Source organism: Mus musculus, chromosome 10, assembly GCF_000001635.26.
Source record: "Mus musculus strain C57BL/6J chromosome 10, GRCm38.p6 C57BL/6J".
Taxonomy (NCBI): Eukaryota; Metazoa; Chordata; class Mammalia; order Rodentia; family Muridae; genus Mus; species Mus musculus.
The window spans coordinates 61,032,895-61,169,141 of NC_000076.6; the positions used below are offsets into that span (position 1 = coordinate 61,032,895).

General features: G+C 46.4%; 2 protein-coding genes and 1 long non-coding RNA gene across 6 annotated transcripts in view; 2 read left to right on the forward strand and 1 right to left on the reverse strand.

Moving 5' to 3' along the window:
- Positions 1–5,186, forward strand: part of Gm20611 (predicted gene 20611) — a 6,778-nt gene extending 1,592 nt beyond the window's left edge. The window contains exons 2-3 of the long non-coding RNA NR_040638.1: positions 3,509–4,285; positions 4,982–5,186. This is a non-coding gene — a long non-coding RNA (predicted gene 20611). The remainder of the gene's footprint in view (positions 1–3,508; positions 4,286–4,981) is intronic.
- Positions 5,187–56,436: 51,250 nt separating this feature from the next.
- On the forward strand, positions 56,437–61,435 carry Pcbd1 (pterin 4 alpha carbinolamine dehydratase/dimerization cofactor of hepatocyte nuclear factor 1 alpha (TCF1) 1). The gene is made up of 4 exons (NM_025273.4): positions 56,437–56,522; positions 59,170–59,301; positions 59,710–59,790; positions 60,913–61,435. Exons 1-4 carry the CDS (start codon positions 56,520–56,522, stop codon positions 61,009–61,011), a joined length of 315 nt encoding a protein of 104 aa, NP_079549.1. The 5' UTR covers positions 56,437–56,519; the 3' UTR covers positions 61,012–61,435.
- A 4,312-nt stretch (positions 61,436–65,747) lies between these two features.
- Sgpl1 (sphingosine phosphate lyase 1) lies at positions 65,748–114,790 on the reverse strand. 4 transcript variants are annotated; one of them, NM_001316674.1, is made up of 15 exons: positions 114,722–114,790; positions 113,364–113,437; positions 90,415–90,580; positions 84,801–84,868; positions 81,116–81,263; positions 80,544–80,620; positions 79,268–79,396; positions 74,683–74,771; positions 73,371–73,476; positions 72,528–72,626; positions 71,569–71,718; positions 70,227–70,465; positions 69,674–69,820; positions 68,787–68,907; positions 65,748–68,114 (listed from the first exon to the last, which is right to left on the reverse strand). In NM_001316674.1, the coding sequence occupies exons 2-15, from the start codon at positions 113,388–113,390 to the stop codon at positions 67,974–67,976; spliced, it is 1,707 nt and encodes a 568-aa protein (NP_001303603.1). In that variant the 5' UTR covers positions 113,391–113,437; positions 114,722–114,790; the 3' UTR covers positions 65,748–67,973. The 4 variants fall into 4 exon arrangements, with proteins under 4 accessions (NP_001303603.1, NP_001303602.1, NP_033189.2 ...); NM_001316673.1 differs by having other exon boundaries at positions 114,691–114,790; NM_009163.4 differs by having other exon boundaries at positions 114,629–114,790.
- Between the last annotated feature and the right edge of the window lie 21,457 nt (positions 114,791–136,247).

Genomic DNA, 136,247 nt, shown 5'->3' on the forward strand with positions numbered 1-136,247 from the left:
CCTCCCTGCTTTGTACAGCACTAGCAGTCAAACCACGGGTTTTTGGGGCAAGCACTCTGCCAACAAAGCTACATCTCTGGGCTCCATTATTAAAGCTGCTTTCCTTCCTTTCTCTCTCTCTCGCTCTCTCTCTCTCTCTCTTTCTTTCTTTCTTTTTCCTGAGATGGGTCTCATGTAGCCCAGGCTGGCCTCAAGCTTGCCACATAGCCAAGGAGCCAAGGATGGCATTGAACTCCTAGATCCTCCAGCCTCTGCCTCCTGTTAGGATTAGAGGTGAGCTACAATCCCAAGGGCCTTTAGTGTAACAGTCAAAAGCTACTGGGAGTCAGGCAATTGGCTCAGTATAACCCTGATTCTCCTTTTGTGCCCAGGCACGTTGGTCAGGAGTCTGTCTTCAGCCTGTCATGGCAGCAGCTCAGCTTCAGTGACCAATCTATACTCACTCACAGGAGACTCTGAAATCCCAGATTCTGTGCTATAAAGTCCCCGCTCGAGTGAGTCGTGACTGCTCCAAACAGCCTGGGCAGCTGCGAACCCTCATGGCATCTAGGTGACCCTGTTCATCCTACAGCTGTTCTCACTGAGGGGAGGGGAGCTTTTGAGTGAGCCAGTCAAAACTCTGTGCTCGGTGATCCTGTGAGGCTCGGAACGGTGGCACCCGAAGCCATGGGTGCACACACAAACAGGGCTCTAATCGGTGGGATCACAATCCATGAACAAGCATGAGACCTCCCTTCTTCTCACACACACACACACACACACACACACACACACACTCACTCACATACATGAGCTGGTTTCCACAACTGTGGGGTTAGCCTGGAAGGTGTCTGTCCTATATAGTACTCCAGTACCAGTGTTGCAGACTCTAGGCCCAGGAAAAGGTTTTTGATGTTTGCTGGTGTTTTTGATGACCTTCATCGTGGGTAGAGCAGGCTGCGCTGGTTCATAAAGAGAAGACAAGACCTAGAGTGCTGTGACCCTTTAAGGCATCATGGTGTGATGACCCCCAACCATAAAGTTATTTTCGCTGCTGCTTTGTAACTGTAAGTTTGCTACTGTTATGTTAAATCGTTATGTAAATATCTGATATGAGGGATATCTGATGTGACCCTGTGAAAGGTTCATTCCAGCCCTCCTCGTGGGGTCGAGACCCACAGATTGAGAACTGCTGCCCTGGAGTGTTTTTAAATCATCAGTAACAGCAAAATGAACACAGCCAACGGGCAGAAACCCCCCACTGTTTCTTCCTCACTCTGCTGGAAGAAATGGGGGTGGGGTTCTGAGACTGAGGAAGGTGAGTGGCTGTGAAGTGCTAAGACAGGGAGTTCCCGCCCCCAAAGAGCTTCGAAGAGCCAAGCACCAAGGGACCCAATAGCTTAAGAGCTTAGGGGCTGCACGTGCAAGCGCCAAGTTCCAGCAAAAAGCCTCTGGCCTGAGAACGCTAAGTCTCTGGGTCAAAGCCAGAGCTGTCATCCATCCCCAGTGGTGGTGAGTTAGAGTGACATATTTAGGGGTTTATACAAACAGTCCAAAGCCACTGGTGGGCTGGTGCTCCAGCTGCTGAAGGGCTAGTCCCTGAGGACTCTACCTGAATAAAGCGAGAGGCCCTCAGCCTGAGATCCGTGACACTCTCTCGGAACAAATGCTCGTGAACAAGTAAGTACTTTTTAGCAACAATCCGATGAGCAGGACCCTAAAGTTCAAAGTCAGGCCCATCCATCCCTACCTCTTTCAACCTAAGATGGACCCTCTGAGTTGCCTCCCAAGCAACTGCGGGACCTCTGGCTGAGAGCCAAGGGATTTCTTCTTGGGTGGAAGGGAGAGGCAGGAAAAGAGCCCTTCTGCTGCAGGGACCTGGTAGATCAATCTGAACAAAAAGTGTCTACCTCTCCCTCCACCTCCCACATTTTCTTCCTCTCCCTCCCTTCTCCATCCAGTGAAGGATGGAACCACACCAGGACAGGAGTGAATGTCTCAGCACCAGCTATAATACAGGTCAGATACAGGCAAGTAGCTCACACACACGCACATATCCACCCACCATGCACGCCCTCTAACTACAGCAATAGTTCTCAACCTGTGGGTTGTGACCCCCCTTTGGGGTCTAGTGACCATTCCACAGAGGTCACCTACGACCACTGGAAAATATAGATGTTTACATTATGATTCATAACAGTGGCCAAATTACATTTATGAAGTGACAATGAAATTAATTTTATGGTGGGGGAGGTCACAACATGAAGGACTGTATTGAAGGGTCACAGCCTTAGGAAGGTTGAGAACTACTGAGCTTCAGTATTAGACCAGGGCCCGGGTCAGACCAGAAAGGAATACTACAGAACCCGTGTGCCTAGACAGCCCCAAACCAATAGCAAGGACAGCATGAAGGCTACCTGCCCTGAGACAAAGAAGGACACACAGGGCCCCAAGGAACCTAAGGCCTCCGCTCTCCCTAAAGAGACAAGAATGGGTGCAACTAGTTACCCAGGGAGTAGCGCAGGCTGCCCCATCTCTCTGCCGTTCCAACATAAAGTGGCCAGGTGAAAGGACCCTTAAGGTTATCTAGGATACGTCCCATTGTACAGACATCTGGGTTTCTGAGCGCATGCGCCCATGCTAGGAGCCCGGTGAGTCGCAAGACCACTAAATGTTCAGGACAGGAGCAGCAGGGTGAAGTCTGAGCCTGCCAATGAAGACTTCTAGAGAGACGAGGGCCAGAAAGGTAGGAGCCCAAGTAAAGAAACCAGGAAGTACAGAGCTAAAGATGAGAATAAAACAAGCCAGACCCAGGCTGGAGAGATGGCTTGGTGGTTAAGAGCACTGACTGCTCTTCCAAAGGTCCTGAGTTCAATTCCCAGCAACTACATAATGGCTCACAACCATCTGTAATGGGATCTGATGCCCTCTTCTGGTGTGTCTGAGGACAGCTACAGTGTGCTCATAAAAATAAGATAAATCTTAAAAAAAAAAAAAAAAAAGACAAGCCAGCAGTTCTCAACCTGTGGGCTGCAATCCCTTTGGGTTCTCATATCAGATATCTACATAATGATTCATAACAGTAGCAAAATTACAGTTATGAAATATCACCAAAAATAACTTTATGGTTGGGGGGGTCACCACAACATGTGGGACTGTATTAAAGAGTCACAGCATCAGGAAGGTTGGGACCCACTGGGCTAAGCGCAAAGACTGTAGTATGGGAAGCCTACCAGGTGTGGGTAGGAGTTTGCCCTAGTTATTGCCCCCCGCCCCCAGCACTGTGTCTGTCAAGGTCTGTCTGTCCTGCCTGACAAGCTGAGGTCACCCCAAACCCACTGATCTGTGTCTCCCCCTTACTCTACGAGAGGCCGGTTAGAGAGCTGCCTTCCCGGCCTTCATCATTTCCCATGTCCAAATTTCTTTCCCTCGCTTTTTTTCTTGCTAAGAGATAATTTTTAAAAGCGAGTCCCTGAGCTCAGCCCTTTCCAGCCTCGTTAATTCCGTGCCCTACCTCATTTGTTCCGAGGACCTACTTTCTCCTCCCAGCTGCCTCCTCCCAGCTGCCGCCCTCCTCCCACCAGCTATATTCGGGTTTCTGCTCCGTCCTTGGTAACCTTGTGCATCACTTAGAGCACTGCGTGTGCTTTTCTCTGCCAAGGAACTCTGGATACAAAGGAACCGCAGAGGTCAAGCATCTGCCCGCATCCAAACCCTTCCTCACACCTGAAATCAAGACCCCTTTTCCTGTGTGCCAAGCCCAAGGTGATCTGGTCTCAACTACAAGGGCAGGATGCTTGCTGCCCACTCAGCCTGCATGGACACATGGTAGCTTTCCCTAAGCCCAGCTTCTTCCAGAAAGACAGAGGCCGCTGGAGACTCACCGTGCTCCCTTAGCATGGATTCCCTGAGAGTGCTCTGTCTGAGTCTAGTCTGCAAGAAGAGGGCCCCTCACATCTTCCTTGGGCATCTTTTGGACTTGATGTTCTTGGGATGAGCAGGACGGGACCAAGCATCACCCTTGACTTGCATCACAACTGGTACCAAGATACTCATCCCTGCCCCTTCTGCAGCCACTGTGCTGGGGAGCAGTAGGGTCTAGAAACATCTTCCCTATTTGCACTGGATACTGCCATGGCCTCTCCCTGCTCTGGAGACACACGGCCCTCAGGAAGCACTGAAAGAAGTAATGAGACAGAGCGGCAAGACACTTGACAGCAGCCAGCCCTCCCAGCCTGAGGGCATTCCCTGCCCTGTCCAGCATCTGCTTCTGCATCCTGAGCAATGCACACTCCCTCTGCAGAAGGTAGTGTGTCCCCTATCCAAGGTGGGGAGGCTGGAGGGTTGTGGTTTGAGCACTTAGGACAGCTGCCACATGCTAAAGATGCACAAACAGCTTGGAGGCCGGGCTCCAGCTGGGAGTTGCCAGCAGCCCAGTCCCAGAGTGCATTTTTGTATTAAAGTCTTTCGGGCTACTTTTTGACTGGCTCTCAGACACTGACGGTGAGTTTTACGTTGCTGAATGTTGAGTCCAGTGTTTTCATCTGCCCAGGTGTCTCTGCTGTGGAAAGTCTTTAGGAACCTATCGGGTTTCTCTTGGGACTTAGTCTTATGGACTAATGATGCTAAAATTCCTTCTTTGGACAGAGAGATTAAGTGTCTATTCCTCCCTCTAAGGACCCAACAAATCAAGGTGCAATTCCACAGCAGTTCAGAGAGAACCAGAGTATATTTGGCCTATATACAGAGCAACCCGTGAGGGATTACAGGTGGGAGCCCCGGGTGGCCTTAAAGAACCCCTACTGGGCAGTCTTCACCTGTCACAGCTGCCTCCACCCACGGCTGTGTAGATGGAGTTGGCTCCCCTTGTCCTTCCACACATATATACTCTAGCTAGCACTTTCCTCAGGCAACATGCAATCTAGACGGAATCTGATTGGGAGGAACGGCTGGATGCTCAGGTGAAGATCCCTGACCCACCCACCCCTCCTTCTATATAAAGGAATATCAACAGTCAACAAGCCCGGCCATAGTGAGAGTTTTCAAGAGACCCAGCAGACCTGAAGAAGGCGGCGGCTTGGCTCCGAGGATAGCCCTGCACAGCACTCCGATCCTTTTGCCTCCTGCTCCTGTATCCTTTCCACCCCTCCTTTCTGCAGGGGTCCGTGGTCCTTGGAGGGAGTAATAAAGATGTCTGACTGTTCTCCAACTCCAGCAAAGTACAGAAACCTTGAGCCCTCTCGGCATCGCAAGTCTCGGGGTATTCCTTACACATACACACACACACACACAAACCACAAATGAGGAAAGGCGTGAAAAAACAGGAAAATACCCAAACACACTGACAGTGGTGATGATAAACAGCCATTATAATAGCGTTATAATAGCAAACACAATCGCAGAGGGGAGCATCTTAGCCGCCACATCACTTAATACAGCTGTGGCGGTTGTGTCCCTGCTGGGGCCTATGACTTCCCTGGTCACAGGGTTTTGTCTAAGGCCCCAGCACCTGATGTGGCTCTCCCTGAGTCCAATCGAAAAGTTGATTCTATCTATAAATGAGTAACACACACGCACATACGCGCATCACCATTACACAGGCTGGTGCATCTTTCCTGGTACTTCCATCTTGAAGCGTGGCGGATCCAGCAACCTTCATAGCAACTTCTGACAGGCACCATGGGAGCCGGCTTGAAGTGGGGAGACACTTTTAGCCCAGCCTGAGCCTTATTTCTCAGCCTTCTGCAAACCGCGCATGTGGTGCCTTCACCGATAGGGCCTCAGCACCTGGTTCTGGAACAGAAGTGACAACAGCCTGTATTGACCCTCCCCTAACAGTGGAATTCTCTGCAAACTTCTGGGATCACCTATTTCCACGCACACAAGATACCCTTGTTTACTCTTTAGCATTTACGGGCCCAGACTGGTGCAAAATTCTTCCAGTTGGCACCTGTGTTTTACCCAACCATAAAATTCCCACGAACGCTACAGCTACACCTGGCCTTGTACCCTCTGTAAACATATCACACACACATACACTCTCTCTCTCTCACACACACACACACACACACACACACACACACACACACACCGCTCACTCTTTCCCACACACTCCTGTCTTTCAAATGGCCTCTCAGATCTTCCAAACACTCAGAGGTCACATTATGCCATTTATAACAAACTCTCTTTCCAGAGGACGGGCAGGACTGAGCCTGCCATTCCCATAACAAATAGGAATAGTGTGTGTTTGGGGGTGGGGGGTTTACAAAGATAACCTTGGCCTGAGTTCAAATCCCAGCAACCACATGGTGGCTCACAACCATCCGTAATGAGGTCTGACACCCTCTTCTGGTGTGTCTGAAGACAGCTACAGTGTACTTACATATAGTAATAAATAAATCTTTGGGCCAGAGCAAGCGAGGCCCGAGCAAGCAGAGGTCCTGAGTTCAGTTCCCAGCAACCACATGATGGCTCACAACCATCTGTACAGCTATAGTGTACTCACATACATAAAATAAATAAATCTTTTTTTTTTTTTAAATTTAAAAAGAAAACCTTGGGGAAGCACTTTGAAAGCTTGTTGTCATCTGTTTCAAGCACATGCCAGGTGATTATGGAAGTTCAAAACCAAGATGCTCCACTAAGGTCAAAGCTAGGGCTTAACATGGCACCAAAAGATTCATCCGTTTGTATCAATGCCTTCCTCAACAGATCAGTGTTGGGGAGAGCGGCGTGGATGGGAAACTGACCTAGCTTTCCACACTCCCCAGCTCTCTGAGCCTCTTCACTTTAGTGTTCCAGAGCACCGAGGTTTCTCAGCCAGAGGAACCCAGCGAGACTTGCACAGCAGCTCTACCCTACAACGCCCAGGCAAGGATGAGGCTCTGCTGCGCTGCTGGTTACCTGGGTCCCGAGAGGCCCTGGGCTGGACAGCACTATGGCTGTAGATACAGCTGTGGCCTCTCCACCCACCACATCTAGCTGCCCGGGAGGCCCACACCCAGCACAGCCTTTTGCAGGAGGAATACGTAGCCTGGTGTGGAGATGATAATTTCCCACCCTCGGGACAGGCTTAATCGTCTTCGGCTGCATTGTTTTATCATGGCTGCCTTCTGTGAACTGTTCCTCCGGCTTTAAAGTCTCCCCAAAGCTCCTTAAAAACAATTTGGCTTTCTAGTCGTCCCCTCCCCCGCCCCTTAGGAACTTGGGTTCAACACAAGTCTTGTCGTCTGCCTTGGACTAGCCACGGCCGATCTCTGTCTCTGCTTTGCCTCTCTTACCTCTAGGCTGCTCTCCTTGTACAAGGTTCTTTCCACGGTGGATCAAGCCACTTCAAGCCTCCAAAGCCTTCCCTACTGGATAAAAATCTCGTCTCACAAAGCCGCTAACACTCATTGCAAACCTGGCAGTCCTTACTGACCCCTTCCTCAGACTTCTGATGAACGCAGGCCTTTCCCGGGAACTGGAGTTTATACACTGTTTCCCTTATACCGAGTTCCCTCGGCAGCTCCTGTCCCTCTATTTTCTGACAGCCACACCATCTATGGGGACCTCCATGGTCCATCGGCAAGGGTCTCTGCCGAATCCTATGAGCCAGTCCATCATGGACCGATTCCTCTTGTCCTGCCTCAGGCTATACAGCTCCTGTGTCCAGCACAGATGTGTGGTTACGTCACTCAGTATCCCTGCTTCTGACGACTCAGATGGCTCCCAGACCCCACGGCCTCACAAGCCATGCTATGAGAGGCCCTTTATTGCTTGTTTAAAGCTTTTCCTTAATTCCAACAATTTTTGAAATTTTAGACTATTCCCTGATTACTAGAGTGTCTCCCATTGACTGTTGCTAAGATCCCTGTGCAGGGTGTCTTATACTGTTGCTAAGTCCCCTGTGTCTACTGGCCGGGTCATATTTTTCCCTTCTCTGTATCAAACCTTGGACTCCAGGGTTGTCTTCTGACACCTCTATTTTACTTCTTCCTCTTTGTTACCTGACTCAAGGTTTTGGGGTTCTAGGAAGAGCTCACTAATACAGAGATGATTGGGGTTCTTTCTCCTTTGTCCTCCCATCTTTGAGAAGGGCCAGGTCAGTACCTCCATCTCCCTCCCTATTGTATCTAACCATCCCATAGATTAGAAACCAACCCTGAGGGTGTCAGTTACATGTCTCTCTCACTGCATGCCTCGTCCACCCACACATGCCTGTAGTCCTCCAGGCTGCCACCTTGATCTCAGATCCACGGCCAGGCCACCTCTGCAGCTGCTTGCTGGTATTGCCACCACAGCTGCATGACTCTAGCAATGTGTGGTCTAGACCTTCATCTGTTCTCAGAATATGGCTATCTATTCCCCTAGCACAGACATGTCATTCCATACCATCTAGAAGTCAGACATCCAGGGATTTCCTCCAAGACAGTCCCTACTTAGGTGGCCTCACCTTAGTGACTTATCTCACCACCTTCTGCTTTTACCATGCCAGGGCCACTAGTCCCCAAAAGTCACACTTGCCACATGCTGCACAGGGACAAGAAGCCATGACAAATTTTCCTCAGCAGTCACCCTACCCTTAGGCAGCATGACGTCAGCTCTTCCCAAATTCATCTCCGTTTTGTGTATCCTGCCTAACCTACCAGTTATAGCTGAAATTCCTTCTATGGGGGAGATGTGAAAAGTGTCCACCCCTCCTCCAACCCTCCCAATGACAAACTAAGTTTCAATTCTGCCTAAAAGCCCCTCAAAGGTCACCCTGGGAATCAATGAGTTTGCTAGGCTCACACACAGAGCAATGGGAGAGGGATTATGGGAAGGAGTGAGAGTGGCCTTAAAGCAACTACATTGGATGATCCAAACCCAATATGAATGATAGAGACCTCTCCCAGAGTCCTCTTCCAAGCCTAAATCTTCTAGGCCCTTCCTGAGATCATGTGCAGTTAAGAAAGAATTGCATACAGCTGGTTAAGAGGAATGCTAGACATTCAGGTGAAGATCCAGTTGTGATGATCTTTAATGAGCAGGCACAGGCGATCTAATGAAGATGCAGGCAGTTTGGGTCAGAGAACTGTCTTGTATAAGAGCCAGTGACAGTCCCAGGCACGGTCATCAGAGAGAGCTGGATAAAGAAAGGCACGTGCTGCTAAGCCCGAGTTTGATCCCTGAAACTCACTGTGGTGGAAAGAGAGAACCAGCTTCTACACATTGTCCTCTGGTCTCCGGCTGTGGGACTGCACATGCGCATGTGCACACACTACCTAAGTATAATAGAGAATAAAGTAGGGTCTGGAGAGATGGCTTAGTGGTTAAGAGCACTGGCTGCTCTTGCAGAGGTCCTGAGTTCAGTTCCCAGGTGTACATGCAGATAGAGCACTCATAAATAAATCTTTCCCAAAAAGGGGGGGGAGGGGAAGAAGAAAAAGGAGAAGGAGGAAGAGAAGGAGGAGGAGGCAGAGGAGAAGGAGGAAGAGGAGGCGGAGGAGGAGGCAGAGGAGGAGGCAGAGGAAGAAGAGGAGGAGGAAGAGGAAGGAGGAGGAGAAGAAGAAGGAGAAGGAGGAGAAGGAGGAGGAGGCAGAGGAGGAGGCAGAGGAAGAAGAGGAGGAGGAAGAGGAAGGAGGAGGAGAAGAAGAAGGAGAAGGAGGAGAATGAGGAGGAGGGAAGGAAGGAAGGAAGGAAGAAGAGAGTGTTTGTATTAGTCAGGGTTCTCTAGAGTCACAGAACTTATGGATAGTCTCTAAATAGTAAAGGAATTTATTGATGACTTACAGTCAGCAGCCCAATTCCCAACAATTGTTCAGTCGCAGCTGTGAATGGAAGTCCAAGGATCTAGCAGTTACTCAGTCTCACGCAGCAAGCAGGCGAAGGAGCAAGAGCAAGAGCTAGACTCCCTTCTTCCAATGTCCTTATATTGTCTCCAGCAGAAGGTGTAGCCCAGATTAAAGGTGTGTTCCACCACACCTTTAATCCCAGATGAAAGGTGTAGCCCAGATTAAAGGTGTGTTCCTTAAACTCCGAGATTCAATCTTCTGGAATCCATAGCCACTATGGCTCAAGATCTCCATACCAAGATCCAGATAAGGATCTCCAAGCCTCCAGATAAGGGTCACTGGTGAGCCTTCCAATTCTGGATTGTAGTTCATTCCAAATATAGTCAAGTTGACAACCGGGAATAGCCACTACAGTGTTCCTCTGAAATCCTGAAGACAAATCAAAACATCATCCCCACCCTGCACCCTGCACCCTGCACCCTGCACCCTGCACCCTGCACCCAGGGAGGGAGTTTCTCCAGATGCTGCATTACAGAGAAGAAAAAGCCCAAACAGGGACCATGAATCCTAGCACTACAGAGCAGTGAGCCACAGTCTCCAGGCTTGACCCATCCATGACCCCCAGGCAGGCTCCAGAAGCCCAGAGGGAAGAGCTTGGACCATGGGCAACTTGAGAGTGCAGAGAGCCACGGAGGACCAAGGATGGAGGGTCCACTATTCCAGGGCCCAGGAATCTCAGACCCAGAAATGAGCATCAGATGTTGGGCAGAAGTTGACTCATGCTCTGGTGAAGACTCCACACCCAAACCTGAGATGGGTACAGCAGGTGGCCATGGAGACCCAAGAAAGGGCAGGGGCCAGGAGTCCAAGACAAGGACCACTTCTTAGCAGAGTTCACACGAGCTCTGAGGTGGTGGGGAGGCTTCCTCCACACTGACTTAAGACCTATCATACTGCTGTATGCCCCTTTGTGGGTCATACTGCAGAAAGCTGGCAGCCTGACACCACCAGTCAGAAAAGAGCATGTGAGGGTCAGGCAGGACCTTCCCAGAGTCACACCGAGGCTCCATCAGAAGCTGTGGCAGAGAACTCCTTTCTTCGCACCCTAGGACACGGGAGTCCTGGCTAGTCACTGCCCTGTAGAAGTTGAATATAAAGACGAAGATCTCTCAGGAGTGTGTGTTGGCAGACACACAGCTAAGAAGAGTTCTCTGGCCAGCCTCCATCTCTGAGAAGAAAACTGAGGTTTAGGGAGCGTGGCCAAAACTGAGGGCGGTTGGAGATCAGGTGGGGTCAGCACGTACGACTTCTGATGGAAGCTAATGTGTCCTGCAGCCCTCTGGGGAGACTGGTTTCCTTCCTTGGTTTCCAGGTGACCTTGGGCCAGTCATCTTGATCCCTCTGGCACCTTCAAGAGGCCTGCTGCTAGGTCGGGGATGTAGGCTTGTGAGAGGAGAGATTCCTAGAGACAGAGATGACAGGAGGGGAGCAGAGCAGGTGGCTCTGGAGCACTGAGGTCCCCTGGTGCTCGGCTGGACTGGTCAGCAGAAAACCAGAACCTGATGCAGGACTGGAGCCTCCATCTCAGAACTCTTCACTTCAAGGGTAAGGGTACCATCTATCCCCCAAGACCACCCCATCCCTGAGAACCAACTGCCACTGGTCCTGACCAAGCCACTCCAGCAATTTTTCCTGCTGATATATATGATCTTTGCTTGTCATCGATGGTAGTTCTAGGGGTGAAGGTGTGTGTGTGTGTGCACACACACATGTGCATACATATGTGTGGACACCTGTGGGTGCATGCATGCCATCCAAGCCCAAATGAATATGTGTGTGGGTATGACAGTGATCAGGGTTATCCAGAGCTTTGAATGTGGAGATAAAGCAAGGTGGAGGATGTCTGGTAGTAGGCATAGGTATTTAAAGCTATGTGTTTACATGTGTAAATACTTATATGTATGTTTTATGCCTCAACTTCCCCATTGCTGAGAGGAGATAGAGTGGGGAGTCTGGGCAAACAGAGTAGATGGGGAGAGCCACAGTGTCTGGGAGCAGGGGTGTGGAAGGGGTGATAAAGCTGCACACACAGCTGATGTCACTTGATGCTGACCTACCACAGGGGTGAGGAGACTGGACTTGTGTGCCTGCATGATACAGGTGACTCTGCTCCCAGCAAATGGGACTCAGGCAGAGAGAGATGGGACACAATGACCTCCTGAGCCATCTGGCAGTTGGGGGGTGTCCTCTCCCCCCAGAAGTAATTCTCTGTCCATGTTGCCCACCTGAGTCAGAGTGGGACACACAGAGGGACCACATCCTCTGCCCAGAGGGCCAGAGTAAAGATGTTCAAGGCTCCCTGATTTATGAACTCAGATGCTCAGTACTGGTAAGAATTATTGGCCTAGAAATGGGGAAACTGAGTCCCAGATAAAGGAAACAGAACCCTGGTCCATACCGTCAGAGGAACAGTCAGAATGCAGGACTTCAGTTCCTGGCCCTGACCTAGAAATGCCCTCTGAGGCCCTGGAAAGGATGGGACTCTGAAGGAGGGGAGGGACCTAGAGGAAGGGGCGGGGCCCGGGAGGGGCGGGGCCACCTATGCATCTGTGCTGCTTTCTTCTTGCCTGAGTGCCAGACTGAGGCAGCTCTCTCCCTCCCCGTATCCCCAGGCTCCTCCACGCAGTAAACCTGTCTTATAAAAACCCATGAAAGGCCCTGGCTGTCAGCCACAAAAGCCTTCTTGGTCCTGTACTCCGGCCGCATGTGGCTCTTAGAGAAAGCAGGAGTCAGTGAGATGCAGGCACTCAGAGGCTCTGTAAATCTATCCAAGATATTGTTTATCACTTCCCGACATGCCTCTGTAAAAGCCACTCCGCTGAGTTTACAAATTATGGAATTCATTTGATGCTGGGGACCTGGCTTCTAGCCTGGGTGAATCCAGCAGGGTAAGATGTGGGGGCCTGAGCTCAGCTCCTGTCTAGCTGGGCAACCAAGTCACAATAAATATTTCTTCCTCTGCCTCTCCATCTGTAAAATGGGGGTGCAGGCAGCTGGACCAATGAGGCCTTGGATGTGCAGACCCTGCTCGAGGCTTGGCTCCATATAGGAAGGTGGAGGTGACAGGTATTAATTATATCCTGCCTGGCTTGAACTAAGAGTTGAGATGAATAACACATATACAGCTAGAGGCCTGGGGCTCCTGGCTTCCTCTAGCACAGTTCTGTGGCAGACCCTTGTCTGGAGAGGAGAGTCTGAAATTAAAGCCAATCCCGTAAAGATATCACAAAGATCATCTTCCTACCCTTTCCACAGAGCAAGAAGTTAGATAATCTCTCCATGGGGCATGGCTATACTTTGCCTCTTCCAAACTATTTTAATGCTGAGAAAGTCAAACCATCCACAAACCATCCCGTAAGGTTTCCTGGCTTTCGTATGTTCCGAAGGATTCTGAGGCTACTCCTAGATAATTGGTGAGCCTGGCCTTAGAGAGTATGGGGCAGCCTCAAGTCTGGTTCCCACACTCTGCCATCTTTAGGGAAGGACACATGCCCAACTGAGAACTCTGCATTCGCTATGGACCACAGAGGCCAGTGGCAAAGCCACATCAGCTGCCGGAGCCTTCATGGGTTCCTGTTGTTTGTGGGAGGTTCTGAGATCCAGGGGCCATTTTACTGGATCTGGAGACTCACACAGCAAAGAACAAGCCAAGAGCAGCCCCCTGGAGGCCTGGGAAGTGGTTAAAATGCTCCTCAGAGGCTGTGGAGCTTCACCAGACCCACTCATAATGGAAAGTAAGAATACTTAGCTGGGCAGTGGTGGCGCATGCCTTTAACCCCGGCACTCAGGAGGCAGAGGCAGGCAGATCTCTAAGCTCAAGGCCAGCCTGAGCTAAAGAGCAAGTTCCTGGACACTCGTGGCTACACAGAGAAACTCTATCTCGAATCTCCCCCACCCCTTCCAAAAATTCTTGCATGCAGAACATTCTAGCTACCACCTGCAAAGTAAGCAGAGTCCTTGTGAGTGGGGCTGGAGCCCCAGAGCCCTCTAGCTGAGCAGTGCTAGGTATTCCCAGGTCTGCAGCCTCCAGCTGTACAGGCCCTGGGAAAACAAACAGCTTATCAGCCTGCCCCAATCAATAAAGGAAGAAATGAAGAGGGGAGACATCCCTCCCCCAATCCCTGGATAGGCATCCCCCTCCCCCAATCCCTGGGTAACCATCCCCCTCCCCCAATCCCTGGATACCCAAGCCTCTCTTGCAAGGTGGACAGGGCAGAACCCTGCATTGCCCTTTTTTAGTTCGCATCTACAAAGGAGGGTGGCTACTGTCTCTCCCGCATGCCTCCTCCTCATCCCAGGCATCCTCTACTCCATCTGCTGTGTGCCCAAACCAAAAGGGGGAGGGGCTTATGCCCATCATCCCACCAACCCCCACCACACTCTCACAAAGGTGGGAGCCCCTCAGCACAGACTGAGGCTCAGAGCAGTTATGGGTTCAACACCAAGACTGTGTGGAAATTTAAAATCTGCTTTTGCAGCCTCCCACCTCCAGGGCGAGCTCCTTAGCCCCCTGTACCCAATCAAGGGCTCACATGCTATGGCTATATATTGTTGTTGTAATGATGCCCTTCATCACCTTCACTGAAGGGGGAGGGGCAATGGAAGCACCCCTCTCCAAGGAGGCAGAGGGAAGTAGGATGTGACCCAAGTGCCTGGGGCCACTGTCTGATCATCTTGCGCCCCCTGTTCGAGCTATGTCAACCCAATACAAGATGCTGCAGTCTTAAGCTTCAGCATGCTGTATCCAAGGCAGGAGTGGAGGAGACAGGCCTGCCCTAGCAAGGACTTGGGGTTGAGGGCCCAAGGGAAGCAGAGAGAGGGAGAAAGGCTGAGGCTTTTGTTTCTAAGAAGGAGTTTGTGTGGGCTGGAGAGATGGCTCAGTAGTTAAGAGCACTGACTGCTCTTCCGAAAGTCCTGAGTTCAAATCCCAGCAACCACATGGTGCCTCACAACCATCTATGAGATCTGATGCCCTCTTCTGGTGTGTCTGAAGACAGATACAGTGTACTTACATATAATAAATAAATAAATCTTTAAAAAGATAAAAATAAGCCAGGCAGTGGTGGTACGCACCTTTAATCCCAGCACTTAGGAGGCAGAGGCAGGCAGATTTCTGAGTTCGAGGCCAGCCTGGTCTACAAAGTGAGTTCCAGGACAGCCAGGACTACATAGAGAAACCCTGTCTTGAAAACAAAACAAAACAAAACAAAACAAAACAAAACAAAACAAAACAAAATCATAATAATAAAATAATAATAAAATAAAGTAAAAATAAAAATAAAAAAATTCTTGTGTCACTTATAACAACTCTATCAGAGGAAAAAAAAAAAAAAAGGAGACCCCGTGAGGTGCTTGACTAAGGTGCTAAGGCCAGATACTAAAGGCCAGGCCCAAGAGGTCTGCATCTAAGCCCAGGTCCAGGCTGGCCACTCGGAACTCAGGAGCCCATCTCTTGAACAGGTATCTCCCTGAATGTGTTTGTTTTGATTTATTTTAAGATAGGGTCCTGCTGAGTAGCTCAGGCTGGCCTTGATCTCCCAGTCTCCCTGCCTCAGTCTCCTCTAATGTTATGATCACAGGTGCATGCCATCATACACGGTTTCTTTAAGGCTTGGTTGGACAGGGTTTTGAGACAGGGTTTTTCTTTGTACCCCCGGCTGTCCTGGAACTCACTCTGTTGACCAGATTGGCCTCAGACTCAGAGATCTGCCTGCCTCTGCCTCCTGAGTGCTGGGATTAAGGTGTGTACATCACCACTGCTAGGCACTGGGGTTCTTAACCTTGTTAGTCTCTCTTCCGGCAAAGATAAGGGGCTGCATGTAAGCAGCAGACCTGTGGGGAGAGGCAGGCCTGCACCAGGCCAGGAGAGCTTCAGTCAGGCTCCCAGGCTCCCCCCTCCCCCATCACAGGAGATTGACAGAGAAGAGACTGAGGAAGGAGGGACCGGATGAGAGAGTGCTCTGTCGTTTCATCCCCTCCTCTGTGGACTGGGACTGTGGCCACTAGAAGACGAGATTGTCGTGAACAACACAGTCATCACCGAGCATGCTGTGCACAGTGGGCACCGGAGGAGTTATTATTGCATAGGCAAAGGCCTTTGCCTTCGGGGATCATGAGCTAATTGCCTCTCCATGGTCGGCTGTCACTCCAAACTCCTGCAGAAACCACAGATCACCCTACAGCTCCTGAAACTCGACCACTGTCTAATAACGTCCCAGGGTCTTACAAGCGCGTGCCCATGCACAGAGCACACTAATACAGGTATTGAAAATTGGGCTGTCCTGGATTTGAAAGCTTATGCCGATATTTCTGAGTTTCGGCTTACAAAGCAAAGTTATTGATGACCGTCCACCCCCAGGATGCATTGGGGAGATCACAGTCTGCACCCACACAACGGCAGCCACACCCTACCCCAGGAAGATGAGAGCTCTCCCATGTGCTCATGATGTATCCACACATGTCTCCTCGTGGCTAGGTTGACAGATTTGATTCTTTTCCAGCACCCTGACCTGTTAGCACCAGTCCTGGGGGTCATGAACCCGCAGTGGCCAGGCCAAAGCAAGCCAGGGGATGAGTCTTGTGCCTAGGCTGTGAAATGCAGGGTCACCAGGGACTTAAACATCCCTCTTAGGACTTCCATGTCTCCAAAGTTCCCCTAAGATCCCATGCTGCTCCCTCAGCCTAATTCCCTCAGTAAACACTCACTGAAAGTCTGTTCTAGGCTGGGTCGGAAGAGGCTCACCAGCCTACCTCAGAGGAGCCGACCCCAGCCAGTCACCATGAAATGGACTCTGTAGGGAACCTGGGGTGAGAGAGCCCAGATACAAACTTGTGACCAAGGGTCCCAACTCTGCTGAGCCATAGGATATGATGATAGAAACAGGTGACCGTGGAGTCCAGGAAGGCATAGGGACAGAACATAGAGGGACCTGGAGGTCAGAGAGAACAAGGAATAGAAGTATTCGGTACAGGCTAGAGAGATGGCTCAGTGGTTAAGATCACTGACTGCTCTTCCAGAGGTCCTGAGTTCAATTCCCAGCAACCACATGGTGGCTCACAATCATCTGTAATGGGATCTGACGCCCTCTTCTGATGTGTCTGAAGAGAGCAATAGTGCACTCATATATGTAAATAAATAAATCTTTAAAAAATAAAAAACAAAGAAGAAGAAGAGGAGGAGGAGGGGGGTAGGTGAGAGGAGGAGGAGGAGGGAGGAGGAGGAGGAGGGAGGAGGGGGAGGAGGAGGAGGAGGGGAGGAGGAGGAGGAGAAGAAGAAGAAGAGGAGGAGGAGGAGGAGGGGAGGGGGAGGAGGAGAAGAAGAAGAGGAGGAGGAGGAAAAGAAGAAGAAGAGGAGGAGGAGGAGAAGGAGGGGAGGGGGAGGAGGAGAAGAAGAGGAGGAGGAGAAGGAGGAGGAGGGGAGGAGGGGGGAGGAGGAGGAGGAGGAGAAGAAGAAGAAGTATTCGGTACAGAGGGTCAGACATATCTCCTGTGCTCAGAGCAAGGGGTTCACACTGTTCCCCAGTTCCTGGATCCCTTAACCCAGCTCTGTATATCCACACAAGGAGTCCCAAGGCTGTCTGTGACTCCTGTCAAGGTACAAAAGTCCCTGCTCAGACTCACCTGGGACCTTTCTCTGAGATGTCCCTAAACTCCACCCAATACCCAACCTCCACCTACACAGCAGCCACTGTCAAAGGGACATCAGGGTCACTGCAACCACCTGTCACCAGTGAGGACAGACAGGGGACCCCTGCCATGTGGTCAGCACCGTAGGAACTCAGCAGGGATCACAGGCCTCCTTTGGGATGAAAGGATCTGTTAAGGCTAGAGGCCCTCCTCCACGCCCTCACTTCCCCCAGAGAGACAAGGCAGAACTTGAGGTCTGGTACTTAGGATCCACTTTGTTCCCCTTCCTGGAACCAGATGCAAGCTTCCCAAGTCTCCATCATCACCTCTCCAGGAAGCCTGCCCTCTCTCTCCATACCTGTGGTGTCCCTGGTCCCCATTAGAGATCAAACTCAAGGGTTCATTCCTTGCCAAGGGCCCAGGGGGACAAGGAAGGGGTGGATGAGACCTCTAGGCCTCAAAGGTAGCTGCCTTAGGGGAGATCCACAGTTGAAAGTGGGATCAGGGCTGCTACCATCAGAAAAGAACCTTGCTTCTCTAACTTCAGACAAAGAAACAAGAAAGGAAGGAAGATGAAGTCCCCGGTCACCTGTCTCTGCTCCCGAAGACACCTCATTTGTTTTGCTCTGGTCAGCCCAGAAGAGGGAAAGGCCAGACAAAGGTGACACATGAGTGTTAAAGAAAGGAAGACAATTCATAAAGCAGGGCATCTCTCTCTCTCATCCGCTCCTGCCCACGCCAGCCAGCCCAGCACCCTCAGCTCTACCAATCCTCCATGCAGCTGGACGCCCCACCCCGGGATGGCACCAGAGCACGGGCCCTCGGGTGGCTTCATGCTGCCCGTGGGCAGAGAAAACAAAGCGTCCACGAGGACATGTGTGACTTATGGCTTTAATCTCCCTGATAGAAGGCCTTTAAAGATTATTTCAGGGATGAAAAAAAATAATCCTGGGTAATGAATCAGGGCCTAAAGAAACTGATAAGCAGCAGGCACACCAGTGGGGGCCGAGCTCCTGATTTAATTAAAGTCTCTCGGATACTCCCTGAGACAAAATCCACGGAGGCCATCAAGGTGATAAAAAGACTCCGGGTCCCTTTAAACCAACTCACCTGCCTCATGAATCTTCTCTCGAGTAGAGCGGGGTGGACAAGGCTCCGTCGTCAAGGACCCAGGGAGGGAATCACTGCAAATGGCCTGGTTTGGGGCTTGTTAAGAGGACCTCCGGGGGGACAGAAGGTACTACACATTGCTCAGGAGCCAAGGTTGAGTCAGAACCTAAAGGATGCAGGGAAACTGGTCAGATCTGGAGCAGGATGCTGTGTGTCTGCAGACTGTTTACTGTCCCTCTCTGGGACTCAGTCTCCACACCTGGTGTCTGCCAGTGAGAAAAGAGAATGGGCCTTTAGGGAGCACCCCAGAGCTGGCCTTCCGGGTCTGAAATCACATGCTCTTTAGTTGGGAAGGAGACAGACAGTGTCTCTGTGCAGGTGAGTTCCTCTCTTCCAGGGTAGGCTGGGAAGGTAAACTACAGCCAGCTCTGCCACTGGGTTCTGCAAAGGCTTCAGAGAAGCCGGACGGGCTGGACCTGGAAAGATGGAATCAGGAGAGAGCAGTGGTTAGGGGTCTCTGTGTCCTCAGTTCTGGCTCATCCTCATGAAGGATGGACAGACAGACAAGCAGGGCAGGTGACCATGGGATGACCTTGTCAGCCCTCAAGCCTTGGCACGCCACTGGGTACAAGGGAGTGACAGTCACTCATACCACTGCAACAGGATGGCTAGATGAGTTTTAATTTCAGATTTACGAAGAACAATATGGAGTGTGTTTGTGTCCCAAATGCTGCGTTTATTTGCCACCTCTAGCAACGCTGTGCGTACGTCTCCTGTACTCTGCGCCTGGCAGAGAGCTACGTCAGAAAGAAGCCCCGTGTAGCCAGCAGTAGATGTCACCCCTTGGGAACATGGCCCTGGAGCCTCCAAGGAAGTAGTGGAAGGATAAAGAGAAGATTCCCTATCAAAACTGTAGGCTGGGATGGGCCAGTCCTAAACCCAGTCCCTGCTCTCCAAATCCTGTTCGGATCATAGGAGGGCTGGTGCCAGGGCAACCGAGCACTGGCTGCCACCTAGTGGTCATAATGGGAATGACAGGTTATGGCACCTAGACTTCACAGACGTGTTCTATTGGGTGGGTTCTTAATATTTTCACCCCGCTTAACCAAAAAAGAATCTAAAGTCCAAGGCGAACCCCAAAACAGGCCCATATGGAAGCCTAGTTTCCACTTCAGCTCTTCTCATTCATTTAATCACTGGGCCTAAGCGGTCATGTCTGTCAAATTATCCTCACCATCAACAGCTCCCTCCTGCCCACGAGTGAAATGGCCCTTCTCTCTGGTGGTCTGCAGAGCCTTCTCTGAGATAACCCAACCCGTACTCCTGCGACTCTTTATGCCTCCTTAAGACCCCAGCTTCCATCTTCCCTCCTCTCCTTGGTGTTCCAAGGCACCAGCCACTATTTCCTCCCTCATCCGCCCTTCGCCCTTGGCAGAGAAGCCCCTACTGCTCCACGCTGAGCAGGCTCTGTAGGTCTTTTCAAAGCTCATCTAATGCTAAAACTTTTCATTTTCATGCCTACCAACACCTCTAAGTCATAGCCCAAGGGCCCAGGAATACAGACTCAACTGTCCCACTCACCCTTGGAGCTTAACCGTAGCTTAAACCTCCAGCAGGCTCCTATCCCCTGAAACCCTCTCTCTCCAGTTGTTCAAGCCAAAAATCTTATGCTTAGAACCCCTGCCTCCAACACAAGACCCCACTCATCACCGCCACTAGCCCCTGGCCCCAGAGGGCATCATCATATTAATCGCGTGGGCGAGGACAAACAGAGGCTCCTGTGCTCCCCACTCTCATGTCTGGACCTATCTCCAGGTTTCCTGACAGCTCCGCTATTGTCATGGAACGTCCACAGGGCAAATGAAACTCCAGAAGATAGGGTATTTGTGTAAAGTGTGTGTGACAGAGAAACTATGGAAGACAGGGGAGAGCAACTGTATACCTTGTTTTTTTTTGTTTGTTTGTTTGTTTTTGGTTTTTTGAGAAGGGTCTCTCAGTGGCCAGGACCTTGACAAGTAGGCTAAGCTGCCCAGTCACACAGTCCCAGGGATCCACTTGTTTCTGCCTCCCCAGAGCTGGGGTTTACAGACATGCCTGGCTTTGCATCCATGGGTTCTGGGAATTGAAACTCCAAGCTTGTGCAGGTAGCACTTCCCCGGACGAGCTATTTCCCCAACCCCCATGAAGCAGAGAGTAAACAGTAGGTGTCACAGCGATGCTGCCATGTTGAGTTGATAATCTTACCTGGGAAACAGAGAGGGGGATGCAAGAGAAGACATGTCCTTGGAGAACATGGCCACGATCTAGTTCATCCCAAAAGCCACCAGGGCAGGAGAAGGAAGAGGAGAGCCCTGAATCCGGAAGGGAGCAGGAGACACTCTGGCTCCTTCTCCAGGAAGCAGGCTTAGCAATAGAACAAGGAAGACTCACCCAACCCGCAACCATTGTGTCTGCTTCAGGGGAACACTGAGAATGAGGGTGTCCCCAGGGCTCCCAAGTGAGGAAGAAATACCAGTCGGCCCATTCAGTGCGGAGGGTTCTGGGCCATGGCCACAGTGGCAGAGCTGGCAAGCTCAGAAGCAAGGGCTTCGTGAAGAACCTCAGCTGTCCTGCTGGTTCAGATGGGACCACTCTCGCTAGGGGTAAGCCTCAGGAGCTCGCGGGCAGCAGTTTCTAGGGGGGATCACAAAGGGACCCACAGCTCCCGGCAGAGAAACCAGGAAACACCCACCCCACCCCAAAAAAGCAGAGGGAGAGTCAGGTGCGCTCTGTTGGAGGATGGGGCCATGTTTGGTTGGCTTGTGTAGTATCCACCCTCAGGCAGCCTCAAGAGGAAGGTACCGAGGGGCACCAGAATGTGAGGGCCGAAAGATGGAAGATGGTGCCACCAACCAGGAAGATGGCTTCTTAATGATTCCATGATTAATTGTAGCCACAGGACGCACACACGCTTGGAAAGAGTCTTCCCAGGAGGCCCCACAGAACTCAGGAAGCCAGAGAGCAGAGGTCATGGTGGCTGGGGGGGTGGGAGGGAGGTGGCAGGGGATAGAGTAGGACAGAGAGAGGTGACAGCATACAGAACATTCTGGCATCTGAGCTGGGGACACCTGGAATTGGTCTCCACCTTCCCCTCCACTTAATTACCTTAGTTACCTCATCTGCTAACAGGGCACAGGGTCCTCCATCTCTCCAGAAGACAGGTGGTCACCTGCCAGGTCTGCCAGAGGGGATGTGGTGAGGCTGGCAAAGAGCCAGCCCCATAATGAAGCCATCACATCCTTCCAGGGGAGGAAGCAGAAAGGTCAGGCTCTCCTCCTGGAAGGCACCATGCATGATCCACCTGTATTCCACACATTGCTCTCCTTGCTGGCCCAGTGGAAGCTGGAGACATCTCTGTCTTCCTCACGTGCAAGCCCACAGAGGCTGCACCCAACCTCCTACACCCTAACTGCTCATACCCCCAAGGAGTCCCACGATATTCTGTCATCTGCTTGTTCCCATTGATGAGCCGGAAAACTGAGGCTTCTTTCTCACCATTAAAGAACCAGAAGGTGCCATGGGGACACATGACTGTAAATCCCAGCACATCGGAGGTGGAAGCAGAAAGATCAGAAACCCCAGGTTACCCTTAGCCAGATAGAAATTTTGAGGCCAGCCTGGGTTACATGAGATTCTATCTCAAAAAAAAAAAAAAAATACACACACACACACATATATAAAACAGTTATTAGGGTCTGAGCTCTGTCCCCTCATCTTTCTCAGTAATGGGGATGTCTCCTGGGCCCAGCTCATCAGTTCAAGGAAATCTTTGGGAAAGCCCAGACCCATAAACTATCTCACAAGTATGTTACCCACAAGTAGGTTAGCCAAGGTTGGCCGGAACTCACACTGTACTACAAACATATAGCCTATCTCAAAACCAAAAGAGCAACCCAGAATACCCGAGTTAGCTTGATGGACAGTTACAGGTTAATTGATCTACATTGACTTTCTAGATGTGTTTTAAACCCCTCCTGCAAAAACCGTCCTAGCCATAACCCAGGAACAGAACAAAGCAGAGCTGCCTCCGTTTAAGGGGCCTAGGCGAGGTGTTTTGGGAAAATGTCTACACTAAAGCTTTGCACTGTGGCCTCTGTGGTGTCAGTCTGCAAGCCTGGTCTATCTCAGTCTGAACAGCTAGGAAGGGCTGTAACTGTCCCCTGCCCCCACCTGCCAGGGCAAGCTGTGCCCTCAGTGCTCTCAGACCCAGTGGTCAGCCAGTGTCATGGTCAGCCCCAGGGTTGCCTTCTCTGCCACTGTCCCAGACTTAGCCTTCTAGGGGACAGAACTCCAGGTGCTCTCCCTTACTGTCCCTAACTCAGCTGCTGCACCCCTGTCCTCAGCCAGCTATTATCCATGGGTGTCCGAAGGGATCATTCACCCGACACTGAGTGTCCTCCAGCCAGAGGACCCTGTCCTCAGCTGATGATGCTGGTGACAGTGTCTGGTCCCTGGCACAGCTCTCTCCCTTTAAGGCCAGGGTGAGCAACGGGAAGTGAGTCTTAAGTTCTGGGAGCTCTGGGAGAGCCTCTCAGTTTATCTAACTCAACCTGAGATACGGAACAAAGAGTAAAAATGTTCCCTCAGGCAGATGAGACCTGGAAGCAGAGCGTATAACAGTGACTATGGCTCCTGACTCGGACCACAGAGTGGACTTGGAAATGGCTAAGAATCTGTCTTAGATGTTCCCAGCACAGAAAGAAATGATGCCAGGGAGCCAGCTGGGGCTGTACAGGGAAAGGAGGGTTCAGAGTTCAAGACCAGTCTGGACTATACAGCAAGATTCTGCCAAGGAAGGAAGGAGGGAGGGAGGAGGAGGGAGGGAGGAAAGGGAGAGAGAGAAGAAGTGAAGGAGAGAGAAGGAGAGAAGGAGGGTGGGAAAATGAGGGGGAGAGAAAGGAGAGAGGAGAGGAAGGGATGGTAAGGAGGGTGGAAGAGAGGGAGGGAGTGAAGGAGAGAGAGAAGGAACCTCTGGAGAGGAGTTTCAAGCAACACTGGAGGGAAGGAAGCTGGCAGGTATGAGGGAGGAAGTTCTTAGTGTCTCAAGTGGGACGCTCACAGGTAGATGTAATTGACTCTGAGACTCCAGTCTAAATAGTGGGGAAGGGACTCCTGGCTGGGCATGAGGAAATTTGCTAGGCTATTGTGGTTGAGCCACCACCTTGATCTAGCCAGAATCCCCACTGGTTCTATACCTGTGAAAACCAGTCAAGGTCTCTACAACAGATTTGAGGACTTTATAACAAGAAAAGGCACCAGTAGAGCAGGTTCCTAAAGCATCTCTTCAGGAGCTAGGGAGACGACTCAGCAGTTAAACACGCTGCGGCTGTGGCAGTGAAACCACTTGGATTTGCTTGCCCTCAAGGCAGTTCACACCCGTCTGTAATTCCTGTTCATTCTATGGGATCTTCTGCCCTCTTATGGCCTCTGCAGGTACTTCACACACATGGTGCACATACATGTTGGAGACCATACCGTGAGAAAGCAAGCCTTTCACAGTCTCCCACCCTAACAAGCCAAATGGCCTTGTGCTAAGGAGCCGGTCATCACCCGCTCCTCCCTATTCCCTTCCTGGCACCTGAGGCTGTAAAAGCTGAATTATAGTCCCCTCTTCCTTATCTCTTCCTGACTCCCAAGACTTCCAAGGACATGAGTTACATGCTGAGCCCAACCTGACACCCAAGGCTGTTAAGGAGGATTTTACATTCCGGAGATAAGACGCAGAATGCCTCCTGCTGCCTGGAGCCTGAATTCGGCCTTCATGTCCCCAGATGCCCACTTCTTTGTTCTTTGTTAATTCCCCCTCAACTCCTCCCTATTTTCCCCTCGCTGTATGCTTAAAACCCAGCGTTTCAGCCTAATAAACTGAGACCTTGATAGGAACCTCTTCTTGGTCTCTGCTTCTCCTTTCCCTCCCTCCCATTTTCTCCCAGGTTTGTGGTCCCCCTCGCACCCACGAATAACTGAGTCCTGCTGGACGGGACACATTCATGCAGGCAGACACAAAAAATAATTATTTTTTTAATCCCTTTGGGCACAGACAGAAACTAGAATAGGCAAAGCCAGAAACACCAACCATTCAGTTGTTCTGCAGAAGGTGGGGATGTGTGGTGGGTAGGGAGGCTTCCCACAATGTAGAAAGGACTCAGCTAAAGCAGGTAGGATCCTATGTCATTGTGACCTGTCAAGGAATCATCTAGAATAGATTTTCATCCCATCCCAAATATGAGTGGCTTATTTAACAAGACCAATAGGCCCCATTGTCCTGTGGGTTCTGCATTGAGTGCTTACACAGAGGCCTTGTTCTCCCATTTTACAGAGGAGCACACTGAGGCCAGACCCAATCTGCGACTGGCTGTATGAATATTCCCAGCATACCGGGGGTGGGGGGGTGGGAAACCACATAGAAAAGAGATTATATCAGACAGAACAAGGGGACCACTGGACGGGAACAAACCCGGATCCTGGCAGTCATAAGAAGCCCTCAGTCACCTTCGCCACCAAGTACTGCTCCTGTTCCCATGGCAAGGACTATCAGAGAGGCCACCCAGAGAGACTGAGTTCAGCTCAGTCATCCAGCAGATTCCCCTGCCCTGTGGGTCCTGGGAACTGGAAGGGGATCACTGACAAGTGGATGAACCTAGGTGACCAGGTCTGAAACCAAGAGAAGGACAGAGACACGAGAGAGGAAAAAGCAGGGACCCAACAGGCTGAGTGAGGACAGTCGGAAGATGAAGGACGAAGGACCAGGCCATTGCCTCAGGAAGAGATAGGCCTACAGGAGCCACCAGAAGTACATTCAGATGCTGAGCTGAGGCTGGGAATTAAGGACAACGTAGCTTCCTGGGGCCCCTCCCTGATGCAGGGCTGGCTCCTCCCTGCCCCAACAGAGGCTAGCCAGCTGATTGTGCTCGTCTTGGTGGCAGCATGGGAGAGTCAGCAGGGCTCAGGTGGGAGTCCCCCAGGGAGACCCATATGCCAACCACATCACTTTGCTCTCACCTGGCCAATGGACTTCTAGATCTTGTCAGCAACACTAAGGCTCTGAGTTACCCAGGCATGCATGTCTTCTGCCCACCAGAGGCCCCTCTGCAGCCTGCCTCCCATGCCCAGCCTTCCTCCTCCCTGTGGAAAAGCAGTCGATTCCAACAGCTTAACATCTTCCTCTCCAAAAGATCCAGCCAAGTCCCGCCCTCTGCACCTCCATCCCCGGGGCCCTCCTGTCCCCCTGGCAACCTCTCTTTTGAGTTCTAGAAAGAGAGGCAGATGCAGAGGTAGGCAGATCTATCATGAGCACCTGTCCTGAGACTGGCTGGGCTCAAACCAAGCTATGCCTAGCGTGGTGACCAGAAGTCCATCATGGAACTGCTGTCCATCTCTAAGTGAATGTGGGAGGTGACACTCCATGCTTTGCAGAACCCTACGGACTGGATGTCCCATGGTGTGAGAAGGTTGCCCAGCCCACTAGTGGCCTTGGAGTCTCTCTATGGAAAGTCAGACAACCTGGAGCCAGAAGAGAAGGCATCCTGAACTCACATCCAGTCCCCTGAACTCACATCCAACAAGATGCCCTGTCTTAATCAGTGTTCTGCCACTGTGAACAGACACCATGACCATGGCAACTCTTATAAAGGGAAACATTATAAGGGCTGGCTTACAGGTTCAGAGGTTTAGTCCATTACTGTCATGGAAGGAAGCAAGGTAGCATCCAGGCAGACCTGGTGCTGGAGAAACAGCTGAGAGTTCTACATCCAGAGCCTACTCCCAGTGGCACACCTCCTCCAACAAGGGTTCCTAATACTTCCAAACTATGCCACTCCCTAAGCATTCAAATACATGAGCCTCTGGGAGGGGACATTCTTATTCAAACTACCACATACCCCATGGAGTCGGGGGGGGGGGGGGGGGGGGGGGGGGGCCTGAGGCCTGGCCTGGCCAGCAGCCAACCTGTATCTCACAGGCCAGCACTCCTAGGTCAGAGGTGGGGTAGGAGTTCAGAGGTCACCTAAAGTCACTCCTGCCTCCTCCAGGGTACCTAAGCTCCCAAAGTTAGGCACAAGCAGATGGCACAAGCCTCCAGCAGATTTCCACTGAGGGGAGGTAGAGAAATGGCCCCGGCAGAGCTAGAGGGGGCATCTGTGGGAGGAAGGCAGCTAACCTAGGCTGGGGCAGGAAGGTGGCAGCCTCTGTCTATGTCACCAAGGCCCTCTTTTCCTGCCAGAGGTGCTAAGCTGTAATTGAGCCATCACTGTCAACTGGGACAGAATCCAAGAGGGAGGGAGATGAAGGTCACTAGGGTCAAAGGTCCTTAAGCAGGTTGCCCTGGATCCAGCAAGAACCTCCCAGGGTCTTTAATGCCAAGCAGCTGCCCTGTGGATACTCAGCCCAGCCCCTCACACAGGTGGGGGCCCTGCTTACAGCTCGGCTTAATGAAATCAATAAAACTCCATGCAAATCTGGCTTAGGGCCAGCGTTTTTTTACAGCACACCATGCTGGGCTGAAGACCAAATTAAGAGCTGCCACTGGAGAACAGGAAGGACAAGAAGGAGTAGCTGAGGAGGTGGAGGAGATTCGTGAGGGACCATGGGGGAGGGGTGGTATCCAGAACCCCTCCCCCCTACTTTCCTTTCCCCTCGTTTCGGTCTTCCCAAGCCCACATGTGGCTTCAAGAATGGATCTACTATCACTCATTTACACTGTAGTGAAACTTGAAACTAGACTTCAGGGACCTGGATCCCTGTCCGTTTGGAGATGAAGAAGCTGAGGTTCTAAGGGGCAATGGTCACAAGTTAGTGACTAACTAACTTAATCAGTACTAAGGAAGCTGCAAAGGGCCTTGCCACAGGCCTGGGTCACGGCCTCCCTGGCTTTGATGCCTGCTTCCAGTACATCTCACAGGATGGGTGAGACACCAGAGTGTCCCGTCTGCTAGAAAAGAAAGTGTCGTCTTCCTCCGAGGTTGGCCAAGCAACTAAGAGAGGGGAGGTTGGCCAAGCAACTAAGAGAGGATCCTGCTGGGTCTCTCTTCAGTGCTCATGGGCCTAGGCAAGGTGGGGGCCCCAAAAAGAGGCTGAGCAGGCAGACATGGAGAAAAATATTCACAGCTCTCCCTCTATGCTAAAGGTCCGGGGGGGGGGGGGGGGGAGGGGCAACTATCAAGAAACCTGACAACTGGGGGAGGCTCTGGGTCACATCCAGAACCATATGTGGCTTCCTAGCTTAGTCACTCTTGGGAACCAGAAGGGGAACCTCCTGGGGTGGGGGGTGGGGGGGCACCAGCAACTTGCAGGATATGCCTCATGGACCAGTCACAACCGAGAGCTGATTCCTGCCTGGAAATTGGACTAGCAACAGTGAATGTCCTTCCCAGCTGTGAACTCGGAGCATGAAGGATGCTCTCAAAGATGAGACCCCTGGAGGCCACTTGCCACGGAGGCTGCAAGACACCTGGAATCAGGGAAGCCACAAGCCACCTGCAGAGCCTTCCCAGCATGGCCTCCCGTAGGACGTGAGAAAAGACTCTTTCTGAAACTCTGTCACCTAGTTCCCCGGACTCAGTGAAGAGACATTTTCCCCTCTACCCCTCACCTGGTCCTGGGTAGACTGAGTCTGAGCACCTATATGGGAGAGACTAACTCTGGGGTGGCAGCTGTCCAGTGTCTCTCTTCCTGTACTAACAAGATGGTGAAGAGCAGAGCTGAAGGGCTGGGATGGTTGCCACAGTTGGCAAAGTATCGGCTTTGCAAGCAGGGGGACCTGAGTTGAGTCCCCAGAACACACATGAAAACGTGTTAGGCACAGTGCTGCATGTTTGGAATCCCAGTACTAGGAGGTAGAGACAGGAGGATCCCCAGCCTCACTGGTCAGCCAGTCTAGCCTACTCGGCAAGCTCAAAGCCAGTCAGACAGAGACCCTGTTCACAAACAAAACAAAACAAAACAACCCCTGAAGTTGTCCTGTAGCCTCCACAAGCACCTGCACACCCTAATACATGTGCACACCAAAACCAAAAGAGAGCAAACCCAGAGTCCACCTTCTACGCTGACCCCGGCAGACATCACTAGTTGATCACAGAACTCCCCAGCTGAGCTTGGTGCTGCCTTGCCAGATCTTCGGTACCCAGGCTGCTCCATGCAACCTATCCTGTTAACCACTGCAGGGAGCTCTCAGAATAAGTTCCTCCTTCACTGGAGGAAGAAACCTTCAATTAGGCCTAGGTGCGTTAGGGTCCGAAGATCGCTGAAGGAAGTCCCCAGACTCAAATAGTATGTATGCAAAGACAAAGGACGTATATTCTGCAGAAATTACCAGCATGCTGGGGTCAACCATTCATCAAAAAGGTGATGTTTCATGGAGCTTGCAGGCCCCTTTTTACACAGTGCTAGGGGGGTTCTCCAGAAGTGTTGGGTAACCTCTAACTTGATCGGTAGGGGCAAAGCAGTGACATTAGTACCATTTTGATTGGTTGCCTTATTAGTTCCTGATTGGCTGCTATGTTAGTTCCATTATATTTGGTGACACCTTGAAGTTTCAGAAACCTGCTCTTTTCTGGCCTTGTTATCTCCTCCAGCTAGGTGTCCCAGGAGCTAACTCAGTTACAGACTTGTCCTCCCTAAGTCGGGGCTGTCACGGACTAATGGCCCATGGTCAGTGGCTCCTTCTGAGAAGCCCCGTCTGCTTCCCAAGGAATTGAAGTTTTTATTCCCAATGTTTTCAGACCTCTCAAGTGGAGCAGAATCTGGGAAGGGGGAAGAGAAGGGGTGCCCAAGACAGAGTAAATGCAGAATAGATAGGGAGGGACAAAACTATATTCTCAAGGACTGAGCTGCGTTGTCACAGGGGGGTGCCCCAGGGAGCTGAGAAAAGCCACGTTGTGACCAAAACTCCAAGTTGGCTATCCCCAGCTTAGTGGGTTGAGCCTGGGCTCCTGTGGCTTCCTGTACTGGCCCTGACCATCTAGCTCCCAGGTGGCCAGAAAATATGCAGCCTTTGTTAAAATCTAGCAGGGAGCCATGGGATCTCTGAGCCTTGGAGCAGGTGCCCAGGAAGCAGCAACCGTTTCTGACAGCTCACCCCCCCGCACCCCCCCCCCCCGAGAATCATTGCTATCTCGGATCATTGCTACCTCAGAGCTTCAGCAGAGGAGTGGCTTCCGGGAAGATGTGTTCCCATCACTGTTCAGGAGGGACCAAGTTCAAAATGACCAAGTCAGATTTCAGCCTTTCTCGGGGGCTACCCCAGGCAGGGGGAGTCAGATAGTTCATCTCTCCCTCTCTACAAATTCCCGGTGCAGGACGCTGGGCCCCCTCCCTGCGAGCCTTATCGAGGAAGTCACCGCAAGCCCCTTGTCACAAGCCCCTGGTCTCTTTGTACCTATGCCTCCCTCCCTCCAGAGCCTGTCTGTATTAGTTACTGTCTTAGTTGGGTTTTTACTGCTGTGAGCAGACACCATGACCAAGGCAAGTCTTATAAAAAACAACATTTAATTGGGGCTGGCTTACAGGTTCAGAGGTTCAGTCCATTATCATCAAGGTGAGAGCATGGCAGTATCCAGGCAGGCATGGCGCAGGAGGAGCTGAGAGTTCTATGTCTTCATTCAAAGGCTGCTAATGGAAGACTGACTTCCAGGCAACTAGGGTGAGGATCTTATACCCACACCCACAGTGACACACCCATTCCAACCAGGTCACACCTATTCCAACAAGGCCACACCTTCAGATGGTGCCACTCCCTGGTCCAAGGATATACAAACCATCACAGTTACATTTCCCAGGACTAAGGCAGAACATCGGACCAAAAAATTAATTAATTAATTAATTAATTAATTAAAAAATAAAATAAAATTCACTTTAAAGGAGGAAAAGGTTTTTGTGAACTTTCTTAAGGTCTGAAGGTCCCGACCTATCAGGGAGGCAGCAAGAGCTGGATGCAGCTGGACACAATGTGACTGAAGTCCGGAAGAAGAGAGACAAATGCTGGGGGCGGGGCGGGGTGGGGGTGGGGGGGAGGGCAGGGTTCAGCTTTCTTCTTTTTATGAGTAGCCCATAGGATGATGGCTTGTAGGACTGTGAAAGGCAGCCTGGTTTCTGGTGGAACACAGGCTGGAAACCCCGGTGACCCTGAGGAACAGCAGGCGTTTTACCTGGTTCCTGAACACTAGGCTCCTGGCATGAGGCCTCAGCTTTCCATAGATTTGTGTCCTTCAGTCATATAAGGGCCATGCCCCAAGCCCCGCCACAGGACGTAGCCTCAAGACAGATCTTCATTTTAATGAGGTACCTAAAGGCCTGAAGCCAATTAAGCTTTCCTTCCCAGACGCTCCTCTCTGCAAAAGGTATTTAACCTCAGGCCCGCCCCTGAGAAATGGGGTACAGTTTTACTCATCCACTTTCTGCCATGACAATAAACCATGAACTGTCTCTTTTCACTGGGATCCGCCGTGGAGAGCCATAGAGAAGCCCTTCAACTATAGATCCGAGTCTAATCTCTGGTACAAGGCCTCTCTATGCTCTCAGCCGCGACCACCAAGCCAAGCCAGCCACCCACCAACAAACCAAGGGCTCTATCCCCACAGGATCCAGCTGGAGTATCCCCCTTCCCGCTTCGGCCCCAGGCTAGATCCAGCCTGCAGGCTCCCACTCAGTTCTCAGCTCTTCCTTGGCATCCAGCAGCGCCTGGGTGCCCAAGAGCCTGAGAACCAGATGCCCCAGCCTGCTTGCAGTCCTAAGGACCCCTGAGCCAGCTCCAGCTGTCCCCGGGACCTCAGACTGTGCTCCCCCACCCCTGGAGCGGTGTCCCATGGCTTCCCATAGCCCGGCACTGGCGTGGTAAGTGCAGTACAAGTTCCCATGTTCCACCTCCCTTAGGGACCGGAGCTTGTGGCCGGCCGAGAGGATGCAGGACCCCTTAACCCTACAACTGCTCACATTTGGAGTGGGCCTTAGTCCCTCAATTAACCTAATCAAGATAACCCTTCACAGATATTGTCTCCCTCGTGGTTCTAGATCTTAGCTCTGGCCTCAGAAAGCCTGCTGGGATTTATCACCAGGACCCAATGGCTGCCTTAGGGTATAAAGAGGTCTGTGACTCTGCGATAATGTTAGCCTGCTATGGGCCTAGGGAAGCGATTCCTGTATCTGAACCTCAGCTTAAATGAGTGCCTGAGACCTCTAGTTCCACAGGAGGCCCTGTGCACTGAAAAGAGGGTCAGCTGCCTCTGGGGGACAAGGGGGTAAGCGAGCAGAGGGCCCAGCCTGGAGAGGCTTCACAATAATTGGGAGAAGACCTGGCGCTTTGGGCTGGATAACTGGATGCCTGGCCCTGGGAGCTCTGACCTATGAGGGGACGTGAACCCAGGAGAGGCCACGCCCCTGTATAGACCACGCCCCTGGCCAGCCTTCCTCAAAGCTACTATGCGGCTGCAGGAAAGATGGCTAACTCAACTTCTCTGTGATTCTCTATGAATATAGGGAAGTGGAGCCAGAATATCTCCACACGTTCTGTGCCCTGACACTCTTCAAAGCCCACAGAGGTCATGGGGGCTGTAGGAAGGAGCTCAGGGCCGCAGGGCCGCCAGATGGAGGACCAGTCCAGCTCAGCAAAGCCAAAGGCTAAATAAAACAGGATCTTATGCCCTCCGACCCCTGTGCCCAGAATCCCACAAAGGATAGACTTTGTGGGGCTGCGCAGGCTGTTTTTTTTCCAGGCTATGTATTCCTGCCGGGACGGTGGGTACTGCAAGAGCCCCTTGTGTCATACAAGACAGAGTCCCTGGGGATATTCCCACAAAGGGTGCAGGGGAGAAGGGGAGCCGTAGGAGGTAGGAACCCGCAGACTATGGTGCTCTGACACCACAATAGCATGAACTGGGACAAGCTTCATCAAGCCTAGCCATGAGGACATCTCAAGACGCACTAGGAGCACCAAATATGGCCTGGCCATAGGATTCCCCAGCTCTGTCACTGACTAGACAGAACGAAGAGAGGCGGGGTGCCCTTCCCTGTGAGGGGGAGGGGCTACCATTTGCAGGGCAGGCTGCCAGCCAGTCCTAGGGAGTGTCTCTTGAAGAGAAGTCTGCAGGCCAACCCCCCACCCCCCACTTGACTGTGGCTACTGGTCCACCCAATGAGCTGCACCGAAACAAACTCAGATATTTTTATTAACTCAGTCCCTACCTGATGCACCCCAGCACCTCCGCTTCTGCCAGGTTCAAAGGCAGTGCAGTTAATCAGAACTTATTCAGCGGGACACAGATCTGTCTCAGCATATCCTAGGTCCAGCTGGAAAGAACCCCCAGCTGGGACCTGTTTTCGCCTTCTGCTTTGCTGAACTGGACTGGTCCTCCATCTGGCGTCCCTTCGGCCCTGAGCTCCTTCCTACAGACTCCCTGGCCACTGCAAAGCTGGAAGGAGCCCCGGGGCCAGTAGATATTCAGCCCAGAAGACTGCAGGGTGGGCCGTGGGCATAGCTGTCCCTGTTGACCTAGCCTCTGTTTCCTGCGATGACTCTACAAATGGTCCCCTGTGGGGAGACAGCCACCAGGAAGACACATCATGGTCCTCATTTCCCCAGCTCTGGAACTCTCCACCACAGCCATCAAAGAGGAGTATCAGAGGTACCAGAAAAAGGGCTCTGGGTTATTTGACTGTGTCTGACTGGCCACACCCAAACTGGCAACATGAACAGCTGCAGCCAGCAGGGGAAGGACCCCACTTAGTGAGTGAACGGCCATGTCTAGAGGCTCTCAGGGTACCTGAGATCACTCCTGATGTGTTCAGAGCTTTGAGACATTCCAAGATGGCCCACGAGCCTCTCTTCTCAACAGTTATCAGGCACTTGGTAATGACATAGCCTCAGCCGTACCCTGTAGACCTGTTCTCAATCAGGCCCAGCAGGTCAGGGCTTGACGGTGCCTGTTTAGGAGTGTGCATCACAGAAACTAGAGGCCACTGCTGCAAGCTCAGAAAGGTGTCCTGGATGAGGTCAGAGAAACAGGTCAGATTCTGAACAACTATGGCAGCCAAGCCAGCCGGATGTCATGACAGGTGGATCAGGAAGAGCAAGCCAGGTTGACTCCCAGGCCTGTGGCTTGAGCAGTATGCATCTGACTCTATGTGTGCCAGCTCAAGTTACTTAAGCCTGGGCCTGGCTCCTAGTCTCTGCGTGGATTTGTTTGAGTGTGAGTTAATATGTGGAGATTAATTAGAACATTAATTAGAGCCAAGTAGGTGCTCAATAAACACAGGCTTTTATTAACATCATCATTGTTATGAGGAAGCCTGGATGGATGGATGGATGGATGGATGGATGGATGGATGGATGGAGGGCAGGTGGATTGATAAATAGGCAGATAGATGGACAGAGAGATGGAAAGATGGATGGATACATGCAATGAGGAGCACAATATCCCTACATCAGATAGTTGGGGGAGACAAAGGATAGAAGGATGTGGTGTGGGCATGTGTGTGTGTGTGTGTGTGTGTGTGTGTGTGTGTGTGTGTGGTGGGTATCTGTGGTGTGTGTATATGGTATGTGTGTATGTGTGTGTGTGGTGTGCATTTGTGTATGGTGTGTGATGTGGTATGTTTGTGGTGTGTTTGTGGTGTATATGTATAGAATGTGTGTATGATATGTGTGTGTGGTGTGTGTATATATGATGTGTGGCTATATATATGATTTGTATATATAGTGTGTATTTGTGGTGTGTGTGTATGGTGTGTGTTTGTGGTATATGTGTATGGTATGTGTGTATGATATGTATGTGTGGTATGTGTGTGTGTACGGTGTGTATGTGTTTGTAGTATGTGTATATGATGTGTGTGTGCGTGTATGTGTGTGTTTCTGGTGTGTATATATGACATGTGTGGTGGTGGGGTAAGCCAGTGCTAAGTGTCTTCTTCAGTTGCTCTACCCCATTGGTTTTTGAGGCAAGCTTTTGACTAAACTTGGAGCCTGCCAATTCACCTAAGCTGGTCAGACAGCAAAGTCCACCCTAGCTCTGGGATTGCAGGTGCATGCCAGAGACTCCAGACCTTTTTTTAAAATGTGGGTTCTAGGCATCGAACTCAGGTCCTCACAGTTGTGCCTTTGCTGACTGAGCCATCTCGCCAGCACCTCACACTGTGTACTGAGAGCCACCACAGGCATTCCACCACAGAATCTGGGGTCGCTGGTACCACAGGCCTGAAATCCTGAGCTCAGGCTATGCTGGAGACGTGGGGCTCTAGGCCTCAGGATGGGAGAAAACACAGCGGAGGGTGGGTGGATAGAAGCCAGACTGAGCCCAAGGTACCTGTCAGAAAGCAGGCAGTTGAAGGTGACAAAAAAGTGAGGGGCTGGAGAGATGGCTCAGTGGTTAAGAGCACTGGCTACTCTTGCAGAGGTCCTGGGTTTGATTCCCAGCAACCACATGGCAGCTCACAATTTCCCATAATTCCAATTCCAAGGCATCAAATACCTTCTTCTGGCTTCTACAGGTACCAAGCGTGCACATGGTGCACGTGTATACATGGAGACAATCATTCATACACATAAAATAAAAATAAGTCCTTTTTGAAGTGACAATTGAAAACTTCAGATGACTTCAGAGGGAAGCATCAGGTTGAGGACTGCTGGGGACAGGGTCTTTGGAACTGAGTTCTCATCACTGGCTCAGTATTCTTCCTTGCTGACCTGGTCCTCAACCTGGTGCTCTGTGCCATGGCCAAAATACCAGGCAAAGGGAGCAGCGCTCGGTGCCATCCAGTGAGGGCAGACACATCACTGTGCAACAGAAACCAAGACTGGGCTCAGCCCAAGTAGGCCTAGATATACACACACACTCACACACACACACACACACACACACACCACTCTGACACCACTGTTGGTCAGACCCACGGAGAAACAGGGCTGGTGACTTGTGGAGCAAGTCTCAGTGGTAGCAAACAGACGCCGCTGCTTCCAAGCCACCAGCTGACGCCAACAGTTAACAGAAAGGATAGAAGGGGCCTGAAGAAGTCAGAGGCATGGACACCACGAAAGGGTCAGGCTCCAGAAAGAGGGAGTGGCTGCCAGTGGCTGCTACAGTCACTAAAATAGTCACTAGTGGTCGAGGGGTGGGGAGGAGGGGCAGTCTCGCGGTAGGAATGGGGCACCATGAACAACTGCTGCCACCTAGAGGATGAAAAGAACATTGCACAGAGATATCCCTGGAGGGCACCTTTGAAGATCAAGCAGCCTGGTAGGATGAGCCTGGGAGACAGGAGAGCCAGGTTGGAGGAAAGGATGAATGAAGGGGAGGAGCCTGGGGAGGGTGGGACATTGGAGGAGGGTAAGGACACTAGTGGGACTGAAGAGGGAAGAGGTCAGACAGGGAGAGAGGGAATGCTCCCAACCCCCCCCCCCATCACCCTCCCATTGCCCTCCCTCCCCACCCCCAAAGCTGAAAGTTAAAAATAGGGCTTGTGGTAAAGGGAAGACAGAATGAGAACAGTTGTCTACAGAGGAGGCAATGGAGTGGGGGTGGGGGAGAGTAGCCGGTACGGGGAGAGTCCCCACAGGCCTCAGCAAGGGTGGAAAGTGACAGCCACTGGCTCCATCCACAGGACAGGGCAGCCATCCCTAGGCTTCTCCAGCTTGCCTGTGCAGCTGAGGGAAGTCTTAGAGCCCAACAGGGCCTGCGGGAAGACAGAGGGGACAATATCACAACCGCATGCTGTGTCTAAGCTGCTCCCTGCAGCTGGGGTCAGCCCCGGGTCAGCTGCCACACCATGGCACAAGTGAGAAACAGACTCTGAATTACATGCGAGTCCGTGACAGTCGCTGGCCCCACAAGACCTGGCCATAGACAAGACACACGGACCCAAAGGAACAAGCAGTGCCCTTCCTGTGACAGAGGGCGAGGCAGCAATCTGAGTCACACTACGCACTATGCCGCGATACATTCTGTCAGGGGAAACTGATGACCAGAAAGGGAAACCCAGCTGACCCAGTGAGAACAGAGGTGGACATGGACCCTGGGAACTAGGGGAGTGTTCTACTCCCAGCCCCGCCCACCCCTTCCGCCCACCTCCTGGGCGTACTATGGAGGAGCTAATTAGAGGCCGGCTATGCCTGTAAAGGGCACAGGAGCTTGGAGGAAGCCCTGCCCAAGGGAATCAGCTTCTCCCACCCAACTTCAAGGCAGCGTCACAGTGGTTAGTGGGTGCAGTTAATAACGCTTTCGTTATAGCCTTTCTTTGAGCAGCGTAAAGAGAGAGCATCTGCATTTAGTTTCCCCTTGTTGCTGGGGGCGGGGCGGGGGGGATGACAACGAAGCACAGAGCATCATTTATCTCCATGGTTTTATGAGGCCCAGAGACATTAGGCTACCCAGCAAATCAGCAATGGAGCAGGAGTTAATATTTATAGTGGAGCGGGGGAAACAGCTTAGAGAGGAAGATGGCTTGCTCTGCAAATGTAAGGGCCCAGCGTTCAGATCCCCAGACCCAGGTAAAAATCTGGGCACGGGTGTATGTGACTATGACTCAAGGGAACAAAGTAGAGAGTGATAAAGAAGGGTACCTGTTGCCCTCCTCTGACCTCTGAGAGTGTGCATGGATTGGTATACACACACATATACTCACATGCACATACACACTCATACACATACACACACATGAACAAAAACATACATATATACATGCACATGCATACAAATATACACACATACTCATACACATGTGCATATACATATATGCAAATATGCACATACACAAAATATACACACTCTCACACACATATGCACACACTCACACACATATACACACATGCATAAACACACGCATATATACATGTACATACATACACACATACATATACATATGCATATATACACATGCACAAACACACACATTTATACATACATACACACTAACACATACAGGCACATGCGCACGCTCACGCACGCGCACACACACACACACACACACACACACACAAAGCTTTCAGCCTTCTGGAGCCCTGCTTCCTGAATAATTGGTGCTACCTAGAGAGCCTCCTACCTTACACGTGCACGGGGTTTCCTTTCAGATCAAGGCCGAGTTAGTCTAAACTCAGACAAATAAAGGGACATGCTAAAGCTCACACATTCCTAAATATACAAATACAGCCTGCTCAGCTCGCATCTCATGTTTGCATATGTTGTCAGAGATGAGCATTTGGTACTGGATAACCAACTGCTGTGCTCTTCCCTGGGGAAGACAATTTCCCCTGCTCTCAGCATCCCTTGGTTGCTGTGGTCCTTCTTACGGGGTTGAGGCCCTGTGAGTTTTCCCCTTCTGTTTTAGTGTGTCTACTGATGTCAGTCTTGTTCAGGTCATGTTTAGGCAGCCAAGTTACAGAGACCTCATGTCTGTAACGTCTCTGACATTTCTGGCAGACACAATCTCACATCAAACTTCCTGTTTCTCTGCAATATTCCACACCCCTCATCCTGAATGATCCCCCAGTCTTACATTCAAGAACTGTGTTGTACCCAGGCAGTGGTGGTGCACACCTTTTATCCCAGTACACAGGAGGCAGAGGCAGGCGGATCTCTTGAATTAAAGGCTAGCCTGGTCTACAGATCAAGTTCTAGGACAGCCAGGGCTACACAGAGAAACCCTGTCTCAAAATGCACACATGTACACGTGTATACACACACACTAGAGTTGTGTTGCAAATGTACCACTGGGCCTGGGCACACAGACTCAGTCTACCTCCTCAGGCTGCTTTGCTGTGCCCCTCCCCTATGAGTGGCAATCTAGCGACCTTTATGGACAGCTCAAGAAACATGTCACATGTGCAGCTGACTTGTTAGTGTCTGGAAAACACTTTTTGCTTGAATTCTTCCTGGCCCTGGCTCTTAGAATGTTTTTGCCCAATCTTCCACTGTAATCCCTGAGTCTTGAGAGGAGGGGATATGGTATAGATGCCCCATGTATGGCTAGGCACTCCAGAATCCCTTAGTCCCTCGCACTGACCAGCTGTGCATCTCTGTGTTAACTGCCATTTACTGCAAAAAAAAAAGCTTCCTAGATGAGAGTTGAAGGATGCCCCAATCCATGGTATGATGTCGTAAGCAGTCGGTTAATACTATGTCATTTAACACAACGGTTTTCAACCTGTGGATTGGGACCCCTTTAGGGGTCAAATAAGCCTTTCATAGGAGTCACCTAAGACCATCAGAAATCACAGATATTGATATTATGATTCGAAACAGGAGCAAAATTGCAGTTATGAAGCAGCAACAAAAGTAATTCTATGGTTGGGGGTCAGCACAACGTGAGAAGTTCCTATTCACGGAACTAGGAGGGCCACAGCATTAGAAAGGTTGAAAACCATTGGTTTCACAGAATAACAGTGATAGTTCCTCCTCTGGGGCCTGTGACCTCTCTAGCCACAGATCCTTGGCCTTAATAATGGAGCCAGGTGTGGGTTCTGTCTTGTGGAGTGGGCTTTTTTAGAACTCAGAGAGGCTGTGACTACTTGCACAGGACCTGAGAGGCTGCCCATGCTCCGGTACACAATCCTACCACCAGGCATCTGCTAGCAGCACCGAACGGACTCGATGAGTTAAACACACACACACACACAGTTGGGAAGGAATAATGGATAGGTATGGGAGGGAATGGGGGTGGACTTGATCAAAACACATTAGATGCATGACAAGATTCTCAAACAAGGAAAAGAAAAGAAAGCCACACACACCAAATGGGAGTGGGAAAGAAATTGATGGTTAACAGTGTTAAATTTATAGAATCGCATTCCATTCTTACTAATAAAAGTATGTTTTTACCACTTGAGCAAAAGAAAGACACTCCCCTCCACACATCACCCCTGCTTGGAAACACTTCTTGGGGCTTCCTGCAGCTAGAGTCTTTGCCGATGTGGAGACCCCCACGTGCCTGGGGACATATCCTTCGAAGGATGGAAGCTCTTTGCGTAGCTCACCTAGATCTCAGCATAGGGCCTGAAGCTTAGAAAATGACCACTGAGCATTAAAAGCTCTCACCCAGCGCTCCACCTTGATTGCAGAGTTGAAGAGAACCCGGATCATTTCCTGAGGGCGCCCTGCCCCCTGTTGGTAGAAGGCAGCATTGCAGGGGCGCCTGGTGGCACAGCAGGGCTCATCATCCTCCTGATCCCTCCCACCCGCGCCCCAGCGCGGGGGTGGGAGGGGGGCGCTTAATATCAGTGATTCTGAAGCTTCCTAACGCTGAGACCCTTTAATACGGTTTCTCGTGTTGTGGTGACTCCCAACCATGAAAGTATGTCATAGTTCATCTTAACGACGATTTTGCTACTTATATGGATCATAATGTAAATATCTGATATGCCCCCAAGGCGCTCTCTCGTTCTTCTTTTCTTTCTTGTGTTTTGTTCCATGTGGTGAGTGTTGTTCTTGCTTGGATTTTGACCCAGGAACTCACTATGTAGCCTTGGCTGACCTGGGACTTGCTGCGCAGGCCAGGCTGGTCTGGAACTTGCATGAATACTCCTGCCTCTGCCTACAGGTCTGTTTCTCACAACGAGACCTGCGTTGTCCCATCTGGTAGCTGCGGCCACTTGTGCCCCTTCTCCTCTGGGCACCCCGGGGAGAGAGGCAGACCGCAGTAAGATGGGAGCCAGCAGTAAGGAGGAGGAAGCTGGAGGATGAAAACTTCAGAGTCATCCCCTGCTATCCAGTGAATCGGAGGCCAATCAGTACTGCAGGAGATCCGTCTCAAAGGAAAAAAAGGTAAAAGTAATTTCATGTTTCCTTTGCTCTTTTTGTTTGTTTTGGGGTTTTGTTTGTTTTTGTTTTTTTGTTTTTGGACACAAGGTTTCTCTGTATATTCCTGGCTGTCCTGGAACTCACTCTGTAGATCAGGCTGCCCTCGAACTCCGAAATCCCCCTGCCTCTGCCTCCCAAGTGCTGGGATTAAAGGCCTGCGCCACCACTGCCCGGCTTCCCTTTGCTCTTTTTAAATGAAACTACTGGAGAACTGGAATTCCTGTAGCGCTCACACTCTAGGCTCCTATCATACTCATACTGGGTGGCACTGTGGGAGGCAGAGTTTACCAGCCTCTGTCTGGAAGTACCCTGTTACCAGATGATGCTTAGCAGCATCTTTAGTTGGTACCCACTGAAAACTGTACCACCTCCATCCCTAGGATAGGACTATTGAAAATGTCTGCCAACACCAGCAGCAGTCCCCTTGAGGAAGCAAGAGCTGCCACCACCCCAAATGAAAACCACTGCCCTGGTTGCTCTGCTGATCACATCCCTGTGACAGACATTGGTGCTGGGAGAGGAGGGAAAGAGTACCAGGCTTGTGGCCTAGGAAAGGGACCAGAGGTGGCCAGTTCAGGGCTGACAGGCAGGCCCCAGGCCTGTAGTCCTCACCGCACTAGCTCCACGGAGATGTACAGAGTGTCTCCCAGGGAGCAGTCTCCATTGCTGGGGTCAGCTTTGGAGCGGCTTTGTGGGCAAGCTCATTATGGGCTTGCTTTAGGTGCCCTCTTTCAGGGCAAGCTGTTCACAGAACTGCCATTTCTGTGCAGGAGTGTCTGAAAAGGCACCAGAGGGGACAACAGAGGGCTGGGGGGGGGGGGGGGCGACAGCGACATCATATACAGTGAGAGCAAAGACAGCAGACAGAAGCTGGCTCCTGGGGAGCAGCAGCCCCTCCTTAGGTACTGTGGAAAGACCTGGGTTCTGATAGGTTATTTCTTCGCTGGTGAAATGAGCCCATTCAGGCCAGATTAGACTATGTTAAAGGCAGGTTTATTGAGAAAGCTGTTCTTGAGTTCACTGGCCCCAAGGGCTGAGGCCAGGAAAGTCACCAAGGGAGAGGGGGGAGAAAGCAAGAGGAGGGGAAGGAGAGAGAGAGAGAGACAGAGAAAGGGGAGAGACCAAATGAAGTCTGGATTATATAGGGAAGAACCTCTGGAGGAAGGGCAGCCCAGCCCCTAGCTGAAAAGTTCAGGGTTGGGGCAGGGTATGCCAGGTAGGGACTGAGGGATGCTGGGAGAACCTAGAGGCCAGGTCTGCTTTGATAGGTGAAATATGCACCTCAGTCCTTTGTCCCAGTCCTAAATCAAACAGGTTCCATCTTGAGAAGGAGGCAGTGCAGAGATGAGGAAGCCCTGGATACAGGTGACACTCCCAGATGCTTGGTGAATGCTGTGACACTCCAGTATCCCCCAGGGAGGAAAGCATTTGTGCCCAGAGTATCTAGGCAATCACCTTCCCAGCACTTAACACCGAGGAGACTGTGGAAGCCAGAGAAAGGGCTGACAGAGAGGGAGCACAGCTGGAGAGGCAGCTCAAGGAGCAGACACAAGGCCCAGAATCCTGGCATGGAAGTTCAAAGGCTCAGCTCCATTCAGCAGCCCTTGCAAGCAGCCAGGAAGGAACAGGGCTCTGTGACCTTCAAAGAGGTCACACTCTTTCTCACCCACACCAAACAAAACAGTGAATAAAAGTTGGTCAACAGGACTAGAGGTGACTTAACAGTTCTTATGCACCCTGAAGGCCAATTAGAATTGTAATGGAAAAACATCCCATGTGCCTTGGCCAATCCAGATTCTAAAGAGAGAGAGAGAAAAAAAAAGCAAATAAGCAAGAAATGTCCACATCTTCATATGGGGACACAGTTAACACTCACTGAAGGACATTAAGGCCTGAGTAAGTGGAGGGATATATCATACTTGGGGACAGGGAGACACAATAATAGGAAGATGTCAATTCTTCCCAAATTAAATCTATAAATTCAGTGCCTATCCAATCAGATTCCTAAGGGGATTTTTATAGAACTTGACAAGCTGACTTGAGAGCTCATCTGAACGAATAAACAAGCCAGATCAAGCAAGAACATTTGGAAGAAGAAAAAAAAAAATGGGATGGGACTCGACCAGATATCAAAACGAACTATAAAGCTACAGAAATTCAAACATGTCAAAGTTGGCAGATCAAAGGAATGTGGCAGAAAATGCAGAGCCCGATGCCAGGAAGATGGGGGAAGCGGCTTACAAAGGTGACTGTATCCTTGTCACTACTTTCCTCATTGCTGTGACAAAAATGCCGAGGTCACCTAAGGGAGGGAAGCGCTTATCTTGACTCAGGGTTTGAGGGGATACAGCCTCACAGTGGTGGAAGGGCGTGATGGCGGAGCATGAGGCAGCTGGCCACATGGTGTCTACAGTCAGGAGTGAGAGAGATGGATGCTGGTGCTCAACTCACTCTCTCAATTTCCCCCTTTTTGTTCAGTCAGTAACACCCACACTCTGGAATGAGCCTTCCCTCCTATGATGGTTTGTATATGCTCAGCTCAGGGAGTGGCACTCTTTGGAAGTGTGGTCTTGGTGGAGTGGGCGTGCCCTTGTTGGAGTGAGCATGGCCTTGTTGGAGTAGGTGTGTCACTGTGGGTGTGGACTATTAAGACCCTCATCCTAGCCACCTGGAAGCCAGTCTTCTCCCAGCAACCTTCAGATGAAGATGTAGAACTCTCAGCTCCTTCTGCAGCATGCCTGCCTGGATCATGCTCCCACCTTGATGATAATGGACTGAGCCTCTGAACCTGTAAGCCAGCCCCAATTAATATTGTCCTTATAAGAGTTGCCTTGATCATGGTATCTGTTCATTGTAGTAAAACCCTAAGGTAGACATCTCCCTAGGTTAAAGTCCTCTGGAAAGACCTTCATTGAACAGCTCAGAAATGTGCCTCCTGGGTGACTCCAAATCTAGTCAATGACAATGGAAATTAACTACCACAGCAGGGTTCAGGTTGTGGGGAAAGATGGAGATAATTGCTTATCTGCTCCGGTAAGTGAGTGATAAGCACGTGTGGATATTGTTTTTTTTTTTTAATCTTACATGATACTCCCAAGTAAATGCCAGAGAGAGAGAGAGAGAGACAGAGAGACGAGAAACAGAGAGAAGAGAGGGAGAGACCAAAATGTCTGTATTATATAGGGAGGAGCCTCTGGGGTAAAGGCAGTCCAGCCCCTGGGCTGGAAATTTCAAAAAGTTGGGAGCAGTGTATGCCAGGTAGGGATTAAGGGATGCTAGGAGAACCTGGAAGCTAGGTCTGCTTTGGTATGTAAAATGTGCTCCTCAGTCCTTTGGGAGAGGGGTGTCCAAAATCAAATACCCAGGGGGACATATAAAACACATGCCTTTCCTCCTAAGATCTCAACAGCACACCAGGTACAATCCCACCAAAGTTCACTCCGGAGAACCAATACTTTATTGGGCTTCCTTACAGAACCTAGGTGAGGGCTTAATTACTGGAGTTTGAGAGTGCCTCCCTCCAAAGGGCAAATGGGAACTTCTCCACTGGGCAGTGAGGAAGCTGTCTTAATCAGGGTTTCTATTCCTGCACAAACATCATGACCAAGAAGCAAGTTGGGGAGGAAAGGGTTTATTTGGCTTACACTTCCACATTGCTGTTCATCACCAAAGGAAGTCAGGACTGGAACTCAAGCAGGTCAGGAAGCAGGAGCTGATGCAGAGGCCATGGAGGGATGTTCTTTACTGGCTTGCTTCCCCTGGCTTGCTCAGCCTGCTCTCTTATAGAACCCAAGACTACCAGCCCAGAGATGGTCCCACCCACAAGGGGCCATTCCCCCTTGATCACTAATTGAGAAAATGCCTTACAGTTGGATCTCATGGAGGCATTTCCTCAACTGAAGCTCCTTTCTCTGTGATAACTCCAGCTGTGTCAAGTTGACACAAAACTAACCAGTACAGAAGGCCTACCTCCTTGGCGGAGCCCTTCCCCTGGTCTTCCCAGCCTATACACTCTAGCCCCTCCCAGAAAGTTTAGGACAGAATTGCATACAACTAGTCAGGAAGTGTGACTGGGGACCCAAATGAGTGTCCAGTGACCCTCCAGACCTCCTCCTTCCAAGAGTGAATATCAACAGTCAGGAAGCCCAGCAGTGATGATCTTTTGTGTGTAGATCCAGCCGGGGAACTCCCCAAGATGGCAGTTGTTTGGCTCTAAGTATAATCCCGTATGACAACCAGAGCTTTTACCAGATGCTTAAAAACCAAACCAAACCAAAACAAAAAAAAAAAAAAAAAAAAAAAACAACTGTTAATATAAAAGATATTAGGAGATGCAGACAAATCCTCTTTAATCCTGGAGTGAGAAAGTCTCCCTCAGCAAGCCACAGATCCAGAGACATGAAGAGCAAGCCAGGCAGACTGGGCTAGGGGAGGATGTAGTCTTTAGGATGTCTGTCTGGGTTGCCAAGCTGAGAGACAAATGAGACTGAAGAAATTCTTCAGTGCTGAGCATCAACAAACACTCTCTCCCTGCAAGTCTGTGAAGGAAGGAGATGCTGCAGCAGGGGACACACCGGGGTGATCCAGGGGGTTCCAGTGGCTGACAGCTCTGCTAGACTCCTTCCAGGGACCTAGGAAGAGTTATGTTATCACCTGTGGCCACTATTACCTGCCCCGCAGCCAGCCTGGAGTGCTCACTTCCCCAGTCCCTCCCTCCCCCTCCCCCTCTTTCTTCCCCTCCTCCTCTTCCTGCCCCTCCTCCTCTTTCTCCTCCTCCTCTTCCTTCTCTTCTTCCTCCTTCTCCTTCTTCTCCTCCTCCTCATCTTCTTCCCCCCTCTCTCCCTCCCTCCCTCCCTCCTTCCCTCCTCCCTCCCCTCCTTTCCTTTCCCCTCCCCTCCTCTTTCCTCTCCTCTCTCTCTGTGCCCATGCATTCCCGACCAGCCTCTCTCTGTCCTCTGACCTCTGCTTCTCTGCCTCTATCGTTTCTCCAAGTCCTCACTCCCCTTCCCCCACAATAAACTTTCCTTATATTAAGTCTGTCTCATGGCGTGATTTCTCAGGGAGACACCTTGTAAGGGTCTATGATCGCCGAAGAATGATACCCCGGACTCAAATAGTATGTAAACACAAAGAGTGATTTATTCTGCACAAGTCTGGCATGCTGGGGTCTCCCACTACCAAGAGAGAGACACCCGAGTGAGCTTGCAGGCTGGATTTAAAGCACATTAGGGAATTCTGGGGCAGGTAACATTTATAGGACATGGGGGGCTGGAATCTGTTATTGAGGTATTCCAGGTAGGTGGCCTTATCTTGCTGTATCTCTAAGGACATTCCATTACAGAGGTGTGGGGGCTGGCTGGAAACTGGTGACCCATTGTCCTTGCTTCAGGCCAGGTGGTGGAGCAGTTTCTGACTCGCTGCTACCTGAAGCCTGGGTTTTTAGGCCTAATCTCCTGAACTGCCCATTTGAAGCCTGTCATGGAGTCAGCCTGTCTCATCAGAAGGAAGAAGCTTACAGCAGGGGAGACAGTGGGGTGATGGAGGGGGCTCCAGTTCTTGGTTTATAGACAATTCTAGTAGACTCCTCCTAGCGACTTAGCAACCTGTTATGTCATCAGTCATCACCTGCGGCCACTATTACCTCCCCCCCCCCTGGTGCGGGTGGCCTGGTAGCTTGGAAGAGGAGTGATCAATACCCTGTCCACCCCTCCTCCCAGGCTCTCTCTCTCTCCCTCCTTCCCCTCCCCTCCCCTCCCCTCTCCTCTCTCTAGCCCCTTGTGTTCCTGGCCAGCCTTTCTCTCTCTCTGCCCTTTTCTGACTCCCCATTCTCTGCCTTACCATTTCTCCGAGTCCTCACTCCCTTGCCCCACAGTAAACTTCTCTTAAACTAGGTCTGTCTCATGGTGTGATTTCTCAGGGGGACACCTTGGCATGGGCCCACCAGGTACCCCTTTACCGCAACACCACCTCATTATATTTAATAACCCCAGTGCCCCTAAGCAGGTGTCACGGGCTCCTGCCGGGGACCTGAGGACTGTGTACTGTGTACCAAACTCTTCCTCACCGACTGTCTACCCAGGGATGGGAAGTTCATGCTTGTGGTCAAACCTGTCCACTTTTGTCTGAGAGGGAAGTTTAACCCCCTGTACCTTGAAGTCTATAGGGGTCAAGTAAGGAGACTGTCCCCAGACAGAAGCAGACAGTCATGGCTGGGAAGGTGACCTTCAGGTTGGGGCAGTGAGGACACAGGTGGCACCGGTACTTCCCATGGAATGTTTATTTACTCACTATAACAACCCTACAAAGCTGTTGCTATTGTCCCCTCCTCTCAGGTGCCCCATGACTAAACCCAGAGAGGAATGATCCTCAGGGCTATGCTGTCTTTAAAGATGTGGACATGTCTGTGTGGGAGCATGGCAGGCTCGGAGCGGGTATAGGCAAGCGGCATTCTCCTTATGCCTAAATCTATTCTCCCCAGCCCTTTTTAGGTGGAGTATTGCCATAGAGCCCCGCTGGCCTTAAACTCAAGATCCTCCTGTCTCAGCTCTTGAGTGCTGGGACCACAGACCCGCGCCGGTCTCTGTTTTGTGGCTGTGGCTTGTTTTATTTGGTTTTGGTTATTTTCTTCCCCCATTTCTCTTTTATTTTTTCCCTACAATCTTGAACACATGTTCTTTCTATAATTAAAAAAAAAAAGTTTTTGAAACTCCTCTGGCTCAAAAGAAAAAAAAAAAGAAAGAAAAAGAGAAAGAAAAGAAAGTAGTGGCATATAAATGGCAGACTGTCGACTAAGCTATACACACACACACACACACACACACACACAAGAATTTGGGAAGATTCGTTAAAAGGTTTTAAGTACAGGGCAGCATGCCAGACACCATGGGAAAATGAGAGCTCTGGCACCCATGACCCTTCAGGGGCAAGGAAGCAAAGTGGAGCTGAGAAACTGATGCTAAACAAAGCGTGAGTGAACATAGTGTGATAGTGTGGTTTTGCAATGAAGGCCTCGGAGATGGGAGAGGGGAGAGTGGGTCGGGGGAGGAGAAGAGAGAGAACAGGGCAGGGACCCAGAAAAGAGAAATGGGAGGAGGGGAAAGGTTAGCTCTCAAACGCAAGACAACTGGCTGATTGATGTGCCTATTACCCTATCAAAGCAGACACTGGCTGCCAGGCTCTCTGCTCATCAGCCAATACGGGCCACAGAGTCCCGGCTCCTCCCAGCATCTCTCACCACGCCTCCCACCTTCAGCCTCTCCAGCCTTTGTGCTTTCCTTCCCTTGCCCCAGGGGCTCTTCCCTGTTTAATGCAGCCATTGTGGCTTTACAGGGACTCTTCCCCTCCTGGTGTCCTGGGTCTCCTGGCCGACTCCTGGTTCCTCCCTCTTCCTCTCTCACCTAGCCCCCTCTTCCGGCCTGGTTCAGTCTGGACCCTTCCATGTGCCTCTGGCTGTAATCTCCCTCAGATCTGTAATACACCTTCTCTTCCTCCATATTAGAAGTATGAGTCATATCCTGATTGATCGATTTGATCGATCGATGATTGATTCTAGAAGAGCTGCAGAAGGAAGGTGGAGGACGAGAGACTATCAGAAGAGCCCTTCCTCAAGCGGCACATCCAAGGACCAGTTTGTTTGGTTTTTTGTTTGTTTGTTCCTGCAATCCTCGTGGCTCCTTCCACTTCCCCTTTCTCCATCATGGCATTTGGTGTAGATGTTGGGAACACTTATCTGGGTTCCAAAGGGCACATTTATGTGACACTAAATTCCCGTCGTATCTGTGTGAGTCACTGCCAGATGTCCTGGTTGTGGGACTGCCTCTGGACGGGGAGGAACAGCTCAAGGGGAACGTAGCCAGCGCCCCTGGGAAGACTGCCGCACGACGGGTGTGCTATGCGTGGGAGTATATGCTTTCCGTTAGTTTGTATGTTTTTGAGACGAGGTCTCACTGTGTGGCCCAGGCTGACCTTGAACTCAACAATCCTGCCTCAATCTCTAGAGGGCTGGAATGACTTATGTGTGCCAGGATTACAGATGTGTATAACCATGGCTGGCTCGTTTTCTCTGTTATTTATATTTGTATGGTTTTTAAATTTTTTATTTATATTTGCAGGTCTGGGGAAAGAACCAAATGCCACCTTACACATGGCAGATGGAAGCTGAATTACGAGTCGCATGAATCTGTGTGTGCGCCCACGTGTGTGTGCTCGTGTGTATGTGTGCACAAGCTTTGTGTTTATGGGTATCTGTATGGGCACCTGCCTATGAAGGTCGACGCTGGGCACCTTCCATATTACTCTTCGCCTTATTCTTTTCAAACAGGGCGTCTCATTGAACCTGGAACTCAACAATTCGGCTAGGCTGGCTGGCTGGGCAAACCCCTGCCCTGCCCCGCCCCCCATCCCCTAGCATGCGCTTGGCTTCTCCACCTTCCCAGCACGGGTTACTGGCTCGTGCTGCCACACCGGTCTTCTTTACACAGGTACTGGGGATTTGAACTGAGGCCCTCCTGTTGTACAGCAAGCATTTTACCCACTAAGCTATCCCACCCCACCTCACCCCACCCCCACTCGCAGCTTCAGAATTAAGGTTTCCGGCTAGCCTTTGGTTTACAATGCTGCCGAAGCAAGGAGCAATCTCCCTGGTACAGGTGAAGCCCTGGATGTCTGTTCCCAGGATTTTTGAGGAAAAAAGGATGTGTAAAGTTGTTTTTTGTTGCCGGGAGGTGGTGGCGCACACCTTTAATCCCAGCATTTGGGAGGCAGAGGCAGGCGGATTTCTGAGTTCGAGGCCAGCCTGGTCTACAGTGTGAGTTCCAGGACAGCCAGGGCTATACAGAGAAACCCTGTCTCCAAAACAAAACAAACAACAAACAAACAAAAAAGGGTTTTTTGTTGGTGGTGGTTGGTTTTTGTTTTTTTTTCTTTCTCATTTGGGACTATTAGTTTACAACAATTTGGAAATGAATACCTTTAAGGAAAATTAAAACATATAATTTTCCTCATAATGGACTGTTAATTCTTTCAAGTCTTTTTTTTAAGATTTATTTATTATTTATTATATGTAAGTACACTGTAGCTGTCTTCAGACACTCCAGAAGAGGGAGTCAGATCTCATTACAGATGGTTGTGAGCCACCATGTGGTTGCTGGGATTTGAACTCCGGACCTTCCGAAGAGCAGTCGGGTGCTCTTACCTGCTAAGCCATCTCACCAGCCCAATTCTTTCAAGTCTTAAAACTATTATCGAAAATTGTTTATTTTATGGTAGTGCATTTATTTCCTTAGATTCAGTGAGACTGTTTTTCTGTGGTGTAGTGCTCTCTCTTGCCTGGCATGAGAGTCTAGGCTGAATCTCCAAACATTCAAATAAAAATAGCCTATCAGCTGGAGAGTCTAGGCTGAATCTCCAAACATTCAAATAAAAATAGCCTATCAGCTGGGCGTGGTGGCGCACGCCTTTAATCCCAGCACTCAGAAGGCAGAAGCAGGCAGATTTCTGAGTTCAAGGCCAGCCTGGTCTACAAAGTGAGTTCCAGGTCAGGACTATACAGAGAAACCATGTCTTGAAAACAAACAAACAAACAAAACAAACAAACAAACAAAAAAACAGCCTATCAGGAGGAGAAACACAGCTCTGGCCTCAGAAGCAGTCAGGGTTTATCCTGAGCCAAATACGAGCAACCATGGCTTCAGTTACCAGAATGATACGTCTCCCACAACAAACACACACACACACACACACACACACACACAGAACCTAGCAGAATTTCACCTTTTGCCACGTGCAAGCACACTTAGGTGGGAAGTCACTCACAGTTGCATTCAAAATGGCAATAATGAAAGACCAAGTAGCATACACCTGTCATCTCAGCACTCGAGAAGCAAAAGGCGGAGAATCCAAGGTTCAAGGTCAGCCTCAGCTACACAGTGAGTTTGAATCAAACCAGAACTCCATGGTGCCTTGTCTCAGGACCAAATAATAATAATAATAATAATAATAATAATAATAATAATAATAATAATAAAGTCCAAACCTGAAAAAACAAAACAGTCATCACAACAATGTCCCTCTGTTGACCTGGAAGGAGACGGCCTTGTCTTGCTAGCTCCTCCACAGAAAACGCTAATGCAGGGCTCATACCTGTAATCCCTCTACTTGGGAAGGAAACACAAGAAGCTCACGAGCTGGGCTACAACACTGCCTCCTAAGACAAAACTGAAAATGCTTAAAAAACAAACAAACAAACAAACAAAAAACCCACAAAAAAAAAAGCCTCATGATGATGACCACTGTCACATGTACATGAAAGTGAGCCACTACGGAAGGAAGAACACTGGAAGATGAGCCACCCTCACAGGAAGATGAACAGATAAACAACCATAGGAAGATGAACCATCCCAGGGAGATAAACCACCATCACAGGAAGATGACCCACCACCACAGAAAGATAAACCACCACCACAGAAAGATGACCCACCACCACAGGAAGATGACCCACCATCACAGAAGATGACCCACCATCACAGGAAGATGACCCACCACCACAGAAAGACGACCCACCATCACAGAAAGACGACCCACCACCACAGGAAGATGACCCATCACCACAGGAAGATGACCCACCATCACAGAAAGACGACCCACCATCACAGAAAGATGACCCACCATCACAGAAAGATGACCCACCATCACAGGAAGACGACCCACCATCACAGAAAGACGATCCACCATCACAGGAAGATGACCCACCATCACAGAAAGATGACCCACCACCACAGAAAGATGACCCACCATCACAGAAAGATGACCCACCATCACAGAAAGATGACCCACCACCACAGGAAGACGACCCACCACCACAGGAAGATGACCCACCACCACAGAAAGATGACCCACCACCACAGGAAGATGACCCACCATCACAGAAAGATGACCCACCATCACAGGAAGATGACCCACCACCACAGAAAGACGACCCACCACCACAGGAAGATGACCCACCATCACAGAAAGATGACCCACCACCACAGGAAGATGACCCACCACCACAGAAAGATGACCCACCATCACAGAAAGATGACCCACCATTACAGAAAGATGACCCACCATCACAGGAAGACGACCCACCACCACAGGAAGATGACCCACCATCACAGAAAGATGACCCACCACCACAGGAACATGACCCACCAACACAGGAAGACGACCCACCTATGGGCTGGCAAGATGACTATAGGTGTTTGCCTCCAAACCTGATGACCCAAATTCAATCCTTGGGTCCACAGGATCAAAGGAAGAAAATCAACTCCAGGAAGTTGTCCTCTAGCTGAACATCCTTTCCTTCCTTCCTCCCTCTTGCAGACAACACATGTAACCTAAGAGAAATCGTGGATAGGCCAGGCAGTGGTAGCACACGCCTCTAATCCCAGCACTTGGGAGGCAGAGGCAGGCAGATTTCTGAGTTGGAGGTCAGCCTGGTCTACAGAGTGAGTTCCAGGACAGCCAGGGCTACACAGAGAAACCCTGTCTCAAAAAACCAAAACAGAAAAAAAGAAAGAAAGAAAGAAAGAAAGAAAGAAAGAAAGAAAGAAAGAAAGAAAGAAAGAAAGAAAGGAAGGAAGGAAGGAAGGAAGGAAGGAAGGAAGGAAGGAAGGAAGGAAGGAAGGAGAGAGAGAGAGAGAAAGAGAAAGAGAAAGAGAATGAAATCATGGTTAAAGTTAGTGTATGCATGGCCAAGTGGCAGAAACTGTTTCCACGATATGAAGCTGATAAGCCGTGGTGTCTACACAGAGACTCCCCAAGAGTCAACCTGAGAAGAAGTACTCAGTGACCTCAGTAACCATCATAAATCACAAAAAAAACCTCTCAGCTCAGTCTATACCTGTCAGCTTAACAACAACAACAAAACTACCACACACACACACATACACACACACACACGAGAGAGTCACACAGAGTCAGACTCTGTGGAGGATGAAATGTGTGAGGAAGTAGGAACCCTCGAAAGGCGCAGGTGAGAACAGCTGCTGCTGTCGCTGTTCTGGAAACATCTGGATGGTGTTGGAATGCAAGCTTGTATGGGGCAGTGCTGGAAACATCTGGATGGCGCTGGAATACAGGCCTGTGCGGGCAGTGCTGGCTTTGCACTTTGTGTTTATAGGGGTCTTCCCAGGGGCCTGGGAGCTGCTGAATATGCAAGTGCAGCCTTGGCCAGGTCTTTTTTTTTTTTGCAGGGCTGGTGGGGTGGTTGGTGGGAAGACATCAGATCATGTGCTTGAGGGTTAATTGTGCTGTGGTAAGGAATTGGCCATCGCTGGTAGGATGAGAATCCAGGGTGGACTTTCATCAGAGAACACAGAGCAGCAGTTAGAACCTTTGCCACTGCAGACTAAGTGTGCTTGATGCATCATGGATATGACAAACCAATTGACTTAAGTGTTATGTTTTATACAAGACAATGTGCAATATAGTATTCCTGCATACATTAAAGTATATGTAAATGAAGCAACACAAATTTTTCAAGAATAAATATGGACAGAATTTACATCAGCACATTACCACAGTGCTACAGAGGGAAGAGAGGTGTAGGAAGAAAGGCTAATGGAAAATAAGGCTTTACGTTTTAGGAGACTTAGGTATCAGACTTATTAAAAAGCTGTGGTGGTCAAAACAGCGGTGTCAGTGTCTCTATGGACAGCAGATCAGGAGCACCCAGAATCCACCCTCACACACTGGTTTTCTTTTTTTTTGTTTTCTAAGACAGGGTTTTTCTGTGTAGCCCTGGCTGTCCTGGAACTCAATCTGTAGACCAGGCTGGCCTCAAACTCAGAAATCCGCCTGCCTCTGCCTCCCAAGTGCTGGGATTAAAGGCAGACACCACCATGGTCCAAAGAATGCAGCAAAGAGAGAGGAGGAATTAGGCCTTATGAGATGGCTCGGCAGGTAAAGGCACTTGCGGCTAACACTTGATGACCTGAGTTCAATCCCTGGGACCCACACGGTGGAAAGAGAGGACTGATTCCTGCATACTGTTTTCTGACTTCCATACACAGGTGTCCACATGAGTTCGTGTGTGTGTGTGTGTGTGTGTGTGTGTGTACACATGCAAAAGACAGATTTTTTTTTTTAAGTTTCCTATTCCAGATATAGGCTTCTTGCTGAGTCACTGCTGAGGTACCGATCCCCCCCCCCCAAAAATGGTGCTGTAGATTATCTACAATTCACTGAGGCCTCTGTTTCCCAGTATTTTCCAGGCTCTGCATGCTGTCTAGAATATCCCATCAGGACTGCAGCAAAGCTTCCAGCAGCAGGTCTGGCTTCAACTGCAGCCCTGCTTGCTTGCATTGGTCTTTGCAATGGGAGTGGAGTTCTCTCATGGTGACCAGGAAGAAGTCAAAGCAGCTGGTCTGCCATGCTGACAGTCGAGCCAATTGGCAAGGAAAGCGCTGACTGATTGACAGTCATCCTCCACCCAGCTCAAGGCAGCCAGGCACAAAGGAAGGGCCTGCAGCTGTCAATCAAGAGGAGTGGCTAGTTCCTAGCAGCGCAGTTGGTTTAAAGAACAAAAATCATGGAGGCAAACTCTGCTGAAGGATGCCCACAAGAAGACCTATCAAGGAATTAACATTCTCAACAGCACTTAACAGTCCTTAACCACTAGCCTCATATTCTTAGGAAGAACTGGGCCTTAAGGGACTAGAGAAATGGCTCAGCAGTTAAGAGCACTTGGTAGAGAAGCAGGGCTTAATTCCCAGAACTCACACTGGCTTGCTCATAACTGCCTGTAACTCCAGCTCTGTGGGAACCGGCCCCTGGGGGTATCTGCACTCACGTGCACACTAGCACACACACAGACACAAATAATTAAGAATAAGAGATAACGATTTGTTTATTTGTTTTATGCTTATGAGTGCTCTCTTTTCATGCACACCAGAAGAGGCCAATAGATCAATTTATAGATGATCATGAACCATCATGTGGATGCTGGGAATTGAACTCAGGACCTCTGCAAGAGCAGCCAGCGCTCTTAATCGCTGAGCCATCTCTCCAGTGGGGTGTTTTTAAATCAAGACATTTTTTTCAAACATGTTGGTAGAAACATCAGGCAGATGAGTTCCAGAACAGTCGGCCATCTCAGCTGGAGGCCTCACCTGCCACCTGGCGGCCCTTTATAACCATCCGGTTGGTGGAGGCTAGTGGCCTGTCTATACACTAGGAAGCATTTACCCTCCAGTCACCAACATGCTAAGTCACAACAGAGGAGAGAAATAGGTGGCTTTAAGGGAGCTGCAGATGACCCAAGATGTGTAGACTCTGGACCTGCACCATGCCAAACCTCCACAACCAACGAGGCTCCCGGCGGTTCTCAATCTGGGGATCATGGCCCCTTTGGGGGAATCACATCAGATATCCTGCATATCAGATATTTAAATTATAATTTATAACAGTATCAAGATTACAGTTATGAAATAATGGATCTTTAGGGAGCTGGAGAGACGGCTCAGTGATTAAGAACACTGACTGCTCTTCCAAAGGTCCTGAGTTCATTTCCCAGCACCCACATGGTGGCTCACAATCATCTATAATGGGATCTGATGCCCTCTTCTGGCATGCAGGTGTACATGCAGATAGAGCACTCATTATACATAAATAAATCTTTAAAAAAAAAAAAGAAAGAAAAGAATCAACTAATGGTACATAGAACATGAATGGACTTCAAAGGTAAGTATAAACTAAATGGTTTCAATGCATGGGGCCATGGGGATGTCTAGAAAATGCAACCTGCTTGCCAGCAATTGAAGAGCATTGGCTTAGGGGGAGCCCTGGAAGAGAGAGGCTATCTGGTGGCACAGGGAGAGGTGTTCCTAATCCTGCTGATGGATTCCTAAGAGAAGCACATGTCCCTCCATGTCACTGAAGTTATTAGGGTCAGAGCCTGGACCCTGGCAGTCCTAACAAGCAGGGCTCACCCACTACTCTCTATATGCCAACGAAAGAGACAAGTCACAGCAGAGGTGCTGTGGAGAGGGCTCAGAGCGCTTACTGCTCTCGCAGAGAATCTGAATTTGGCTCCAGTACCCATATGAGGCAGCTCACAACAACACCTAAGTGCAATTCCAGGGGATGCAATGTTCCCTTTTGGCCTCCATGGCATCTACATGCATACAGCACACAGTACACATAAATCCATGCACCCACACAAATGCGCACGCGCACACACACACACACACACACACACACACACACACACAAATAAATCTTAAAAATTAAAACAGTGATTAAAACAGCAAGCAAGGTGATTTACTCAATACAGCTTTACTGGGAAGAGAAATGAAGGGGTCCATGAGCCTCCAAGTCTGTCCACTGGGACCTAATCTACGGCTCAAGGTTAAACAGCGGGCAAGAGGAATACCTTACTAAACAAGGTGGCCTGGCAAATTGCCAGAATGGTGTGAAATCTTTCCAGTAGACAAGTTTCTTCTCTGGCTGGCACCAGACCTTAGTTTTTCCTTTTCATACCATGCCTTTCCTGGAAGAAATTCTGATTTCTTGGGTTCCATTGTTTCAATAGCCTGATAGCCCAAAGGAGGGATACGTTGAGTCCCTTTAGAATATCTTCTATTGGGCTGGAGAGATGGCTCAGTGGTTAAGAGCACTGGCTGCTCTTCCAGTGGTCTTGAGTTCAATTCCCAGTAACTACATGGTGGTTCACAACCATCTGTAATAGGATCTGATGCCCTCTTTTGGTGTGTCTGAAGACAGCTACAGTGTACTTATATATAATAAATAAATCTTTTTTAAAAAAGTCTTCTGTTCTGTTAAGATGGTTAAAACTGTGCACTTTATATATGTGCAGTCCAGTGTATGTGACATTTATCTGGGTGGCTTTTGTTGTCGTTGTTACTGTAACAATAGGTCAGGCAGTCTGGTGCCCAGAGTCCTCTGGCAGAGAGGGAGCAGAGGTACTGAGATGTCAAAGCTTTTGCCCTGGAGCCCATCACGCAGCCATGCTCACAGAGCACAGGGCATGGAAAGCATTGCAAGGGCGTGGAGCAAGGAGGACCCATGTTAATTATTACCCGCGGCCACCGGATCTCTGCCCCGCCCCCGCGGTGGCCTGCTGCTTGCCCGCTGCTCTCTCCCTCGCTGCCGCCACCTGCTTCCCGCACTGGACATGGTAAGCGCAGGAAGTCTGGTGGACCCTGAGAGGAGACCAGGAAGTGGGGGGCGGGGGGTGGTGTGGAGAGACGACTAGGGCTCCGATGCTGGGGGCGCGGGCCACGCTGAGCCTCCTGCAGCGCCATCCAGCCGGGCTAGAGTCGCCTGGCCTCCCTTGGGGGCGGTGGCGGTGGGCCTGGAAACCTAGCCTGTCCCAACTCCCAGGCCTAGTCTGCTGGCGGGGTGTGGCAGCAAGGCAAGTCTCCGTGGCGCTGCCTGGCCCTACAGGCTTGCCAGATTGGGGTGGGGGTGGGGGTGGTGTTCAGTTCTCTCTGCACCCAGTGCTGTCCCTGGCCTTAAGCCCCGCCCTAACACCTAGATAGGGTGCTGTGTCCCACCTTGGCGTGGTGGTGGGTCAGGATCTTAGGTAGGTCCCTAGGAAAGGAGCCCCTAGACCTCCCTGCAACCCTTACCAAATAGCGTGGTTCGGGTTCTCTGTACTCGATCAGGGATAGGAGGGTGTTTTGGCAGCTGAGGCCTGGGAAGAGTCATTGGGCCCAAAGACACCACAGGCTTGGATAATCAGTAATCGCTCAGCCCACACTAACAAGCTGACAGAGCTTCCCTAAGCAAATAAGGCCCTTACCCCTCTGACCTGAGTTCAGAGCATTGTCAGCCTGAAAGTTGGTTCTGGAAAATTCTAAAGAGTGGAGCCCTGTTGATACCTGGCTGCCTGGTTACAAGTGTCCCGCTTATCACCCACTGAAGGGTCAATGCTGGAAGTCCCCCACCCCCTTCATTAACCACAGAGCAGATCTCTGCACTGAGCTGGAGCCCCTTGTTTCTGAGAGCACACACACACTGGTGTTGGTTCTGTAGGCCCCACTGCTGGCCTGAGAACTGTCACAGATGTTCTTGTTCTAGGAAGTGTTGGTTTTTTGTTTTTTTTTTTTTTTTTAATGAAGCTGACTTTCACTTGATAACCTTGCTACTGAAGTATTTCCACTGGCATCTCTTGGTCTAAGGAGTGGGTCTCATCCCTTCACTCATGAAGCCAAAGGGCCATTTCGATACCCACCCCAGGGTATGGAAACGATGGGTGGCTTGCAGGACACAGTTCACCTTCCTCCTGCTCCCCAAGCCAAATTTGAGTCCTTGTCAGTTGAACACTGTATCCCTGGGTGATTCTCTTTCACAATCCTAGCTTGTTAGACTCAGGGCCCCACGTTCCTCTAGAGGACAGAACAGACACTAACTTCTGTTTTCCAGGGGTCCACTCAGGACCTGACCTGGTATGTGCTGGGGGATCACACCGTGGGCACTTTGTATAACAGGGTAATGAGCATGCCAGGTGCCCTTGACAGACTACTTCCATTTTGAGTCTGGGCCCTGTGGTCCTAGGTTCCTAAGACAGCCACCCTGAGAGCCTCACCCTGACAGCTGTGGACTATACAGGGGCGAGGAGGAGGTGGCAGAGACTCATCTGGGAATGGGTTTGAATGGGTTTCTGCATCCCACCCCAGGGCTATAGCTCTAAGAGACCACACCTTGAGTCAGTTCATTCCTGACTGAGGATGACTGGCCGGAAGAGCAGAGCACTCACATCCCCTTTGTCTAGGCCTGTTTCTCCTCTAGAACACCTGAACATTGCAGAATGGGTGTGGGGATGGAGCATAGAGAGGGAATGCAGAAAAATGGGGATGCCAGGAAGAACATGTAATGTGTTCGAATTGGGCTGAATTTTGCTCTAACCACCTTGGGGACTCCATGGTGTGCTGTCTTGGAAAGATGAAGGCAGGCAAGCATCTGTGAGGCTCTGGGAGCAAGAGATGGGGGAACACTTCACCACAACACATTCTCTTTGGCATTCTCTATGAAAGCAGGTAAAAACCCCAAGATCTGGGCTGCAGATTCGGCCTAGTTTGTGAAGTGCTTTCAATGGGAGTTCTCCTTCCCAGAAACCACATTTAAAACACTGGCGTGATAGTGTGTGCTTGTAATGCTAGCACTGGGGAGGCATAGACAGATGGATCTCTGAGGCTCTGTGGCCAGCCAGCATAACCTACTTGGTGAGAGACCATGTCCAAAAAAAATCAAATGGGGTTGGAAATTTGTTCAGAGGTTGAGAACACTGGCTCCTATTCTAAAGGACCTGGACCTGACTCTCAACACTATCGTGGCAGTTCATGACTGCCTGTGGCTCCAGTTCTAAGGTATCCAACACTCTCTTCTGGCCTCTGCAGGGACCAGAGACATGGGTGGTGCACAGACTTCTGTGACGACGGCAAAACACTCATATACATAAAATTAAAAAATTAAATTAAAATAATGATAAATGATATCCAAACAATAACATCTGAGGTTGTCCTTTGGCTTCCACATGCACACATGCCCATACTTGAACCTACCCACACAAACACATATACCAAAACGAACAAAACACAAAAACACAAAACTAAAAAAATACAGGACCCAGAGTCTATCAGTAAACGGCCCAGACCCCACCTCCTGGCAGGGCTCTTCTCTGGAAACATAAAGGCCTGCTGCTTGCTATAAGGGGCACCTGAATCCACAGCAGCCAGCACTGAAGTCCTCCCAAAGGTCTGAGGCACACTCTTGACCTATAAATGGAATGCCCTGGGGCCTCTCTATCCTCCCTCTCCTAGGCCGGCAAGGCACACAGGCTGAGCGCCGAGGAGCGAGACCAGCTGCTGCCAAACCTGAGGGCTGTGGGGTGGAATGAAGTAGAAGGCCGAGATGCTATCTTCAAGCAGTTCCATTTTAAAGACTTCAACAGGGTATGTGGAGCAGGCCTGAGTGGGCTACACTCTGTGTGTTCATGTCATGTCCTGTTAGCCAAGGGGAAAGACATACTCAAGTGACCTGCAGAGAGGAGAAGGGACTTGAACCCTCCCTTCTGGAACTCAGAGTCATTGGAGGAGACAGTCTTGGTAGCAAGTATCTGCCCTTTTGAAGGCACTTTAATAAGCGGCAAAGAATTGGCAAATACTGACAGCCTGTGCTGTGTGGACCACACTAGGGATGCTAGACACTGGCACAGGCATCAGGACCAGGGACAGGATGTTATGGGGGTGGGGACTAGGGTGTGTTAGAGCTCTGGCATTCCCTGGAAAAAGCTAGGCTATCCCTACTGCTTCGAGGCCTTATTGGCCATGACCCATTGGCTCTTTCTTCTTTCTTATCAGGCTTTTGGCTTCATGACAAGAGTAGCCCTGCAGGCTGAAAAGCTGGACCACCATCCCGAGTGGTTTAACGTGTACAACAAGGTGAGTGGCGTTGTCCCCGGGTTGTGCCCTGCTCTGTACATCTCTTAGAACCCCAAGTCTCCCCAAAGGTTCACCCTTGGACTGTAGGTCCTTCCTCACCAATAAGTCGATGTTCACCTCTTCTGTCTCCAACCTAGAACCAACAGAGACTCTTCACAAAAACAGCCAGTCTCACTGGAGATAATAAATGCAAATTAAAACACTTTAAAATGCTGTTGTCAGCTATTAAGAAGGCAAGACTCAGGAAGGGAAGGATATGCCCTCTGTTAACAGCACTACTGGCTTTATTCTAGACGGAAGAACGAGAAAACAATAAAACTAAACTCAGATACCCATGCATGGTGGGCAGATCAGACTGTGATGAGCATGCTAACTGCTTGACTGTTTAGGAAAAAGTGAAGGATGTGTTTAGGAGCCCACCTTAAGTTCTGACTTTAACTTGGCTTAAAATTTTTTTTAAAGAATTATTTATTTTATGTATATGAGTATACGGAAACTGTCTTCAGACACTCTAGAAGAGGGCATCAGATCCCATTACAGATGGTTGTGAGCCACCATGTGGTTGCTGGGAAATGAACTCAGGACCTCTGGAAGAGCAGTCAGTGTTCTTAACCACTGAGCCATCTCTCCAGCCCCCTAAAAAAATTTTTTTTACATTTATTTAAATGTAAATATGGGCACATATAGGCTGTGCATGAGGGAGTCTGTTCTCTCCTTCTATCCTGGAGGTTGAATTCAGGTTGTCAAGTCTGTTGGTAAATGTCTTTTCTCACTGAACCAACTTGCTGGCCCCTGGCTTAAAGTTTTTGTTGTTGTTTTTTGTTTTGTTTTCTCTTGCTATCTGGATTTGAATTTTTTATCCTACTACTGAGATCATCACGATTTTTGGAAACTATGAACATGATGTGTAAGCAGCTTTGCACCTATCTCAGTGCAATTAGGAAAGCAATGACCAGCTACTGTCTTGGGCAATTCTAGTGTCCAGTTCCTTGTCACCAGAAGGAATTATAGTGACTGGCTAACTATCATGCAGTCCCTGGTAGAGCTGAGCCCATAGCTGGTGGCTCTCCAGCTCTTCCTGGGAGGGTACTACCCCTGAATTTCCAGTTTTCTCTTATTCAGGTCCATATCACCTTGAGCACCCATGAATGTGCCGGTCTTTCGGAACGGGATATAAACCTGGCCAGCTTCATCGAACAAGTCGCCGTGTCTATGACATAGATCTACCCTGACTCTTATTTGCTTGGGGGAAGGAGTGACTGGAGGAGGAACCTAGGAAGGGAACCAAGGAGGCTGGCCCTTGCTCCCTGACTCTTTCAGTGACCACCACCTCCCTATGCAGAAGGGATGTCAATGTCAACAGCAGGGACTGAGACCTTTCTCTGTGCCACTCTCCTCACTGGGGCTCTGCCATGTTACACTAATTTGAATAAGCTCTCCCTTTTTCTGTAGAGTTCCCAGCCTCAGTAATGTTCCAGGCTGCTTCTTGTTCCTTTTCTACCCTTTCTAGTTCATTTTCCAAGGTAGCTGTGATAAAGCATGACATAAAAGCCCAATTCAGATCCTACTAATAAAACAAGCTCCAATGTATTATGGAAACATGTGCTTTTACGCCTCCAATAAAACTATGTTATCGATGGGCTCAGCTTCTAGAACCTTCTTTTCCGCTGAACCAGAATCTATCCCGTTTGATTTTTAGGGGTCGGTTCTGTTTTTGTGGCTCTGGGGATCAGAACCACGGCTTTCTTTGCACACACTCGGCCAACTAAGGCACTGAGCCTGTCCTCAGTCAAATGCAACTGAATGGAAGCACTTATCCTGGGTAGGAAGCCAGGTAGGTCCACGGTACTGAGGGAATGGGAGAGGGCAAAGCACTCTACCTTCAGGTTCATTGTCGTGTAGGGCATTTAGACGGTTACTAGACAGGATGAGTCGCGAGCTAAGGGGATACAAAGAAGTGACTAGGGTAACAAGGAAGGATGCCAGTTAGGCCTCAGAGACCAGAACTGCTGCTGGGGCATCAGCCGGAGGGGAACGTATACACAGCATGTGAACCCACATCTAAAAAGGCAGATTGCCACCATTATTTTCCTCCTCCTCTCAAGGCTGATTCTGTAGGAATGAGCCTAGGTGAGCTCCATTCAATCAGTTGAAGGCGTATTATATAGAGCAAAAAGCCTGCCATTTCTCCTTCAGATGGAAGTCTGGACTCCTGTTTGAGTTGGGATATCAGTTCTTTCCTGACTTCATGGGTCTTGAGCTCTAGGCTGGAACTCCTCCTCCAGCTAGCCAACGTGACTTCCATTATCATTGGAACCAGTTCCTCACCCGAAGTCCCCTTCTGTGCATTCTGATCTTCCAATACACTCTCTAGTACACTGGGACCAAAACCATCTTAAGACCTCTGGTTCTGACAGCTACAATTCTCAGTCTTAGGAAAAGGACTTAGTAGGGCTTGCCTGCTGCTACTCTACAGGAAAACACAAGGTAGTGTAGGGACTGATGGACTATGCTACTAAAGCAGTTAAGGGCCAGTTTATATAGGTCAGATCCCTGGCTAGGAATTCTCAAAGGTAGAAAATTCCCAAGAAATGACAAAATGAGAAGATTGGAAACCAAGTTCAATATCATCTTCACCTGTGTGCCACCAGACACCCAGAACAGGAGACAGAGCACCCTTCCCCACTGTAGTCCTCATTGATGACCTCTGGTCTGGAGCCCAGGCAGCTTGGGTAAGTTGATCCTTCTAGGCCAAAAGAGGCAGAGGCTGGCTCTGCATTGGCAATCTGTCCACAGAGCTTAACAGCAATGCCACCCATACCTAAGGCAGTGGCATCACCTGTTCCACTTATTCCCAGGTATGCTCGGATTTAACACCTGAGCGTGTGGGACAAAGACAGAAAACATGGTGGATCTGGCTCTGCTGTTTGTTAATGGCCTTCCTGTTTTAATGATGGATTTGGATTTGAAAATGCCAACCCAGGTGACTCCACATCTGTATGAGGCACATCTATCTACAAATGACAGGCAAAAGCTTTTAGAAATCAGGTTTTTTTCCTTTTGTTGTTTTCCTTTCAGATCAACCCAGGTAACTGAAGTTCTAAACAGAGACAAGTTGAAATGACAATCACACGGAATCACAAGTGGAAGGAAGGCCTGAATAACCATAGCAAGAAAAGGCTGTCAAGCTGGGCCTGATGACACAGGCCTGGAAGCCACCCACTTGGGAGGCCAACTTAGGAAAATTACAAGTTCAATTCCAGTCTGGGCAACTGAGCAAGAATCTAACTCAAAATAAAATAGGAGAGGGAACATAGCTCAGTGGTAGGACATTTACCCACGATGCTTGAGGCTCTGGGTTCGATACCCAGCATCACACGGGGAAAAAACAAGGTTGTCTACCCAAGCTATAATTGGTGGCTGTCAGGGTAGGCCTGACATCGCTTTTTGTCACCACTGGGTTTGGCTGAGGCAACTCAGTACTATCAAGAACTACACAGAAGACAAAAGTTATGAAACCATCAGCATCTCAGGTCTGCCCAGGGTGTACTGGTGATTGATCACATTAGGTTATATATGTATTGATCATCTTCAAGTATACTGGTGAAGATTTTAGGGATTTTGGTGACCAGGGATCTAGGTCATTCATCAAGAACCTTAGAAAAAGTAAACATTCTTTGCCCTCATTCTGGCAAAGCTGGAATGCCCCAAAAGCTCCCTGGTGTTAAAGCTGAGCTACCTGAGCCATTGGAAGCCTTTTTCTTTCTTTTTCTTTTTTCTCTTTTTTATTTTATTTTATTTTTTTTAGATTTATTTATTTATTATATGTAAGTACACTGTAGCTGTCTTCAGACACTTCAGAAGACGGAGTCAGATCTTGTTACAGATGGTTGTGAGCCACCATGTGGTTGCTGGGATTTGAACTCCAGACCTTCGGAAGAGTAGTCGGGTGCTCTTACCCACTAAGCCATCTCACCAGCCCCTTTTTCTCTTTTTTAATATTTTTTATTAGGTATTTTCCTCATTTACATTTCCAATGCTATCCCAAAAGTCCCCCATACCCTTCCCCCTACTCTCCTACCCACCCACTCCCACTTTTTGGCCCTGGCATTCCCCTGTACTGGGGCATATAAAGTTTGCATGTCCAATGGGCCTTTCTTTCCAGTGATGGCCGACTAGGCCATCTTTTGATACATATGCAGCTAGAGTCAAGAGCTCCGGGGTACTGGTTAGTTCATAATGTTGTTCCACCTATAGGGTTGCAGATCCCTTTAGCTCCTTGGGTACTTTCTCTAGCTCCTCCATTGGGGGCCCTGTGATCCATCCAATAGCTGACTGTGAGCATCCACTTCTGTGTTTGCTAGGCCCCGGCATAGTCTCACAAGAGACAGCTACATCTGGATCCTTTCGATAAAATCTTGCTAGTGTATGCAATGGTGTCAGCGTTTGGATGATGATTATGGGGTGGATCCCCGGATATGGCAGTCTCTAGATGGTCCATCCTTTCGTCATAGCTCCAAACTTTGTCTCTGTAACTCCTTCCATGGGTGTTTTGTTCCCAATTCTAAGAAGGGGCAAAGTGTCCACACTTTGGTCTTCGTTCTTCTTGAGTTTCATGCGGGAAGCCTTTTTCTTATGTGACAGAATGTGACACTCAGCACTGGGAGTGGTATAGGCTCCCAATCCAAATGACAGGCTTTTGACTGGTCAGACAGAGCCACATGGTGCAGTTGGTAGGTGACCACACAAGGCAGCTAATCCATCAGTGTGGGGAAACTCTGCTAATTAAGGTCAAAATCCACCATGACCAGATAGCCTCTGAGCTTGGAGAAAAACGGGAGGCTTCCTAGTAGCAGGTTTTCTCTTCTCTGACCTTGTGCGGGGAATCCCCTGCACACACCTCTATCTGAGGAAAGCAGGGGGTCCTAAGTCCCCACATTCATCTCTACCCAAGGAAAGTCATAAAAACCTGAAGTTCTCTATGCTGATGGGGTACCTAGATAGGCCCTGAGTGTTCAGCCAATAAGCTTCCCTTCCCATTTGTGTACCAAATAAAGGGTATTTAACCTTGGTTCACCCTGAGTAAGGTGCACACATTCACATTCACCATCAAATAAAGCAGTTTGGACAAGCCAGGACCATTTCTTTATCAAGGACTGCCAAGTGGGGGAGGCCTTATCTATTCCAAAGAAGGCCTTCTTTAGTCTAGCCCCTCCATACTCACTCTTGACAGCACTCGATTGGAACCAAACCAGGATCCGTCCAGTCCTGGGTGTGTGGAAGCCCTGAGGAGAAGCGTGGACCGGAACACCTGCCACCCCCATTCCCAATTCCCATCTGTATGCCAGCAGCACCTGGGTACACAGGAGACTGGGAACCATAGCAATCGTCCCAGATTTCACTGTTTCCCACTGGGAAAACATGCACTGAGGACCCCCATTATGAACTGTGTTCTGCCTCCCCTGAGTGCCATGCCTGCAGCACTCTGAGTACCCCAGTGGTAAGGCAGACAGTGGTAAGGCCTGGCACATAAGTATGTTCTGGTAGATTGGATAGAGAGGAGTTCAGAGCCAAGACCCCAGGGAACTAAGGGCCAAGATTATAGACCTCTCCAGAAAGACATAACCACAGCTCCTGGAGACAATGAAGCTCCCAGCTGAAGTGCCTCATGATGGCCACTGTTGCAGGTATGTCACAATTTAGATGCCTCCAGGGGGAAAGGGAAATGGGGGAATGCTCACCAGTTTCCCATTCAGCAACTGCTGTATTTGTGATCTATCTATCTATCTATCTATCTATCTATCTATCTATCTATCTATCCATCCATCCACCCACCCACCCACCCACCCACCCACCCACCCACCCACCCACCCACCCACCCACCCACCCATCCATCCATCTATCTATCTATCTATCTATCTATCTATCTATCTATCTAAAAATCAACCATCCAATGATTACAGTTTGGGACATTTATTATTCAATTGCTTTTGAAGGGTTATTGCTGCAGTTAGGAAAGAACATAGAGATGGTAGGGACATTAGAGACAAAATAGATTTCAAAGAGGCAAGTACCATTTTCCAAGTATAAAACTGGTAATATTAAAAGTGACATGGCAGTATATTCACATGATTACCGACATCTAATACAGAAACAAGACAGTACAGTGTTTGCAGAAGCTACTGTGGCATCTACTAAGCCACGTGATACCATGATACTAGACACCCTACCCACCCCTGTCACTGACTAGGCATGTCATGCACACATAAACACACAATGAAACTCTTAAGTCACACTAAGGTTCCTAATCATGAATTAAAATGGCTGCAGCGGGTCCCTCTGAAAAACACCAGCACCCCATGCTAGTGCTACCACAAAGGAAGGGAGCGGCTTGGTCCCTGGCTCTGCTGAGACTATAAAGGATGCTTCTCCATTTTAGCCACTTGTAAGCCAGAGAGGAGGCCCAGAGGAGTCCAACAGTCTAACCACTGTTAATGTGTACACTCAGGAATTCAGCCTCTCTCTGACACACCAACCATCCCTGAGCCTCATAATGCACTGTAGAGCATACAGGAGGGAAGTGGACATATACACATGCCCTGTGATGAACCAGCTGGTAACACCTGGGGTCAGAACAGTGCTGAAGACCACTTCCTAAGGAGGGTGAGGAAGAGCCTGGTGGTCTGGCTCTCCCAGCGAGCAATGCCCAGGCTGAATACTCAGGAATCCCTGAGAAGGGGAAGGAACAGAGCATGGCTTCTGGTGATCTGTCCCAAGTTCTCTCCTATAAGCAGACACACCTCAAAGAGTGGTCTACTTCTGCCAGGGCCTGGGTGAGGACGAGGGTTGTCACTCACTGAATGGGTAGAAAGGCACATGGTACGGTCATCAGAGCTGAACGGGGCTCTGCCTACTTCAGAGCCCCCAATCCCTAAAAGGGAGAAGCAAATGGGAAATTGGCCAGGGATTGGTCCTGTCCCTGTATAGCCCTGGGCAATCAGTCTTAAGAAGGAACCCCAGGCCCCAAGTGTAATGGCTGTAGCCATCCCTTTCTACTCCAAAATGTCTGCTTCCTTTTAGCGGGGCCTGAGGAACGTCCAGTACCTGAAGCTAAAATGCTGTCGTACCTTTGGAAGCTGAATAAGGGGGGAAGGGGCAGGAAGAACACACACTGATGGAGCAAGTGTCCTCTGCACATCTTCACACCCAATGAGGAAGTCAAGGACACTTGTGGAGTGTTTTCTTCAATAAAAGCAGATTCTCATTACATGAAGGCTTAAGGCAATGTCCAAGGGGAAGACTACTGCCCACATGTGCAGGATGTAGGCGCTTACCTATGTGGCTATTCACGAAAATGTGGGAAAGGGTCTGGTTGTGGCTCCTCTGGCCCAGGAGAGGGCTCAGGAGTGATCTACCCCTACTCCATCCAGAGAGGCAGTGCCAACAGCCAGAAAGCCCTAGATTCTCTGAAAAACATGTTCATTTCTTACCCTACAGTAATAAGAACAAACAAGTATATGACTGCCAACAGGCATCTCCAAAGATGGCAGCAGCCATGGTCATGCACAAGACAAAGGAGCACTTCAAACCCTGCCAAGGGAATATACTCCAGTTATTTAAAAATAAAACAAAAAAAGAGGCCAGTAGTCTGGCCGACGTGTGCTTGGAAAAGTAAAGCAAGCTGTAATGACAGTGATCCTGAGGACAAGAGGCATCTCCTGAAGCAGAGGCTGAACCTCCCCCTGCGTGGGACAGACAGACACCCACCTGAGGGAACACGGTACATAACTGCTTCCTGCCTGATGGCCAGAACACCCCACTGAGGCAGCAGAGACACCCTCTTGCTATCTCACACTTTCCCTAAATAATCAGGACAGGTCGGAGCCACCACACAATGATTAAGTAAAGACGATGCTAAAGACGTTAGAGAAAAATAAGGTTAAAGCAATTTCTAGGGTAACATTAATAACCAGGACAGACTCACTATGCAGTGGGATCCTTCAGGGTCTTCAAACTAAAAGCCCCACAAGGAAACAAAGGAGTCCTGAGGCTGAAGCTATCTTATGGTTTATCCTATTGTGCTCTACGGAGCCAGTCCAGATGTCAAATTGTGTGCAGTCTGTTCCAAACGCCAAGAACCTTCTGAAGGCCTGAAGCTCCAAGGAACTCACAAGGGTCAAAGTTCAGCGGGGCTTTGGAGAACCGTTCATCTGGTTGCCCTGAGTCACGGGGTCCGTAGTATAAAGGCAGTCCAAGAAGACGGAGGATATTTCTGCAACCAGCTTCCTGTCAATGGTTGCCTGGGCCATGCCATAGATGGCACCCTGCAAATCCAACCAAGGATCTATATTAGTGATGTGAGTACAGCTGCCATCCTTATGCACCCAGCCCCAATTCCGAGCCCAGGCATCCTTCCATCAGACAAGTAGTAGCTCCATGGGTTATTTGTCACCAATACTTTCTAGCCTGCCATTCCAAGTGAGGAACTACTCTGGGACTTACTGTCTTCTTAAAAACAACAACAACAACAATAACAACAACAAAAACCAGAGTGCTTATCGCCCTTTCTGTGTCAAAAGTTTCTTTTCAAACACAGGATGAGAGCAACCCTGCTTCTGCTCAGCAGCTTCTGCTTTCTATCTCGCCTGAGATACCTAGTGAGTAGGGAGCAGGGACCGAGCTGAGGTAGAAACAGACTCCAAACAGCATTGCAGGCTCCCACACTACTCCTCATGTTTCAAAGAGGGGATGCCCTGGTATTCTTTTTTTAAGAAGATAGATAGATAGATAGATAGATAGATAGATAGATAGATAGATAGATAGATAGACAGATTTTATATATGCGAATATACTGTAGCTGTCTTCAGAACAGGGAATGGGATCCCATTACAGATGGTTCACCATGTGGCTGCTGGAAATTGAACTCGGGACCTCTGGAAGAGCAATCAGTGCTCTTAACCACTGAGCCATCCCTCCAGCCCCCCTGGTATTCTTACCATTCCTGTGGTCTTAGCTTTAGGATTCTTCATGATTTGTGTGACTGATTCCCGGATATCCTTTAGGAACTGGATCGCCACTCGCTTCCGAGTATGTACTAACGTAATGCAGAAATGAATGCTATGGGAGAAAGGAGAGAGGGGGGGACAGATCTTGTAAAAGAAAGCAAGCCTAAGATAAAGCCACTCCAGTAGCTCTCCATACTGCAGGTTTTTACTCCAGGAGATGAGGATTTTGGTTTTTGGCACGAACAAGAACCACCTCAACAAAATGAACACGGCTGGCTGTTCTGTCCTGTTTCCACCGCACAGACTGTCAATGGTGGCTCCTTCCATCGTGTATGAGCAATGAAGGGTGGGGTTTTCACCTTAGAGGGTAAGCCCTGGTGAGGAGAAAACCATAGAGCTGGAGTCCCAAGGAACCTCCTAATTCGCTCTGGGAAAGGATGGACCTGGCAAGGGCTGTAACGTACAGAAGGCAGGCTGTACGTGAGTACATACCCATCTAGCTGGAGAGAAATACTAAGTCAGAAAAGCATATCGAAGGGTACATCAGGCCTGCGTGATCAGAAACCTTCTCAAGGGCTTTAAGGGAACATTACACACATAATGTATCTTAGAGAAGCAAGCTGATCGCTATAGGCAAGATAGATCACAGAACACAGAGGCCACAGGAAGAACAGAGGAAAGCCTTGCAAGTGACCTCCTGCCTCGGGATGCTGGCTGCCAGTTCTACCTGAGCTTAAAGCAAACCACCTTGCTGGTTATACGTATGAACTCTAGTTGCCACCAAAGTGCTGGGCTCTAGGAGCTAAGTATCAGATTACCCGGCTACCTCAGCTCTTCAGGTCATGAAATGAAGGGAGAGGTAGAGGCTTTCAGCATACCTTCTTGGGAACTGCAGGTAGTTAAAATTCCACCCCTTAGCAGACATCATATTAGATAGTCGGTAAATGTCAAAATCGTTGGATCCCAGAGCAATAACTGACAATTGAGGATCACCGAAAATGAAGATGTTTTTGATGTTTTCCAGTCTAAAAAAAAAAAAAGCAGAAATTGAGCATATCCGTTCCGTCGGTCCTTATCTCAGTTGATGATCAGAGCCTACTCTCCTGGGACTTGACTTGTCTCTTACACTACAGAGGCTAGGCTGGGACAGGTGGGTTTTATGGAGATCAGACTCCCAGACAGAACACCAGAAACTTTCTAAGTCCTAAACTCCATCCAGAACCACTGGCTTTTCCCAGTCTACCCGACTCCTAAGTCTCAGCACAGCATGCAAGGGTTCCTTCTTCTCCCAGCACCATCTGGTAAATCGGTCTAAACCCCAGTTTATCAGGAGACAGTAGGGCTCAAAGGGTGTGCCACCAGGCAGAGATGCCGTGGGCCAACTAAGACAGAGAGCAAGAGACAAAGCAGAACCCCGTTTTCCACACATACTCTGACTTCAGGAAGCGAGCAGTTTTGATGATCTGTTTGGTAGCTTCAACATAGCCGTTCTCACCGAAGTGCATCAAGGCGGCCCAACAGGCTGCAATGATGCCACCAGGCCGTGAGCCAGCTATGCTTGGAGATGCGTAGACACCACCTTGCCAGTCTGCACCAACAAAGAACTGGTACGTCCTGTACTTCTCGTTAGAGTACATCACCACTGATGAACCTTTAGGAGCATAGCCATACTGAGGGGAGAAGCAAAGAGGTCAGAGTGTGGCTGTATCTGGCAGCTCTGCCCACAGAACCATCAAGGTAATGCGGCTTTCTCACAGGCGCTCTGCGACACTTCCTATTCAGGTTAAGGTTCATACTTCACAGTGCTAACAGACAGGAGGAACCCGAAGGCATGGATTCCACATTCTCAATGTAAGGGGTGACCCAGAGAAAAATTAAGAACCGGTTTCCTCCCTCTCTCCCTCAGTCTTTGGCTTTCCTTACTTAAAATCTTTCAGAAGCTGAGTGCAGTGGCATGCACCTATAGTCCTAGTACGTGGGAGGTGGAGGAAGGAGGATCAGGAATTCTAGGCAGGCACAGGCACATCAAACACAACAAGCCAGTTGCTCCTGAACACACAGGTTTCCTTTCCTAAAAGGACTCTGCCATCAGCATGAGCATTATAGTCACGTAGGCTCAGGAACTCCAGGATCAACCCTTAGCAACTGCCAATAACCTCAAGACTTTGGAGGCTTTTGGCACAAGATCCATAGCTAGACAGATGGTTGACAGGAAATCCTCTCAGCCCTGTATAAGGGAAGGCAGGAGCTGCTTTTCTCCATGACTTGTCACCTCCACATGCTGACAGGCAAGGGTCAGACTGTACTTTATATGGTGGTATGTGGTGTGGTGGTTTAAATGAAAATGGTCCCCAGGGGCCCACAGGGAGTGGCAGTATTGGGAGGTATATCCTTGTTGGAGCAGGTGCTGTGTTGTTGGAGGAAGTAATTTACTGAGGGCGGGCTTAGAGGTCTCAGATGCTCAAGCCAGGTCTAGTGTGACATTCTCTTCTAGCTGCCTGCGGATCCAGATGTAGAACTCTTAGCTACTTCTCCAGTACCATGTCTGCCTGTCATGCTTCCTGCCACAACAATAATAGACTAAACTTCTGAACTGTAAGCCAGCCCCAATTAAATGTTTTCTTCTATCAGAGTTACCATGGTTATAGTATCTCTTCACAGCAATAGAAACCCTAAGACAATGTGTGGGGGGAAACTAAGGCTTTAGTCAATTTGTTGAGTGGAGAATAGTGAAATCACCAACTGTTATCTCTTGGTTACCCACTTAGCTCACCTTATGAGTATCTGCTGAAATGCTGGTCACACCTTTCACCCGGAAATCAAATGGTTTCTCCAGTGGGTACCCTGCTTTCTCCATGAAGACAATGAGGAAGCCCCCCAGACAAGCATCCACATGGAGTGGGATTTTATATCTGACAGCCAACTAGTTAAAAAGAACATATGAAGACATAAATAAACCCTAAGCAGAATAGGAGTGGAAAGATGGGCTACTCTGTACTACCTCACAGGTATTAAAAGGGGGCTATATTTATTTGAACACAGGGTCTCATTTATCCCAGCCTGGCCTTGAACTTGCAATGTAGCCCATGGAAGACCTTGAATTTTCCTGATCCTCCTAATCAGATGACCAGTATATACAACAATGTCCAATTTTATGGGGTGCTGGGGATCAAATGCAGGATTTCATACGTGTCTGGAATGTACTCTACCAACTGACCCACCGTCCAAAATCGTTATTTTTGACATTTTAAAATGAAGTTTATTTTTCATGTATATTTAATCTTCAAAAGTGTCCACCTAAAATATATTTCATGTAATTTGTATTTAAATATGTCTGACCTAAGGCTCCCCCAACCACCACAGGAGAAACAGTGGAAATCTGATTTAACAGCCTCTAGAGGGAACAGTCCTACTGTAGTCATTATACGGTAGACATGTTCCTAATGGCACATTACTTCCTGGTAGAAATCTAAGAGTCTGTACTATTTAAAAATACCTCGTTCAAAGGCAGCCTGAGTCCTGTACTACCCTTCTCCCAATGAAAATGCTAGTGACCTTCAGAGGCTCCAAAAAGAGGTGCAGGGACTTGCCTTGGGGTTGATAAGCACCATCAATATCTGCTATGTTCAAGCCTAAAATCAAAACCTTTCTCCTCACAAAGCCCTGCATCATCATGTCTATTTTAAAGTACTAATGTGCATGCTGCAAACCTGCATAGCCAAAACCTCTCACCTTGGCCACTTCGGGGACAGGATCCATCACACCATGAGGAAACTGTGGGGTAGAACAGACCAGCATAGCTGTGTTCCTGGAGATGGCTCTCTTCATTGCCTAGGGATTTTAAAGTTTAAGAGAAGTAAGACTCTTAGTCCTAGCTGCTTATGCCTTTTGCTGTGAGGACAATGTAATCACTGGTTTAGGGTCTCTACACCCTGGGAAAAGACTGCCTTCTGCTACGAAGGGTACACACAAGTCCACATGGAAAGTGTACCTGAGAGCAACACTATGCAAACACTATTGAAATAGAAACCATACTGAGCTAGCAGCCCACAAATCTACCAGAGATGATTTAACAAAAACTTGACTTAACCTTACAAGCCTCAATAAAACAAAAAATTTCTCTACACTTATGTGAGACATAAAAACACATTCAGGCCAGGCAATGGTGGCGCACGCCTTTAATCCCAGCACTTGGGAGGCAGAGACAGGAGGATTTCTGAGTTCGAGACCAGGGTGGTCTACAAAGTGAGTTCCAGGACAGCCAGGGCTACACAAAGAAACCCTGTCTCAAAAAAACAATCCTCCTAACCCCCCCAAAAAAACCACATTCAGGTGTGTGAAGGGAGTGAGTGGTGGGATGAGTTCATCCATATTCATTTTACAAATAAAGGAAAGAAAGTAAAGGAGTTGAAAGTAAAATCCAGCTCGACACCATCAGGGACCAGATCAACCGCCTCTCAATACTCAGAAACACGGCTGCCTGTCACACTGTTAGTCCAAGCAGGGGAGCCCATCTGTGTGCAGAAGGAGAGGTGGTCAACTTGACTTCCTGCTCCTCGAACCTTCAGGACTCACCTGCACATCCACCTCCATGTTCTTTTTCAGTGCAACTCGGACAATCTTCATCCCAAAATAATGAGCTGCTTTGTCGAATGCAGCATGGGCACTCTCGGGAGCCACACTAGGTGATGGAGGAGAAGGGGGCTAATGAAACATAGAGCACAATAGGACCCTGGAGAACTCAGCAGCACTTTAAGTCACTAGTTACAACATCTGAGGGTGTATGAGGCAGAACTTCCTCAAGAGGGCTGATCATCAAGAAGACCTCTGTGAGAAGCAAAATGCTGTTCTAGCACACAGTAAGTCTGCCTGGCATAGAGACAGAAGCAGCAGTCAGTTAGCCTCAGACCAAAGTGGCCTGTCAGCCGTAACAATCAGTCACCAACCTATCTGTCTCTCCTACATGGTTGCAAACAGTTTTCAAATAATGTTCAAAGAGGAAACAGAGTCACAGATATCCCCATTACTCCTCTCTCACCACTACTGTGTCCTTTAAGGGAGAAAAATCTCTACAATCACTAAGTATCAGGCATCAAAGGTTTACACGTGAAGAAAGTAACAGCAGCTAGGTTTATTCTCCTATGCAAAGTGGTCACAGTTTGATGATACAAAAAACAAAAACTACTTAGTTATCTATACTTGAAGAAAAAAAATATTAGCCCAAGAGATACAACAATAATAAATCAAACAGAAGGTGGTCTAGAGAACCAAGATTACAATCATATGAAAAGCAATGTAATTAAATCACAAAAACAAAACAAAAGCCTTGTTTTTAAATTCTCCCTTCTAGAATTAACTCTCAGATGCAAATTTTCCTGGGGAGCACTGAAGGTAGTCTAAGATACTTCAGACATGTTCACTCAACTATATTACACAGTCTACACAGTCTTTCTTAAGCTCCAGATAAATTAACAACACAGGATTCAGAGATGTAGTTCTATTAGTTTCCTCTGAAAAAGGATACTACTCTTGCTAAAAACATGCACCATGTTTAAGCTCAAATAACCAGCTACTGGATGTGACGGGACAAGGTAGAGGTACTGGGCCAGAGACAAGAAGACTGGAATTGAGCCGGGCAGTGGCGGCACATGCCTTTAATCCCAGCACTTCGGAGGCAGAGATAGGTGGATTTCTGAGTTCAAGGACAGCCTGGTCTACAGAGTGAGTTCCAGGACAGGCAGAACTGCACAGAGAAACCCTGCCTTTAAAAAAAAAGACTAGAATTGTAGGAGGAAGAGGAGCAGCAGAGAAGCAGTTTGGGCTCAGTTTACACTGTGCTGCCACAAATAGACAATATCAGAAGGGAAACAAACACACACATCCATACATTTCTGGAGTTTTGATCCCCTTCTCTAACGCCAAGTCCCGGTAAGCTTTGCAGGCCATCAGGATGCTTTCCGTTCCCCCAGAAGTCACCTATGTGAAGAAAAGAAACCAGAGTAAGTTAAGGATGGGTATCAGGAGGTACAGCCTGCTCTGATCTTAAAAATGTTTGATATAGAAACAGACATGGGCAGAGAAGATACTGCTATATCTTTAAGACAGACAGTGTGGTTCAGGGATTACAGGGTGTGCTACAGGGTCAGCAATTAACACTTCTGAAGCCCAACTTGACATTCGGTAAACACATCCTATCACCTCACTATCTTTTAGTAGTAACTAGGCTTGAATATTTTCTCAAAAAGCCAAAAGCTACAGCACTGAGCCAGTAGGAAATTATCTCAGATTTAGCATCTGTGAAGGTTCATACAATCTTGGGTTTTCCTTTCCAAAAAGAAAACTAAAGTCCCTAAGCAATCATTCAGTGTTACCAATTACATCTGTTGATAAGTAAAACGTTCTGAATTTTAGATTACGTACCAACTTGAGATAGAATGAAAACTGTTTACTAAACTTTCCTAACATCTACATATAGAATAAAAATACCATTGGGTACAGAATCCCAGTGGTCAAGAAGTGGTCATGAAGATTAACTCAGAAAATTGAGTAATTTATTGACTCAGGAAGCCTTTCATGAAACATGTGGCAGACCACCCTCCTCAAAATAGCTTGCAGAATATAGACAGATGACCCTTGTTTGTAGATCTCTATGCTGGAGAAGACAGCTTATAGTTGAGATTAAGTCTACAAATCAGCAACAACACCCTGTGGTCTAGCCTCAGAGCTGTCACATGAGGTTCCAAGAAAGCTGTGTAGAAAGTTGGGGAATTTGGGGAATTACCAGGCCTTACCAAAGCCTGACAATGACCTAAACAAAAAAATCTCCAAATTCCTAGTCATCTATACCATGTGTCCTATCTTCAGGACAGAAATTTAGTTGTGGAATAAGAAACAGAGGCTTCGAGTCACTAATATCTATCAATTCCTTTCAACATATATAAAACCTCTCACTCATGTTTCAGAACACGAAACATTTCGTTTCAGGTATGACTGAACCTGGTTGCATTTATGCAAGCCAGCCAACATTCTACCATGATCTGATCTTTTCAGTACATGAATTTGCCCCTTTAATCCTCTGTGAATGAGACAAGTGAAGTTAATATAGGGAAAGATATTTTGTTTTTGTTTTTGTATTTTGAGACAGGGTTTTTCTGTATAGCTCTAGCTGTCCTGGAACTCACTTTGTAGACCAGGCTAGCCTTGAACTCAGAAATCCGCCTGCCTCTGCCTCCCGAGTGCTGGGATTAAAGGTGTGAGCCACCACACCCGGCAGATATTTTGAAGCAGAAAAAAAAAAAAAAAAAAAAAAAGAAACCTGAGAAGTATTTAAGACCCTGTTAGTTCCAGTCTAAAGATTTCTCTTTAACTTGGCCTAGTCTTCTTGCTTCTCAACAGTGAACCCCCTCTTTTACACCAAAAACAGCTCATTAAGAGAGGTACATAGAAAGCAGCAATAGACAGAATAAAGACTAAGGAGAGAAAGAGAAACAAAGAGAGCTCTCTATAGAAGCTGGAGTGGTTAGTATAGGTTTGGCCCAGGAAGTGGCACTATTAGGAGATGTGGACTTGCTAGAGTAGGTGTGGCTTTGTTGGAAGAAGTTTGTCATTGGGGGCAGGCACTCAGATACTCAAGCCAGGCCCAGTGTCACTCTCTCTTCCTGCTGCCTTCAGATCTGGACGTAGAACTCTAAGCTCCTTCTCCTACATCATGTCTGCCTGTACTCCACCATGCATCCTGCCAGAATGGACTGCACCTCTGAGCTGTGAGCCAGCTCCAGTGAAATGTTCTCCTTTATAAGAGTTGCCATGGTCGTGCTGTCTCTTCACAGCAATAGAAACCCTAGCTAAGACAAACAGTAACACATAACCGATGCAGAGGTACAACCAAAGACAGTGCCTAGTCAACTCTGCAAATCAGGGTAGTCAGGAAAGTCTTAAGAAATATCGTGATCACATCTTTCCACTACAGAGAAACAGAGATGTCCTTATCCTCTGCCTTTCTCTATGTAGTGGGCATGACCAATGGGTAGAAAAGAGTAACACAGAAAAACAGAACAGCAAATCTGACCCCTTTTAAGAATAAAGATCATTGGCTGGCAAGATGGTTCAGCAGGTAATTTCACTGACTGCTCTTCTGAAGGTTCTGAGTTCAAATCCCAGCAACCACATGGTGGCTCACAACCACCCATTATGAGATCTGATTCTCTCTTCTGGTACGTCTGAAGTTATAGTGTACCTATGTATAATAATAAATAAATCTTTAAAAAAAAAAGTAAAGATCACAGGGATTTGGGTTAGATTAAAGCTCAAAGTGTATTACCCTCCTACAACTGTGCAGTGAGAACTTATAATACAATCTCTGAAGAACAGACCCTGACATTCTAATAGAGCAGGAGCAGAGCTTCTCAGCCAGCCCTGCAGACAGTCGCCTACCTTGAGTCAGCCCAAACCGAGCATCAGGAGAGACCATTTGAGAACCACGATGAGCAAAGGGTGACTACTGCAAACATCAGGCTGGAGCTTAAAAACATGTATTTCTGACAGTCTTAGGAACCCCCAACCCTGTATTTATTTTTGTTGGTACTTCATAACTGCAAGTTTTGCTATTTAGTGATGTCTCAGTTCCTAAGACCATCGGAAATATGTGTTTTCTGATGGTCAAGATCCACAGGTTGAGAACCAATGCTCCAGCACATGGTCACAAAGCAATGCAACAGGAGATCATCAAAGCCAGAAAAGAAACAACAAAATGAGACAACAGATTAACAGAGTGGGAACAAGATGTCAAGAACATTAAAAAAGACGAAGACAGAAAGATCAAAGCCACAATACTTAAGAGAGCTGTGTGGTCTAGTCAATTCCTGGACAGTTGGAAATCCAAGGAATCATGCAAATCCCTGAATAAACAAAAAAAGATGTGAGGGCAAGAAGATTCAGAGGAAAAAGAGCTTTCAGTTGATATCAGACTACCATGTAAGGGAAAAAAAAAAGACAGAGCGTCTGTTTCCAAGAACATACAGTAATACCCTAAGCAATGTCTCTAATGAAAATAACTAAAATAACTAATATATATTAATAACTAAAGCATTAATATATATACATACATACGTGTATGTGTATGTATGTGTGTGTGTGTATATATATATATATATATATATATATATATATATATATATATCCAACCATATCCATTACTGAACTAACATTAAGAACTATCTAAGGCAGGCGGTGGAGGTGCATGCCTTTAATCCCAGCAGGGAGGTAGAAGCAGGCAGATTTCTGAGTTCGAGGCCAGCCTGGTCTACAAAGTGAGTTCCAGGACAGCCAGGGCTATACAGAGAAACCCTGTCTCGAAAAAAAACAAAAACAAACAAACAAACAAAAAAACCAACAGAAAGAAAGAAAGAAAAAAAGAAAGAAAGAAAGAAAGAAAGAAAGAAAGAAAGAAAGAAAGAAAGAAAGAAAAGAAAAGAAAAGAAAAGAAAAGAAAAGAAAAGAAAAGAAGGACGGACTAAGTTCTAAAACAAAACATAACCAAATTTTCTGCAAGACAGTCTACCAAAGCCAGCTCTTCCCCTCGAACAATGTATAGTCCTGGGGTTTACCCAGGATCACAGAGCAACAGAATACGGGGGGGGGGGGGGGGGGCGCACACACAAAAAAAACAAAAAAAACTCTTCACTGTACAAGAAATAATCTCACTAATGTGAAAGAAGGTAGCTTTTTAAAACTTGACACTGGGGTCAAGAAAAACCACTTTAAAAGAAGAAAATGCAGAAAGAGCCAGGGCTGTGGTACCACACACATGTGGTACAATCACAGCAATAGGGAGAGGGAGGTAGGAGAATCAGGAGTTCAAGGTTAGCCTCAGCTACAAAGCAGGTTTAAGGCCAACCTGAGCTATGAAACTCTAGCTCAAAAATACCAAAAAGAAACAGGGAGAGGAGGGGAGCAGAGTAGATAAATGGAGATCAATAGTTATATAAATGAGAAGGTGAGAAAAATGGAGAGAATAAGCCAAGTAGAAAGATGTGGCAGGGGCTGGTGAGATGGCTCAGTGGTTAAGAGCGCCGACTGCTCTTCTGAAGGTCCTGAGTTCAAATCCCAGCAACCACATGGTGGCTCACAACCATCCATAACGAAATCTGATGCCCTCTTCTGGAGTGTCTGAAGACAGCTACAGTGTACTTACATATAATAAATAAATAAATCTTTAAAAAAAAAAGATGTGGCAGAATATCTAGTAAACACAGTGTTCCTTAAACTCTCCTACCAACTTTATATAGGCTGAAAGATTTTTGAAAATATGAAGCTGAAGAGAAAAATTCCTAAAATATATACCAAAATGTGACACTCGGTATTTTAAAAGTATATGTAACATTTTAAAACAGTACTTCATCTAGACCATTCTACAATAACAGAACAATAATTGTATTACAGACTATCTTAAAACTTCTATTCAAACCACTTACACATCCACAGGAATCTGGTCCCCCATTGAAGAGGGAACAAGTCATCCTAACGATTTCTGCCTCTAACTTCCGCAATCCAGGGAAGATATCTGGATGCAGTGGATTGCTCCACGTGAATTCTCCATAAGCCTGCAAAGAAATACAAGGGAGTGTAAGACAGGCTGCTATCCTAACCAAGACAAAATCGTGTACTGAGTAAGGTTTTCAGGTATTGGGTCCAACAGTAAGAACTGGAAAAGGGGTATGGTAGATTCCCCAACTTAAACACCAAAATATAATGTAAGAGACATGTAAATAAATGATTTTACAGCATGATGAGAGAAGAAATACAAACACAGAAGCATTAAAATTGTAACATCAACAGATAGCCATCACTTTGAAGTTGCACCTTTGCCTGTCACTGTTAGCTGTACAGGCCAAATACGCCCTGTGAGGCTCATTTTCCTCATATGCAAGGGGGACTACCAGTATCTACCTTACAGGGTCCTAGCAATAATTAAACATGAAAATGATAGTTTGCCTGCCACAAAGCAGCCACTGCGGTGAGTTCATCTGTCTGAGTTCACCTACACTTAATAAAAAGTTTAAACATAGAGTTATGACCATTATGCCAAGAAATAACCAAGTAGAACCTCTAACACCAAGGTGTGTGGGGATTCACAGTCATAATAAACGGACCAAGAGATCATAACTTTAACTATAATTTCATATGAGAAATGGGCTTCAAAACAAAGGTTGATTAGAAACAGAAGCAGCTACATCCCACTCTAAAGCCAGGCTCATCTGTGGAGTGTGCTTTGAGTCAGCCTTGCCCCAACTCCCATATCAAACAACATTGGCTATAGCATGGAAAATCTCAAAATGAAGTCCTGCACAGCAGAATAGACCTTCAGCCCCAGCACCTGGGAGATAGAGGCAGGAAGATCTCTGAGTTTGAAACAGCTGGTCTACATAAGCAGTTCAAGGACAGCCAGGACCAATGTAAAGACCCTGTCTCAAAAAACAAGCAGTATCCTCAAATGAAAGGCTAGAAATACAGAGGACACAGCAAAGTCCAGAGGTATAAGTGGCATTTCACATTTTCTGAAATTTGAAGATGCATTTGACATTATTATTCACATTTACCAATTTAAGTGAAAAGAAACTTTTTAATCTCTATGGTTTTATTTCAACAGTAAATTTCCCTTACGTGATTATTATTACAAGAAAGAGATTAAATAGTTACACGAACTAGGAAATGAATGGCACCCATGCACATAAGCACCCAGGGTTTCACCTGCACCAGCAGCTCCGTGAGCTTCGGTTCCCCATTGTACACAGCTCCTGAGGCTTTCCCTTCTTGCCAGGAACCATCTGCAGAAACAGTAAAGGTCACTCTGTCAGCGAGCAGGCATCACTGGAAACACAGGGATTAATATAGACAGGACAGACAAAAACCTAAAATTCAGGAACCAGACATATGGCTCAGCAGTTAAGAACATGTATTCTTGCAGAGGATTAGAATTCAGTTCCCAGTGCCCATAGCAGGCAGCTTACATCTTCCTGTATTTCCAGCTTTAAAAATAAGCTGTGGTAAGTCATTACTGAAATTCCTTTGTTCTTAATAGAAGAACAGGATTGAGTTTCTACTCAACTCTTTTACTCTTTTTAAAAATACTTATTTTTAATTGTATGTGTGGTGTGTGTCTATGTGGGACTATGTATACTTGAGTGCAAATGCCCTCAGAAGCCATAAAAGAGCATAGAGTCCCCTAAAGCTACAGTATGTGTAGTGAGTGCCAAGTGATCTTGACCTATGCCAACATTAGCCAGTAAGCATGGAGGCAGCACCCCTGGACCAATGCTTACCCATGGAGCTGTACTCCTTGAGTCTCTCCAGAACCTCAGCTGTGCCCATACCCTGAGCAGGCAGAGTTTTCACATAATCCTTGTCCACCTTTAGGAATGGCATGTTCTTGACAAGATCCTTCTTGGCTTTGCTCACCTGTTGTTCGATCTCCAAGGATAAAGGAAAAAAAAGTTAACTAGAAGGTACAAGAGTGAAATACAGAAGTAGAAAGGCCATCTCTGAGACCGAGTCAATGGCTCAACACCAGACACAAATATGTACTACTAAGTTAGAAGGGTTTGTCTTAAAAAGAAAAAAAAAAGGGAAATGAACATTTTATCTGTTTAGCCAGGCAGCTTGTGCCAGATTTCCTTCTGAAAGTCAAAGATGCATTAAATTTCCCCTTTTCTGGGCTGTGCTGATGTCACCAGCACTGTGTTGCCCTTGATTTGAACTGGAAGTCAAATAGCCTGAGTACTACATTAGGTCCCTGTTGCTGTGTTGGCAACAGCAATAGTGTGATTGATAAAGACAGTTATGAAACAGGCCAAGCTACAGAAAAAGGGGAGCCTGGCTGTTGCACAATTGATGAGTAACTTCAACAGGTATTTTAAAAGAACCACAAGTATGGAGGCCCACCGAGTTCCCAGGGTACCCATTCAGGCTTCAGAATTGCCGGGATGACTATGCTGCATCTCCTTAATGGGCTATGGGTAGCCTGATCCATCTGACCCACAGATGCTAGGAGAAACTATGGTCTTTTCTGCCATGTAATTTATCAACTATGATCCACCACCACCCCCCCCCCCCCCGTTTTTTCTGAGACAGGGTTTCTCTGTGTAGCCCTGGCTGTCCTGGAACTCACTCTGTAGACCAGGCTGGCCTCAAACTCAGAAATCCATCTGCCTCTGCCTCCCAAGTGCTGGGATTAAAGGCATGCACCACCATGCCTGGCTCAACTATGATTCTTTTCCATCGTCATAGCTACACTTTCTGAGCCATTTCTTTTATTCATTTACTTAGTCGTTTGCTCAGCAACCACTATTACAGGCTAGGAATACAGCCGTTAAGAAACAAAAAAACCAAACCAAACAAAAGAAAAAGCCTTGTGGTACACAGTTTTGGTTTGTTTTTTTGTTATTGTTTCATTTTTTTGAAAAAAGGCCCTCATCTCACAAAGCTTATTTTTAGCAAGACAGAAAAGTCTACTAATGGTGCTTAGGAGAGAAACAACAGAGTAAATTGTGGACACAAAATGGTAGAAGCTGCTACACTTCTGAGACTTTTGGGTGACAAGTGTAGAGAGAAAGGCTATATGTTACAGTGCTGTGGCTTCCACAGTATAGTCAGTAAAGCCCAAGATCTCACACCCACCATTCACATTTTTCTCAATCCTGGCCACGGAATAATCAGAATACAAGAGATTCTTCTTATATGTAGCTCACAGTGCAACCCCAAAAACCTGGCTCCTTTAGAGCATGTCAGCACTGTACATAGGTAGCAATGTCCACAGTACTGGACAATGTTGAGGCATGCTATAGACCAGAGGCATTTTTAAAGTCATAGACAGAAAATCATGCTACATGCACAGTGTCCACGCAACAGGAACAAACTATGAAAGACGAGTGCTCATGCGTAGATAATGTTGTTTTAAGAAGGAAAAAAAAAGACACAAAAAATTCCACTAGGAAGTATATTATAATTCATAGCAAGTACTAGTACTTCCCACTCACAGTTCTTGCCTCCATTTACATTTATTTCAAAATGCAAATGTTGTATGTTTGTTTGCTTTCTGTCTTTTCTACTAAAACGCAAGTTCTATAAGAGAAAGGTCTTGGTGCTGTTCAGCACTGTATCCCTAACAAAACAGTAAAAAGAACTAAGATTGAGAAAGTGCTCAGTGACAGTGTTGAGTAAATAGCAAGGCACAAACACACATGTGCATGCACACAGGAACTTCCTGTCTCGAAGCCTCAGAATCTGCTTCTGAAAAATAAAGGTTTGATTGGATCACATGGCCTCTAAGCATCTTCAACTCTACAATTTCAAAATTTTAAGAATGGGTTGTGGAATCCTAGCATTTATTTTTCTTAAAACTTTGAAGGGGCTGGGAATGCAGCTCAGCAGTGGAGTGCCTGCCTAGTGCATCTGAGGTTCCATGTTTGATGGTTATCACCACCACTGCCATCACCACTGCCACCGCCACTTCCACCACCATGACATCAATGCCACTACCACCATCACCACCAAACCTCAACAAAAGGAACATTTTACAGCCACTAGCAGTCAAGTGCCTGCCTAGCTTTGGTAGGTTCCAGATTCCATCCCCAGTACCACCATTACCACCACTACCACCAACAAAGAAGAAACCTTGCTTTGGGAATGGGGCTCAGTGGTAGAAAGGTACCTGATTTGATTCCCTGTAAAAAAATTAACCAACCAATCAGTCAAAGCAAATCTTAAGACTAAAGGAGAAAGGTGGAGATATTAAAATCCCAGGGAATAGTAAGGAAGTGTCTGCTCTCCTTTGTGGCACAGCCTATTGTTTTCAGTAGTCTTCCTCCCTCCCCTCCCCATTCACACTCCACCCCCAAGCCCCCACCCCCACCCCTTATTCCAGAGAACTCAAAAGTATAGGAAACCCTCAAAGTAAGTAAAGCTGGTAAAAGCCAGAGCGAAGGTGAGAGACAGGTCAGAAATGTTCAGAAAAGCACTGTGGCTTTGAAGACACTCGGGATTCTACAGGCCTTTCTTATACCTAGCAAGGAGCCCATCCTGCTTATCTCCCCCTTGATAAAGAACCCAGCCCTGAGAAATATCTTATCCCAGTATGATAGCAAAGAGGACTCAGTGAAGAGAGTAACTCTGCTGTAAAGAGGAGCAAAGAGCAAGAAAACAGCTGTTATCTCTTTAAGTTTCCAACCTAGCAATCAGGAAACTATTCCCAGAGGCCTACATGCTTTTGTGAATATAGTTTCCCTGGAACTGGCAGGTTCATTCCTTACCTATGCTCCTCTTCCATGGGCCCAGAGTAGACAAAAATGTTTCCTATTTGGCTCTTTACAGAAAGTCTGCCAACCCATGATTTAATCCCCAGATGGGTATCTAAATTCAGTTCTGCCATATTTTGGCTGAAGCACAGTAAGACTTCAGTTGGATTTTCTAATTCCAAGTTATTCCTTAGCAGATTTCTCACCTCTCCTTTGGCCAAATATGTTGGAGAAAGTGCTAACTAAGCCTTAGCCTTTCCAACCCTTTAAGCCGTATCTACTGTAGGGCAGTCCATACTATGCACCAGAAGTGTTTTACAGCAGTCCAGACTCTGCCCATAGACTCCAGGAGCCTGCTTTCAGAGTTGTCACAACCTAATCAGTTTCCAAACACTGCCAAATCCCCATGTTTGGCAAACAAGAATCATTCCTCTCCCTTGAGTGTGTGTGTGTATAAACATATATGATTTATTTATTGTTATATCTAAGTACACTGTAGCTGTCTTCAGATGCACCAGAAGAGGGCGTCAGATCTCATTACAGATGGTTGTGAGCTACCATGTGGTTGCTGGGACTTGAACTCAGGACCTTTGGAAGGGCAGTCGGTGCTCTTAACCACTGAGCCATCTTTCCAACCCTCCCTTGAGAATATTGATCTAGAAACAATTAGGAAAGATATATATATACAGCAAACAGGGAGACAGATTACTCCTACCTTACGTCCAATAAATGGCATCTTCCTGATAAGCTTAAATAATTTTTTTTTAAACCGAGACCATAAACCTACAAGAAACAAATAGTTGTTATTAGTCACATGAAACTCCATGGATATAACTTACCAGTTAACAGACAGCAATCATTCAGCTGTCTCTTACAACTTTACTTCCTCCAGAGGGAGAGTTTCTTTCAATTTTTTTATAAAAACCTTTAAATTTTTGAGTAATATATTTATGTGGCCCAACTTTTCAGTTACATAGACACACACGGTAATGTTTCTTCTCCCTCATTTCCTTCCACCCAGATCTCATCCTGCCCTTCCATAAGTTTTTTTTTAACATGTTTTTCCAGCTTGATGTATTTATCAGTAACAAAAATAAACTCTCATTTATTTCTCGCTTTTACTGAAGAGGTAGTATAGCCTAGTACTGTACTAGACCTTGTTTTTTCCACTCACTAACATTAAAAATTAGTATTTCCTCATTCATTCCTGTCTGTGTATATAAGGTAAGAGTAGATGTGTGCCTGTGTTCACGTATATGGCAGTGTGCATGCACATATGTGCATTCCTTTTAATAAAAGTTTCATAATCTACTTAACCCTCTCCCCACTGCAGGACACATAGGTTCATCTTAATTTTTGCTATTAAAGCATGCTAAAAATAATGTTTTAATACACACTATAAAAGTATATCCATGGAATGAATTCCCAGAAGCAGAACTGCCAGTCAAATGACACATATATTCCAGTTCTTGACCTTCCCAAGGTTTCCAAATGTCCAAATGTCTTTCTATCCCCAAAACATGTGTCTGTAAAACAACACTGACCCAAACAACAATTTCTAGACCTAAAAGGAGTCTGGAAATCATGCACATAAGAGTCCACTTTCAGGCAGTTACAAAGGACAAAGAATTCTGATCCTGTCAACTGGAGTAATTATAAATCACCAAGCTGGAAGGACACTTGTGCATTACTACTGCATACACCTCTACGGACCCCAGCAGCAGCATTTTAAGGCGGGGCTAAAAGGCTTTACAGGGTATCTATGGCAGGCATGAAAGGCAACCAAGGATTGGAGAATTAGAACTTGTTCAAGGCACAGTTCATAGCAGTGAGAGAGTAGTCCAGGACTCCTGCTACTCTACACTGCCTCAAATGCACTGTGGAGATTGTTTTATCATCAAGGTCTATCAGCCTAGGAGACCCCAGACCAACTTTTCTCTGAAGCATGAACTCAGTAAGATCCTTTGCTGCATTCCTAAGGGATCTGGTAGGGCAACTCCTAGTGTGGTGCCACACAGATATGTCAACTCCCTCAGCTGGTACTCATCAAGGCCTACCTGCATCCTTGCTTTACTGTGCTTGCTTAGGTAGTACTGGCCTTCTACTACTGAGTCCTATCAACACTGCAAGACCTGCTGTAGTGATTTGAATAGGAATGGCCCCACAGACTCATGTGTTTGAATGCTTGGCCCACAGAAAATGGCATTATTAAGAGGCGTGGCCTTGTTGGAGCAAGTGTTTCACTGAGGGGGGTGGGCTTTGAGGTAAGTCTCTTATGCTTAAGCTATGCCCAGCATGGCACAGTCCTCTTCTTGCTGCCTGTGAATCAAGATATATAACTCTCAGCTTCTTCTCCAGCACCATGTCTGCCTGCACACTGCCATGCTTCCTGCCATGGCAATAATAGACTAAACCTCTGAAACTGTAAGCCAGCCCCAACTAATGTTTTTCTTTATTAAGAGCTGTCGTGCCGAGCGGTGGTGACGCAAGCTTTTGATCCCAGCACTTGGGAGGCAAGAGACAGGCGGATTTCTGAGTTCAAGGCCAGCCTGGTCTACAAAGTGAGTTCCAGGACAGCCAGGGTTATACAGAGAAACCCTGTCTCAAAAAACAACAACAACAACAAAAAAAAAGAGCTGTCGTGTAATGTCTCTTCACAGCAATGGAAACCCTAGCTAAGACAGCTAGTGACAGAACCATTGAGACCCAGACTATGATGAAGCAACAAGAAAAGACACTAAAGTCGCTCATTTTTGGGCACTATTTTGTTTCCAGAATATTTTCTTCTAGACATTGTAATATAGAACTAACATTCTTTTTACATGAATTAACAATATCCTTTTTTTCTGTAGTAAAAATTCTTCTGGGCCAGCAAGATAGTCAGACCTGCTGTCTCACTACCTGAGTTCAATTTCAGGAAGGCAGATAAAGGTAGAAAGTCGGAATTGACACCCAAGTTGTCCTCTGACTACATGAGTGCTGTGGCAACATACACACATCATATATATGTATCCATACATCCACACCTCCCTAATAAATAAAATAGAAGTTTTTAAATTTCCTACTGAATGTGGTGGCACATGCTTTTTTACTCCTAGTGCTTGGGAAGAAGCACAGGCAGGCAAACTCTGTGAGTGCAAAGCTAATCTGCTCTACAGAGTGAGTCCCAGGCCAGCCAGGGATACACGAGACCCTTGAGAGAAAGAAAAAAAATTCTTTTAACGTATTTTGGGGAGGGGTGCACTTGTCACTTGTGGAAGTTATAGGACTAGCCTTCCGCAGGATTAAGTTCCAGAGACGAACCTCTCCAGTGTGGGTCACACCCTCAGCGTCTAGTGAAAGACAGACCTGCTCCTTTTGCCAATCCTTCTCAGCCACTGGAACCTAGAGTCTTTGGCCTCCACAGTGGACTAAGGCCAGTGCTCTCCTGAATCCTCTAGGCAGGCTGTGAGCACAAGACTGGGATTGCTGAAAGACCCAGCTTCAGACTGAACTACTAGAGTCTCAGCTTTCCAATGTAAACACAGTCATTACTACTCACTCCCTATCACATAAGCTGATCTAATGAATCTTTCATATGTCCTCATTGGTCCTGTTCCTCTAGGAACCCTGACTAATATAATTGGTATACTCAAGTAGCAAGATTTTAATTGGTCTCAATGGCTTGTTCATATTGTATAAAAGTTTTCTATGGTGAGCACAGGCTCCTTTTTAATAAAAATATATATTAAAAGCTAAAATGGCTTGGAGTTCAACTGACAAAGACTTAAATAGAATACCTTACTAATATAATGGTTTTTGGTAGTTTTCAGATGGACTGCTCAGGGTCAGCAAGTAAGCAGGCACCAGCACCCAAGAAGACGGCTTTATTTCCGCTACAAGTTCAGCAAAGTGCATAACATAGCCAGCTAATAACTGATCTATCTAACCATGAAAACGCAAAGGTAATAAATGTTAACTAACTCAGCTTGACCATTATGCAATACATATACACTTCAAAACATGTTCTAAATAATATTTACAGTTAAATAAAAATTTTAATTTAAAGAAGTAAATACCTAAAGTTAATACTAATTATAACAAACAAGTACGAATGTCAACAACTTACTAACTTTAGTCTAGTTTTATAAATATACAACCTTAAAATGGAAAGTACCCAGAATGGTGATTTTAGGGCTTAGGAAAAATAAGAAATGGAGACTTTGATGTCTTCTGGGTCTATATAGTCCAGGCTGGCCTCAAACTTACAATCCTCCTGCCTTAGTTTTCCAAGGATTAGGGGTTCAAAGTTGCACCACCATACTTGGCTCAGGAACTATTTATCTGCTGAAAGTTCAATTTGAACTAAAGAGAAAATTTTGAGATAGAGACTATATAACAATGTGAATATTAGTTAAATGTGAATGCCACTAAACTGAAGACTTTAAAGTGAGTAAAATGAGAGGCTGAAGAGTGATAGAGTACTTCCCTGGTATGTACAAGGCCTGATATTTGATTCCAGCATGTCCCCTCCCAAGCTTAAAAGGGTAACATAAGGCATGAATGTGATGCACTGACATATGTATGGTAAAACACCTTTACACATAAAATATAAAATAAATTTTAAAAGGCAACATATGTGTATATATATGTACTGTCATAGTAAAAAAGAAAAGACGCCAGACATGGTGACACACACCTGCACATCTTAGCACTCTCGAGGCACAGACAGGAGCACCACTGCAAGCTCTAAGCAAGCCTGGTCTACATAGTGAGACTCTATCCCAAGTTAAGACAAAACAAGACAAGGCCAATGAGCTGGGGGAGGGGAGGTTGGGAGAGGAGTGAAAGACACTTCCTGGATAAGGAGTACACCTGCACAAGCAACTAAAGCTGTAGCCACATATAAACCAGGAGCTGAAATAAAAGGCCAGTCTCAGTCTTGTCAACAGTGTAGGAGAAAACCAGGAGAGGATGAGGAACAGAAACTGAAGACCATGTTTGGTTTGGTTTGGTTTGGTTTGGTTTTGGTTTTGGTTTTGGTTTTTTCGAGACAGGGTTTCTCTGTGTAGTCCTGGCTATCCTGGAACTCACTTTGTAGACGAGGCTGGCCTCAAACTCAGAAATCTGCCTGCCTCTGCCTCCCGAGTGCTGGATTAAAGGCGTGCACCACCACGTCCAGCTTTGAAGACCATGTTTTAAAGCTACGGTGAACTATAATTTGAGACAGGACAGTCACATCTTATTTCCACTTTAATTAAACAGCTCTAATGCCGTAGAACTTGCCTCTAGGCTGTCATGTTTTGCAACATGTACGTTGCTGTAGCTTTAATGCTATTAAAATAGCTCAATGGCTGCATGATAAAAAGATAAAAACTACCTGGTGGTGGTAGCACACACCTTTAATCCCGGCACTTGGCAGGCAGAGGCAGGTGGTTCTCAGAGTCCAAGGCCAGCCTGGTCTACAGAGCTGGCAAGTGCCCCCAACAGATGATGCCACCAAGGAAGTGAAGCAATGGAGAAATATCAAACAAGTAAAAATGCTTAGATTTTTCTTCAGTTATTTACTTCTCCCAAGGAAGTTACTCAAGATATCAGCAGTGTGGGGAAAGCCAAGGATCATCACAAAATAGCCACTGCTCACATCTACTATTTAGATATGAGTATAATCAAACAGCTTACCAAGCACTGCCTGTAGGGAGAAAATAATTCACAGCGTTATGGTCATAGTCACCTAAAGGTGTAGGTGGGAAAGAGAAGGGTGTGCAGGAGCTGTTTACACCTTAGGAAGAGTGTAAGCCGGCCGGTATCTCCTCCTCAGCAGCCCCTAAGAAACAGTGTTGTTCTTCCCAAGTCCATCTGACAAGTCAGTACTACTGTCCCTTAGCAGAAGTTAACTCCAAAGGAAGAAGGGCCATGTGTTACTTATGCAGACATCCCAGAGGCTACTTGGCAGTCAAGTGGTGACTCTTTAATGAAAAGGAAGGCCACAAATGGAAGCAATACATTTCTACTCTGGAAATCTCAAACAACACAATTATGTTCTTAGAAGAAACTAGAACCGAAAAATATGTACCCTACATTCTGAGACATCTGTGAATCTTTATAGTAACGAATACCTAAGGAGTTTCTACCCAAACTATAAATGAAAGGAAAAGAAAAAAATCCACAAAACCATAAATAGTAAGTTTCCCAAAAGTCCTAAAAGAATTTCACAGCTAATAAATCAGGGTCTATTTCCCATCTCAATAGATTTTTAAAAGCCACAACCAAACCAAAAGAAATGCTTCCAACCCACCAGCCATGAATGAGATTCCAGTCTACCTTTACAGAAGGGGTAGTATACTTACTCTCTGGCTGGAAGATAAGCTCATACACCCAGACTATCAGCAGAGTACACAGGACACTCCACGCAATGAGCTGCCAGGGCTCATATTTGGTGCAATATCCATTCACATAATTCTTGGCTTTTGTGGAATATGATTCCAAAATCTCCAAATAAGGCTCGAAGTCCTTCTAGAAATATAAGAAGAAAAACAGAAACATTACATTCAGAGAAAGGAAGTCTGCTCTTGGTTTGTTCAATTCTCATTTTTCAAGGGCAAAGCTGTTACTCAAGATGAGGGCTCCACCTCAGCAATAATCTTATCATCTTCTACAGCCCTCAAAGTTTATACACCAGTTGCTCCCTTACAACAGTGTGGACTTTGATACAAAGTTGATCTGCTTATTTTGTAAAATAAGAGGACTAATCTAGATGAATTCCCAGTGAGCCATCACCTTTATCTCACTGCTGGTATTCCCAGCAGTTCCTCTCTGTAACCAGTCCTCAAAATGAGTGCCATTTTTTTCTCTACTCTCTTTGAATTTCCCCCTTCTCTATTCTCTAAACACAGTAGTTCGGTATGGACCCAGACTTTGACTATTTTAGGTGCTATGAACTAATTCTGTTACAGCTACTCACCTCTGGTGCTGTGGCAGTGTACTGTGTGCTAAGGTTCCGACACAGCTTAACTATATGAATGCTGAAATCTTTCATATAATGCTGTATCACAAAATATTCTTTCTAGCCAACTCTCTGAAAATGTAAAGATCAAGTTCATGCAAACAATCCCAGCACTTAAGAGTCCAGAACAGTACCACAGTTCAGGGGCGAGCCTAGACAACATAATGAGACTTGGTCTCATTTAAAAAAAAAAAATCATTCTTGGTTCACAGAGTCAGATTCAACTATAAGGTTACTATTGGCTAATCCTGCTCTAAAAACTCACTCACCTACTGGGAGTCTGTCATGGTATTTTACTATTACTGTATCCCACACAGTATCTGAGATAAACAACAACAACAACAACAACAAAAATCTCATCTGTAAACTTACCAGAATCAGTCAAAAGCTCTCTGAGATTGACCCTAGGACCTCCTTTATGAATGCCAGATCCAGGTAAATATTCTACCACTGAGCTATATCCCAAGCCCTTCTTTACTTTAATTTTGAGATAGTATGACTAAGTTGCCAGGCTAGTCTTCAACTTTATAGGCAAAGCAGCTCTCAAACTTAATCCTCTTGCCTGAACTTACTAAGTAGTGAGATTACAGAATGGAGCTACCGGGTCTGGCCAGGAGATCTCACTTTTGAAAATTCATCTCTCCCTTTAAGTTTCTGTCAAGAATTAATTTGTGATAGGCTTATCGCAACCTGACTTGCAGTCTACTCATCTATTTATCTCCCTGACTACAAAGTTGGGTAGGACTGTTCTTTTTTGTTTTGGTTTTTTTAAAGCTCTGCCTTTATCCCTACTTACTAAGCCAGAGTGTTTTTAAAAGCTAGTTCATTTGGATAGTTTGTTATTAACTCAACATTTTTATGGCAACAAGGTGGCATAAATTTGGGTAAATGCACAGTTCATTATTCCCAGTGAACTTATAATCTAAAGGGAAATGTATCTACATTTTAAATTACTTTCTGTGCTTTATCTGCACATGTATCGGTATATCTCATACATGCCTAGTGCCAGAGGAAGTCAGAAAAGAACATGGAATGCCCTGTAATTGGAGTTAGAGATGGTTATAAATTACTATGTAAGCACTGGAAACTGAATCATAGTCCCCTGCAAGAACAAAAGGTGCTCTTAATTAAGCCATCTCTCCAGTCCCTATACTTTTGTATATACATTTTATGCATATATATGTATGTATGTATGTGTGTGTGTGTGTGTATATACACACACACACACACACACACACACACACACACACACACACGACAAAAATCTTCAGAGGAAAATGTATAGAAAGGGGCTTATGTGTGCATTGGGCTAGCTAAACTTGAGTCTGTGAGAAAGCCAGCAAGCAGTACTCCTCCATGGCTTCTGTTTCAAGTCCAGGCCCTAACTTCCATTAACAATAGACTGTGACCTGGAAGTGTAAGCCAAATAAGTCCTTTCCTTTCCTAAGATGCTTGTGGTCAGTATTTTATCATAGTAACAGAAAGGAAACAAGAACAGTAACTTTCAGCTATGAGAATTTGTGGAATGAGAATAATTCAAGTGATTCCAAACTTTCAAGTTTGAGAGATCAGCTAAGTGGTATACCAGTAACTGTGGTAAGACTAGAAGTAAAAGAAAACTAAAGTAGTAAGAGGATGTTTTGGGGAAAAAAAACAAACAAAAAGACAGTACTGATTTGAGATCTGTTCTTCTTGGGTATCTATTATTAAGAACTCAAAATCTCACAAATAGAGCAGGTAATTAACAAGTCTTTCTTGAAACTGCTATGGGTTAAATGCTTACATTCCCCCACAAAATTTCTGCTGGTTTTAAACCCTGGAACCAGTTTTATCAGGAGGTAAGAACCCTCAGAGGTTATAAAGTCATAGAGGAGCCTCCATCATGAGTACAATTGATCCCCTTACAAAAAAAAGACAGACCTCAGAGAATGAGCCTGCTCCTTCTTCGTTCGTCTTCCTCTCCTCCCCCCCCCCCCCCCCCCCCCCCCCGAGAGACAGGGTTTCTCTGTGCAGCCCTGGCTGTCCTGGAACTCACTCTGTAAACCAGGCTGGCCTCAAACTCAGAAATCCGCCTGCCTCTGCCTCCCGAGTGCAGGGATTAAAGGCATGCACCACCACTGCCTGGCAAGCCTGCTTCTTCTCAGTCACAGCAAAAAGACACTGTTTAGGTACACCTTGTATGAACTCTCTTTTGAGTGCCACCTTCTAGAAATGGGCTCTCAATTTATGTTGCCTTGATCCTCAGACTTTTGAGCCTCCATAACTGTCAGAGAAATAGGTTTGTTGTTTATAAGCCACTCTGTTTAAGGCATTATCCTACAGCATCCCAAATAGACTAAAATAATACCTTTAGTAATTGGATTAATAATAGGCAATTAACATTAGGCAAGTTTTAGGTTCCCTGAGGGCTACCCATGGAAACTGCTTATCTACAACAGGTGGCCATTCCCCAGAGTCCACTGTTGCTATCAACAACTTCAATCCGACAAAGTAATGGCAATTCCAGCAAAAAATTGGGGAAGGCCAGGAGTCTATCACCATCAAAGGGATGCCCTGATTTCCAACAGAGAAGACTCAGGTCAAAGCTGTGATCAAAGCACATAGTTAAACAATGTGCTATAAGTGGTGGTGCTAATTCCTAATTCACATAGAAATTACATTTTTAGTGATTCAAAGATGACATCAAAGGTCAATTCTTCATGGCAATGAATGAAAAATAACAGAACATTAAAGACAAAGCAAAGGACCAGGAAATGAAAAGCTAATGTTCAAAAGCCTCAAATATAGTATGAAGACAGTACTCATTAACTCCATTACAAAATTAAATTCAGCAAGAACATATTTTCTTGGTGACTGTGCCAATTCTTCCTCTTAAAATTATTTTTAATTTTCATGTGCATACATGTTAGTCGTAAGTGCCTGAAAAGGCCAGAGACATCACATCCCTCCAAGTTACAAGTGGTTGTAAACCACCCAGTGTGGGTGCTGGGAATGGAACAAGGGTCCTTAGTGCTCTTAGCCCTTGGTTATCTCTCTAAGCCCAACTGTGTTGGTTCTTAGGAAGACAATGGGAATCCCGGAGTTCTGTAAATTCTCTATTTCCAAAGACAGAATAATAACAAAGTAAAACAGGTCATGACAAGTTTTTGGGGTAGGCAACCAAGTGATCATGGAAATTACTTTTGGCTTAATCTTAATAGGTTTCTACAAACAACAGGCTCATTCCCCTATGAAGAAGCACCTCACAAGGACAGCCCATTGAACAGTTTTGTGGAATAGCCTAGTATTATCTCCTTGGGAAAAAAGGCAGCTCCTTTGGGTCTTAAAAACAGAACAAGCCCCAAGTTGGGTCCTGATGCAACACTCCAACATAGAATCTAGGCACTAAAGGGAGCCTTAGTGATCAAGTACAACATAAACATTCTGACTTTATAAGCAGAGGCCCCATGGGTTTAAAATGATGTGCTTATATTCCTACAGAAAGGCTTGAAACAGAATAAAAGGCCAGAAGCCTAGGTTTTCTAACTCAATATTCAAAGCCCTTCCCTCTCTCTGTTGTTATTAGAGTTCTGGGGACTGAATCAAGATCTTCTTGCATACCAGGCGTAGACTTTACCATTGAGCTACAATCCTAACCTTTCTAGTCTTCTTTCAATGTTCAGTGTCCCTGGGCTAACTGCATAACACACTGCATTCAATAGTACCTCAAGAGCTTTCTGTTTATAATTTATGTTCAGGGCAGACTCTATTTTAGCTATACGGTACCATTCACATCTAATTAAAGTTGTAAATAGTTGTATTATGACCTAACCACCTACCAGTATCCACTGGCACAAGAATCTAATAAGGGTTAATAACCTAAAACCAGAGTTGAGAAACTCTGGACAGGAAAGTTGATAATCTTCAAGATGTTAGGATCCATGGACTCATTATAAGAAATCAACATACCAATTTCCACTGGTATTTATAACCTTGAAACTGCAGGTGATCAGCTCTGCATGTGGAATCTTCCACCCCCAAAATTCCCTTTTCTGTCCTAAAAAGTTCCAAGCCCCAGTACCTAGGCACAGTCTCCATTCCACTGTTGTCCTTTATTGTTATGATTTAAGAACAATCAGCTTCCGCAGTGATCTATTCTTTTATTTTCATATTGCGTCAATCAATCCCAATCTAACACTTAACCCTTACTACTGTCTCCCACAACTGGCTATTTGTTTTTAAATAATGGAACATAAACTAAGATTGCATGGTCAAAATTAAAGTACACATAAGCTAGCTACCTCTCAAATTGCCTGTTTGTCTGAAAGCACACATCTGGCCATAGCTGAGACATCAGGCAGAGAGTAAATTAATCACTAACCCAGGAAGACATTCAAATGGTAATGATTTTCCTGAGCTTTATAGATTACTACTATAAAATTAGAGTTTTGGGAAAGCTACTTTCCAACAGAAAGTTGATCCTTACACCACAGTACAATGTCTTCTTTGAACTTCTAATATGCTAAATATCTAGCATGCCTTGATTCAGTCATTTCTTATGATTCAGTCACTACCAAACTGCATTAGCCTAGGGGCACTGTGATTTAGTCTGACCTAAAGCAAAGCACTAAACCCAGCGAGAGAGAACAGTTCAAGTATTTTAATCCATGGTCTTCCAGTGCTAGTAAGAATACAAATAAGTTGGATATTAACCTCCTATCTGCTAGAGTGTCTGAAAGAACAACTTTACCATGTTAGGAATTCAACACTTAGTCAACTATAGTGAAATAATTATAATACTTATATCCTTTAAAACATGTGTTCCACAAGATCCTAGAATTTTTACATCTTTACCACAGAAGCTGTGCAGGGCACAATGGCTTCAGACTGAATATGGAAATGAAAGGCCAGTCATTTGAACTCTGTATACTCAACTGATAAGTCACAAGTCACCATATCTCAGGTCATCAGAGCAGATCATGTCCTTCATAAGCAAAGATACTGAGATCCAAGGATCATGTTGCAAAATAGGCTTGGGGGGGGGATACAAGCCTGTTTCATTTTATTTCCTATCACCTGTTCTTCAGAATCAAACCATCAGTGGTGCAAACCAGAAGATCCATTGGTTCAACACCTGCAGTTCTCATAGTTTCTCCCATCTCACTTATCCTAATGGCCAAAGCTAGGACCCACAGCTTCACTACCCCTGCCCCCAACCAAGATAGATAACACTGCCAAATGGCCAGAATGATATCTACACAAGCCAAGTACTCTGCACATGGCTTTCTCAAACTGCAAACTTACACACCTGCTACTGATTCTAAAAGAAACGGAAATTAATTCATAAAGTACTCTGGGGACTAGAGAAAGCTCAGCAGTTAGGAAAGCTTGCTGCTTGCAGAGGAACCAGGTTCAGTTCCCAGCAACCACACACGGGTGCTACTCACAGCCGAAAGTATGTAACTCTAGTTTCAGGAGAGAAGGCACTCTCTTCTGGCCTCCACAGGTACACATGTGGTGCACAAATATCCATACAGGCAAACATCAGCCAGATAAAAATTTTTATTTTTTTTTAATTATTTACTTCAAAGTCATAAAAAGTTACCATTTAAAATAATCTCAAAGCCCATCTATTCTAATCTTCATTTTAATAATGAAGAAGCTAAGGCTCACAAACTAATCTTTAAATGTGTTTCCCCTCAGCTCAAGCCCACATAAGAATAACTTCTTGTTCACTACTCTCTACTAAACCAATGGAGTACATCAATATTACCTAAGAATACCCCACTAGAAGTTAACTTAGTGCAGAAGGCCCAGAAACACTGATTTTCCAACAGGAACACAAGTTCAAGACCAGCCTGGGCAATTTAGTGAACTCCGTCTCAAAATAAATTAATAAAAACAGAAAGGTGAGAGAGCTGAGACTGTAGTTAAGTCAAGTAGAACACTTGACTAGCCCTAGGTTCAATTCCTAGTACAAAGGAGGGGTAAGGAGAACTGGAGGACCCTTTCCCCATCTCTTTCTTTTTAGGGAAATAGCCAACAACCCACTTATATTACTGAGACCCAATTATCCAGCTCTTGAGAAGGAAGGAAAGTAAATTCACCAAGCTTCCTCAAGAAGTGCTAAATCTGCCATATTAATCCACCAGGTCATATCCATCAGGTCAACTAGATCAAATGTTCCTAATATTTACTCCTTGGACAGATACTAGAGAAAATTTGAATCTTCTACTTTGAAATCCTGCAAAGAAAGGGATAGAAGTGACAGAGCCCTTGCCTTAGCATACATAAAGCCCTAAGTATAAACACTAACATAAGAAAAACTACTATTCCCTTGGCAAGAAATAAATCATTACCACCCATTTTTAGTACATAGTATACTTAGTGCTCATCTTATGAAAAAGGCACAGATAGCCAAGGTGTTAGGCCCCTCTCTCCCCTTTGGCAGCTTCCTCAGAACTTAAGATTTCTTTACTGACTGTCCAGCCAGAGAAGATAGTGCTTAGAAAATTAGATGAGGCTTTGCATCCTAAAGGATGGGAAATTTAGAGAGCAGCCTATACTAGAAGAATGTGAAGGCTGTTAACTCTTCGAAATACCAGCCTATAGGAAAAAGAAGGCAAAAAAATTTCTCACAATGGGGGACTTTAAAAACCACTGCTGGGTGGTTTTAATCCTAGTGCTTTAATCCTAGTACTCAGAGGCAGACGCATGTGGATCTCTTGAGTTCAAGGCCAGAGGAAGAGAGTAGAGGAGGAAGAAGAGAAGGAAGAAGAAAAAAGAGGAGGACAAGGAGGAGGAGGAGAACAACAACAACAAAGCAAAACAAAGGCCCTTTTGGAAGGGTAAGATGTAGCTGTTAGAGTTTCCTGGTATATGGTAGATCCACGAGGATTCTTGCCTGGAGTAATCATATTTTATTATAAGATCTACAAGATTAGGTTTTAGTTGCTGCGCCTAGAGATTGAGTTACCATTGTTTCTGAACTAAGTTTGTGTTGTGTTTTCCTTCACATGGTGGCTCATCTGGGTTCAAGAGAGAAAGGTAAAGGTGTCAAAGCCTGAGTTTGCCTGATGTGCACCACAAAGGCCATGGAGGATTTGAAGCACAGGGCTGGTGTGGTAGTGACTCAACAGTGGGAACCTAGCGAGCTGGGTGGAGAGATTGTAGAGTTATGAGTCAAGAGTCTCCACGAAATAAAAACAGGTCAGCCATTGCCCACCAGTGCATGGGCAGCCTGCCCATCGGGGCAGAGGCACAAGTGCTTCTTAATATTTCCCCCAACAGATGGTGAACCAGCTTATTGGGCAAGTATCCACTAGAAATTTAAGATTGTTAGCCTGAGAGTTAAGAGTGGTTTTGTTGTTTGTTTGTTTGTTTGTTTGTTTTTAAAGAGAGTAACTGGGTAATGCTAAAACCAGTCACCTGGACTTAATCAACTTTGAAACAAAGAAACTGCTAGCAGCCCTGAGATCCCCTGCTGTGGGGAATTACAGAGGGGGTGGGGGAGAGAAAGAAATGAAGTTGCCACCTGGAGAGATGGCTCAGGCTAGAGAGATGACTAGTGGTTAAGAGCACTGACTGCCCTTCCGAAGGTCCTGAGTTCAAATCCCAACAACCATCCGCAATGAGATCTGACGCCCTCTTCTGGTGTGACTGAGGACAGCTACAGTGTGGACAGCTACAGTGTACTTATAATAAATAAATCTTTGGGCTGGAGCGAGAGGGCTTGAAGCAAGCAGTGGTCCTGAGTTCAATTCCCTACAACCACATGATGACTCACAACCATCTGTACAGCCACAGTGTACTCATATACATAAAATAAATAAATAAGTCTTAAAAAAAATGAAGTTGCCTACTTTTTAGGGCAGAGGGATTGAACTGTGAATTTAAATTTGAGATTATTTGCTTTTAGGGTAGATTTATATACAGATTCTGTCTCAATCAACATGGAGAATTTCACCTGTGGTTCAGAACTAAGATAGGAAAATTAGTCACTGACTCCAGAGTAGAGAGTGCAGTGCTAATCATTGTCTGCTTGGATCAGGTGTTAATTATTCATGTCTGTGACTCCAGGTAGAGAGATCAACAGATACATGGTATAACAAGATGGCTGCTCTAGGCAGAGAGCCAAACAGTAAAAGGGTATAAAGATATATTGCTCTACTACGTCTTACAGGATACTCAAATTGTCTAATGTGGACTCCACAGGAATTTTGGGTTATTATCCTGCATGACAAAATAGAAAAGGCCTAAGAATAGGCACATACAGTATTTTAGTTTACTTCAATTTGTTTTGGATTGTTTTAACTTTTAAAATGGGTATGATGTTGAGTTTTGTGGTTCTATTATTCCTCTGGGAGAGGTCAAAATAAAGGTTTTTCTGGTTACTGGCTCAAAGATATGCTGAATTAGGAGAAAGGTTTTGTCTTTGCGTTTTTAGAAAAGGTGATTAGTGTATCTATACACCTTTCACAGTAATATGGATCAGATTTGATAGAGGGAGACTCCTTGAAGAACTAGATTACAGAGAATCGAACAAAAAAGTTATCTTGATGACACTAAAATGTTTTGAGATTTGTATATTACAGAATATACAGCCTTGGTGAGTCTCCTCAGACATGCTGAGCTAACCTGCCTGAACTCCTGATGTCTTGGACTTTCAGCTGGATCCAGTCAGGACATAGACATCAGAGACTAATAGAATTGTTGGTGTGGCCTTCTTAAGGCCAACCAACTATCCTATTTTCCCTACCCTTTCTCCTACCCCTTCAAAATATCTCATCGCCCATATTCAGCTTGAAGAAGTTATGAAGAGTCATCGGCCCAGTTCCCTAGGCTTTGGGGCTGGAGGTGGTTATTATAGGTTGTCTTTCTGGGGAATGTAGAAATGGTCATAATTGGAACAGAAAGGGAGAGATAGAATTGATTGCATCACCATAATCTCATGTGGTAGAAATCTTTTAATTGTTACTAAGTTGAAGTCATAGTTTCTTATCTTGGTAAAGAATTTATTTTGATGCAAAAATCAAGGTTTCATTGGTATAAATTTCTTCTATTGATACTAAAAATTTAAAAGTATAGGGCTTAGATCCAGTCCTTCTATTACTGTTATTATAAACTGATCTGAGATGATTAAGCCTGTGAGTTAAGGGCCAAACAGAAAATTCATGGCTCTGAGTTTTTTGTTAGGTTGTTTTTAGAGATTTTTAACTAGAAATAGCTGAGAGTAGTTAATGGAGAACAGTCCAGATTACTTTACATAGATAGTTGGTTTTCAAAACTGTCAGAAATCTGGGCTAGAGAGATGGCTCAGCGGTTAAGAGCATTGACTACTCTTCTAGAGGTCCTGAGTTCAAATCCCAGCAACCACATGGTGGCTCACAACCATCCATGAGATTAGATGCCCTCTTCTGGTATGTCTGAAGACAGCTACAGTGTATGCATTAAATAAATAAATAACTCTTTTTTTTTTTTTAAAAGAATGTCAGAAATCCACAGATTGTGACACTTAATGTTATTTATTCACTTGTTGAGACATGTCTGCTCCTGACAGCATTCCCTTTCTTGGATCCAAAGAAGAAATTGAGCATCAGTGGTGTTGTTCCAGTTGTGGTGAGACAGCCACTAGGCAAGAACTGCCTCATTTCATCTACAGACAAAATACTGTCCAGAAAAAGGACACATTCTACTGATAATCTCAGCCTTTCAAAATTCTGCATTACAAAGGTCTGTCAGATGATCCTGGGCCAGAAGGCTGAAGACTGAAGCTCCAATGTTTTGAAGTATAGGGACTGTCCAGGTGATCAGCACTCTCTATAACTGGCTAACTTTTGGAAGTTATATTTTGCGCTTCTAATACCAGTAATATTACTTGTTCTTGGATTTCTGTCAGGGTTGAAGACTAGTCATAGCCAACCTAAGCTGTTTAGCATTAAGAAAGATGATATAGATTCGAGAGGATGGTTTTCAGATTGCTTACAATCTAAAGCCAGAACATGAGTTAGGTGTAGCCTTAAATGATAAGTCTTTTAATTTAGGATAGATGACAATATTCTTAGTGACAAAATCGATGGACTGAGTGCTAGGTTTATCTATACTTTATAAATTACAAAATGGTAATAGTTGTGCTCTACATTAAGAGAAAGGTTTAGTTTTTTTATTAGAACAGAAATGGGGAAATGTTGTGGATGGCTCTGTGCTGCCTGTATTTTTATGTTAATTCTGCTCTCCCGGGAGAGATAGTCTGGAATGAGGTATGAGTCATGTACTCAAGTGGCTTTTTGTGAACCAATCCCATAATGAATAAAGAAGCCAGTAACAGGGTGAGTAGGAGGGACTTCCAGGTTAGACGGAGGAAAAGAGGAAGCAGAAAGAGTCAGGCCCTTTTGGAATGGGTATAGAGTAAGGGTAAGATGTAGCTGCTAGAGTTTCCCAAGTATCTTGGTGGATCCGCGAGGATTAGAGATCAGAGTAATCAGATTTTTAATAAGGTTTATAAGATTAGGTTTTAGTTGTTGCACCCAGAGATTGAGTTACCATTGTTTCTGAAAAGAAAAAGAAAAAAAAGAAAAAAGAAAAACAAGCCCAAACCTTGAACCAAATCACCATTCTAGTCATTTTCATCTTTCTCTATGCTGGCATCCTTTTCTACAGAATTGTGTATTTAAAAAGTATTTCTCACTAGGTGGTGATGATGGTGCACACCTTTAACCCCAGCACTCAGAAGGCAGAGGCAGGTGAATCTCTGTGAGTTTGAGGCCAGCCTGGTCTACAAAGAGCTTCAGGATGACTAGGGCTACACAGAGAAACCCTGTCTAGAAAATAAACAAAATCTAACCAGCCAAACAAACAAAAAACAAAACAAAAACAAATAAAACCAAAAACTGTTTCACTCTGAGTGAAACCATGTCTCAAAAACCAAACAAGCAAACAAACAAACAAAATAACAAAAAAAACTACTGTTTTCATCAGTATGGTGAATTTGTTATTACAAAGTGAAGGTCCTGTTTCTCACACATTCCAATGGGGGGTGGGGGGAGGCGAGGGAAAGTTGGCTAACTTTTGGTAGGAAAAGTATTCATTTCCTCTTCCCATTCAGCTCCATTTGTTTTGCACCTCTCCCCCACCACCAAACAACAACAAACCCAAAACAAATCTGAGCTTTAGAGCAGAAATTAACTTCCAAGAAAATGAAAAACCTGTTTTACCCAGATCACCTACTGAGAGAGTTCTATAATTAAGACCCAGAATCTGATTCTCTTACATATCACTTTCTATAAAACTTCAAAGCACAAAGTAAACATGTAAAAGAAAAAAAATATCTCTAGGAGCCTCAAAAGGCAGCAGAGTTAATCAGCAAAAGCAGATCACAAGCCCAAAGGAAAAACTCTCTGGGGTCATTAAAGAAGAAGTGAGAATTGAGCAACAAACCAAACAGCCATTGCAACCAAACTAGCTGTGATACAGAAGAGACAGGCTCCATCAAGAGCAAACTGTACACTTCCCCTAAACTTCCACGGCAGAGTCAAGATGATTAGTACCTGAGAGTTATCTCAGAAAGCTTACAGGTCCACAGGTGCTCCGTGGCCACCCATTATACGTTAAACTGTATGCCCAGCATTACTTCAGTTTAATTATTCTACTTGCAGCCCTGAGGTATTATGCAAAGCACATCCTCAGCCACTGAGATAACAAACAACCCTGGCCACAGGAAGGAGGAGAAATGCAATATTCACAAGCCTCTGGGCATACACTCATGGAACAGTAGTAAAGCCTTTTAAGAATCTCACAAAGTAGACAAGCCAAAGTACTATAAGGTACTTTTGGTATGGTACTTTTACTGTGCATGTGTGTGCAATCAAGACAAAGTGTCAAATAAAGACAAGATGCTTAATTAAAGTAACAATTCTGAGTGTCTCTCTTAGGAAATACATCAAAAAGGTACTACAGGGGCTGGCAAGAGACTGGCAGTTAAGAACTGCTCTTGCAGAGGGCCCAAGTTTGACTCCCAGCCTGTAACTCCAGCTTTAAGGGGATCCCACGCCTCTGGTTTCCACACGCACTGGACTCATTCATTTGTTCATACCCATACTTACACATATAATTTTAAAAATAAAAATAAATCTTTAAAAGTACTATAGGGTACATTTCTAAATAGATTAGAAGGAAAAAAGCATGCAACTAAATGCAATTAGCAAAATAAATGCTTAGAAATGTTGTATTGGGGCTTACAGTTCAGAGGGTGAGTCTATGATCACCATGGTGGGTAACATGGCAGTAAGAGGAACATGGAAGTAGGCAAGCAGGCATGGCATTGAAGGAGTAGCTAAGAGCTTATATCTGATCCACAAGTGAGAGGCACAGAGGCAGAAGAATATTAAGGAGCCAGGTATAGAGGCACACTCAGGTTGAGGCAGCCTAGGCTATACAGTCAGACCCTATTTCAAAAAAGGTCCCCAAATATATAAATATATATATCACATTCCTATTTATACATTTCTCACACACACACATATATATGCATGTATGTGTATATATATATATATATATATATATATATATATATGCATATATATATATATATACACACACACACACACATACACATACACATACACATACACACACACACACAGGAAATACTCTTAGCCTATGCAAGCTTCCACCAATGTGTTATTAAATGTGTTCTGAACTATTTTATCATAATTAAATGACTTGCTGTTCAGACCCAGCCAGGCTGCCTTTCAAAATATAAAGGAAGTATATTAGCCTTTTGTGAGAGTTTGAATGAGAATTAGCCCCACAGGCTCATATTTGAGTTCTTTGTCCCCAGTTTGAGAAGATTAGGAGGTATGGCCTTGTTGGAGGAAGTATGTAACTAGGTTTGAAGTTTCAAAAGCCCACACCATTTCTACTTAGCTGCCTCTCACTTTGTGGATCAAATATAAACTCTCAGCTACTGCTTCAATGCCATGCCTGCCGGCTTACTGCTCTGATGGTCAGACTTATCCTCTGAACTGTAAGCCCCCAGTAAACTCTTCTGAAAGTTATATTGTCTTATCACTGTAGTAGGGAAGTAAGACATCTTTAAAAACTAGAAATATTAACTTACTGAATAAGTAAGATCCATTAAAATGTTATATTCTTCATAAAAGTTTTGATTTCTTTGAGTATATTATGACTGAAGATCATAAATTAGATAAATATAATTACCAAACTAGATTTACCATTGAATTAAGAAGCCCAGAACAAAGACTTATTTTTATTTTTAATTATGTGAACATGTGTATGTCTGTGTGGGATTATTCACATGAACACAAGTGCCTGCAGAGGCTAGAAGCATCAGATCTAACTAGAGCTAGATACAGGTAGTTGTGAGCCACCTGATGTGTGTGCTGGAAACCCAACTTGGGTCCCCTAAAAAAAAAGGGCATATGCTCTTAACTGCTGAGCCATTTCTCCAGCCCTGACATTCTAAAATTTTAACTATTTGTGGAAGTCTTTCCCTTACAATAAGAATGCTAGTATTAGAGCAGAATTTTAATATACACAACCTAACAGAGTCACTAAGTCACTGAGGACTTTTGTCGATCCTGTTCACAAGAACAAAACAGGGACTGAATCTTGCTCTGTACAAACATCCTTTGGAAAGTCTACCATCCAATCTTAAAATGGAAATAAGCAGTGAGAGAAGTCAGTCTAAAAGTAACATCTCACAGGATTTCGAGTATTTTAATAATCTGTGAAAAGCAAACAGGGAAATGTTTGCTTCCAATGGAAAGCCAGTATTATCTAGGTCACCTTCTGGGTTACAGCTTCTGACCTTATGGTAACATTACAGCTCTCTAACCTGTAGATAATTGATAGACAGGCAAACAAATTTTCATACACAAACAACAAAGTTCATCAAGGTTCAATAAAAGTTCTAACTTTTATCCCCACTTGCAGAAACTAGTCTCACCTCCACTTGCACATTTTCTTTTCTTAGTTTTTTTGTTTTCCTTTGTTTTGAGACAGACTTACGATTATGTGTTTCTTGACTGACCTGTTACTTAATATGAAGTCCAGGCTGGGCTCAAACTCACAGAAATCCTGTTCCATCAACCTCCCAATTGCTGGGATTACAGGTGCGTGCTACTACACTGGGCTGGCTCATTTTCAATATCTCTGCTATAGAAATGTATATAATTTTTGGATTTCTCTTTTAAATTAATTATAAGTGACAAGTTTCCCTATTATGGCCAAACGTTTTTAGTATGTTCATTTTAGTATTTGGATGTGAATCATGCTTTCACCTTTTTTTACTAAAGCACACAGCTAAGAAAAAAAATACATTAAAATAAAATACAAACTGGAAAATCTCCTCCCCTACTCCCATTCTGGATAAATAGACTCAAAGAACAGGTAAATTTCTGGCAAGGGTACTTTTCTGATTTAAAAATCCATTTAGTGAGCCGGGTGTGACAGCACACACTTTTAATCCAGCACTCAGGAGGCAGAAGCAGGTAGATCTCTGTGAGTTTTGAGGCCAGCCTGGTCTACATAGCAAGTTACAGGCCAGCTGGAGTTATATACCAAAATCATCCCCCTTTAAATAAAAACAAAATAAATTATTATTTGTGTGTTTGTTTATTTATCAGGTGAGTCACCATAAAAATTTTTTAAAAGAAAAATAAAAGGCCAGGCATGCAGAGGCAGGCAGATTTCTGAGTTCCAGGACAGCCTGGTCTACAGAGTGAGTTCCAGGACAGCCAGGGTTATACAGAGAAACCCTGTAACCAAGAAACCAAGAAACCAAAAAAAAAAAAAAAAAAAAGCTACTGCCTTTGCACAGGGTTTCTGTGAACATTAAATACTATTAAAAGGAAAAAGATAAAATTAAAGGCCAGCAAGATGGCTCAGCAGGTAGAGAAAGGCATTTATTTGCCAAGACAACTTGGTGATCTGGGTTCAATCCCTAGAATCCACATAAAGCTATAAGGAGAAACCAGACTCCACAACATTGTTTTCACACACATACACACACACACTTTAGTCACTGTAGAAGCTGGGCATGGTGCTTTACACCTATAATACCAGCTCTTGGGAAGCTAAAACAGGAATGTTTTTGAGTTCCAGACCAGTTGGGGCTGCAGAGGGAGTTCCAGCCACAACTACTGAGTTAAGATCCTGTGTCAAAAACAAAAATAAAATAAAATAAATTCATAATGAATCACTACTGATAATCAACACTTACTTAATGTTTGACAAATGAATTATCTGCTGTTAATTTTTTCTTCTTCAAAAACAGCAACATAAAACAGCCTTTGCAGAGATCATGAAAAAGGTTAGGAGCTGGGAAAGACCTTAAGTAGCTTAATTTCTATGCTTAACATTATATTTTTCTTACAGAGGGTGAAAATAGAATATACTTTAATAAACATATGTCCTGGTTTGGTAAGAAATACATTGCAACAATTTTTAACCTTCAGTATCAAATAAATCAATCAGAAAGCTGCAAGTGCCCTTTGACCTACCAGCAAATAGAACTAAATCAGCTAGCTACTGTGCTTGCAGATCATAAACCTGTATGTTTCTGACAGCCAAACAGATTCTGGGAAAGTGTGTAAAAACACTTTTAAAAAGGACTGAGCAAAATAATCACAGGTTTTCTTCTACTCTTAACAAAAAAACAACAACAAAATACTAAATAAAGACCAGCTCTTCCATGGCATCTTTGCCCTAGATTCCTCCATTAGAATTTGAAAACAATTTTTTGCTTCTAATGCTTTTAAACCTAGGAGCCATTAAGACTGAAACTCAATGATCAATTGATCTGTTCTACTTTTAGACCTACCTGTCAAATAAAACAATGACTTTACATGCTTTAAAAAAGAATGTCCAGTGAATAGTCACTCTGGTTGCAAATACAAGGAATTCAAAGAAACCTTAGATTCACAGCGATACTCTACCTCAGAAGTAAAGAGAAAGAAATTAAAGGTTGAGGATGTAGCTCAGCTGATAGAATGGCTACCTATTCCTGAGGCTTTGGGTTCAATTCTCAGCACCACATAAATTGGGTGTGGTTGAGGCATGCCTGTAATCTCAGTCCTCTGGAGGTGGGAACAGGAAGAATGGAAGTTAAGGTCATCCTCAGCTACAAACAGAGGTGACAAAACCTCAGAAAACAAAAATGAATTAAGCAGCAGGCAGTGATATCCATGTGCAACCCCAGCACTCAGGGTGTGAGTTTAAGGTCATCTAGTGCTGCAGTGTAAGGAAGGCTCTGTCTCAAAACTACAAAAAAAGTTAGGGGAGAGTGATACATGCCTGTAACTCCAGCACTTGTGAAAAAGAAAGAAAAGAAAGGACAATATGGAGTTCAAAGCCAGTCCTAAGTATGAATGAAGCTTGAGGCTAGCCTTAACTACATGAAAAAGAAAAAGAAGCATAGACATTAAAAACAAAAGAGAAACAAAGGAAACACTATGTAAGTGTAAATTTGTTTAAATTTAATATACAAATTTGGTACTATATATTTTGACAAAGTTTGATGCTTACAAAGAGACAAGTTCAAGATTGTAACAATGCATGCCTTTAATCCCAGCACTTGGGAGACAGAGGCAGGCAGATTGAGGCCAGCCTGGTCTACAAAGTGAGTTCCAGGACAGCCAGGGCTATACAGAGAGACCCTGTCTCAAAAACAAACAAACAAACAAAAAAAAGTAACAATGTCATTCATTCCACCCAAACACAAGAGACATAAATGTTTATCAACTATAAACTGAATAAACTGCATTAGTTATACACTGTAATAATATACAGTAACAAGAAAACATTAAGATACAAAACACTGAACAAATAGGCTACTCACAAAATAATATATGTTTCCACTTAAAATTCTGAAAATCAACAATAGTAAATCTAAAGTGAGAGGAATAACTACCTTTAATGAACCTGGACTAGGAGTGGAGGGACATGAGACCTGCTGGAGTACTAGGAATTCTTTTTGTTTTGATCTAGGAGGTAAGGATTGTTACATATGTATTTATACATATAGAATTTACTGTACAATTGCTAAGAGCAATTTGTACAGCCTTTGGGACTGGGAGGATAGCTGAACTATCCTGAATTTGGGATGATAGGTGGGATGCCTACTCTTGGTTGTCAACCTGACTGCATCTGGAATTAACTAAAAATCCAAGCACCTGGGCATACCTGTACGGCATTTTTCTTGACCAAATCATTTGAAGTTGGAAGACCCACCTTTAAATCTGGGCCACACCTTCTCATGGTGTGGCTTATATAAGCTTTATATAGGCTTATATAAAGGACAAGCTTATATAAAGAAAGAAGCTTTTGCCTTTCACCTGCTTGCCCTCATTCTCCCTGGCAAGTTCATATATCCTGCTGCTGAGTCATTGCTTCACTGGTTTTAGAACCTAGGTCTTTGGGACTCCAGTGCATACTGAAGACCAGCTGAGACATCTAGCCTCATGAACTGAGCAACTACTGGATTCTTAGACTTTGTCAGGAGACAGCCACTGTTGAAATAGCTGAACCACAATCTGTAAGGAACTCATATAGATCCCCTCTTTATATAGATATGTAGGTAGGTAAGTAGGTACATATGTATGTATACATACATACATACACAGATTCATTGATTCTATCTCTTCTGTTCCTCTAGAGAACCCTGTACCATCAACCTGACTAGTATGTACCACCGCTCATGGCTCCCCATTGGTTTTAATCCTGCCCTGCCTTGGTGAACAGTCCCTGAAACACTCAAAACATACATCTTGAATGTGCAGATGACTGATAAAGCTGTATTATTGGCCTTCACTATGCCATTTACAACATGGGCTTTTCTCTCAGTAATTAGACTCTGTGTATTTATACATGAAGACTGATTCACTACAAATCAACTCCCCATGGAAAATTCTTAACCCCAGGCTGGTTCTAAATTCTGCCACCTATGTGTACAAACTATATGTAATAGTAATGTCTATTAATTAAGAAGGCAAATGTTACTAAAAATTACTGGCACATAGAATGCAAACTAAGCCAAATTTGGGGTTTGTAGCTTATCTATTTATAATCTCCCTTTTCTTTAGACTAAAGGCTTTATAAATTATTAAGAATAAGACTGGAACAATATAAAAAAACCAACCGTACCTACTCTACAATTTTCTCCAGGGTGCCCACACAATTTTAAGTGCTGTATCAAATGAAATTTCCCTTTCTTCCAATTAACCCTACAATCAAGAAACCTGGCTCAAATAATAAAAATAACTTTTTGTGTCAATCTCAATTTATTCTTAAACTCCATTTGAGATTCAGAAAGAAAGTATCCCAGAGAGAGAGACAGACAGACAGACAAACACAAAGGACAGGGCTGAAGAGAGGGCTCAGTGGTTAAGAGCAATGGTTGCTTGTCTAGAAGACCTGGGTTAATTACCAGCACTCACATGGTAGCTCAGATGGTTATCTGTAACTCCAGTTACAAAGAATTTGAAGCTTTCTGGCCTCTGTTTTACTGCACGAAGCAAAACATCCAAACACATAAAATAAAGATGCAAAATAATAAAAATAATTTTTTAAAAGTCAAAGGTCATGAATCAAGTTCAAAGACCTGGAAAGATTTGATTTTTTTTTTGTTAATATGATGAGTATTTTGCCTGCATATATGTCTGTGCACCAGTTACATGCCTAGTGCAGAAGAGGTCAGAATACATTGAATCTGCTAGAACTGAAAGTATAGTTGTTAGCCCCCACGTGGAAATCAAACCTGGGTCTTCTGGAGTAGCAGCTAGAACTTATCACTAAGTAACCTCTCCAGCCCCAAGATTTTATTTTATTATTATTCTTTGTTTTTAAAACTGATGGCAGCTTGACTTCAAAAAGTGTCCCAGAAATGTTGAGCAGGAAAGCATTAATTTCTTCAGGAATCTGTTCTCCTGCAGATGATTGTGTACTATAGATTCACCCAGATACATCCCAAGATAACAAGGCTTGAGTCATGGCCAAAATAACCTAAGCAACATTGCAAGAAGCTTGCTCACTCCCCTACTCATAGGGAAATAAAGCCTGCAGATGAGCAGTCAGCCGTATTAGAGACCTGCAACTGGGGTTTTCAACCTCCGGACTGCAGATATTCTATGACACACCCTTAGTTGGGAAGGTCCTGGTCATTACTGGATACTTGATTTTATTCCTGGCTTTAATCTAGTAGATGTTAGCAGCCAAGGTCATCAAAAGTTCCTCAGAAGCAAAACTGCCTTGGTTAAGAACTTACCTAAATAAACAATTACCATCAAAATAAGGTAAGCTTGTCTTACCTAGAATACCTACAAACTTATTCCTCAAAAGATACCTATGAAATATACTGGCTTTATGAAGTAAATTTTCCTTTTGACAACTCCCAAGGTGATTATCATTAGGTGAAACTGAGAACATGGATGAAAATGTTGCCAGAGTTAAGAAAGCCTGCTACAAAATTGCTTAACTTGCATTCTCTCTTGAGATAGCCTCTGTAGAGGAACATGCTCATTTATTCTCCCTGAGACATAGATGGAAAGTGTTACAGTCCCATGACATGTCACGTGACTAAATGGAAAAAGACAAGTAAACCACCCTAAGCAGACAGACAAAACTGAGACAGGAACACACAAAGCTCAAGCTCCTTGATTACATGCAGACTCTAGGTGAGCTTCACACCTTCTCTCCAACTTCTGTTCACACAGTGGTTTTCAGCCCTATCACTCACTAATCCCTTTACATGTAAGGCTGTTCAACATTTTGACATTATACGTATAAGGTACAAAGTTCCAAACTGCAATGCTTTAACTGCAATATAAAGGAACATAAGATTGGGTAATACATCAGGGACTTTAAGGCATGATGATACAAGGAGACAAGAATCTTTCCCCATATGCATTTCCAAAGTGCACTCCCCAAATGATTATAATTTCTGTTCTTCCTAAACCTTCCACTGTCAGTCACAATGATCAATAACCTCTACCTATCAGAGATTTGTTCCAAAGGCAGTATTACAAAGGTGAAAGAAGGAGATCTTCGGGCTGGAGAGATGGCTCAGCGGTTAAGAGCGCCAACTGCCCTTCCAAAGGTCCTGAGTTCAAATCCGAGCAACCTGAGTTCAAATCTGATGCCCTCTTCTGGAGTGTCTGAAGACAGCTACAGTGTACTTACATATAATAAGTAAATAAATATTAAAAAAAAAAGAAGGAGATCTTCTCAATATTCCACTTAAGATAAAACTACTTTGTTAGTTAACTGCTGTGGGACTCAACAAGAGTCTAGTTTTTCATTTATTATTGGAGAATGTCAGCATATTTATCAAAGCTTTTGGTAAAAATTTAGTAAGTATGTAGACTATCTCTTTCTGCATCTAATACATTCTTGATGTGACTTATAAGAACTATACTATTATTCTAGCATTCACCTCATACTGATTTCCTACCTACTGTTTACCTTATTCTGCTAACATAAAGGATAAATAACTAGACTCATGTACAATATTAAATTCTCTGTATGACTTTTAAGAAACAATTAGGGCCTGGTGAGCAGGACAATTCTAAGTTCAAAGCCTACCTAAGACAGTAAGATCCTGTCTCAAAATACAATATTAAAAGAAGTGAAGAGGATTTAAGTATAGCACTTGCCTAGCATGTAAGACACTGAACGAACACCCACACACATATTTTTCTTTTTAAATTATAAAATATTTTTCCTGTACTGTGGCTGTTTTTTTTTTTTTTTTCACTTTCTTAGGTCCTTTTTTACCCAATTGGCACAACAGTTTTATATATCATAAAAAGCAGAAAGAGTAATCCCAGCACTTGGGAGGCAGAGGCAGGCGGATTTCTGAGTTCAAGGCCAGCCTGGTCTACAAAGTGAGTTCCAGAACAGCCAGGGTTACACAGAAAAACCCTGTCTTGAAAAACCAAAAAAAAAAAAAAAAAAAAGCAGAAAGAGAACCTTGAACTCAGATCATAATAAAAATGTACTATGAAAACCTAGGTTTGGTCTTTTTTAAGGAATCAATTCCTTATTGCAATAAGTTGAACAAAATCTCCATTCTACAGTACCAGGAAGTCATCAATGGATATGATGAGAGCAAGAGAAATAACTCAGAACAAAAAGCATTCCAAATATACTAAATGAATGCAAGTCCTAATCAGACTTAAAAGTTTATTAACCCTACTCCAAATAAATACAAAGTCCTTAAAGGAAGAAATACTCTACTTCTGTATGGGAACTCAGCATTTACATTCACGTCCAGATATATTAGAGGAAAGCCAACAACTTCTCATTGTAAGAACTGTTCTAACTGTTCTCCATTAACCACCCAATATGCCAACAGCAATTGTCTCTTGGTAATCTATTGTTGCAAGGAGGAGGTGAAGGGGGATGAAGAGATTAGATTCTTTTTATTTAGTTTCTAACAGTTTTAAACGTAATTCTCTTGTAATAAAAATTTGAAGTTAATAAGGCTATTACCTACTGAGAATTCATAAAATTTGGGACAAGAATCTATTTTCAGTAGACTTTTCATTAGGCTGTGAAGACTAAGCAAGTATTCCTGTCTTTCATCTGCACTATACAGACTTCAAGGTCAGCTCCAGCTTCCTAAGGTGTTCTCAGACATCCTGTAGTGATATGCTGTCTCCAAGAGCCCAGCATGATGGTGCACTGAGAAGGTTGAAGGATTGCTAGTTCAAGGCCATCCTAGGCTACACTAAGAGCTTCTGCCTCAAAAAGAAAACAAGCTCATTAATCCCAGCACTCAGGAGGCAGAGGCAAGCAACCCTCTTAGAATTCTAGGCCAGCCTGATCTACATAGCAAGTTACAGGCTAGCCTGGACTACATAATGAGCCCTCCATCTCCAAGAACCAACCAAAAGAACCCAAACAAACAAACAAAAAAATCCCAGCACTAGGAGGTAGAGGGAAATGACTAAAAGTTCAAGGCCAAGTGTACCTGCTAAGTTCCAGGCCACCCTGAGTTCCAGAGGCAGCCATTGTTTCAGAAACAAAACAAAAGCAATTGCTCTAGTGGTAGGAGAAGAAAGAGAGAAAAGCCGTGAGCAAGGGCTGTAGAAAGATCCTCAGGGAATTTCTAAGTTCTGCATCCACCGTATTCATCCATTTATTCACCCCGAGCATTCACGCCAGTTTCCAAAGCAAACAAAACAAAAAGAAAAAAGTGGCAGCGAATGCTGAGCTTTGAGCAAAAGCAAGGCATCGGAGGGGAAGCGGTCCCATGACTCAGAGCCTTCTGAGCGAGAGAGAAAGGATCCGACTCACCAGCTTGAGGAGGTCGGTTCCGGGCATCTTCCTCTGCAGCCGGCTCCCTCCCCGGGGCTGCCCTGCCTCTGCGTCTGCAAAGGGGAAACGCAGCTGTTTACTCGGCAGCCCGGCCGGCGCTGCCCCTCCGCGGGATCCCCCTGCCGGCTTTGGCAGCGCTCCAGCCGACCCCGGCACCCCGGAGCAGTGGAGCCCGCGGCGTGCACGCGGGGACACGCCCCTTCCCCGGGCCCACGGCAGCGCCGCCGCCTCTCGGCACAGCGGGACCCGGGACTCCTCCAGCCCGGCCTGCCTTTCCCCCGCGCCCCTGTAGCCTGGCGCCACTACTCAGCCCCGGCCACAGACTCGAGCCTGGGTCTCTCCGACGCCCCACAGCAGTCGGGAACCCACACCCCGCAGCTCGGCTCCCCATCAGCCCGGACCCAGCCCCCTCAGACCAGGCCCGGCTCCCCTCAGCCCGCCCCCTCTTAGCCTGACTCCCTTAAGCCCAGGACCCTCTCAGCCTGGGCCCTGCTCCCCTCAGCCTGGGCCCCGCTCCCCTCAGCCCCGACCCCGCAGCCCCGACCCTGCTCCCCTCAGTCTGGGGCCCGCACCCCTCAGTTTGCTCCTTCTCAGCCCGGCTCCCCCTCAGCCCAGGCGCTGCTCCCCTCAGTCTGGGCCCCGCTTCCCTCATCCCACCTCTCCCTGTGCCACGGACCTGCACCCCTCAGCTCAGCTTCCTCTCAGCCCACTCCCTTTCAGCCTGAGCCCTGCTTCCCTCAGCCCGGGCACCGCTTCCCTCAGCCCGGCTCTCCCTCAGCCCGGCTCCCTCTCAGCTCGGGCCCCGCTCCCCTCAGCCCAGGACCCTCTCAGCCTGAACCCTTGCTCCCCTCAGCCCGGTCCCTGCTCCCCCTCAGCCCGGGCCCCGCTCCCCTCAGCCCAGCTCTCCCTCAGCCCGGCTCCCTCTCAGCTCGGGCCCCGCTTTCCTCAGCCGCGCTCCCCTCAGCCCAGCTCTCCCTCAGCCCGGCTCCCTCTCAGCTCGGGCCCTGCTTTCCTCAGCCGCGCTCCCCTCAGCCCAGCTCTCCATGAACCACAGACCTGCCTCCCTCAGCGCAGCTCCCCACAGCCCGGTTCCCTCCGCGCAGCTCCCCACAACCCAATTCCCTCTCGGCTCCCCAACCACAGCTCGGCCTCCCTCCTCTCCCCTCAGCCCGGGCCCGGATCCCTCCAGCTCCTCTCGGCTCCCCACTGCTCCCGCCGGGTCCAGCCCGCCGCGGCAGCTCCACCTCCTCAGGCTGTGGACCCGGCTCCTTCTTTCCCCGCAGAGGCTCCGCTGGCCGCCGCCCACCTCACGCGCCTCGGTTCTGCGAGCGACTCACTCGCTGGCCACGGGACCCGGGTTCCCCCTTCCGCCGCCGCCGCAGAGATTGGAGGTGCGCCGCCCCCGGCCCCGCCCCTCCCGGAAATGGCCTTGGGGTACCCGCCCGCCTCCAGGAGCCCGGGCCGTGCGCGCCCTTGCCGCTGTCGGGCGCGCGCACGTCCGACGCCGCGCTGGGCTCGGCTCGCCCCGCAGCCCTCCGCCCGCCTACTGCTGGGTCCGGGCTGTGGTGTCGGGGGAACTCAGGCGAGAGTTTGTGGCCAGGGCTAAGTAATGGCGCCAGGGTTGAGAGGCTCGGCGCCAAGGTTCGGGGCGCCCAGAGCCGTGTGGGCGTGCGCGCCGCCTGCTGGCCGGGTAGGGACTGTGTCTAAGCCAGATAGGGTGTCTAGGGGTCTCACCTTTCGCCAGCAGCTGGCCCTGTGAGTTTACAACTTCTTCAGGCTACTCTTTGTGTTTGTCTTTTGTTGCTATTGTTGTTTGTTGTTGTTTTGTGATGCAGGCTTTTTATACTAAGTTGCCGAGACTGGCTTTGAGGTCTTTCTGTAGGGCAGTCAAAGGCTTTGATCTAGGTTTTCTCCCGCCTCATCACAGCCTTCCAAAAATCTAAGGTGACATCTCTCTTAACAATTCTTTGTTTTGATCCAAGTTCTGACTTAGGTCATGCTGGCCCCAAACTGGTCCTGTATCTTAGGATAACTTTGAACTCACAATCTTCCTGCCAGCCACTACACTCAACAGTTTAGGGGCTGGTTAGTGTTTGAGACAGGGTCTCACTCTGTCGTGTAAGCTATAAACTGGCCTTGAACTTGAATCAATCTTCCTGCTTTAGGCTCCCAAGTACTGAAATTATACCCATAAAAAGCTGGTTATGTGAAGTGATTGGGGAGGGAGGGCTCAGTGAGGCTGGGTCCCAGCACCCACTTAAGATGGCTCCCAAACACCACTCCCGGTCCATGGACTCTGACATTGTCTTCTGGCCTCTGAGGCCATAAACACACACACACACACACACACGCTTACACATAAATAAAAATAAATGCTTGAAATAATTAACTTGAACCTGGTGTGGTGGTTTGTTCCTGTAATTCCTGAGGCAATTTTGAAGCCAACCGGGGCTTCAAAATAAGACCCTATTCCCCACCCCAACCCTTGCATTCTGGACACAATTGGTCACTTCCAGCCAGTGTCTGCAGACAAGACTAATCTGAGCAACCACCTAACCTGGGTCTTTAAAGGAAGAGCTTTGAGATTTTACTGTTTTAGGGTTTCTATTGCTGTGATGAAACACCATGACCAAAGAAATATGGGGAAGAAAGGGTTTATTTGGCTTACACGTCCAGAGCACTGTTCATCAACAAAAGAAGTCAGGACAGGAGCTCAAACAGGGCAAAACCTGAAGGCAGGAGCTGATGCAGAGGCCATGAAGGAGTGCTGCTTACTGCCCTGCTCCTCATGGCTGGCTTGCTTATAGAACCCAGGACCACCAACCCAGGGATAGCACCACCCACAGTGGGCTGCGACCTCCCCCATCAATCCCTAATTAAGAAAATGCCCTACAGGTTTGCCTATAGCCTGAATCTCATAGAGGCATTTTCTTAATCAATATTCCCTCCTCTGAGATGACTTTAACTTGTGTTATGTTCACTGAGTGAGCAAGGGGTTGGCCCTTGGTCTCTTTTCTGTGTTGGAAACTTGATTTTCCCATCAAGGTTAAAGATGTCTGAATGAAAAAAGCATGTCAACTTGGTTAATGGAAATAATACCACCCCAGCCTTCACTTCCCCAAAAGAAATAAACAGAGGGCAAATGGTATAAATACTGGGCAGAAATGTTTTTTTCAGAAGCAAAGCTGGCAAGCACTACAATTCAAGTGGAAGGACCCCCAAGGTCACAAAGGTCACCCTTCACACTAGGTTGGGGGAAAAAAAAACCCCGAATTGACCTTTCAAATAGGAATGACTACACTGAAGTGCTGGAGCAGGTGACAGCACAGTGACAGCAGTGACAGCCAACTTTGCCCCCTTGTGAATGCTGATACTCAAATGAGGGTGTGGTTAGCAATGGCATTCTTATCTCCACCTAGTGTGTCCGAGATGGGACATTTTACCTCCTCTGCATCCCGTGACAGCACCCAGTCTCCCTCTCACAGCAGTTAAGACCCTAAAGAGATCTGGCAGGTTGTTGGGCCTTCATCACCCTTATACAACCAAAAGCCCCAGGTACCTCTCTCCTCCATCCAGATCCCCTGAAATAACCCCTGGTTGACACACGCCCTTCCAATGCCTGCTCTTAAGAGTTACATAAGTTCCCTCTTTTAGGACTTCTTCAGATCAGAGGTACTGTCTCCAGCCCTCTCCTTAGCTGCCAGATGCATGTAGAATTATTTAATACTTAAGAATACCCCCGGGGGCTGGTGAGATGGCTCAGTGGGTAAGAGCACCCGACTGCTCTTCCGAAGGTCCAGAGTTCAAATCCCAGCAACCACATGGTGGCTCACAACCATCTGTAACGAGATCTGACTCCTTCTGGAGTGTCTGAAGACAGCTACAGTGTACTTACATATAATAAAAAAAAAAAAAAAAAAGAATATCCCACCCCACCCCCGTGCGTGTACATATGTGTGGCCGGGCAAACCATGCACGAGTCAGAAGCTTACAGATGATGTGTGGATAATCAGGACCCAGTGATCACCTGTTTGAGCCCCCTACCCAACGCCAACACTGGTGAGCATGGCTATATGGGGCTTTTTGCATGGTGCTGGGGATTCGAACTGAAGTCCTCTTACATGCACATGCTAAGCAATCTCCCTAGCTCCTCATCCTTGAATCTAGAATTCACACACCCAGGTGACTCGGGAACAATATCTGACCCCCTATATGCATCTGATCCTTCCCAGAAATATGAACTAGGTCAACTGTTTTGGCTGATCTTTTCTTTGGCAAAAACTATACTATGGTAAGCGTCCCTATTGTACATGCTCATTTTGTGTCCTGGCTTGTCCATGTCCCTTGACTCTCAATCCCTCCTTTGCAACTGACAAATAAGGGCACAGAGACCAGAGAAGATGACATCTTCCAAACACACAGAAGTGGAGCTTAGCCTGGAAAGCCAAGGCTTCCGACTTCAAAGGAACGTTGGGGGGGCGGGGGCGACTTGTTTATTAGTGACAGAGTGGGAGCCTTCAGCTATTTGTCTGATAGATTCTAGAGAGCACAGAACAAAGGCTGGAGAGAGCTACACTTGGCACGTCTCAGCAGAGTGGAGACTATAAAACAGGTCTAAGCCTGCAGGCTTGATCGAGGAATTCCTGACTGGTGCTTTTGCATTCTCTCTCTCTCTCTCTCTCTCTCTCTCTCTCTCTCTCTCTCTGTGTGTGTGTGTGTGTGTGTGTGTGTGAGAGAGAGAGAGAGAGAGAGAGAGAGAGAGAGAGAGAGAGAGAGAGAGAATCAGAAAGGGTGGGGTGAGGGTAGGGGCAAAGAGTAACAGAAACCTAAAGCTTTGGGGCCCTCCTCCCAAGCTCAGCTGGCTGGTGAGAGAGATATAGGCTGCCTAAAACCACCTTGAGAGACTTGTCATTTCCCAAGAACAGCATTGGCATCACCTGGGAACTTGTTAAATAAAAGTCAGGGAGTTTGAGCCCCAATCTAGGCCTGAATCGGTACCTACACTGTGCTTGTTACAGTGTAGGTACAAGATCTGAGAACACACACACATTGTTACAGTGTGGACACAAGATCTGAAAACACACACACATGGTTTGCAGAGAATGCTTGTGTTCTTATTATGGTACATTTGTTTACAATATATATGTATATATGATTTACTTTATTTATATGAATACACTGTAGCTGTCTTCAGACACACCAGAAGGTGGCATCAGATCCCATTACAGATGGTTGTGAGCCACCACGTGGTTGCTGGGAAGTGAATTCAGGACCTCTGGAAGAGCAATCAGTGCTCTTAACTGCTGAGCTATCTCTCCAGGCCCCGTTTGTAATTTTTTAGGAAGTTTAATGAAAAACTGCATGGGTCATGTGTGCTGAAGGGAGAACTTATGTCCCCAAGCTGTCCCTTTGATACCCTTGGTGCCTCCTAAGATAACAAGAGACTGAGAGGGACCAAATGTGGGTGGGAACTAGGGAGGAGCTGGACATCTCTCTGATGCAGAGTTTGAGGGAAGGAAAGAAGCCACTCTGGGACACACACACAACGCCATGTAGTGTGTTCAGTTTACGCAGGGAATATTTCACTGCAGTGCCTGTGCCTACCAACTGAGGAAAATATTCACACCAGTGCATCTGGTTCTGCTTAAAATGATAGCCACCACGACCTAGTAAGTGATATCTCCTCCTCCATGTGCAGGCACATTTCCCCCATTCCCACCTCTTTTTTTTTTTTTTTTTTTTTTTTTTTTTTTTGATAGGGTGCTGCGAGAATTTTGGTTTCTTAAAAACTCAGTTATGTTATGTGAATGTGTTTTTGTTCTAATCCCAGGTGTGAGATAAGAGGCTGCTTCACAGCAGGTGATTGTGATTTGCCTTGTGCTCTAGGAGGGACTTGACCTTTGTCAACAGCAGATAGCTTAATTCTGGGGACACTGGAGAGGGTATAATAAATGGGAGAGCCCCAAGAAGGCCTTGGTGGCTGCTGCTGCTGCTCTCTGCCCTTGCAGTTGTCAAATGGTCATGAGCCAAAAAAGAGAGAAGAAGAAATTGGATATCCTGACTGCAAAGATATAACTTGCCCCAAGGAACCCAACACCCCTAATCAGTAGGAAGTAGTCAAAGATGTCTACATCCCCTTTTTCCTCTCACCTTCTTTCTCTCCTACCTAATGTTGGGGTGGGAGTGGGGGATTGGAGAGAAATCAGAGTGGAATAAAGGTTGGAAGGGTGATGGACATAAGAAGCCAGAACAGTAGTGCTAAAAAAAAAAACCACCCCAACAGGTCTTGCTATGTAGTCCTGGCTGGTCTGGAACCTGCTATGTAGTAACCAAGCTGGCCTTGAATTCACCTCCTAAGTGCTAGGATTAAAGGCAAACATCACCTTCTACTCCTTGCTCAGATTGGGCTCTCTCTCTCTCTCTCTCTCTCTCTCTCTCTCTCTCTCTCTTTCTGTGTGTGTGTGTGTGTGTGTGTGTGTGTGTGTGTGTGTGTGTGTGTGTGTGTGTGTGCAAGGTTGTGGGGAGATCTGAGATTTGTGGCTTCTGAGACCCTGCTAGAAAGGAATGTGGAAAAGTAAAGATAAGCTGATGGTAGGCAGATGAACAGGAGAGAAACCACACGGTTATAATATGGGATTCCAAAAAGGAGCCCCACAGATATGAGCCTTGAAGAAATCAGGAAAGTAACCTGCAGAATCCAACAAATAATTCATAAGCAGCTATCACATACCTTTAATACCAGCCCTGGGGAGGCAGAGGCAAAAAGAGCTCTGAGTTCAAGGCCAGCCTAGTCTACAGAATGAGTTCCAGGACAGCCAGAAATACATAGAGAAATTATCACATACACACCCACAAAGAAGGCCATAAGGCCAGTGGACCCAGATAGGGCCCAGAAATGAACATGGAGTTCTAGGAGCAGGCTGGGTTCAACCTTACTGGCCACCTACTAAGAGATTATCCAAAGGCTTGGCAGATGGGCACAGTGGAGAGGCGGGTAAAAGGGAGGTGGCCACAGAACAAAGCAAGTGCCTGCTCATTGCTATGTGACAAGAAGCGAAGAGGAACAGTGAGTGGCTGCATGCCCTTGGCTTGCGTGGCCCCTTGTTCTGCCCAGTATTCATCCCCAAAGACAACAGTGACCAAACCTTCACAAAACTGAGATTTAACTTTTCAAGGAAGCCCCACTCTTCCCAAAGACGCCTACTGTAAACAACAGTAACAAGAAACCATCAAAAAACATTAACTTGATTAAAAAGCTAAACAAATAGAAACTTCCTTTGGCAGAAGGAAACCAGTGAGGAGCTACAAGAAAAAAACTTTGAAGAGAGACAGAGAGAGAGCCAAAACATGTGCATGCACGTGTGTGTGTATGTGTGTTGTATATGTGTGTGTACGTGTATGTCTTTGTCTTTGTTTTGCTTCATGTTGCAAAATGATAGCGTGTTGTCCAGGCTGGCCTTAAATTCTATATATAGCTGAGGATGGCTTTAAACTCCTTATCCTCCTGCCTCCCCCTCCAGAGTGTCGGGGTCATATCCATGTGCCGTCTTGTCTGACTCCGTTGCTTCTTTGGAAAACATTGAGTTTTTCCTCTTGTTTCTGCCTTATCAGAGTTCTCTCAGCCATATGGGGTTTGTCAGATATATCTGATGGAGTAAGGTGCAGGCAAGTGGTTCTAACTCCCTAAGCTGGGCTTCCAGGATTCTCAAATCAAAGTTTGTAATGTCGCAGCACTCTGGCTTATTGCAACAGCTGTCTGTGCCCAGCACCCACACTGAGCCGGGTCTCTCCAGGCGACATTTACAAACATTATTCCACCATAGCCAGGTCCCTGTCAGAGTTCTGAGATGAGCTAAGCACAGTTAAGGACCTTAGCTTAGCAAGTTGCTTGGTCCCCTTCCCTCTCAACAACCTCTCTCTAAGCCTTTGTAAAGCTCCCGTGGGCTGCCGGGCTACTGGGAGCCTATAGGTAAGCCAGGCTACTGGGAGCCTATAGGTAAGCCAGGCTACTGGGAGCCTATAGGTAAGCCAGGCTACTGGGAGCCTATAGGTATTGCTATTTGGAGATCAGTAAGTCCCCAGTCCTATCAAATCCAATACTCATATAATTATAACTTCTTTTCCCATCCCAAAATCAAAAAAAAAATTTTTTTTTTTTGGTTTTTTGAGGCAGGGTTTCTCTGTATAGTCCTGGCTGTCCTGGAACTCACTTTGTAGACCAGGCTGGCCTTGAACTTAGAAATCCGCCTGCCTCTGCCTCCGGAGTGCTAGGACTAAAGGTGTGCGCCACCACGCCTGGCTTTCAAATTATTTTTTTTTTTTAAAGACTTATTTATTTATTATATGTAAGTACACTGTAGCTGTCCTCAGATACTCCAGAGCAGGACATCAGATTTTGTTATGGATGGTTTGTGAGCCACCATGTGATTGCTGGGATTTGAACTTGGGACCTTCAGGAGAGCAGTCGGCGCTCTTAACCACTGAGCCATCTCGCCAGCCCTCAAATTATTTTTTAAAAACATGTTTTATGCTTATAGATATAATTTTGCCAGGGAAGCTGCACGTTATGGTGTACTCGTGCATATGGAGTGTGTATGTGTATGTGTGTGTGTGTGTGTGTGTGTGTGTGTGTGTGTGTGTGTAGATGCAGACAACAGCTAACAGGAAGACATTCTCCCCTTCCACCTATGTGAGTCCCAGGTATCTAACTCTGGCAGCAGACACCCTTAATTGCTGAGTCATCTCACCAGCCCCTCAAAATCAAATTCCTACAAACTTCAGTGGGAAAGTCTCTCTCTCTCTCTCTCTCTCTCTCTCTCTCTCTCTCTCTCTCTCTCTCTCTCCCTCCCTCTGAAGGGTCAATGATTTATCTATGAAGTAAGTTGATGGTAGGCAGGTAAATAGGGGAGAAACCACATGATTATATCATTCGATTCCAAGCAGGAGCCCCACAGATATAATCCCTGAAGAAATCTGGATGATTTGACATTTATCTAGCATCCTGAGAGGCTACCCTCTTGTGTGACAAGGCTTGGTATGGCAGAAGAGAGGGAACACACAGTCAATGAGGGTTGTCTTGCTAAGTATATAAAAGATCTCTCAGATAATGCCTGGGGGCAGCCATTAGAACAGTTGACTGAGCCTAGGACACTGCCTGGAGTCTCTTTCTGCCCTGGGAGACGTTGTTGCAGAGGGAGAAGCTCTTGACAGTTGAGTCTTTCTTTGGCTCTCCAGGGAGATAAGGAACCTTCAGAAGATAAAGCCCCTCCTTAGGCTTTGAAGGGAAGGAGGGCAGAAGATGGGAGGACAGAAGCACCAGGGTTCTTCCGTTCAAAGGACTCAGCATGTCAGAGCCGTAAAGACTCCAGGAGGATTGTCACACAACCAATAACATGCTATTATCACAAAGAGGAGAGCTACTCATGCAGTCCAGACAGAGACTGCGATGTCTTGGTGACTCAATTACTATGTGAGTAGTCCTGTTATGAGGCATGTAATCTTCCAAACCTACAAAATAGGCAATTTCTTGGGCTGGAGAGATGGCTCAGTGGCTAGGAATACTTGCTGCTCTTGCAGAGGAAATGAGTTGGTGTCCAAGCATCCACGTCAGGCAAATCACAACTGTTAACTCCAACCCCAAAAGATCAGATGGCCTCTGATGGTCTGTATATACACACCACATACACACACACAAAGTACATCTTTAAGAATTAAGAGTTGACAGTATATCAAACACAGAATATGGGTAGCTTGCAACACTGTAATTCTATTTCTTTCTGGAAGAGTAAATAATGAAACCAGCCCTTCCTCCACTCCAATCAATCAATCAATAAAATGCCATGGCTGAACATGATATACCCTTGTAACCCCAGCACTTAGGAAGTTGGGGCAGGAGGATCACAAGTTTGAGGCCAGTCTTGGCTGCATTGTAAGTGTCAAGCCAGCCTGGACTATACATTAGACTCCTTTAAGACAAACAAACAGTCGGGCGTGGTGGTGCACGCCTTTAATCCCAGCACTTTTGAGGCAGAGGCAGGCAGATTTCTGAGTTTGAGGCCAGCCTGGTCTACAGAGTGAGTTCCAGGATAGCCAGGGCTACACAGAGAAACCCTGTCTCGAAAAACCAAAAAAAAAAAAAAAAAAAAAAAAAAAGACAAACAAAACAAAAGCAACAAAACAAACAAAACCTTGCTTTTTGAATTGTGAAGTGAAGCTAACATTTTGGATCCTTTGGCCAAAATGAACGATGCACACAGGTGAGCATCATAAGGTGCTGCATTCTGCCCCAGAGTCCAGGCCCAGCCACATAGCTGTTCCTTGTGTTAACTTGGGGATGTGTGGTATATGGTTTTGATGCACCATTTCCCCTCCATGGGTTTCAATTCCCTCATCTCAAAACTGAGTGTATTGGTACAAGTCGATAGTCCTAACATTTGGAGAGCTGAGGCAGGAGGCTCAAGTTGCACAATGAACCCCTGTCTTACTCCTTCTACCACCACCACCAGTCAATCAACCAATCAATCAATAACAACATGATTGAGTAGAAAGGGGAAATTACTCTCCATGTCTGTAGTCCAGACTTCTCTGTGGCTACTTGGCTCTCACTTCTCAGAGGTCTCTATTTGACAACTCCACGTTCCTAGGAAGGACTGTCTGCCTTGCAATTATTTGTTGGAGAAGCATGTCCTGGTTCTGCTGGGAAGATGAACAATATAGACAGATGCCCTGAGAGACCAGGCAGGCTGCCTGCCTTGTTCGCACAGACAGAGCCTACCGAAGAAGCCAGAGTAATCTAAGTCCTGGGTAAACAGAGACCAATAGAATCATTGCAAATCTGTGTGGTGGTTTGAATATGCTTGGCCCATAGGAAGTGGTACTGATGGGAGGCATGGCCTTGGAGAAAGTATGTCAATGTAGGGGTGGGCTTGAAGACCCTCCTCCTAGCCATGTGGGAGACAGTCTTCTCCTGTTTGCCTTCAGAACAAAATATAGAACTCTCAGCTTTTCCAGCACCATGCCTGCCTGGATTCTGCCATGCTCCTGCCTTGATAATAATAAACTGAACCTCTAAACCTGTAAGCCAGCCCCAATTAAATTTTGTCCCTTATAAGAGTTGCCTTGGCCATGGTGTCTCTTCACCCTATCTAAGATCCCTGGGCTCATAATTTCTCCTGGTATGTTCCAGTAAAACCTGTTTCCAGGGTGACTCAGAGGGACTGGAGTCACAGAGAGCAAGACAACAGCACAGTTCTCCCGTTCAGAAGTCAGGAGAGTCAGCAGCCAGCCATTGTTATAAGATGACTAGCATCTCTAAGACTGAAAGCAAAAACTGAGCATGTTTAGAGAGAGATGGGAAGACTGGCACAAGTCTGTGTCGCAAGTTCCAGGCTACCCAGGGCCACATAGTGACACCCTGTCTTTAAAAAATAAAAAAATAATAATAAAAATGCTGAGCCGGGCGTGGTGGCGCACGCCATTAATTGGGAGGCAGAGGCAGGAGATTACTGAGTTCGAGGCCAGCCTGGTCTACAAAGTGAGTTCCAGGATAGCCAAGGCTATAAAGAGAAACCCAAAACAATAAATAAAAATTTAAAATATGCCTAGGAAGATGGCTCAGTCAGTAAAGTACTTGCCATGCAAGCCTGAGGATATAACTCTTCGATTCCCCAGAACACACATGAACACACTGGACACGGGCAAGAGGGATGACTTGAGGATAAGAGCTCCAGATGCTGATGCAGAGGATCCGGGTTTGATCTCCAGCACCCATGTGGCAGCTCACAACCAGCCATAACTCCAGTTCCAAGGGTTCCAACACACTCTTCTGGCTTCTGGCAAGCACTCATACGGCTCACAAACACACACCCAAAACATCCATGCCCATAATATAACTGCTTCATAAATTAAATTTTTTTTTAAAAAAATGCTAGAAATAGTAGTTTATGCATATAGTCCTCTACTGGGTGGGGCAGAGACAGAAGGGTTCCTGGAGCTAGGCAGCCAGCTAGCTTAGGACATTCAGTGAGCTCCAGGTTTGGTAACAGACGGTCTCACAGAGTGATGTAAGAACAGTTGAGAAAGATGTTCAAGGTTGAACACTAGTCTGTATACACGCACACACAGAGCACAAAATTAAATGTGGAGAATTTTCTCCAGAACTTTTATTTTTTTTAAGTCTAAAGTCAGTTCCTCTCCTCGCTGAGCGGCAGTGACCTAAACAGGGATCCAGGACCATCCCAGCTGAGCATACAGACCACTAAGGACTAGCCAAGCAGAGGCAGGCAGGCAGGCAGGCAAGCGAGGCTCTGGCTGAGCAAAATGCACTTGTTCAGCCACTGCTCAGGGAAGAGTGGCTAGAGACAAGACCAGAGGAGGGCCTGACATGCCGGGTCAGCAGTCTCAGATGTGTAGGGCCATATATGACCACTGCACTTGCCTTCAGGAGCCCTAGGTAGGTCAAGTGACCTGCCATCTGGGAATGTAGGCCACAGATTCAATCGTCCATTCATTCAACAATTAAACGGCCAAGTGTCAACATCTTGGGTGTGGAGTGTATGGTTGAGCAAGCCAGATCTCTGCTCCTGCTTGGGTGGGAGGGGAGAGATAAACATAATAAATCATGCTTATTGATTCTGTATCATGTGTTACAGAGTTCTGGGGCTGTTGGAAAGAAAGCAGAAAAGAGTGGGAAGAGAGGATATGGCTTAGTGCTGAAGATCATGGACACTGCAGCTTTACATAGACAAGGGGAGACAAGCAACATGGTCCACACCTTTTCATCCCAGAGCTTGGGAGGCAGAGGCAGGCGGATCTCTGTGAGTTCAGGACCAGCCTAGTCTACAAAGGGAGTCCAGGACAACCAGGGCTACACAGGGAAACCCTGTCTCAAAAACCAGAGAGAGAGAGAGAAGAGGAGGGGATCGGCATGTAGATTTTCCAAGGCAAGATAGAAACCCTCCATAAATCCTCTCAATTTTATTTTACTAATCTATATTATTTATTAGTTGACTATTTTAAGACAGCATCTCATTGTTTTATTTTAGTTTTTTATTTTAGTTTTTTATTTTAGTTTTGGCAACGCTGGCAATCCCGACCAAAGACTCACACGTGGCAAGCAAGTACCTCATGCCCGCACAGCAAGGACTGATCAGCTGAGCTATCTCCCCATCCCTACCTTTAACTTACTGCAGCAGAACGGGGGCCTCGCCCTTAGCCATCAAATTTCTGGTTTTATGGTTTCCCGTAAGTCAGCATCAGTAGGCAGTAACCAACAGGGTGTTGTCTGGTGCTGATGGTGAGACCATCAGGGGATTATGTATGCCCTTGGCAATCCCAGTGTTGAACTCCTAACCCTCAGGTTTCCAGATTGTAATTACTAGAAAATGAAATCACTGGGGGACCTCGTGTAGTAGTCTCTGGACAGGCTAGGTGCCTTGCCCCAAATGACTGATGTCCTTAGGAAGAGGTAACTGATGGTCAGCAAGATGGCTCAGCAGGTAGAGACACTTGTTACTCATGCCTGACAGACTGAGTTTGATACCTCAGAGCCCATGTAGAGGTAGAAGAAGAGAATCAACTCTATGAAGTTGTCTTCTGACTACATGCACCCCCATCCCCTAACACACACACACACACACACACACACACACATACCCCATGCATGTGCACACACAATAACCCTTTACTTAAGCTAAATTTTAAAAAGGAGAAATTTGAACAGATGTGAAATGGAGCTGTTGGGTTTCCTAAGATAAAAGCATTAGATTATTGGCAATTCACCGAGAGCTAAGAAAGAAATAGGAAAGCTTTCTCCCCTGCCTTCAGAAGCGCCTACACCTTCCCAACACCTTGACCTTTAGCCTCAAGAGTGGTGAGACAATAAGTTTCTGTTTATTCATTGCTATTTTATCTCAGCATCCTACTTAGCAAACAAACAGACCTAGATTTTCAGGCTGCACAGCTGGTTTTGTCCTGAATGATCTCGTGTTATTTATTTCCAATGATCACGTGCTATAAATGTCTACAACACAAGGGTGTAGGGGGTGGGGATCTTTGAGAAGCAATTAGGCCATCGGAGCTCTGCTCTCAGGAGTGAATTCCTAATGTCAACGTCATCACCAACTTAACCTCCTCTTGCTTTCTGCCACGCTCTGCCCTTCTGCTGGGGTACGAAAGAGTCAGAAGGCCCTCAGTAGATGCTGGCCCCTGCATCTTGGACTTCCAGCCTCCAGCATCCTGAGCCAATAAATTTCCAAACCCATGGGTATATTGTCCAAGCAGCACATAGGGGCATCCAGAAGAAGCCCAAGCCTTGATAAGTTTACTCACCATTGTACCATCATTAGTTTAAATTGGTCCCTTACACACACACACACACACACACACACACACACACACACACACACACACTACAAATCAAACAAACTGTTTACAGCAACAAGGCCTGCCTGAGGACTCCAGGGAGGCCTTACAGAGCTTCTGGTTGAGAACAGAAGGCCCTATGGGGATTGCCCAACGTCTCTGCAACATCACAACCATGAAAACAAGCTAAAGCCCAAGGCCCGTTGGCAGAGAATCAGTCACAGGACATGCATCAGTGAAGGGTCAATGGAGGTGGCCTGGGCCTTCCCCCAAGCCACGCGGAAAGCTGGCAAGATAAGCATTCCATTCATGGTCATCAGAAACCACCATCTGCCATATCAGAGTATGGTGCCAATCTGCCAATGAAGTCCACTATATTTGAAGAAGACATCAAAGAGAAAGACACCATGCAGAGCCTGGCCAACTAAAACTGTCTGTCCTCAGCCTTGGTATTTGAGACCCCTAAAGATCAGTCTCTGCCTCGATTACCTTCTCCCCCTATGTCCTCCTCATCCTTGGACTGTGCTCCTGCATGTATGTCTACACACCATCGTGTGCCGAGCTTGTAGAGGCCAGGAGAGGGCATTGGGACTCCTAGACCTGGAGGGACAGACTTATAAGCTGCCGTAAGAACTCAACCTGGGTCACTTTGACAGTAGCTGGTACCCTTAATCACTGAGCCCTTTCTCCATCCCATCGATCCCTTCACCTCTCTCTTTAGCATGTTTAGTGATGGATCTTGTAAATGATTCTGGGTCTAGCCTGGAGAGGAGCTAGGCATGAGAATCAACTCCAAACATCTGAAAGGTAATCACAGAAAAAAGTGTTAGGGCTGGAGGGATGGCTTAGCAGTTAAGAGCACTGACTGCTCTTCCAGAGGTCCTGAGTTCAAATCCCAGCAACCACACGGTAGTTTACAATCATCCATAATGAGATCTGACGCCCTCTTCTGATGTGTCTGAAGACAGCTACAGTGTACTTACATATAAAAATAAATCTTGGGGCAGGAGAGAGCAGAGGTACTGAGTTCAATTCCCAGCAACCACATGATGGCTCACAACCATCTGTACAGCTACAGTGTACTCATATACATAAAATAAATAAATAGATCTTTTAAAAAAAAGTGTTAGACACTGTGTGACTAGAACAAGATAACTTGGAAGTCTCCAGAAAAACATTTTATGTAGTATTAACAACTTGCCAGTCAGGCTGGAGAGATGGCTCAGAGGTTAAGAGCACTGACTGCTCTTCCAAAGGTCCTGAGTTCAATTCCCAGCAACCACATGGTGGCTCACAGCCATCTGTAATGGGATCTGATGCCCTCTTCTGGTGTGTCTGAAGACAACTACAGTGTACTCATATAAATAAATATAAAATAAATCTTGAACAAAAGTAATTAAAAAAAAAACTTGCCAGGCAACAGAACTATATCACAAACTGTGAGGCAAGCTTGGGCTAGTGCAGAGTTACCAGGCACATATGAGGCAAGGGGAGCAGTAGATAAATGGATTAGATAAACACCCAAAACTGATTGATGGCTGCATTGATTCGATTGTTCATTTGATGATACTGAGCACCAGGTACTTGCATAGCAGGTGTTTGACAGGTGATCACAAACAAACCAACCCACGGAACTACCGCTCAGATCAAGGGCCCCACGCTTGGTGACAAACACGAAAGGAAGCCTTTCTCTTCTTGGACCTTGCACACTTGCAGAAGGGACGCATATAATGGTGAGGACCCCTGGGCACTAAAGAAACATGTAAGCAGAGGACTAAGAAGAAAGTCAGAGAAAAGATGCTTTAGTTGCTACTTGGTGCCTGACCTTGGACTTTCCAAAGCACTCAGCTGCTTTCTGTGCCTGCATTTCCAGTTCATTGACCCTTCCCCGCGTTGGCTTAGACTAGCCCACACTTGTCAGCTCCAGAGCTGAGAGTCCTACTCAAATGACAGGTGACCAGGCTTGGTCGCCCAGAGGAGTCAGGTGGGCTCTGCAGCCACACCCTCCTCTTTCTTCCCAACTCCACCAACAGGCTCCCACAGAACTCAGGATAACAGGGCACCAGCAATGCCAGGGCAGGTGCCAAAAGTCTGGCACAGACCCAGACCTCAGAGTAGCCAGCCCTCACCAGAGCAACTCGATGACACTGCCCAGAATCCAGACAAAACAGAGAACACAGAGCCTGCAAGAAAAGGGTATGTGGACACACGAGTTCTTCCCACACATTCATAGAGAGTAACATCCAAATAGAGCAGCCATTCTCACAATTACCTGCTTCGTTTTTATGAACAGTGGGCTAGGCCCTGTGCTGGCTGACCATATCAACCTTATCTTATATAACCATCAAATAACCTCGAGGGATGAGTGGAATCCTTGTCCCTGTTTTGCAATGAGGAAACAGAGGCCTAGAAGCTGCCAGTGTGTATTCATAATCACACATAATCACACAGATACATAATGGTGGCCCTTGCGTCTCTGGAGCTGGGGTTTCTCATCGGTTCTGCAGCCCCTCTTGCAGAGTTAGATGAGAGCCCAGTAAAGGGCAGTGAGTTAAAGTAAGCTTGCCTCTCTAAGGTCCGAAAGCAGGTAAGCTCCCACCAGTCTTCAGGGTAGCCAGAGAAAAAAATTTTTTTTAAAAAATGAGCTTAGAGAAGGGACAGAGTGAGTAGATGTACAAAGGAGAAAAAGAGCCACACCTGTCTTACAGAGAGGTTGTCGCTTTGGTAGTTAAATCTATAAACCCGTGCTGGAAAGATACAGCAGAGGTCACAAAAGGACAGTACTCAGCCATAGGAGAATATACTTAGTTCCACTCATTGAATAGGGAAAAGGAAAGCTTTGGCCAGGCAGCGTCTGTTTCCAATAAGTCGGACAGATTTACGGGAAGACGCTACAGTGGCCTTAAAGAGGTGAAACATTTGAAAGCTAACTAGCAATAACATCATTATTAATAGCATGGTCTCCTCGACAAACTATACGGAGCAGGACTGCGAATCTAAGAGCTCGGGATGATGTTAGGAATTAAGAGAGCCACCAGCTAAGTGTGATACCATACTTCTGTTTGACTCCCACTCAGGAGTCTGATGCAGGAGGATCATAAGTTTGCAGTCTCTGCGCAGTGGTGGTACACATTTTTAATCCTAGCACTTGGGATGCAGAGGCAGGTGGATCTCTGAGTTCGAGGCCAGCCTGGTCTACCCAGAGAAACCCTGTCTCAAAACAACAATAACAAAGTTTGTGGTCACTACACAGTGAGAAGCCTATTTCAAGAAACACAAACATGGGGGCTGGTGAGATGGCTCAGTGGGTAAGAGCACCGGACTGCTCTTCCAAAGGTCCGGAGTTCAAATCCCAGCAACCACATGGTGGCTCACAACCATCTGTAATGAGATCTGACGCCCTCTTCTGGTGCATCTGAAGACAGCTACAGTGTACTTACATATAATAAATAAATAAATCTTAAAAACAAAAGAAACACAAACAAATCAAAAGAGGACCACCACCACCAACAACAAAAATAGACAAAGAAAGAGGAAGAGGAATAAGCAGATAAACAAAATAAAACACACAGGAAATCATGGAACACTGAAAGCACAGGTTAGAAACATGCGCTTGAAAGCAGAGCATAGGGGCCCATGTCCCTTCTAGAAAGCCTCGACATTGTAAGCACAGTGGCTTGTGCTGTACTCTGAGTCCGGTTCCCTCTGCTTATGCCAAGATACTGTTACTCTCTGTTACTGCCAAGATAATTCATGGGCTGTCCACAGGCCGAGATGTAGGGGATGGCTATCAACAGCCTGAAGAGAAATCAGAAAGTTTTGTTTTTGTTTTTAAAGATATATGTTTGTTTGTTTGTTTGTTATGTATACAGCATTTTGCCTGCATGTGTGCCTACAGGCCAGAAGAGAGCACCAGATCACCAGATCTCATTTTAGATGGTTGTGAGCCACTGTGTGGTTGCTAGGAATTGAACTCAGGACCTCTGGAAGAGCAGTCAGTGCTCTTAACCTCTAAGCCATCTCCCCAGCCCAACCAGGGAATTCTTTAAGGTGGCATCCTTCAAAAGCCAGGTGGTGTCCCGCACAAACGCCTTCACCAAGCTCACTTGGTAACAATAGGTGCCTGTGTGTAGAGGTGAGTCTCCCTCAGGAAAGCAAGCCTTTGACCTTGTTTACCGGCCAAGCACAACGAACTGTTTCTAATCCTTCATTCTCTGTGCTGTATACTTAAGAACAATTAATTTTTATGATTTGTTTATTTTTTTTTCATTTATGTACAGAAGATTGATGTGTGCACGTGAGGGCAGGTTCTCTTGATGGCTTGAGGCATTTGGATCCCCCTTGGCCGGAACCACAGGCAGGTGTGAACTGCCTGACACAGGCGCTGAGAATGATACTCCAGTCCACCAAACCATCTCCTAACCCCCACCGAACCATCTCCTAACCCCCAGACAATTATTTTAAACCATTCGTCTGCGAGTGAGTATTTGGAAGCATGAAATAAGTTTTGTCTCTCTGCTGTACCTTTCCACCTAGAGAGGGACAACCGAGCTGAGCCCTAGTGTCCAGCAGGTGGACATCTGTGAGTGTGGGGCAGTCTGGTCTGTATAGGAAGGTCCAGGTCAGCCAGAGCTACACAGGGAGAATCTGTCCACACACACACACACACACACACACACACACACACACACACACAGACAGACACATACACACATAAACATATACACATACCATATACACATAAATACACAAACACACACATGTGCACTCACACAAACTCAAAAACAAATATTCAACACTAACCAATGGATGGAGAGGCAATGGTGTCTTCTCAGATCGAAAGACTCCACACACTAAAGAATGTAATTCTCCTCCGAGACCTGGGATTGAATCCTGCCAAGTCTCAGAAAGCTTTTGGAGACAGTAATAAGAGTCCTCTAAAATTTTCACAGAAAAGGCAAAGGAATGAGACTAGCCAAGGAAATCTTAAAAACCAGCCCTGGAGAGATGGCTCAGTGGTTAAGAGCTCTTGCTGCCTTTTCAGGGAATCCAGGTTCAACTCCCAGCTTGTAGGGGGGCTCACAGCCTTCTGGAATTTCCAGTTCCAGGGGATCCAGTGTCCTCTTCTGACCTCTGTGGACAGCAGGCATGAATGTGGTAAACCCTTATACTTTAAATACATACATGCATACATACATACATACTCCTTTAAAACAAACAACAAACACACCTCAGAGCTGGCAGCTGACAGTCTTAGACTATTATGTATCAAGATGGATTAAAACTGGGTTTGGACTGCAAACCTTTAAGCCCAGCCTGAGGCAGAGGGTAGGAAGGTCCCGGCTAGCCTATGCACACTAACACCACCTTGTTTTAAAACGTAAAGTAGAGCAAGGATTTAAACTGTAGGCTAGGGAGCCAGCACTTGACCAGCACCAAGAAAAGAAAAGGAAGAAAAGAAAGGGCAAGAGGTGGCTGAAGAGATGGCTCAGCCGTTAAGAGCACTGACTGCTCTTCCAGAGGTCCTGAGTTCAATTCCCAGTAACCACATGGGTGGCTCACAACCATCTGTAATGGGATCCAGAGCCCTCTTCTGGTGTGTCTGAAGACAGCAACAGTGTACTCACATAACATAAATAAATCTTGAAAAAGAAAAAAGAAAGAGAGGAGGGTGAGGGAGGGGAGAAGCAGGTAGGGAGAGGCATAGATACATTGAAAGTGTCAGTAGTTAAGATACTGCAGTCTTAGTGCAACAATTCCACAGACACTCAGAGACAGGTTCATAAGTAAGGATGCTTCGTTGTTGTTGCTTTTTAAATCTTATGTGTGTGTGTACACGTATGTGTGAGTACATGTCTGTGTATGTGTGAGCAATGTATGTGAGAGTTTATCTATATTTGTGTATATGTGAGTGTGTGTGAGAGTGATGTGTGTATATGTGTGTATGTGTCTGAGTATATATGTGTGAGAATATGTATGAGAATGATGTATATGTGTGAGAATGAGTGTGTATGTATGTGTGTGTAATAGTATGTGAGTGTGTGTGTGTGAGAGTGTGTTTATGTGTCAGAGTATATATGTGTGAGAATATGTATATGTGTGAAAATGAGTGTGTGTGTATGCGTGTGTAATAGTATGTGAGTGTGTGTGTGTGTGTGTGTGTGTAGGATAATTTGTAGGAGGCAGTTGTCTCCTTGACCCTGTAAGTCCTGGAAACTGAATTCAGACCATCAGGTTTGGTGGCAAATGACTCTCACCCACTGAGTCATCTTGCCGGCTTTGTTTGTTCTTGAAAAGTCTCACTCTGTAGCCCAGGCTACCCTTGAGCTGCAAGCAATCCAACTGCAGTCTCCTAAATGCTACAGTTACAGGCATGACGCACCACACCCGGCTCAAGTGAGTATACATCTGGAAAAGGTCTCTTTACTCCTATCCTATGCCATATGCAAAACCTGTCTCCAGATGGCCAAAGATTCAAATTTCAAAGATAAGCCAGACAATGTTCGAGAAAATGATAGAATATCTTCATAGCCTCAGGTTGGCAAAACTATTAAGAGTAAGATTGACTGAAATCAAATTTATCTTTATCAGAAGATTATGTTAGAGCTGGTGAGGCAGTGTAGGCCTGTAATCAGAGACTCTAATTCAAGGCCAACCTAAGCTATGGAGGATAAAGACTTTTCTCTAGAAAGACTGGGGAGATAGCTCAGGGCTATCCCCAGCAGGAGGAGGGGAAAGAAGAAAACCAAAGCATTGGAGATAGAAGAACAAGCCACAGACGGGAGAAACATTTACAACATCGTGATCTCCCCGGTCACGAGTTTCCTCGGCTCGAGGGTTAAGTGAGGTAAAACATCTGGAAGAGATGTCACAGTGCTTGGCACACAGGAAGCCTGTTGATGGTTTTCATAAAGGGGGAACTTAGTGTGAAATTATCAGGAAGACGTGCTACTTATAGGCAGAAGCAATGGTAAGCCTTATGTGGTTGGAAGGCACTAAACCCTGTGCCTCATTTCCATATGAATTCATAATTATTTGACTGGGAAAGGGACCTATCAGCCTCTTGAAATGTTACTCTCTGTTCTGCCTTTTCTGCGGAAGTCTAATATTAGAGTCCTCTCTTACTGAGAGAATGAGGCAGAGGGCCCCACCTCCAACCACTCTTAGACAATCTCCCTTCTTCCCTCCCTTCCTGTCCTCCTATCCCTCCATCTCTCTCCATCTATGTGTCTGTGTGTCTGCCTGTCTGTCTCTCCTTTCCCCATCTGTCCATCTGCCCATCTCTCTCTCTCATTCTTTCTGTTTCTTCCCCTCCTATTCTCTCCCCTCTGCTCTCCTATCTTCTCTCTGTCTTTCTTATTTAGGCTAAACAGGAGTTCTCTGTTTAGCCCAGGCTGGCCTTGAGCTAGAGAGGTGACCTTCCTATCTCAGTCTCCCCATTCATCAGCCCAGTTCGTTCCTCTTTCTGACACTACTCAGGTCTCCAGATCCTCTGCAAACCAGTACTTAAGATCTCTCTCTCTCTCTCTCTCTCTCTCTCTCTCTCTCTCTCTCTCTCTCTCTCTCTCTCTCTCTCTCTCCATTTCTCTTTTCTTTTCTTTTCAATTTTTCCCTTTCTGTTTGTTTGGTTGGTTTGGTTTGTTGTTTGTGACATGGTTTCTCTATGTAGCTTTGGCTGTCCTGGGACTTGCTCTGTAGACCTGGCTGCCCTTGAACTCACAGAAATCCACCTGCCCCTGCCCTCTGAGTTGCTGGCATTATAGCCATTTGCCACATTGCCTGGCTTAAGACATTTTGTTAAGCTATCCCCTGCCTTCCCTACCACAGCTTCACCAAGCATCCAGACCCTGGTGCCTCTCTGCACACAATAGACACATCAATGTCACTCATAGGATGGGTGGCAGGGGCTTTTCTCAGCTGTGTCAGCTGATTCGGTAGGAAATCCCCCCAGAATGCTAGAAGCTGCAAGGAGGGGCTGGTCATGAGATGAAAGCCCCACCCTCTTCAAACACAGTAGGATTTGTATCAAGAGTCACCAGACTGCCCAGGAACACACAACCAAGAGCTCTCAAGCTGGTTTCCAAAGTGTCACCTGAACCCTGCATAGACAGACGCAGGGAAAGTCCCCTCTCAGACAAGGAGTCCCATGAGTGAAGTTTTTGAAGCTAGGGCAAAGTCAAAGGCTGCCTTCCTCTGCAGCGTCTGGAGTCCCGTCACAGCCTCCCTCAGCCCCCCAGCCGCTTCAGGTGCACAGGGAGGGGCAGAGCATTAGAAGAGAGGTTAAGGTTTGCCCATAGCTATCCATTTCAATTTCCTTGCTCCCCGGAGTCTACCCACAGAGTCTAGACGCCTCAGAACACTGATGTGAGCCAGCCCTGACAGAGAGCCACTACATCAGTTCTGAAAACCAGTAGCCCTATTCCTAGACCAACTTCCAGGCACTTTCTCAAGCCTTCTTAGCTTACAGAACCTAGACACATAGCTCCCAGCTCACATACCAGC

Coding starts and splice junctions, on each gene's coding strand:
- Pcbd1 (NM_025273.4), top strand. Junction 59,302..59,709: donor ATTTTAAAGACTTCAACAGG/GTATGTGGAGCA, acceptor CTTTCTTATCAG/GCTTTTGGCTTCATGACAAG. Junction 59,791..60,912: donor GGTTTAACGTGTACAACAAG/GTGAGTGGCGTT, acceptor TCTCTTATTCAG/GTCCATATCACCTTGAGCAC.
- Sgpl1 (NM_001316674.1), bottom strand. CDS start 113,390: ATGCCCGGAACCGACCTCCTCAAGCTG. Junction 84,869..90,414: donor GCTTATCTTCCAGCCAGAGA/GTAAGTATACTA, acceptor TGTTTCTTGTAG/GTTTATGGTCTCGGTTTAAA. Junction 81,264..84,800: donor TGCCATTTATTGGACGTAAG/GTAGGAGTAATC, acceptor TTATCCTTGGAG/ATCGAACAACAGGTGAGCAA.